This window comes from Leptodactylus fuscus, chromosome 8 (genome assembly GCF_031893055.1).
Source record: "Leptodactylus fuscus isolate aLepFus1 chromosome 8, aLepFus1.hap2, whole genome shotgun sequence".
NCBI classification, from domain to species: domain Eukaryota; kingdom Metazoa; phylum Chordata; class Amphibia; order Anura; family Leptodactylidae; genus Leptodactylus; species Leptodactylus fuscus.
The window spans coordinates 18,417,284-18,561,462 of record NC_134272.1 but is presented as its reverse complement, the minus strand read 5'-3'; the positions used below and the strand labels follow the sequence as shown (position 1 = coordinate 18,561,462).

At 42.3% G+C, this 144,179-nt stretch overlaps 3 protein-coding genes across 3 annotated transcripts; 2 read left to right on the top strand and 1 right to left on the bottom strand.

Moving 5' to 3' along the window:
* The first annotated feature begins 80,484 nt into the window (after positions 1-80,484).
* ATP2A1 (ATPase sarcoplasmic/endoplasmic reticulum Ca2+ transporting 1) lies at positions 80,485-96,579 on the top strand. The gene is made up of 22 exons (XM_075285514.1): positions 80,485-80,846; positions 83,609-83,626; positions 83,781-83,863; positions 86,343-86,447; positions 87,271-87,409; positions 88,692-88,772; positions 88,852-88,937; positions 89,035-89,332; positions 89,420-89,586; positions 90,019-90,107; positions 90,448-90,550; positions 91,924-92,055; positions 92,742-92,867; positions 93,207-93,425; positions 93,946-94,281; positions 94,369-94,589; positions 94,714-94,916; positions 95,027-95,112; positions 95,325-95,458; positions 95,564-95,681; positions 95,914-96,031; positions 96,539-96,579. The coding sequence occupies exons 1-22, from the start codon at positions 80,729-80,731 to the stop codon at positions 96,541-96,543; spliced, it is 2,985 nt and encodes a 994-aa protein (XP_075141615.1). The 5' UTR covers positions 80,485-80,728; the 3' UTR covers positions 96,544-96,579.
* A 7,067-nt stretch (positions 96,580-103,646) lies between these two features.
* Positions 103,647-126,924, top strand: LOC142217147 (uncharacterized). The gene is made up of 12 exons (XM_075285338.1): positions 103,647-103,920; positions 108,576-108,760; positions 109,751-109,807; positions 113,691-113,892; positions 116,024-116,133; positions 116,393-116,603; positions 117,426-117,535; positions 121,169-121,391; positions 122,354-122,458; positions 123,092-123,176; positions 123,264-123,368; positions 126,562-126,924. The coding sequence occupies exons 1-12, from the start codon at positions 103,647-103,649 to the stop codon at positions 126,710-126,712; spliced, it is 1,818 nt and encodes a 605-aa protein (XP_075141439.1). The 3' UTR covers positions 126,713-126,924.
* A 3,317-nt stretch (positions 126,925-130,241) lies between these two features.
* LOC142217146 (uncharacterized) lies at positions 130,242-139,066 on the bottom strand. The gene is made up of 5 exons (XM_075285336.1): positions 138,723-139,066; positions 137,309-137,429; positions 135,312-135,385; positions 132,317-132,340; positions 130,242-130,621 (listed from the first exon to the last, which is right to left on the bottom strand). Exons 1-5 carry the CDS (start codon positions 139,063-139,065, stop codon positions 130,242-130,244), a joined length of 942 nt encoding a protein of 313 aa, XP_075141437.1. The 5' UTR covers position 139,066.
* Positions 139,067-144,179: the final 5,113 nt, after the last annotated feature.

Genomic DNA, 144,179 nt, shown 5'->3' with positions numbered 1-144,179 from the left:
TTTGATGGCTTAAAAAAACAGACAAACAAACATCCTTGAGCTCACCCAAGTAACAGAAAAGTCTAGCCTCTAGCAAGTTGTGTCGAATCTATCACACAGACTACGATATGACACATTTCTAAAACATACCAAACATCTTTAGACTTCTTTCTTGGAGTTTACACTGTCTAAATACTAGAAATAATTAAAAACAAACAAACCTGATAATTCCCAGAGAGCAGATCATCAGATACTGAGCCAAAAAAAGTACACGGGTTTTATATAATAAAAGTAGCACATTTCTCACACACAGCTTTTATGACCAGAACAACATGCCACCTTGTCAGTTATCAATTGCAATGGCCCAGGGACCGCATCCCCAAAGGGGCCCCCAGGATCTGAAAAATTAGGCTTTTATGCGGAGAAAAATCTACAAATCACCTACTTAGTTTTAGATATAAAATATACATTTAAGGCGTTATCCAGCTTTTTAAAACTTATGACCTATCCATAACATAAAAAAATGGATTTCAGATTGTCCAGAACCCCCACCGATCAGCTGTTTCCACATACTGACCTGAGCTGCAATGTTTACTTGCCATACTTAATAACACTTTAAGTATGGAGTCTGTGGAGGTTGCACTTGTGAATCTATAGAACAACCACTGCTATTAAAAATCCACCAGATGATCACTGCAGCTGATTCTGGAATAAAGAAACAACTGATCAGTGGGGGTCTTGGCAGTCATACCCCTGCCACTGTAAAACTAATATCAGATCCTATGGATAGAACATGAATTTTGAAAATCTAGACCACCCCTTTAACATATAGGCACTGCTTGCCTTCAGTTGCCACTAGAGGGGGCTTCCTGCATGCTGTTCTACATTAATAAACATGAATTTATTAAGAAACTTGCCGCCAACGATTTTGGACCGAACACCCCATGATGTAAAAGGGAGGCAATCATAAATAACCCATCCACACATGTTAGATCTGACATAGAGTCACAGCCAATCTGATTATGATCCGATCCCATGTATGTGGATTGGGTGTCGGAATTTCCCTTCTGAGGAAGCAGAATTTTGTGTAAAACATGGGAGGGGGAAATCAGTCACAAAATAAATATTAAGCTCCTTATTTACACAGATTCTGCACAGAAACTCAGAGGATAAGCCCACCAATGTACTGACTGAGGGACAATGGTGTTCAGATGAGCACTGCTATCCATTCACTGTTTACGCACCATAAATTTTATGTATAAACTCAGTGTCATTCATTTAATAGGTGTGAATAGCAGAGAGATGCAGTACCAGGCACAGTCACTACACAATATACAGCAGTGTGTCATATAAATACTTGTTTACACAGTGCGGTATTTCATGTTCTTTTTTTTAATTTTATTCCTTCACTAATAGAAAGACAATAATATTTGGCAAACTGTCCTGGCTTGTACCAGATTCAGAATCTAAAGGAGTGGCAGATTGTGCAAGTACTAAATAAATGTAAGGGTAAGTTTACACCGGGTTTTTTGGTCCCAAACCTGAGGCGGAGGCCACCTCAGTTTCCGGACCAAAATACGCAGTGCAGTGCACCAGCATCCAGTCGTGCACTCTGCTTCAGATTAGGCCCAAATGAATGGGCCTAGTCGGGGGGGAATGTCGCAAGGCAAATCCACTTGAAGAATGATCATCTGGCTTCTTTTTTTTTTTCTGGGAGCCGGAACAAGCCGGCTCCTGAAAAAAAGACCTGAGCGACTCCCATTGATTTCAATGGGAGCCGTCTTTTTGGTCTGGGTTTTGAGGCGGATACGGATACTTAGGGAGCGTTCACACTACCGTCTGTGTCCGACAGGTAGTGTCTGCTCCTAGTGTCCGCTCAAAATCTGGCACGGACATTAGGAGCGGACACTAGCTGTGTCCGTGACACTTGTCATTCATTTAAATGCCGATCGGGTGCGTTCTTTTGCACTCCGTGCCCTTCCTTCACTGTCCACTTGTAAAGATGTCCGACTTTTCAAGCGGACAGAAAAACCCGACATGTAGTGCAAATGAACACACCCGATCGCCATTTAAATAAATGACAGGTGTCACAGACACAGCTAGTGTCCGCTCCTAATGTCCGTGACAGATTTTGAGCGGACACTACCTGACGGACACAGACTGTAGTGTGAACGATCCTTACCCTAAGGCTTCCAGTCAGGTGAAGTGACTAAATATCTGCCTACAGCTGCTCATACACATAAGATAAAAGACAGATATTGGCCATTTTGTTGAACAATCATTTAATAAATAACAGTGAATTTATTCATGATGGCCTATGCAAGACTTCTGACTATAAAAGGTTTGTGATATATCGGCTAACTTTTAGCTACCATGTATTTACCAGTTTTATTACCCTAAGTACAGACAAAGTGGGACAAATTATAAGATGACACTCAAGGAACAGGTACAGGAGCCGGGTGCCTGGGACGGGCAATTATTTAGAGCAGAGAATAAGAATAAAACACAGATTTTCATGCAGCTGCAATGCATGATAAGAAAGGCTTATTTGGAAAGTATAAAAACTACTTTAAAAGGTACTGTCATTAGTCTGATATTTTTCTTGCCGACATACTCCCTTTAACCCTTTCCTGACATCTGCCATATTATTACGAAGGGTGTGAAACACATACACATGAGGCATCTCTGTGTATTTTCTCCATACAATGAATGCCATAGTGGGAAACAAAAATCAAAAGTGCCGAACAGCCGTTGTTTCGCTCTGATAAAAATTAGAATAAAAAGAGATCAAAGCAATAGACATTCTCCAAAATGGTATAACTAAAAAGTACAGCTAGCCCCAGAAAAAAAAGATGCGCTATACATTCCCATACACAGAAATATTAAAAAGTTACAGGTATGAGGATATGGCAACTTTAAGAAAAATACATCTTTTCAGTTTTAGATTTTTGTTAAGGGGTTAAAATGTAAATAAAAATATATGAAATTTGGTATCTTGAGAATTGTACTAAAACATAGAATACAGGTAACATGTAATTTTAGTTGCATAGTGAACGCTGCCGAAACGAAGCCCGAAAAAAATTCACACAAATTCACTTTCTTTCCAATTCTACCCCATTCTGAAGTTTTTGCAGTTTCCCTGTATATGGTACATAATAATGCAGCTTCTTTTGTTAGGGTGCATTCACACTACGGATACGGTGACTGATTCTGAACGTTAAAACACGTTCAGAATCAGCGCGTATAAAGCACATCCCATTCATTTCAATGGGAGCCGGCATACGAGCACTCCCCATTGAAATGAATGGGCTGCTTTTTACTCTTCCATTGAAGTGAATGGGAAGCGCTCGCGTGTACGGCTTGGACTGAGCCGAGCGCCGGGCCCCTTCACACGGCGAGCCGTACACGCGAGAGCTTCCCATTCACTTCAATGGAAGAGTAAAAAGCAGCCCATTCATTTCAATGGGGAGTGCTCGTATGCCGGCTCCCATTGAAATGAATGGGATGTGCTTTATACGTGCTGATTCTGAACGTGTTTTAACGTTCAGAATCAGTCACCGTATCTGTAGTGTGAATGCACCCTTTCACAAATTTAATTGCAGTTTTTTGAGCAAAAGCCAGGATTGGATTGAGCTGAACGTAGAAGTGTAAGAACTTCCTATATATTTCCAATTCTTTTGGCAGCCACTCTTAGCTTTGGCTCAATAAAACACAACGGAATCTGCCAGAGAAAAAGCTGCATTACTGCAACGTGGGGCCTCAGCCTAAAAATGTTTTTCATTGGGCATAACAGCAGCAGAGCGTATCAATCCGTAACGATTTTCTCATGAACATAACCATATTTAAATTTGTAGACAATTAACCCCTTCCCGACATTCGCCGTATTAGTACGGCGCTGCAGGGAAGGGCTTCCCGCAAACCGCCGTACTATTACTGCGGATGCATGGTGCGCACACAGAACCTGTGTGCGCACCATGCACAGCGGGTGTCAGCCTTAATATACGGCTGACAATGCCCCGTAACACCCGCGGTCGGAACCGGGTCCGATTGCGGGTGTTAACCCCTGAGATGCCGGTGACCAACATGACCACCGGCACCTCCGGGGTTTCACTTTGTTATGGTGCCGATCGGCACCCCCCGCGCCGGTTTCGGGGGGTGCCGGTGTTCGTAGGGGGCAGCCCGGGGTCTGATCAGTGACCCCGGGTCTGCCCCTTCACTTACCCCGTTCTCGCACCTGGCCGATCCTGCCGTAAATGAAGCTGTCAGCCTGTGCGTCTACACAGGCTGACAGCTTCCTATACACTGCAATACACGTGTTACACGTGTATTGCAGCGTATCTCTATTGAAGCAGTGATCAGCCGATCACTGCTTCAATCCCCCATGGGGACAGAAAAAAAAAGTGAAAAAAAAGTCAAAATAAAAAAGTTTAAATAAGTTTAAAATAAATTATAAATAAATAAAGCCCCAAAAATCCCTTTTTCCCCATATAAAATGTTTTATTATGTAAAATAAAGAAAAATAGAAAAAAACATTACATATTTGGTATTGCCGCGTCCGTAATAACCTGAACAATAAAATTAAAACATTATTTAACCCGAACGGCGAATGTCGTAAAAAAAAAAACGTAGAAAACCGCACAAAATAATGATTATTCACCACCTTTCCCTTACAAAATGTTCAATAAAAAGTAATCAAATGGTCAGATGAAAACCGAAATGGTACCAATAAAAAGAAGAGGTGTTCCCGCAAAAAATAAGCCCTCAACCAGCTCTGTCTAGCGAAAAATAAAAACGTTATGCCTTTCAGAAGATGGCGATGCAAAAACAATAGATTTTTTTCCCTGAATTGAATTCTATTCTGCACAAATAGCAACGCATTAAAAAATCATATAAATGAGGTATCGCCGTAACCGTACCGACCCGCAGAATAAAGGTAACATGTTACTTATGCTGTACGCTGCACGGGAAAAAAAAAAATGCTAAAAAGCAATGCTAGAATTGATGTTTCCTTTTACATCCCACCCAGAAAGAGTTAATAAAATGTAGTCAATAAGTTACAGGCCCCAAAATGGTGGCATTGAAAAGTACATCTAATACCGCAAACACCAAGCCCTCATATGGCCACATTGCCAGAAGATAAAAATAAAAATCTAGCTTGTACAATGTGAAGACAAAAACCCCAAAAGTCGCCAAATCATTAGGACATAAGTGGCTGCGACTAGAAGGAAATGTGTAAGCGGTGCGAGCGTTTTCAGGGGGCACCCCATATTTAGAGCTTATGAGAGATAATACAGCAGCGCTGATCCCCCAGAATGCCCCTCTTCCCCTTCCGTGTCATAGGAGCTAGTGGGAAAATAGAATGGGATTTGGTGTACCCAATTTACTCCGCACAGCTTACACATTCACTTCGGGGTTACTAATGCTCACTACATCACTTGATAAATTCTTTGAGGGGTGCGGTTTTCAAAATGGGGTCACTTTCTAGAGGTTTCCACTGTTTTGACTCCTCAAGGGCTTTGTAAATGCGACATGGTTCCTGAAACTGATCACAGCCAGATCTGCCCTCTAAAAGCTCTTTGGCGCGCCTTCCCTTCTGCGTCTCGCTGTGCGTCCATATATTAGTTTACACCCACAAGTGGGGTACTATGGTAGTCGGGAGAACTTGCCTAACAAATTGTGGGGCGCGTTTTCTCCTTTAACCCCTTGTGAATGTGCAAATTCTAGGGCTAAACGAAAATATTAGTAAAATAAATTCAAATTTGAAAATTTCACCTTTTGTATTAATTCCTGTTAAGCACTTATAGGGTTAAATTACTAGGTATATGTTGTTTTGGCTAATTTAAGGGGTGCAGTTTTGAAAATGGGGTGATTTATGGGGGGCTTTAATACAAGGGTCTTTCAAAACCCCTTCATAACTGGATTAGTCCCTTTAAAAAATGGGTTTTGGAAATTTCTTGAAAATTTTGAATATTGTTGTTTCACTTGTAAATCTTATAATGTCCGTAAAAATTAAAAGGGTGACTAAAGTTTGATGCCGACATAAAGCAGAGATCTGGGACATGAGATTTATGATATAATTTTGGCGGTCTGACTATCTGTATGTAATGCACATCATTTCAAACTTTATAAAATGCATATTTTTCAAAATTTCCACCAAATTTCCAATTTTTTCATAATTAAACACAAAACATATCAACCAAAATTTACCACTAACATGAAGTACAATGTGTTACGAAAAAACAATCTTAAAATCACTTTGGTAAGTTAAAGCGTTCCAAAGTTATTGCCACATAAAGTGACACATGTCAGTTTTGAAAAATCGAGCTTGGTCAGGAAGTCAAAAAGTGCCATCGGCGGGAAGGGGTTAAAAGTTAAACAATTTTTCTAAATGGAAGTAATTAAAAGTTTTCACATCATGGCGGGTTATGAGGAGGACACTACACATCTATGAGAAGATAACCTGACCACAAAAATGACATCATGGCTAGTTATTAGGAGGACACTACATGTATGAGAAGATAACCTGACCACAATAAGGACATCATGGCTAGTTATTAGGAGGATACTACATGTATGAGAAGATAACCTGACCACAATAAGGACTTTATGGCTGGGTTTCTGATAAAAATTCCCTGCATTCATGGTCGCATCCAGTGACAACTGAATATAAATTATACAAAAACTTTTTCTATTTTGCAAAATTAATAGTTATTATTGGTTATTTATAGTCACAAAAATGTTTTGCAAAAATTGCCTACAATGTGCACATTATTGTCAGTAGAGAAGACTACTTTCTTCTGCTTGCCTCCCAGAGCCAAAAAAGCTGTCAGCTCTTTATCCACCAGAAAGGCTAGGCTGGGTTCAGACTGGCATCGAATCCCCATAATCTATAATTTAAGTCATTGTGTGTTTGAAAATCGCAGCATGTGAATTATACCTATGGAAATTCTGGTGTTTTCCCTATAGGAATAATTGAAGCAGAAAGGCAGCAGAGGAAACTCCGGAAGACTTTCTGTAAAAGGCTTTGCGGGAAAACTGTCACGTTTTTTCCCGCAGTGCTTTATTGCTGTGTGCTGCTATGTGGGGCCTTAGCCTTAAAGAGAACCGTTCATAGCCTCATGAATATGCATTGTTGGCTTTCTCAGTATGTGCTGGATGTGGTCGGGGGCACCGATATCTCCCCACTGTCAGAAGTAAGTTCCTCATAGCTCAGTGTCATCGATGGGCTGTGAGGAACTACTCCCTCCCTGACAGTACTCGTCCATAGACATATACTGGGAGGGTCGGGGCGTTCCTCACAGCTCAGCACCATCACTGGGCGGTAAGGAATGCCCTATCTGAAAGTATAAATTGTTATTGTTTTATTTTTCAAGACTGCTTAGCGTTCTGAAATAATAAGTCATAAATACAGGATCTCGGATGAAAATATTTTGTAACTTTGATGAATGATATTACTTTTTTCTTTATTTCTGTTTTGATTAAGTACAAAGGAGTATGTGAGGTATCTCTGCTGTGAGGAGACTTTACATAAGATATTATAGACTTGCATAAACAATTATGTAACATACTGTTAATAATGAAATAGCTGCCACTGGCTGTACAGACGATCCATAAATAGAGCAGGGAAGTCGTAAGATGTAAAAATCCCAGATGTTACCCAGAGTTCACGTCAGCAAACTACAGATCACAGTTCAAGGCAATCTAAGCTCTCTAAACACATTCATAATACAAGGTATAGCCTGCTGACGGGCTGGAAGGGAAACCATGGAAAATAAGAAAACCCTCAGCTGTCTTCTTCTATCACCACAGGGTATGGTAAACCACTGTTCACACTTGGATTTGTTTGACTATTAGACTGCAGAGCAGCTCTATTACTTTTAAAAAATAAACGGACGGACATTACACATCATCAAGAAAAATAATATTGATCATAATCGATATTAACCGATGCGCCTTGTCCATCATAGATCATGTACAGATGCGGGATCATCAGTGTGAACTGAGCGTATTTCTGATGCTGAATAGTAACTTACATAGGAGAGCGTATAAACTACAGGTATGTTATGTGCTGGGTGTTGCGTTACTGTAGCAGTAATCCCCGGTATAGCTAGAAGGGCAATGCCCTCTAAGTATACATACAATAAATACCTCGATTTTACAGTGCAAATTGATTCCAAGTACATGACATAGATCCTATATTCAGGGCGCGGAAAGAAATAGGGGTATAGGCACTTACATTATTATAGACTAAATAGGAGAATAAGAACAGCGCATGCTCAAACCACACTCTGCTCAGTCTAATATCTTATTTTTTCAGTTCATCAACAAAAAATAAAATTCTATATAGAAATGCCCTTATGGCAGATTGTACACATTAAAGAGGACCTTTCATGGTTTGGGGCACAGGTAGTTCTATATACTGCTGGAAAGCCGAAAGTGCGCTGAATTCAGTGCACTGTCGGCTTTCCCAATCTGTGCCCCGGGTAAAGAGCTAGCGGTCTCGGTACCATAGCTCTTTACAGTCAGAAGGGTGTTCCTGACAGTCAGTCAGGTACGTCGTTCTTCACAGCAGCACCAATAGCGCTGTATAGTGTGAGCGGGGAGGAACGCCCCTCCCCTCCTGATAATACTCGTCTATGGACGAGCACTGTGAGCAGATAGAGGGGGCGTTCCTCCCCGCTCACACTGTACAGCGCGATAGACGCTGCTGTGGATAAGGACATATCTGACAGACTGTCAGGAACGCTCTTCTAACTGTAAAGAGCTACGGTACCGGGACCGCTAGCGCTTTACCCGGGGCACAGATCGGGAAAGCTGAATTCAGTCGCAGACTTCCCCAATCACTTTTTGCTTCATCTATATGCACACAAGTTTTTAACCACCATTTTCCATCAGAGTGTCCCACATTGGTCAGTTTTCTATTGTAAGAACTGTTTAGGGGCAGTCTGTCCTCTATTTTTAACTGGACATAAAAAAAAAAAAAAAAAAAAAAAAAAAAAAAAAAAAGAGAATACATTTAATTTGTCCATTTTTAAATAAATCCATTTTAACAGGCGCTAAAAAGTCACCAAAGTCACCAAAAGTAAACAAAAATAGTATTTTTTAAGTCAATTAAAATGGCCTGTTTAAAACCAGACATGTACATGTCCCTATTGACTCCCATTCTTCTAAAAACAGAAATATAACAGATATTAAAGGGAATCTGTCACGAACATTTACCCCACCAAACCTGCACTGTCACATAATACTATGTTGCCCCATGGCTCCTTTCCTCCTCCTTTCCCTATTCACTTTAAGAGACAGCACAATATATATTACAAAAAAGTTTCCATTCCTCATGAAGTAGGATCTATAGATTCTATTACTTAGTCTGTCATTTATGGGGTGGATTTTATCCATATTGCCATGTAGTGTTTGAGACTAAAAATTTGATGTATTTTAATAGAGTTCTGTTGGGAGGCGTTTTTGGAGGCTGATTTTGAGGCGGATTCAGCGTCAAAATCAGCACCAAAAAACTCAGTGTGCACAGACCCAAACAATGGAGAGCTAGGACTAGTGTGTACTTATTGTCAGCTGGTTTTACAATAGCAGAGAATGTCTGCAGAATGTCGGCTACTGACATCCCAGGTGGGCCTGGTCCATGTGCCCCTGACCTTGTACAGACTTTACTCCCAATGAAAATGCATTAAAATACATCAAATTTTTAGTCTCAAACACTACATTGCAATATGGATAAAATCCACCCCACAAATGACAGACTAGGTGGTACTATTCCGTTATCGGGCCAGCAGCAGCGCATTTCAGCACCAGCTTTCGGGACAGCAGTTCAGTTCAGCAGCGGGAATTACAATGACATCCGAGGACTGCTGGCCCGATGCTTGTGCCCAGTAGCCAGTACATCAATGACCCCCCCTCCATCTCCTCCTCCTTCCAGTGCTGCCCCCCAGCTCTCCTTACATCTACCCCGTACCCTCTCCCCGCCACATGACTAAGCCGATGCTGGCCCGATGATAGAGGCCGTGCTTGTGTGTAGTAGGCAGTACATCGATCGATGCCCTCATCCTCCTCTTCCTTCCAGTGCTGCCCCCCAGCTCTTCTTACATCTGCCCCGTACCCTCTCCCTGTAATAGGCCTCACCGTAAATCTTGAGCAATGAATGCTACTAGATAGCCGCCGGACGCTGCAGAAAGTTTGTCCCTCCGGCTCGCTGTAGCTCACCGTTCCTATAGTCGGCGTGTTTCTTGTCAGGGCCTGGATTGAGCCCCGGTGTCTTTCCTTTCGGTCTCGGTACTAGCGCTGAGGTGAGGCCTAGTCGTGTGGCGGGGAGAGGGTACGGGGAAGATGTAAGGAGAGCTGGGGGGCAGCACTGGCAGGAGGAGAAGGATGGGGGAGGGGGGTCATCGATGTACTGGTTACTGGGCACAAGCATCGGGCCAGCAGTCCTCGGATGTCATTGTAATTCCCGCTGCTGAACTGCTGTCCCGAAAGCTGCTGCTGAACTGCGCTGCTGCTGGCCCGATAACGGAATAGTACCGACTAGGTAATAGAATCTATAGATCCTACTTCATGAGGAATGGAAACTTTTTTTGTAACATATATTGTGCTGTCTCCTAAAGTGACTGGAGGGATTCCTTGCATTCAAGTCATGGGCACATGCTTTGCTCCCTAAATTTAGCCTATTAAGAACAGGTGGAATTTTACACATTAGGCAGATTATTCCTCACACTCTGGGAGTTTCTTGGGGCTCAGGAACACAATCAAAGACACAAGGTTACAAATATATTGTGGATATAAAGCCGCACATTGCAATATATTTTCACTTTCAATAAAACAAAAACAAAAAAATCCTTTATTATTGGCCACAGCAACACTTCACCAGTTTTTCCCACAGTGCTTTTCAAAGAAATTCTGCATAGGTTTCCTCTGCAGACTTTCTGCTTCCATTACACCTATAGGGAACCCTCCAGTGTTTCGGTAGGTATAGCTGACATCTTGAAATTTCCAAAACTGCAAGGGTTTTGATCATCACTGCATGTCCGCTGTACATATCTTTCTGCAATGTGTGAATGGGATTCACTTTGCAGGGACTGTAAAACGCTGCCGTTTCCGCTGTGGCCAAATCGCAGCATCTAAATGACATGGGACCCTGACCTAAATGACAGAGGCAGAGGGAGCCCCTTCTATTGGGTGTCCGTCTGCTTTTACCTCAATGTAAAAAACATGATGGAAACTTTTTTCTTCTGCAAGCAGGACTTTTTCTTCTGATACAAAAGTAAACTAACCTGATGGAAGACATCAAAAGACTGTGATAATAATAGTAGTGTGAACATAGCCTAAGGGTACAGTCAGATCACATTTTTGGCAACTGTTTAGCAGGTCCATTCAATGGATCTGTTTGCATAGAGTACATATTAAAAAAAGGATCTGAGGTCAATCACAGTCTTGAATCCAGTTAATATAACAGATAAACAAATGTTTTTACTTTTTTTTTTTATATTGAACCCTAGGCAAATGGCTATCCTTCTATCGACATTCATTTTTAATGGATCCATTACCTAGAACCCAAAAAGCTGGCTTCAGCGGCCCCCATCTGAAGTCAGCTTCCTTTGCGTCCTTCATCAGACACGTACAGTACAGTTAGGCAGCATTCACATGGAGTAAAGTGGTGCTGATTCTGCCACGATAAGAATCAGCGCTGAAGAAAAAGTCCTGCTTGCAGAAGAAAAAAGTTTCCATCATGTTTTTTACATTGAGGTAAAAGCAGACGGACACCCAATAGAAGGGGCTCCCTCTGCCTCTGTCATTTAGATGCTGCGATTTGGCCACAGCGGAAACGGCAGCGTTTTACAGTCCCTGCAAAGTGAATCCCATTCACACATTGCAGAAAGATATGTACAGCGGACATGCAGTGATGATCAAAACCCTTGCAGTTTTGGAAATTTCAATGTGTTCTGCGTGGAAGACGAAACACATTGAACTCAATGGGAGTCTTTTTATCAGTGCTGATTCTGCTGCGAGTTATCATGGCAGAATCAGCGCCACTTTACTCCATGTGAATGCCCCCTTAGTGGGCAGAGCTGAGCAGCAGTTTGCAGCAGATGGTAAAGTCCATTGATGGAAAGCAACGCCCCTGAAGTCCCTTTTCTGCTCTTTTGCATGGGGATTAAAGGGCAATTTTTAAAAGAAAAGTATGGATCAGTGGTCCTGAATGAGAAGTACATCATCATAACCTGTGTTGACAGCTTTACAAGGTACTATGATTAGTTTATATTTCGCTTTTGTGCTGACAGACTCTCTTTAAAGTTGTCTGTTGCAGATATACAGTGTGTAAATATATTCCTTTTGTAATTGCTGAATAAAGTTAGCCTAACACTATGTTCACATTAGTGCTGAGTGTTCAAGTGTTGGACAAACGGACTGCTAAAATAGTGGACACCAACAGACTCTAAGGAACCCCTTTTATAATGAGATCCATGGGGTGTCTGTTCTCTTAAACTTAAATTGCTGGATGAAAAGGTTAGGCTTGTCCAACTATTTTAGATTGGCTGCGATGGAGTCTACAAAGCAGATGTGAACCCGGCCTTATCTTGTATACATTGGTATGTATTGTATGTATTGGTGGCTGTGAGCAGTCAGAACATTGCTTTATCAAAACTGCTTTGTTTGGCCGCTATCTTAATTTATCCACTTCATTATTTACGCTCCGTTTCTATGGCCCTTGGGATTATCTGCTCATTTGTCAAGTGATGTAGCTGCCTGCTCTCAGGAGGGGGGGGGGGCTGGGAGCAGCTCTGAGCTGCTTGTGTCTGATAAGTAGTGGAGCTTCTTAGATAGGGGAGGTGAGAGCTCCAGGATTTCTGAGCTCTTATCAGTCGGTTTAATTGAATTTGGCTGATAAGGGCTGAGATAGGGAGTCCATTACCTCTGTATGTAATGCAATCTGACTCAAATCCAGCTCTGCTACATCAGCTTCACACTGTGGTAATTCATTTACAACCAATCCCGTGCAAGTGAAAGTCCGCCCACCTATGTGCCGAGAAAAGCAGGAAGTGAAGAGAGCACAACAGCCTGCAGGTTAGTGAACAAGCGTCATGGGAATACCCCTTTAATGTGGATTGAGGTAATTGAATTAACAGCATTTAATTATCCAGCTGAGAAATGGGGTCCCAAACCTGTGAAATTTACAATTGCTTGTCTCCAAATTAACACCCAACTTCCACAGCTTCAAGCATGTCCCAAAAACACATCTCTTTAGACAGGACTATCATATTTCTTAACCTAACACTTCTACACCTACTCACTACTAACCGTCCTCTGTTCACCCCCCTCTACCTTATCCCACAAGACAGGATCCCTTCATCTTAGTGTAACTTTGCTTGTCCAAGCACTTTGGCTTTGTACATACAAGAACACCAGCTGAAGATGGCTTAGTCTTATTTGTGTTACCGAGCCTCATAAAAATGCCTAGACGACTGCATATGTTCTTCTACCTCTTGTGTCATTTCATAGATTGCAAGCTCTTGTGAGTAGGCCCTTCACTTCTATTGTGTGAATTAATGGTTATGTTGCATTTTGTTTGTATATGGGCTCCATGATTTGTAAAGGAATATGTTGGCGCTACAAGAATAAAAATGTATTATTATGATGATGATAACTATGTGTATAAATTATGTTTAGGCGTTTGCTTTAGCCCCCCTGGCATATGTGCATCGCTTCTTTTTTTAACTTAATTTTCTGTTATTTTTGCCTGTGGTCACCCAGGAAGAGTCTAGATCCCTTGCAGGTAAGCTGAAGAACTACTTACATACACTCACCGGCCACTTTATTAAGTACACCATGCTAGTAACGGGTTGGACCCCCTTTTGCCTTCAGAACTGCCTCAATTCTTCGTGGCATAGATTCAACAAGGTGCTGGAAGCATTCCTCAGAGATTTTGGTCCATATTGACATGATGGCATCACACAGTTGCCGCAGATTTGTCGGCTGCACATCCATGATGCGAATCTCCCGTTCCACCACATCCCAAACATGCTCTATTGGATTGAGATCTGGTGACTGTGGAGGCCATTGGAGTACAGTGAACTCATTGTCATGTTCAAGAAACCAGTCTGAGATGATTCCAGCTTTATGACATGGCGCATTATCCTGCTGAAAGTAGCCATCAGATGTTGGGTACATTGTGGTCATAAAGGGATGGACATGGTCAGCAACAATACTCAGGTAGGCTTTGGCGTTGCAACGATGCTCAATTGGTACCAAGGGGCCCAAAGAGTGCCAAGAAAATATTCCCCACACCATGACACCACCACCACCAGCCTGAACCGTTGATACAAGGCAGGATGGATCCATGCTTTCATGTTGTTGACGCCAAATTCTGACCCTACCATACGAATGTCGCAGCAGAAATCGAGACTCATCAGACCAGGCAACGTTTTTCCAATCTTCAATTGTCCAATTTCGATGAGCTTGTGCAAATTGTAGCCTCAGTTTCCTGTTCTTAGCTGAAAGGAGTGGCACCCGGTGTGGTCTTCTGCTGCTGTAGCCCATCTGCCTCAAAGTTCGACGTACTGTGCGTTCAGAGATGCTCTTCTGGCTACCTTGGTTGTAACGGGTGGCTATTTGAGTCACTGTTGCCTTTCTATCAGCTCGAACCAGTCTGGCCATTCTCCTCTGACCTTTGGCATCAACAACGCATTTCCGCCCACAGAACTGCCGCTCACTGGATGTTTTTTCTTTTTCGGACCATTCTCTGTAAACCCTAGAGATGGTTGTGCGTGAAAATCCCAGTAGATCAGCAGTTTCTGAAATACTCAGACCAGCCCTTCTGGCACCAACAACCATGCCACGTTCAAAGGCACTCAAATCACCTTTCTTCCCCATACTGATGCTCGGTTTCAACTGCAGGAGATTGTCTTGACCATGTCTACATGCCTAAATGCACTGAGTTGCCGCCATGTGATTGGCTGATTAGAAATTAAATGTTAACGAGCAGTTGGACAGGTGTACCTAATAAAGTGGCCGGTGAGTGTATAAGAAATTTCAGTTGGTTGAAATAACTTGAATCCAACTTACCAAAAAATGTACCAAGAAATAAGGCACTTTTCTAGAAAATTTGACAGAAAACTGAGTTACTGTATCATATAAATGAGCCATGTCAGTTATAGTGTAACTGTATATAGGGATCCTGATGGGGTAGTGGGGCCAAATCATGTATGGCTGTCCAAGTGGACATCCCCTGTAATTGTTGAAGCTTGATCTGACTTATCTGCTCGGCCAGTAACCCCCGACTATTTTTAGGGTATCTAGTTGTCTAACACGGTTGGATATTGCCATGCAACTACGACCATTTCAACAGTAAGCACAGAATAATCTGAGCTGTCTCAGGTTACCCTGCTCACACATTCATGACATAACTTTTCAAGCAAATGATTTCATGTAGTATGATCCTGCAGTATCCCGCTCCCTGAATGCATGGCAGGGAATCCCAGCATGCAGCCCTGACCTCGCTTTAACCTTGAAAACATCGCCCAATCTCTGGATTTCATGATCAATTATCAGATATATCTTCAATTCTATGTGTGAGGGTCAAGGCAAATACATTTATCAACTGAACCAATGAAGGTTTGGAGTGGAACGGGGACTTTAACTAAGCAACTAGACCCGAACTTATGTCAGTTCACACACCAGCTGGCACCGACAATAGCAAACTCTTACTTTCTTCTATTCTGCAATGCACAGTAATGAAAATAATGGTGATAATGTAAGTTTATAAAAAAAAGTGACATTACCGATGCAAACCTAAGATGAGGAGGATTCGAATAGGATAAAAGCAAGTAAAAGTTTACATCTCTTTTGAGAACTAACTTTATTTTACAGTATTGTATTTGAGTAATTGTTGTGTGGGATTTACCTGGCCTATGACATATTAAATGACATAATTTGTGTGTATTGGGTTTTACCAAGGTTAACTCCATCAGTGGATGGATGACAAGTGACTGATAGATGAGGGCTCTGACTCCATTCATGAAAAAGGGGTCCCATGTTCCCAGTCAGGCATACGTATGGCTGCTGCATTCACCTTTATGGCACTGCTGAGGAGAAGCCAAGTACAGAACTCCACTATCTCCACTGCGTTGTACCAGACTGACTTGGTTTGGGTACTGTGTTTTCCATCTCAGCTTCATGCAGCTTGTTAATATATAGTGATGGACCAGTTGAGTAGGTTTTGGAGAGGTGACTTTCTAGAACCACATTGGCTTGCTTGGTACCTAGTTTTATTATAAAGTACCCGGTACTAGACACTTAGCAGAACTTTTAAACATTGAAAAAAATTACAAAAGTTGTTCATGGTGAGCTGAGGTGATCCAGTACCATGTAGTGCAAAAGTGCAGTGCAAATGCCAAACCATCACTGCATTCAAACTGAGGGTATAAGACCCTCTAAGACCCTCGCTCTCACAAGTGTTGGGGTCCTAGCAGTCTGACATTCACTAATAAGATAATTATCATCTCTCCTGTGGAAAGTTGAATCTTGGCAAAGCATCTATAAGACTGACCTTTTGCATATGGCCTACTAGGATCTCCATTTCGAAGATGCACTGATTTACTCACGTGATATATTTTACTTCCCTTCCAATGTTGTTGGTAAGGAGAGGTCTCAGCCCTGCAATCTGCTTATTGTCAGGTAATATGGCTTCTGGACAGTGACCACTTTTAACCACATCCACACAAAATGTAAATGCAGCAGGTTATCCAAATTTCACCCACATACTGGGACTAAACCTTGTAGCACCAACCCGCAGCTTATCAATTTATACTCTGGTTTTACTCCGTGGATTTGGCTGCAAAGGTTGAAAAGAAGCCAAAAATTCTGCAGCAGTTCCTACAAAAATACCATTGGAAAAACCACACCATTACAGCAGGGCTTACTGAAAATTCGCTGCTGAATTAGCACAATGGAGGCTCAGCAACACAGAAGTCCTGTGTGTACATACCCTAAATGTGAAAACATAAAAGGTAAGGAGTGTGCAGAAGTTTTCACACTAAAATGTACTTCAGCAGCTGCAAAATAAATGTTTGTAGCAAGAGCTTGGGGTGACAGCTGCTGTCTAAATGCAATCTATTATTATTAAGAGAGTGCTGACATTTTTATATGGTGAATGTTTACACGATACTGTGTTTTGATACAATGTGCCGTTATGTGTCTGTGGATTTTCCCTTTCCTATACACATGCAGACACCGTGGCTCCCAAGTGTAAGGCAGATGTATATGTATTATATTAAGCATGTGGTAGTACTGAGCAAGCAGAAATAGATTTAATAACATGACGCAAAATCGGCGCTTCTACCATGGGGCAAACAGAAAATATGTAAACTTGTCAACCAGCGTAAGAGAGTTGTGACAGGAGTTTTACTACAGTAGCCATGCGTAATAACTACTACTACACCGTAACTGGCAAGGTTGGCCTGTTATAGCTGTATATACAGATCGCACTGTGAACGGTGCTCTGTATTAGATCAATTGTTTGCTAGGTATAATGCAGAAGGCAACCTATAGATGAAGATTATTGATAGATATCAATTCGTTATGACATAATCACAATTTGGACTCCAGTAACCAATGAGGAATCTCTGATAGGTCCCAATGTAGAATCTGGTAACTTGTTGACAGCCCATGCATTAGGATTAGAAGGTAACGTAATGTCATTCTATTCTCAGAGACAATACGGATATGTATGCATTCTTCAGCTTTTGCACAGAAACAGTTAATGGATGGGACACGCTCAGAGAGTCTCAATCAAAGAGTTATAATCCTTCATCAGGATCTGAAGCAACTGCTCCCCCTCAGCACTCTCCTCCCTCACATCCCTCTCTCCACCTCCCTTCTCTCCTCCACTCCTCTCTGCTGAACATTTATTTTGAGCCCAAGGAGCAGGGGACACCTCGCCAAATTTGGTAAAAGACAGAGGCCCGTGATTGACAGCGGCTCCTTGAGACAGGAGGCTGGTGCTGAGACAGCTCCATCTGTCTCAGAATCATTCACAGGGAAGGGGTCAGGGGCAACACAGAGGGGGAGGACAGGCTTGGTGTCACTACAACATGCTCCTTTCACACTCCTCTGATAGAACAGGGGGCTCTGTACAACAAGACTCTGATCATCAAGATAAATCTCACCTTGTTATCTCATCACTTTCACATTACAAGAGCGGTAGTGAGAGAGAGAACAAGCTGAGCCATAGGAAGAGGTAACAAGGAATTAGTCGGAGAGACAGATGCTCTATTGAGAATTGACAGGATTGTGTTGAAGCTAAATACAGGAATAATACAGCGATATACTGTATATAGCATAAAGACAAGATGCAGAAGGTATAAGTAAAGAGCAGAAAGTATAAGGAATATTAAACATATATATTGAAACCGATAGCAACCTACTGAACTAGAACAAATGAGAGAGGGGGATGGGTGGAAGGCTTGGTGGGGATGAGCATTAGTTGTATCTGAATACAAGGCTATGACAGAGAATTGACACTTTACAATGCAGCATGTTCTTTACAGCTGAGCCTCAGACTCTACTACCTGCTGCTCATAAAGGAGATGCTGAGTCCATCACATGATTCTCTTCGGCCAATCAAATGAAAGGGCTGAACTACTTTGCAAACAAGGGTTTATGGCTATAGGAACTAATGTCTATGGCCGGCTTTAGTGTTAGAAGCTCTTGAACTTCTCAAGGAGGTGGCCTAGTCTAGCCTTCAGCTACGCTGCTATTTCTGTCACCCCCGACTTACAACAGACATAACATTGTCAACTTTTGCTGCTGACAAAGCCATGTAAGAGTTTGTATTTGCAGAACAAGTTTTATTTTTCAATGGCATCTTTTGGGGGGATATATAATGTATAGATTAACTTTTAATAATTTTTGAAGGAAAATGGAAAAAGTAAGTCTGCCATTTTTAGAGAAGATTTGATTTTTAACATCATTCACCATGTGGTATAAATAAAACGCTAAGGCCCCATATTGCAGAAACGCAGCTTCTTTTGTTGCAGATTTTGCTGCGTTTTTTTGAATAGCTACTAAAGGAATGGGAAATATCTAGGAACTTCTTATACTTCTCCCTTCTGCTCAATCCACTCCTGAGTTTGGATTTTAAAAAAAACGCAACAAAATCTGCATCAAATGTAGCTGCGTTTCCGCAACGTGGGGCCTTACCCTAAGGCTGAGGCCCCACATTTTGGAAACGCAGCTTCTTTTGTTGCAGATTTTGTTGCGGTTTTTTGAGCCAAAGCTAAAAATGGTTACAGAGGGAACAGAGAATATATAGGAAGTTCTTACACTTCTCCCTTCTGCTCAATCCACTCCTGAGTTTGGATAAAAAAAACGCAACAAAATCTGCAACAAAAGAAGCTGCGATTCTGTACCGTGGGGTTTCAGCCTAAAGGGGTTTTCTAGGTTGGTTTTTTAGGCCTATCCTCAGGAGACGTTCTAAATATGATAGATGGGAGACCAACACCTGGCACCTGCACTGGTCAGTTGTGCAGGACTGATGCCAGGCCCAGTACTATACAGTATACAGAGCAAGAAAGAAAGGGCTCCACTGATTATATAGTGGCCGTGTGACATTATTGCAGCTCAGTACAGTACAACAGATCAGTGCAAGGGCTGGGCGTCGGACCATACCAATCAGATATTGATACTCTATCCAGAACATTAGGGAAAAGCTTGGCAAACACATTTAGGCTGGGGCACCACACAGCGCAAAAAAACCAAAGAATTTTACAGTACCTGCAAAGTGTATGGGATTCTGTCTAATCCCATCCACACATTACAGAAAAATATCTGCAGCGGAAATGCATCATGTCAATTATACCTAAGTAAATACGGATATTTTTGCATAGGTAAAATTAAAGCAGAAATTCCACAGACGCTACAGACTCACTGTGAAAAGCTCTGCAGGAAAGACCTTTATGCGTTTCCGACGCAGTTTTTCCCACAGCTCTTTTTGGCTGTGTTTTTGCAACATGGGGCCTTAAAGAGAGTCTATTATTGGTATTTTACATTTGTAAATAATCACATAATTCTATAGCCTTTAGATAGGCCATTCTAGGTGAAGGGGAGAAGGCAGTTCCAGACAGAAAGAAGGGGGCGGTGAACAACGCTCCTAGGTGATGACGTGGGGGTGCAGGGGCAATACCCCTGTGCTACAAGAAGATTAATTAGCATATGAGAGAAAGCGATTTTTGGACAAAACGAACAAATTCATTTTATCAGCAAAGGTCTGCCTAGAATGTATAGAACAAATGTAAAATACCAATGATAGACTCCCTTTAAATGTATTTCCTGTGTCTATGTGTTTATAGTAACAACAAATGTATATTATTTATATCGCTTTTACTACTTCTCAGCAAAGCTTAACTTTTTATTTTTCCAAGAACAGACTTGATATCTTCCTGGTATCATTGTGATATACAATACAAAACACTTTTTGATCATTTTTGAACAAAAAAACAGCTACTGTATATACTCGAGTACAAGCCGACCCGAATATAAGCTGAGATCCCTAATTTTACTACAGAAAAATGAGAAAACTTATTGACTCGAGTATAAGCCGAGGGGGGGGGGATGCAGCAGCTACTGGAAAATTTCAAAAAGTAACATGATCTGAGTTTTTGGGTGCAGTACTTGCTGGGGAAGGGGAGGGGGTGTTTTGGTTGTCTGTCTGCCCCTTCCCTGAGCTTGAGGACTGTCCCCCCCCCCCACACACTTGGAATTCAGCCTGGCTGAATATAGGGGATCTGCAGTGCTCCTATTAACCCCTGCAGATACTCTATATTCAGTAGACCGGGCACTATCAGACACAGGGATAACTAATGTGTTTGTGTTTCACAGTCATTTTCTAATTTTATATGTATTCTAGGGAAAGGAGGGATTTAGAACTTGTATTTATATTATTTTTTTATTATATCTGTTTAAAGCTTTTTTTTTTTTTTTTCACTATTTTATGGGAGATTCTATACATTACTATTGCGGCTGGTCATAGACACAAAAAATTTTTTTTTCTTTTTTGCTTGACTTGAGTATAAGCCGAGGGGGGCTTTTTCAGCACAAAAACTGTCCTGAAAAACTCGGCTTATACTCGAGTATATACGGTATTTAAAATTAATGGCATTCACCATATGGGTGAGAAACAAAGTTCACATCATTACAGAAGTGGCAAAACAGATTATGTGTAATGTGTACATTTATTTTATAGAATTTATAAACATGATTAAAGTAATAAGTATTTTTAGACTGAGAAACAGTGCTTTGCGATTTCTTTTACTTTTTTTTTCAGCCATATTAGTCTACAACTGCCTTTATAATGTTACAATATTCTTTGTACGAAACTATTTATGTAACGACATGCTTGTTCTCTCAGAAAATTTCCCTTTTTTCACACTACAGCAACACTCTTCAACATAATGACCCATAAAATGAAAGTGGGTAGTAAATTTTCATGTTTACATCTCCCAGATTGTGTTTGCTTTTACAGCTGCTTCATGGTATTGAGTCGTGCTGCTTAGGTTGAATTTACATTTTCAGTGTCCATTTGCCACAAATGCCAGAAAAGCTACCAGCGCAAAGGGTTAAGTGTACTTGGATGAGCAAAACACCTTAATGCTCAGAGTGACGGCGCCTATCAGATGAGGTATATAACTAGGCCTAGTGAGGGGTCCTCCTTGAATTCTTACTATTCTTTCAAACAACTTTGGATTTTTTGATTAGCATTTTTGACATTAATACATTTTGAATATACTTCATTGATAAAATTTTGGCTTCTTTCTGTGAAATTCTCTGGTTTTTACCTTGTTTCTCTATTGCTACAGGGTCTTGTATAATGCAGGGAAGCTGGGGCTGAAGGGGAGTCAATTCAAATAGATATCTCAGGCATTTTACAACCAACAGCAATGATTATCTTGTGAAATATGAGATTGCCTGTAAAATTTCCATAGATATCATGAGCTGAAAACACATTCAGATTTAACATATTTATTGTTATGAAATTGTCACTAAGGCAATTGCCAAAAATGGAGAAACTGGCAGATAACAGAGAGTAGTAAAATAAGCTACCGAAATATCACACTGTTCTGGGAGATAAGAATCTAAACCTACCCAGATATCTTCACCCGAGCTGGATTTGGACCCAGGTTATCGCCCCAGAAGCTGGTTTAAAAAAAACTGTTAAAAAGACTTCCTTTGATTTCAATGTGTTCTGCGCGGAAGACGGAACCGATTGAACTCAATGGGAGCCTTTCTATCAGCACTGATTCTGCCACGAGTTATTGTGCCAGAATCAGCGCCACTTTACTCCGTGTGAATGCCCCTTACACTACAAACTGAAAACAGAACAGGAACCACAGCAAAAACAATCAAGGTAGACCAGGAGAGTCCAGAATATCCAAATCACAAAATGTGTATAAGTCAAGGTCAATCCAAGAGTTCATAGTCAAAGCCAAACCAGTAAAATATCCAGTGAATGAGCCAAAGTCAGTCACCAAAAATACAGCAAACAAACAGGTGTGTACTGAGAAAAGGAACCTGGATAGTATTTGTAGCAGACACATGTGGAGATCTGAAAAGACTTTAAATACTTCTCATCAGCTGCTGATTGGTTCAGTGTCAGTGAGAAAGCTTCACATGTTGACATTGAACCGTTAAAGGGATTGGCCACTTTCAGTCCAATATTGAGAAACAAATGTTATTGTTTGTACAATGAAAGGATATAACATTTTGCAATATACTTTCTGTATCAATTCCTCACGGTTTTCTAGATCTCGGCTTGCTGTCATCCATTCTGTCACTTCTAGTGGATAAAAGTCTGACCACGGTCATGTGATTTACGGTCCATGGTCATGTGATTTACGGTCCATGATCATGTGATGAGCACACAGGTGCACAGCTGATTACCAGGCAGATGTCTGATTACTGTGCTGTGATTATAACGAGCTGTGCACCTGTGTACTCATCACATGACTATGGACCGTAAATCACATGACCATGGTCAGAGTTTTATCCACTAAAGGTGGAAGCAGAATGAATGACAGCAAGAAGAATCTAGAAAACTGTGAGGAACTGATACAGAAAGTACCATAAATACTCGAGTATAAACCGAGTTTTTCAGCACAGTTTTTGTGCTGAAAAAGTCCGCCTCGGCTTATACTCGGGTCATTACGGCAATATCATAGTTACAGACCCGGCATCCGGACACCAGGGCGGGTGCTTGGCCGCAGCATCGCCACGATGCTGTTCATTTCAAACTGCAGAAGTACTTACGGTACTTCTGCTAGCAGGGCCGGAACACAGACCCCGCCCCCCACCACTGCTCTATCACACGTGTTCCAGCCCTGCTAGCAGAAGTACTGTAAGTACTTCTGCAGTTTGAAATGAACAGCAGTGTGGCGATGATGCGGCCCAGCACTCGCCCCGGTGTCATGATGCCGGATATGTAGCTATAATGGCGCCGCTCTACTCCAGAGCGGTCACCATGGCAACCGGCATCTCTAGTGTTACAGCGGAGCTCATGATCTCCGACATCTCCGCTGTAAAAGTTACAGCGGAGATGTCCTCCGCGGGTAGTGCTGGAAACCTCCGAGGGGAACCACTGGAGGGAAGCGGCAGGCGTCGCCATGCCCCTGGAGAGCGGTTCTGCCGACGGCCGGCTGCAGTTCCCCTTCAGGTCCGGCTGGCCAAGGTTCTCATTCAGGTCCGCCCCTCAGCACTCCTCCCGAGGATTCCCCTCAGCGCTTCTGTAAAGTCTCCCCGGCCTGCAGTGCATTTCTTTTGCAGGCTGCTCTATGCAGGCTGCAAAAGAAATGACGATTTAGTGATAAAACCCCCAGGGGTTCAAGATCCCTAAGGGGCCTAATAAATGCAAAAAATAAAATAAAAAAAAATTTAAAGTAAAAAATAAAAAAAAGAATTAAAAATTCAAATCCTTCCCCTTTCCCTAGCACACATATAATTAATAACTAATACTGTTAATACTGTGAAACACATACATGATAGATATCCCTGTATCCGAAAACGCCCCCTCTACAAATCTATAAAAATATTTTTCCTGTATGGTAAGCGCCGTAGCGGGGAAAAAAAACCAGTTGTCTAACTGCCCCTTCCCTGAGACTGGGTTTTTTTCCCCCCACTTGGAATTCAGCCTGACTACAGACAGACAACAGCAGACAACCAAAACACCCCCTCCCCAGCACCCAGCAACTAGTGCACCCAAAAACTCCGACCATTTTAATTTTTGAAATTTTCCAGTAGCTGCTGCATTTCCCCCCCCTCGGCTTATACTCAAGTCAATAAGTTTTCCCAGTTTTTTGAGGTAAAATTAGGGGCCTCGGCTTATATTCAGGTCGTCTTATACTCGAGTATATACGGTATTTTGGAAAATTGTACAACTTTTATTATACAAACCATAACATTTGTCTCTCAATATTGGTTTGAAAGTGGACAACCCCTTTAAATTTTTCTGGACACCAAAGTCAGATATTATTATGGCAGCCAACCAAGAGCTGAGTGATCGGTATTAGCTAATACAGCTTTATTTATATGTAATGAAAGGAACCTCTATCACAAAAACAGCCGGACCACTGTATAAGCAATGCTATCTCAATAGGCATATAGCGATTTACTACAGATCGCAGGTACAAATCTCCTAGGGGTCTAAGAAAATAAAGAAAGAACAATTTTTTTTTAGAGATAATCGAAAATAAACATAGACAAATTATGTATTCCTATGTCTGAAAACATATCATTTATTTTATTTCATCTTAAACATGGCAAATGCCATAGCAAAAAAATAAAAAAAAGGCTATATTGCTTCCCATAAAAAAATTAAATAAAAAGTGATCAAAACAACTGACATTCCCTAAAATGGTATAGTTAAAAAGTATATCTGACCCCACAAAAAAGGCATCTTACATATCCCCATACTTAGAAACAAAAATTAAAAAAAAAGTTGCAGAAGTTAGAATTATGGTTACTTTATTGCAAAGTTTTGGATTTTTCTTTAAGGGCTTAAAAGGTAGAAAAGATAAAAAAGTAAATTTGGTATTCCTGTAATCATACCAATAGTAAATAGTGCTACTACAAAGTACAATTGGTCCTGCGTAACTCAACCACCTATTTGGCTCTGTAGATAGAAAAATGAAAAAGTTGAGGCTCTTGGAGAGCGGGTAGTCCAAAATTAAAATCCAATAATGCCTGTGGTGGGAAGGGGTTAAACGAAACATATCACCAGGTTTGGCACACTAAAAAAAGAAGCATGTCCCTATACTGATAGGATTTAGGGCCTCACACTTGGTGACATCAATCCCTTCGGTAACAGCATTCATTAGATATTTAAGTCTTAATCTACCATCGTCTTGGACTTATCTCCAGTAGCTCCCAATGCATGAGAAGTGTGCAGTAAAGGTTGGGGAGTGAACAACTCAATTTATTGGGAAATTAATTGAGCAGTACTCTCCTCAGTTTCAACTGTGAACTGCATTTGTATAAGTTCAGACGGGGTTTTTTGGACCGGAACCCTGAGGTGGAGGCCGCCTAAAGTTCCAGTCCAAAAGACGGGTAGCCGCGACTGAATGCTGATGCCTTCACTGAATGGGCCTAGTCTGGAGGAGGGAGTGTCTTCAGGCCGAATCGCGAGGTGAAATGGCCTGAAAAATGAGCATCTCGCTTCTTTTCAATCAATGGGAGCCATTAAGATGTCTTTTTTCAGGGAGCCAGCTTCTTCCGGCTCCTGGAAAAAACATCTGAATGGCTCCCATTGATTTCAATGGGAGACGTCTTTTTGGTCAGGATTTTGAGGCGAATACGGCCTCAAAATCCTGACCAAAATACCCCGTGTGAACTCACTCTTTGGCCAGGACCTTACAGAGATAAGTCTGCCTAATCCATGATCAACAAGACTTTGGTTAACCATGTTTGAGGCTCTATACTAAAACAGCATGGGAGATGCTACAGGTTTAGGGTGACCAATCCCTTTATCACTGGAGACTATGGGCAATGATTTTTATACCTCCAATGTACTATGACATGCATGTCATAAGGTAAGCCCGGCTCAACCTTCTCCACTAGCCACAGCAGGGAGGCGCTCACAAAGATTGAAGAGCGGCCCTGATTACATGGTTGCTTATTCAGCTGAATGGGCAATATTTCCCCTATAGTGAATGTCTGGGGTGCTCTGACTTTCTCATCAGCAGAAGGTGTCTCTGTGTAAGTTGTTTTTCTCCACACTTGTTTTTTTCTACAGAAAACTTGACTGCGATTTGTAAATAGAAGACTAAGTCTGAATATGTTCAAAAATATAAGCCAAAAAAATGATTGACTTTGAGCCCTGATTCAGAATGCAGAAGTGGTAAAGAAAATATTTCAATGTTCTCATCTCTAAATGGATTGTGGCTGTAGGAAGTGTAAGTGTGTAAAGAGAGTTCTCTAATAAGCCTGATCCATGTGGTTATATTTGGGACATGCATGGCATCATATTACGTTAATCGCTCCCATGGCCCAGGGTTTAAAAGCATTACAGAGAATCAGGTCAAGAGCCCAAAGCGCCTACAAAAGTCTGAAAAAAACTTTGTGCCCTCTGTCCGGTGTCCACAATCCCAAAATAACTATGTTTGTAATGAAGGTTAATTCATCCTGCAGATGGGTTGGCAAATGCATCTTTGGAAGGAAAAAAAAACACTATTTGTTACAGAACTTTTTTTTATTAGACGTGATACAAGCAGGTCAGATGCTCTAAACCAGTGGTGCCCAATACGTCAATCGCAATCTACCGGTCAATCACAAAGAAAGTATGGGTCGATCGTGTGACTTTTTTTTTTTTTTTTTAATTTTTTTTGTTTGAACCAGTGCAGGAGAACTGCCGCTCTCCTTGCGCTGGTTCAGACGTCTACATTTCAGCATAGGCGGTATCATAACGCCGCCTACGCTGATACGCAGACGTCTGCCAGGAGAAAAGGATGCGGCGGCAGCAGGAGCAGCAGCAGCATCGAGGTCAGTAAGTATCAGAACTTTATGTTTGTTTGTGAGCATCACGCCCCATGTTACCACTGAGGCCCAATTACAGGACCCAGTAGTGACATCTGGGGCACATGACCTCAATCACCAGGCAGAAGAGGACCAAGGAAGATGTTAAAGACAGAAGGAGCAAGGATGCCCAAAAGAGGTTAGACAAGGTGCGTATACGTGTTTGTTATTTTTAATCACTTCCCCTGGGCCTCTGATTATTATACTCTGGGGTCTGAGGTACCCCAGAATATAAAGGTATAATAATAGCACCGGCTCTAGGAGAGGAGAGGGACCGCGTGGGAGAATATAATACTGGTGGGCCTCTATGGAGCATATAATACTGTGTGGGGGCAACTGTGGGCATATAATACTGTGTGGGAACCACTGTAGAGCATATGATACTGTGTGGGGGCCACTATAGAGCTTATGACACTCTGTGGGGGTCACTATGGAATATATCATACTGTGTGGGGGGCCACTGTGGAATCACACTATTAACAGTATCAGGACCTGTTCACATGGTGGAATCTGGTGCCGATTTTGCACCAGATTTTGCCCTTAAATCAGCAGCAGCTTCTTCCCTCATTCTGCCTGGGAAGAAGAAGCTGGGAAAAAAAACATCCTGTGAGCAAGTCAATTACACCTATAGAAATGCTGGTGTTTTCCTTGTAAGAATAATTGAAAGTTCTCCTTTTTTGCCTCCTCTGCTCAATGATTGTAAAATAATAGATATACATTAAATGTTTCTTAAGGTGGTGCCATTTAAAAATACAACTCCTTCCACACAAAAAACAAACCCTCATATGTCTTTCACAAATTAAATAAAAATAGAAAATATATATAATAGAAATGGTTAATATAATAATATATATATATATATATTATAGAAATAGTTATGTCTTTGGGGGGAAAATAAAAAAGTTTGTCATTAAGGCCAAAAACAGAATGACCGAGACCTTAGTGAAGCACATGTCACTCAAAAAAATTATTTTTAAAAAAATTAAGTACTGCACACTTTACAACATCCTTTTTAAAGTGGCATGCTAAATGATAGCAATCAAAAGAATTAAAAAGTCTCAGATCTATGGCTCTGTAGAGAAGCAAGGTCAGCAACCCTCCAAAAATTTACATCTGAGAATATTTTCAGAAGGGCATACAACACACTTTAAATTTGGATTTTGGTGTGATACCGGCTGGTTGCACCTGTATAATTCAGTTATAGACATCTCATAGGTGTCCTGGTTAACGCACAACATACAACCAAGCTGCAGCATCTAAAGTGATTTTTTTGAAGAATGAACACCTCGCTTCTTTTTTCTGGGAGCCGAAAGACACGGCTACCGGAAAAAAGACCTGAGTGGCGGCTTCCATTGATTTCAATGGGAGCCGTCTTTTTGGTCAAAGTTTGAAGGCGAATACGGCCTCAAAACCCTGACCAAAAAACCCAGTGTGAACTTACCCTAACTCTACAGGACCAAAACAAGTGTAAGAGCTTCTTAAGTCCTCAGAACACTCAAGACCCCCATGTCCTGCACCCCATAAGGGAATGTTCACATGGAGGAATTTGGAGTTGATTTTGGTTTAAATGGGAAGTAGTTTTGGCACTTCGTTTTTTCGGTATGCTCAAAAACAGGAGTGTTCTACTCAATCTTGCCAAAGAATCAATGGCATGAAGCAACTTTACTGGATCTGAGGCTAATCAGCATCAAGACCTATGGTGGAAATCCAAAGCTCTCCTTCAGCTTTCCACTGCGGTTTCCATGATGGTATTTGGAGAGTCTCGGTCTTCCATTGCAAATTCCTCCATGTGAATGGCCCCTAGTCTTCCCAAAGAGGTAGTCTTTGGGTTTTAGCTGTTTCTTTAACTTCAGTACAGTTTCACTGGAGTGGAAGGATGCAAGCTATGGTCATGTGGCTGAGACGGAATGGGGACTCAGACATTTGTTCCACTGATTATGGAGATCCCAGTAGTAGAGTCTCCAGAGATTAAACATGTATCACCTATCTGTTGGAATTTCCAGTGGCTGGTGTTTCTCTAATTTATTGTGAGATTGTTCCAGAAATAATGTATGTGCAGTTTTTTTTTTATAAAATATAAATAAAACTAATATTTCGTACTGATGGCTATTACATTCCTCCAAGTGCAGTTATGTATCATGCACTTAGAATTGTGAATGGATCTCTCTTTGTAGTTGATGGAATTTTCTCTTCTTTGAGTTAGAGTAAGACTTATTTTTGGCCTCATGCTTCCAAGTCTATAAGTGGCCTTTGTGGGCAAGTGGTATCCTCAGAATGTTGCCACCTGTCGGAGCAGAATATATTTGAGTCTATGTAAGAGCTGTCGCCTGCCTTATTGAATAAAAAGTCTTCTTTAGTGCAGGGGGATTGTTTGTTTGTTTTTTGTTTTTGTTTTTTTTTTGGGGGGGGGTGTCAATCATAATTATGTACAATACCATATAGAAAAAAGATATAGTTATTAATAATACAAATAATTTTGCAAACAACATGTAAGCATACGATTTGTCTTCACCCTCCCTCTAACATGGAACAAAAGTTTGTCTTGAGTTTAAAAAAAAAAACAAAAAAAAACAACCAGTATATACTCGAGTAGAAGCCGAGTTTATCAGCAAAGTTTTTGTGCTGAAAAAGACCCCCCATCCCCCCCCCCCCCCCCCCCCGGCTTATACTCGAGTCACGCATAAAAAAAAATATATATATATTATTATTATTTTTTGGGTGGGGTCTATGACCAACCGCAATAGTAATGTCTCCCAGTAAAATAGTGAAAAAGCTTTAAAAAAAATATAATAAAGAAAATAAATAAATAAAAGTTCTAAATCACTCCTTTCCCTAGAATACAATAGAATAGAAGACGTCAAACTGGCTACTTGGATTCTTGTGGTCCTTATAAAATGAATTTCACATTAACAAGGAGAACATGAAATAATGTTTGGCACTACTGCCATTTTATTATTAACCCCTTAAGGGTGTACTCTAGCTTCAGCCTTAATGAGTTTCGCTTTTTTTTTCGAAGCTGATATGTTTCACTTTATATGAGAATAACTTTTATAATGCATTTACTTAGTCAGGTGATTTGACACATCAAGACAATATAGAGAAGATTTATTATGTCTTGTACGCCAGTGTCACTGGCATAAAACGTTGCACTTCATACTAGTTTTGCACAAAATAGTACAACTTTTTAAAACTCTAAGCAACCTTTGCCATTTTCCTGAAAAGAAATCTGGTGTAAGTGATGGGCGAAATGTACAACATCTACAAATATGAGGTGCACTACTTGTAAGCTCTGAAGACTGGCGTTATTCACTCCCCCTCCCCCCCAAAAAAAAAAAAAACCCAAAAAGTTAGAAAATCATATGTATCAAGAAATCAGTGTCATCCAAATTAGTTAATAATTCACCATATATCTACTTTATGTTGAAATTATTTTTGAAACCCTTTCAGGACATGTATTTTTGTGTAGGACAAGTTGCTTTTTTTTATTGTACCCTTTTGAAGTATCTGTGATTTTATAAGTTTTATAAGAGAAATTGAGGAAAAGAAATGATTGTTTTATCATTGTTCTTTATGGGTTTCATTTTAGGATGTTCGCTCAACACTAAAAATTATATTGCAATTTCTTTCTGCAATTCATCATGATTACAGTAATATCAAATAGTTTAACAGTATTTATCAAATTATCAGTATTTATCAAAAACTGACTTATTCAAAAACTACTGAGGCAATTTACATACAAAAGGTAGGTGTGGAATAGCCTTTCTAAAGGCAATGCAAGGATGTGCTTAACTAAAAATGACTTTTCCCAATGATAGAGCCCCTTTAAAAGAATAGTCTGACTAAGGTTACATTCACATGGGAATGCCGAGCACTTGGCTTTGAAACCATACTTTTTTTACAGCCCAGTGTACACCTGAGGGTAAACTGTTTTGAAGGATCCCTCATAGGCATGAGTCAGTGAGGCTGTGAGGAACGCGCTGCCTGCCAGTACAAGGCTATGGAAGAGTACTGTCAGGGGGTCCCAGGTATCAGACACTCTGTTATCATGACCTAGGGACATCCTTTTAAGTAAAGCCAAGTCTGTACTAAAAATATATGGAGCCATGGCTTGTAGGATAATTGTGATAGACTACAAATTGTGAATAGGAACCAATAGGTGACAAAATGGAAATACTGAAGAAATACAATTGGCCATTCAGAGTCGATTAGTGTCTACTGAACCTACCATCTTCAGAAAAACTAACCATACATTGTGCATGGTGGCCCCAAACTCATCAAACATCAAATCTATGTATGTATGTATGTGTGTATGTGCGCGTGTGTGTGTGTGTCTTCAGAACACACACACTTGGTTGTATGGAGGTGTTGTGATAGATAGCTGTTGGCTGAACAAGTGTTCGATTGACAGCTACTCAAAATATATAGCCAGCCTAACCCACAGAGAAGCCCCCGTTGTCTGTTACATTTAAGAGCTTTCTGCACAAGCCCACAGATATGAATGAAATTGCAGGCCAGAAAAGGGTTATCAGTCACCTGTCACTTATTTCTTCTCATTTCATAATGTTATTTGTTCACTACGAGAATAAGATGCAATATGCTGTGTAATACAATCAGCAGAGAAAAATGATCAATTAACATTGCTAGAGTGGTATAATATTCCTTGTGACTGAATGCTTTCACCACTATAGAAAAGGAAGGTCAGCATTCCTGACAGCACGATCTGAATATTTTCCAGCCACTTGCTAGACTATATTCAAATTGCTTATGTATCGACATGATGTAACTTATTAAATATGCTGTGATTTTGCACAATACACAGACTGTATACTGCAAAGTATCATGACATGATAAAGGCTATAGAAATGTTACTGCCATTATAGTAAATTATTTGGACAGCGATAAAAGCTAAAACTCCACAATATTGGAAAGACACTCTATTGCATTCAGTTACACGGCCAAGATTGTTATAATTGTAAAGCTTGACATGGAATACACACATAAATCTGTATCTTCAATGTTATGGAGCCTGCACACGGAGTTTACGCTCCGCTCATTCTGAACGTAAACTCGTTCAGAGTGAGGGGCGTAAAAAAAACAGTTCCCATTGACTTAAATGGGTGCCAGCATATGGATGTATCACATAGAAAGCAATAGGTAAAAAAGCCTCCCATTGATTACAATGGGGAGCACGCATATGCCAGAACCCATTCAAGTCAATGGGATCTGTTTTTTACGCCGCTCACTCTGAACGAGAATGAGTGGAGCGTAAACTCCGTGTGCAGGCTCCCTTATGGTGTGTAGTTACAAAGTAGCTGGAGTTGGTAGTAGTGTCCACATAACATTAATCTATAGTATGGTAATTAGAAGCGACTTATTGAGATACATGAAAGCATTCCCTTGTGTCAGATACACGGACAGGACTCAGCACAGTGCCTCGGCAAGTATTTTCATATTCTTCACATGCACAAATATCAAATGTTTCACTAAATTTCTATACGTGAGATACAACAAAGGTGATCATGGTGCTGATTTTAATAAGGCAATGAAATACCAAGTTGTAAAAAAAAAGAAACCCACATCCCACTGGGTCAAATAGGTTTTCTTATCTCGGGGTTTCACATGCACAACCAGTCTCCTCTCCCCTCTATTTCCTGGTTTTTGACCAGATTTCTCCTGAAACTAAATTGCACACACTGTTATCTCTGGATTTACGTACAGAGATAACAGAGGCACTGATCAAGCACTGTTCTAACATTTAACATGGCTCAGCAACTGAGATCACTCTTCAGAGCTGACAATTGCTGTTCCATTACCCATCAATCACAGTGAAGAGAAGAGAGGGGGCTGGAAAAAGGAAATGAAGACAACTAGCCTGACTACTGCGGCTACCCTGTTCCTCTAAAAATAAGCCCTACCCCGAAAATAAGCCCTAGCTTGATATTGCACGGTTTACGGAATATGCTTGAAATATAAGCCCTACTCCAAAAATAAGTCCTAGTTACAGTCAGCGCCTCCAGCGCTAGGTCATGTTATGTGACATCACTGACATCATGCAGAATAGCATACCGTAGCTCTCAGCCTCCTCCAGAGTCCCGCCTCCTGTGTCTGTATACCAAGTGCCGCCTCCTGAGTCCCACCTCTATGCTACCTACGTGATCCAAAGTCAGGTGCCATCCCTGCTCGCTCCCACAGAAACAGCCACTCCATTACAGCCCCTCTGAATTAGTGTAAACGAGAGCGTAAAGGAGATAGAGGGTGCCATTTTGTTTAAGACCCACTGACCCTGCGCCATCAATTTTGAATATAAATTATGGTTACTAACCTTAACCATTTTACAAGATTCATCTGGAGCGAATCAGAAAAGTTTTAAAATAACCATATTCCTCTTTTTGAAGAAAAAAATAATATAAGACCCTGTCTTATTTTCAGAAAAACAGAGCAGATAGCAGAGGTGGTCTGAAACCTGAGGCATAATGATCAGGATCTGACATACACACAAGATATTGGGTAAAACACTTCCGTTAGGTTAATGAGGATGTCCAGAAAATTCAGTTTTCCACAAGGAGGCGGGGGAAGGTGAAAAATGAAGAAAAAAAACCTCCAAAATATAAACATATTCACCTGTCTTTTTGTTCTGATCCAGCCAAACCTTGGGGCTTGTTCATGGTGGAAGTAATCGCTGCACGTGACCACTGAGTGTCCTCAGAAAAGGAATTAGGACTTCAATCACATACATCATTGGTGACGTCCCATCAGCGCCGCACCTCCCATGAGGCGTTCTGAAGCGAGCGCTTCAGGTGGCGCTATGTCAGGGCCCCAGGGAGGGCGGCATTTTTGCTTCCCTAAGCCAGTCCAGGACAAGCTGTCCTGGACTGGCTTAGCATCAAGCAGTGGTTTGAGGAGGCCACTGGAGCAGTGCTGCTTCAGCAGCCTCTCCTCACGTTCAGGCAAAGAGCAGGTCATCTCCATGTCTGCTCTCTGCCTGCGAACGGTGCTAAGCCACGCTACCATCCGTTCGGCCACGCCCCCTCCTCCAGAGGGGGGGGGGGGCGGCTTTCTGTAGTTCGCCTCGGGCGGCAAAAGGGGAAGGTTCACCCCTGCGTCCCATGTCCTTTCCTTAGGCTGCTGAGGCCACTGATTGGTATCAGTGGTCATGTGAGTCAGGTTTTTGGTTTGTTTGTTTTTTTTTACCTTCCCCAACCTCCTTGTGGGAAAACAGTTTTTCCTGGACAGCCCCTTTAAGCTATAGTGTTAAATATGATCCTGGATATGGGAATAGTCCTTTAATGCCAATACTTTAACTGCAGTCTTCAACGTGCGGACAATTTCTTAATGGGACTTATGACTGCTATTTGATTATGCCATTTAATTACCTTTGCGTCTGCCATCTGATATGTGACCCAGATGAGTGTTGGCTTTCGTTTCAGTTTCATAACTGAATAAGTCCCTATAGAGAGCACGTTAATGGTGACCACGGCCTTGTGTCTCCTTATTCTTACATCAGTTTGCAAGTGATTCTTATTATGATGGAATACACAAGGCATAGGTTCAAAGTTTCAGATAGATTTCAAAAGTAGTAGTAAAAAGCTCCATTTTTCTTATGTCTGATATTTTCACACTTAAAAAGTCCCTGCAATGTTACCCTAAAACGTAGAAATATTACAATCTTCGTCTATCTATACAGTAGCCAAGATGTGGGAAAGTTGTTAACTTCACAGCGTCCTCTGACAGGATTGCTATCCTGCTAGGATTATGTACAGATGCTAGGCAGGTTGGCTATCACTTTTAGCATGTCCTTGTATACATTCACTGCGTCTCTTACTTTCTATGCCCTTATCTACCCTAGTTTTTCAAATCCTAGCTTTGTAATTCCTCCTTTTACTGTCCTTCGTATTTCTCAATCCTTTCTACCTTGCCCCATTCTCTCCTCATTCAGCACCTCCGCCTCCTTCTCTCTCTAACTCTCTCTCCGCTGACTCTGCCAAATTAGAAAGGGCGAGGAGGTAACTGGAGTCCCCTGTGCCCGCAGCTGTTACTCACATTACTGTGATCAGTAAAACTGGCCCCCAGGACCACTGACATATAAAATTCACAGGTCCCCCCAGTATATCCAAACTTTCTATAAAAAAAAAAAAAAAAAAAAAAAAAAAAGGTCCCACTTGTGACATCACTGAAAATCAAATCACAAACTGATCTGAGAGACAAGGAGTCTGCATGTAGTAATGTTGAAATGGTTCGTGAAAATATAGCTTATGTCTATAACCATATCATCCATTCTCCCTTGTCTTTTACATCATACATCACAATACAACAAGGTGTTTATGCCCTCACTTCAGAAGTTGATGAGAAATATTAAGAGTAAGGGGTTCTCCTTAACTTAAAAAATGTCAGGTACATACCTGCACTCCCTTAGTAAGATGTGGGAGCTTGCTTAGCATTGCTATTCTGTATGTTACACCTGTCCTCGGCAGGTTCCTAGCCAGTGGATGGGGCGTACTTGGAGAGGAGTCAGAGACAGGACTACATCACCAGGACATGGTGGACTACCACAGCCTCTCTTCTCGGCTGCTCCACCATCTTCTGGTAATCGAGCAGCAACAGTCAGTACCTGAAAAATCCTGCCAGACGGATACCCAACCTACACAGAAGGCAACAGGCATCAAGTTCCTCCCCTCTACAAGAGTAGGGAACCCATCTTGGACTGGTTTAACATAGAGAATAGCAGTGGTGGCCATTTTTTCCCACCATATCCCTAAAGGCAAAACAAGCTCCTGCATCTTACTGAGGAGGCAGGAATGTATCAGGGCAGGTACTATGGCATGTTTTTAGTTTTTCTTTTTTTTGACAAGCACCAGTCAACCCCTTTAAGTAAAAATTCCAGCTTTATATCAGATTATTTCTGGGCATTCATCCAGCACAAATCATCCTAGCCCCCTATTATGTACTTCAGTAGTATTTTAGACCAGATGTTCATAATTGGACATTTCCCTGGTCCCGTTCCTATGAGTGGGTGACACAATGTTACTGTAACATTGCTTTTGTTGGGCAATGTATATTGCATGGCCTTTTGCACTTTGCAGAACACTTGAGGAGGTCACTTGATCCTGCATCCTACCAACTGCTGCCATCGGATACAGTTGTAATTACTGGGGCTATATAAATAAATATATACATATATACATACAAACCGATGGAGAGGTTACAGCACAGTCTATAACATTGAAATATTTTGGCTTTCTCTTAACCTACAGTCTACAGTCCAGAGGGGTCCGTGAAGTTTTTTTCCTCAATAATCTCCAGAAGGACTTAACCTGTTTCTATAGTGGCCACAGTGTAGGAGTCGCACTCTCTCATGTATGACGTGTACTTTTTGTTCTTACATTTGCTGTTAGATATATGTGATCTGAGAGGCTAAATCTAAATAATTTTAAGGCCCGATGCAGTAAATCGTTGCAAAAAAACCCACTAAGGAAATGCATTGTGTTTGGGGGTTTTTTGCAGCGTTTTCACAGAAAGTCTGCAGAATTTTACTCTGCGAACATTCTGCTTGTATTATACCTATACGGTAAACACCAGCAATTCTGTAGGTAAAGTTGACATGCTGTGATTTACAAATAGAAGTCCCAGCATTTCTGAAGATATTTTTTCTGCAACGTGTGAATGGGATTAGCCAGAATCCCATCCACTTTGCAGGTAATGTAACGCACAGCATGGCCTATCCTGTAGAGAAGACATTAGGATATAAAAACTCTTAAGATTTTGCAAATATCTTATGCAGCAAAAAATCATTACCTGTTGTTATGTTTTGCTTTTTCTTTGCATCTTCATGGTACATGAATAATAAGGAGAGTTTCCTGGTTGTGCACTTCTTATAGGTAACACACATTCAAATCAGGTATTTCAACTTGTGGACAAAAGCTGAATACCAAAACTTCAGCAATTTCTGATAAAACACGAGGACGTCTTGCCTTGTGCTGCACACTACCAACCTGTGTAAATGTAACCTAAAAGTTAGTGTAAAGATATACCAGATGTTTTACTTGTGTGGTTCTCAGCTTATGAAGTGTCATGTGCTGCAGCTTTTGGCTCAGGGTTGTCAGTATCTGCTATTGGTGGTGGTCCCATTCCATAAACCTCACAGATGAAAGCATTTGACGTATCACTATGAGAAAATAAACAACTGAGGTTTAGAAAATGATGAAAATTCAAGCACTGAGTATATTACTAAGATGCAGAACTATTATTCACAAAAGTATGATGGTGAATTTATACGATTAGCTTATTGCATGCAGTTTTTTAAACCAAAACCAGGTATGGATCATGGATCACATGTTGCCAGTTTAAACAAAAGATGTGATATCTTTGCTCAGAGATAAAGCTAGGTTCCGGTCCAAAAAAAAACATCTGAACTTACCCAGGGCGCCTTCACACGGAGTTACACTCCGTGCATTTTGTCCATTTTACACGTGTAAAAATACATGTGTAAAATGTAGTAAGCCATTGAGTTCAATGGCTTATGCGCATATTTTTGCGTGCGTATTTTTGCGTCCGCAAAATTACGCGCGCAAAAATATGTGCGTAAGCCATTGAACTCAATGGCTTACTACATTTTACACATGTATTTTTACACGTGTAAAATGGACAAAATGAGCGGAGCGTTACATTGTGTGAAGGCGCCCTAATGGACAAACTGCACGGAGGGTAACTCCGTGTGAAGGCACCCTTATGGTCCAGAAAAAGGAACCAATTGAAGTAAATGGGAGGCTTTTTTTTTTTTTCAGCGCTGAAATTCCACTCCACATTTCTCACCATTTTCTTACGTGTGAATGGACTCTTAGATGTCTTCTCCACGCCGCCATTTGGTAGAAATTTGGGTTTTCTTCTATATGCAAATGAGTTCTCTCGCAGCACTGGGGGCGGTCCTCAGTGCTGAAACAGAACTCTCCAGCAACGCCTCTATCTTCGTCTGGAACACCTCTCTCTGCTTCTTCTTGGTGCTAGGCTTCGACCTTCTAGGCATCTGCAGTCGGCTCTGCCATGGGGCCTCGGGCAGAGCCGACTGGGCATGCTCACGGCCATTTTTTTGTGGCTGCTTATGCAAGCGTTCTGCGCATGTGCAGTATGCTCGTGTAGTTCTACAGAGTACAGAGCATACTGAGCATGCTCAGTAGCTCTGTACTGGCATCCAACACGTAAGTCACTTCACTTTTTTATAAATGAGAAGAGCTTTACTGAGTTGGGCTGTAGAAAAATAGACGACTGGGAGTCAATTATCTGGCCTCAGGACTCCACAGCCCTACCTATAAATTTTTGCACCATAAATGCACTTAAAAATGCTGCAAAAGTAACCCCCAAAAACTGTAGTATAAAACCACCCTTAGAATTCTGCTAAGTAATTTGAGAAAAAATAACGTGTGACATTTTCTAACGTTCAGCAGTGCAACCTGTGTATAAAGGTGAGTTTAGGATACAGGTTGGCACTCATGAGACTTGCTTGCGGTGTCTTTGCCAGTAAAGTCTAAGCTGATGTCATTGCTGCCAGATATAAAAGATCCTTCGTCCTCAGAGTCGCTGTAAGATCAGTTTCCTGCCAACACTTAATAAATCAGCATGACTCCTCAGAGAGAACTTGCACACTGAGGAATCACCCAAAACATCAGGGTATACAGATTCAGGGTCAAATGGACATTCTGTGAATCTACTTATTACTTTTATTCTACGCTGAGCAATCTCCTTCAGGCACTTTTCTACAATATGGGTTGTAGTTTGTATTGTAAGCAGGCAGAATACAGAAGAGTGGCTTCATGACGGGATAAGTTCAATTCTATTTGCAAAGCTGTAGTGAAGACCTAATCCCTGCTGTCTTAAAATCATGTATATGTTTTATTTGTATGTATTCAATAGACAGGTCGATGTTTTGCCTTTAACTACTTTGTATTATTTGTATTAAGTTATTACTACACATTTACAAGCCATTTTTATGTCTATCAGTAATCTATTACCGTATTTTTCGGACTATAAGACGCACTGGACTATAAGGTTTTAGAGGAGGAAAATAGGGAAAAAAAAATTTGAAGCAAAAAATGGTAAAATATTTAATATAATGGGAGTTGTAGTTTTGCAACAGCTGCAAGGCCACATTTACAGGTGACCCTGCAGCTGTACGGGGATGCATAGAGTGGTTTTTTTTGCGGGGCCAGAAGTACTTTTTAGTTATACCATTTTGGGGAATATCTATTGCTTAGATCACCTTGTATTGAAAAAAAAACCCGGTGGTTTATGACATATGATTTTCTACTTTTATATATATATTCTAGGGACAGGAGGTGATTTAGAACTTTTATTTTTCATATTTTTAAAGTTTTTTTTTTTTTTTTTTTTTTTACTATTTTATTCCCCCCCGGGGCTTGAACCTGCGGTCACTTGATTGCAAGTCCCATAGACGGCAATACAAGTGTATTGCCGTCTATGGGACATTCTGTCTATTAGTATTACGGCTGGTCATAGAGACCAGCCGCAATACTAATATAGCAGTGACAGGCCTGGGAGCCTCATTAGGCTCCCGGCTGTCACCCGGACAGGTCGGCTCCTGCGATATCGCCGCGCAGGAGCCGGCCTGCAACTTTACAGGTACGGGGCCGGTGGGGACCGGCCCCGGGGGAGAAGAGGCCGCTGACAGACTGCAGACCCGGCATCCGCTGTACTAGAGAGGTGGATGCCGGGGAGGGATAGACGCCGGGGCCTGAGACATCGCTACGATCCTCTGCCCTGCCTGAAGCCAGCGGCGGGGGCACGGAGGAGCGGAATAGCATCACTCCTCCCGCTGCTGGCTTCAGGCAGGGCAGAGGATCGTAGCGATGTCTCAGGCCCCGGCGTCTATCCCTCCCCGGCATCCGCCTCTCTATTACGGTGGGTGCCAGGCCAGGCACATTCAGACTATAAGACGCACCCTTCTTTTCCCCAAAAATTTTGGGGAAAAAAAGTGCGTCTTATAGTCCGAAAAATACGGTATATTATCATACACCAATCCATCCCCCCCAGCTGTTGTAATACTATAACTCCCATCCTGTTGTCATTATACACATCTGAAGGATCTTTACGCTTGTTCTGCCATGGGGATAGGGTCACTTCTCTAACAGTTATATAGGCTATATATTTCTTTTAGGCTAAGGTCCTGCATAGGGAAAACAGCTTTAAACTAAATAAATTTTGCAGCAGAAACACATTGCGTTTTTTCCGCAGCCTTTATCATTGTGTTTTAGTCTGAGTTTTTCCCTGTGGATCTTCTTCCCTTTTTAAACTTATATGGAACTCATGAGTGTTTCCACAGGAATAATTGACATGTTATGATTTTTCACAACGCAATCGATTTTGAAAATGCACGTTTTCCACAGCCTTAGTGTTTCCCAAAATTAATAGAGATATGTCTCACTATTTACATGTGACTGTAATCAAGCTGTCAGGGCCATGAGCTACCACTGTCTCCCAGCAGGGTAATAAAGGCACACGGGTTGTATGACTGGCAGGTAGTAACTTGGGTGTTGTGTATCAATAGTTACTGGTCATAAATTAGTAGTAATGATCCAGAAGAATATGGTGCCAAAATTATTATGAAAATAAATTCATTCCCCCAGTCCTTCTGGATTGTATTAACCAGCAAGGGACTGACCTCTGTTATCTATGATGTAGAGACACTGACCACCGTAAAGTCCACACATAGAAACAGGAGGACATACTAGTAGCTTGTGAGATGGTAGGGGTTTTTTTTTTTTTCCATGAAAATGTGTTAATACTAGGAACATGTAGCAGAACTGCATAAGGCTACATGCACATTTGCAATGAAGATCCATCAAAAATTGCAGGACAAAAAGTCATGCAAGCCCAACTTTTTTGTCCAGCAATTTCAGTTAAAAAGGAAAGACATGCAATGGACCAATTTATAGACAATGGGGTCCCTCGGACTCAATTTTTGTCATTCTGGTCCTCAACGGATCTGAAGAACAGAAACACCGACAGAGGTGTGAATTTAGTGTAAGTAACAATTGTATCTGGCATACAAGTAAATAAAGCAGTCAATAAGATATAAAAAAAAATCCCTACAAACTTTTAAAATCAGTTTTAATTGCTTTATTTTTACATAAAAAATTTTCCCTAAGTATTTCCTAAAACCTATGGAGTATTTGTCCATTTTTCAGTGCTTTTATGCCAAAACCAAGAGTTGATGCAGCAGGAAGGAGAAGTTATAAGCCTTTCATTTATATGGCCCATTCTTTCTGAATACATTACTTTGGCTCAAAAAATGCAGCAAAAAACCCCCAAACAAACAAAAACCTCCATTTGTCTCCAGCCATAAAAACTCTGATGGAAATTTGCTTTTCTCTGTATGCCAGAAAATTGGCAAAGATGGGAATAGTTGTGGTACATCTTGGCCAAACAAACCATTTTGTCACCAAAGATGCAACATACATACAGCTCATCCATTTAGATAAAACTGGATACAGCAACACATAGGCTACTATGACATGCTGGGTACCCCCTCCCCAACACAGTATAAGGCTAAGTTCACACGGAGATTTTTGGTCAGGAATTTGATGTCGTATCCGCCTCAAAATCCTGACCAAAAAGACGGCTCCCAATGAAATCAGTAGGAGCCGCTCAGGAGTTTTTTCTGGGAGCTGTTTCTTCCAGTTCTTGGAAAAAAAGAAGCGAGGTGCTCATTCTTCAGGCCCTTTCGCCTCGTGATTCGGCCTGAAGACACACCCTCCTCTGGACTAGGCCCATTCATTGGGCCTAATCCGGAGCGGAGTGCGCGGCTGGATGCTGGTTTGGAGCACCAGCTTTTGGACCAGAACCACATACCGGTCCAAAAAACCCCACCTGAACCTACCCTACCACCCACTTTACTGATCCCCCTCCCCACATGATACATAGCCCCTTTTTTGTCCTCCATACGATATACTGCCTCCTTTACAGTATATTGCGCCCATTAAAGGCCCCCATACAGTAAGTGTCCCCATTATATAGTACTCCTCTTATTCAGGTCCCCACAGAGGTACTTTAGTCCACTAGCTACTGGATTACTCGAGCAGGTAAACTGATTTTCACTTACTTATCTCCCCCTGTCCTGTCCACAGCCGCCTCCACCTAGGCCTCTAGGGGGCACTGCATATTATTCCTGATACTCTAAGGATGTGACATCCATGACTTAATATGCGCTGCCCTTAGAGGCCTAAGAAAAAATATCCATGTACAGGAGTATAGGTAAGTGAAAATCATCTGTTACCTGCCATTAAAAAAAAATGCAGCCAGGTTCCATAAGGTCACGGGCTCCATAGCAGCTGCTACAACTTCTACAGTGGTAGTTACTCCCCTGGGTGCACAGATAATATCTTGGGCGCCAGGGCTAACAAATACAGAACATATTATCCAGCACTGCAACAAATAAAATAAATTTAATGTATTTGTCACAGTGTTAGCTCTATCCCCCTCCCCCATTCATTGACTGACAGCTCTCCTTCCAGTGCTCATCCTCTGCAATGCTCCTGACAGACAAGATGCTGTCTTTATAGCTCATGCACGATAACATCAGGCTACACCTACAAGAGAATGCAGACAGACAAAGGGTATTTATCCCTCACATTTAATCAATAATATCAGGTGTTTCATTTAGTCCACTTGCCCCCAGGGCTGTGGAGTCAGTAGGCCTAACTACTCTATTTTACTGCAGTCAACTCCTTTATAAATGGCTAAGTTATGGTGAGACAGGAGTAGCTGACTGCTAGAAAATCCAATTACTGTGGTTATGGGAGAAAGGAACAGATCGCAACAAAAAAAAAAAATCTAAATTTTCAATGTAACTGTTGCAACAAGTCAGCTTGTGAAATTGCTTCCCTCTAAGATGCTTTACCATCCAATGTGAGTGGTACTAGAAATGTTTAAGGTCCACAGAAACTCAACCACAGAGTGGCAAATCCCATAAAGTTACAGAGTGGGGTCACTGAGCTGCAAGGTGCATAGTACAGTCCTATGAAAAAGTTTGGGCACCCCTATTAATCTTAATCATTTTTAGTTCTAAATATTTTGGTGTTTGCAACAGCCATTTCAGTTTGATATATCTAATAACTGATGGACACAGTAATATTTCAGGATTGAAATGAGGTTTATTGTACTAACAGAAAATGCGCAATATGCATTAAACCAAAATTTGACCGGTGCAAAAATATGGGCACCTCAACAGAAAAGTGACATTAATATTTAGTACATCCTCCTTTTGCAAAGATAACAGCCTCTAGTCGCTTCCTGTAGCTTTTAATCAGTTCCTAGATCCTGGATGAAGGTATTTTGGACCATTTCTTTCTACAAAACAATTCAAGTTCAGTTCAGTTTGATGGTCGCCGAACATGGACAGCCCGCTCTCAAATGATCTGAAAACAAAGATTGTTCAACATAGTTGTTCAGGGGAAGGATACAAAACGTTGTCTCAGAGATTTAACCTGTCAGTTTCCACTGTGAGGAACATAGTAAGGAAATGGAAGACCACAGGGACAGTTCTTGTTAAGCCCAGAAGTGGCAGGCCAAGAAAAATATCAGAAAGGCAGAGAAGAAGAATGGTGAGAACAGTCAAGGACAATCCACAGACCACCTCCAAAGAGCTGCAGCATCATCTTGCTGCAGATGGTGTCACTGTGCATCGGTCAACTATACAGCGCACTTTGCACAAATAGAAGCTGTATGGGAGAGTGATGAGAAAGAAGCCGTTTCTGCACGTACGCCACAAATAGAGTTGCCTGAGGTATGAAAAAGCACATTTGGACAAGGCAGCTTCATTTTGGAAACAAAAATTGAGTTGTTTGGTTGTAAAAAAAAGGCGTTATGCATGGCGTCCAAAAAGAAACAGCATTCCAAGAAAAACACATGCTACCCACTGTAAAATTTGGTGGAGGTTCCATCATGCTTTGGGGCTGTGTGGCCAATGCCGGCATCGGGAATCTTGTTAAAGTTGAAAGTCGCATGGATTCCACTCAGTATCAGCAGATTCTTGAGAATAATGTTCAAGAATCAGTGACGAAGTTGAAGTTACGCCGGGGATGGATATTTCAGCAAGACAATGATCCAAAACACCGCTCCAAATCCTCAGGCATTCATGCAGAGGAACAATTACAATGTTCTGGAATGGCCATCCCAGTCCCCAGACCTGAATATCATTGAACATCTGTGGGATGATTTGAAGCGGGCTGTCCATGCTCGGCGACCATCTAACTTAACTGAACTTGAATTGTTTGTCCAAAATACCTTTATCCAGGATCCAGGAACTGATTAAAAGCTACAGGAAGCGACTAGAGGCTGTTATCTTTGCAAAAGGAGGATCTACTAAATATTAATGTCACTTTTCTGTTGAGGTGCCCATACTTTTGCACCGGTCAAATTTTGGTTTAATGCATATTGCACATTTTCTGTTAGTACAATAAACCTCATTTCAATCCTGAAATATTACTGTGTCCATCAGTTATTAGATATATCAAACTGAAATGGCTGTTGCAAATACCAAAATATTTAGAACTAAAAATGATTAAGATTAATAGGGGTGCCCAAACTTTTTCATAGGACTGTATATAACAGAGTACCAAAGCTTTACCTCCTCTGGAATTAACATCAGCACAAAAACTGTGCCAAGCCAGGAGCTTCAAGACATTGGTGTTGCTGGCTGGGCATCTGCATGCCAATCTTCCACCATTAAGCACAATACCAAGTGGTGAAAGGCTACCACTCAATTCTGGGGCAGAAGAAACATGTTCTGTGGAGTGAAAGCCTTCCCAAAAGATTGGAGGAATAGGGAAGAGGGTGCAACTCCGTATCAGTGCTTATGGTTCAGAATGGGATGTCATAAAGCCTCCTGTTGGTATAATGCAGGCCATGTCCTAACACATTTCACCAAATGTTATATACAGTATGTAAGAAAAAAAATCACTGTGGTAGAAAATAATTTTTTTTTTGTGTCGACATCACACGGAATTAAATTTAACTCTGAATCAACAATATGTTAGTCATCCGAAAAGTAACTATTATAACTCAGTGCCAGTTCTCCCACACTCGGCGCCCCTTTTCCTACATTTCTATATGACTAAGATCCCCTCACAATGGCATCTGTCTGCTCCATCTCCCGCTGATAAAATTAACCAGCAGAGATGTCACTACTGGGGTCAGTAATGTTCATACCAAGATCTTGAGTTACCCCAACTTCTGGCCAGCAAAATTCCTACAACACAAGGAGTAACCTTGGCCAATCTATGAATATAGAAAGGAACTCTCCAATTACTGGCTACTTTTTTTCTGAAAATCTAGATAACTAAATCGACCCTGAATATTGAAAAGGTGTACTGTAAGGTTTAACACTAATAAGTATTCTGGATGATTAGGAGTATGAATACTATTACTCATGTTCTAAAAAAAATCCTAAAGAATTGGATAGACCACACAGAAAGTCTTATAATATGATATGTACCATAAATCCTACATGTTACACGTTCACTACTTCATTGATGAGAATACCTGACACGTTCATCGTTGTAGATGAATCAGATATCAGAATCCATCTCCATTGTAGAGAATGATAAGATATATAATAAGTTACATATCCACTTTGTTAACGCGCTGAATGTAAAAGAGAAATGTTAACAATAAAAGCCAAGTATTCAACGCACATGGATGTAAAAATAGAGAAAACAGTTCATTAAAATTGAGTCTAAACATGCAAAACCTACTTTAAAAAAAACTTTATATAGAAATACCGAAAAGTCTGAATTTAATGGATGTTAGAAATACAACCAGAAGCCCTTTTGCAAGGAAGGCAAAGTAAACTCACAGTAGATCCTATCATATACACTTAACCTGAATGCTCACATCTTGGAATATGTCGATCTTTATATGTATACCACATAGTCAGGTAATCTAACTATGGTCTAAATGTATCTATAGCTATAAAATAATCTATTTCTCGGTCTGTCTATCATCTATCCTAGCCTATATATCCATCGTTATCTGTTCATCTTCAAGTGCTTCTATATATATCTGCATTTCTGTCATCAGCTTTCAATCTCCCTTAGATCTTGCTTCTTCACTGCCCTCTATCCTGCGCCTCTATCTATTCCTGCAGGCTGAACGTCTGAGCTGAACATTCAATCCCATCCTTGGTTCCTGATCAGTACACTAAATCCCTAGTCACATCTTCCGGCTGCCCCTGCCTAAGATAGAGGGTGTAATAGTAATGAAGTGTGGGGGAGAATAAAGGGCTACCATGGGGCTATGCTTAATAATGGACCAAGATGGAAAACCTGACATGTCAAGAAAAAGGCCAACTGATAATTAGTATAATAATAAACCAGAAGATTCTCTTTACAATATAAAGATTTCACTTTGCAGTGAGACTGAAACCATATTTGATTTTCTGCAACAAATATAACAAATATGAAAAAAGTTAAAAGAGGAAAACCAAGAATAAAAAATATCTGGAATCTTTGTTGCATGTGATATTACATATGTAGTGTTTACATTGCTTTGGCACAACAGTCTTACGTTCATCTAACTATGAAGTGATCTAAGAAAGATAAGTACGCTGTGAGTTGTGCCAAATGTTTTATTCAGTACTTGCCTTACAGATAAATCTGGTGCAGTTAGTTAGTTAGTTAATTACACGACTTGGTACAGTGTTGTCCTTATGGTCATTGATAAATATGCCCCTTGTAATTGTGCTTGCTGTCAGCGAATGGAAACATTCACAGACTGAGAACCTGTACAGAATTAAAGGGAAACCACATGTATGCTACCCTGTTAGATGGCAGTAGAAGGCCTGGTTCACATCTGTGTTTAGCGAATCCGTTTCAAATCAGTATTTAACATCCTCAAAAACTGATTTCAAACTGTCCAGATGAAAACTAGGTCAGTATGTAAGGGCGGATTCACACCTGCGCCCATACCCACTTTAGGCAATCCTGCCGGTTTCCATTTTCTGCCCCGAGAAACTGGACAGGAGTCGATAACCCGACAGTCAGTGTTCAAACCCATTCACTTGAAGAAGTGAATGGGCGGTTTTATGCCTCCCCGCGGTTTTTTTTTAAAGTCCTTTGTCTCCGGTTGAAAAAACTGTTTCACCGCGGAGAGGCAGAAGACACTCACGGGCGGTCACTTTGCAAACCCTTTCAAGTGAATGGGTTTGAAAACTGACCGCCGGATTATCGTCTCCTGTCCAGTTTCTCGGGCAGAAGACGGAAACCCGCAAAGCGGAGACCGGGCGCAGGTGTGAACCCACCCTCAGTATGTAATCAGTTTGTAATCACTTTTCCATAGATCTCAATGCTTGCTGTCCGTCTGGAATCCTTATTTTCAGTATGGAGACATAATTCTGCAAGTTCTAATTTTTTCTCCGCACAAAAAAACTGAAAGCAGACGGAACAGCACAAACTGATTACATACTGATTACTTTTAAAAACCATTGAAATGAATGGGTTGTCATCAGGACCATTTGAAATCAGTTTTTGAAGATGTCAAATATGGATTATGAATAGAGATGAGCGAACAGTGTTCTATCGAACTCATGTTCGATCGGATATTAGGCTGTTCGGCATGTTCGAATCGAATCGAACACCGCGTGGTAAAGTGCGCCATTACTCGATTCCCCTCCCACCTTCCCTGGCGCCTTTTTTGCTCCAATAACAGCGCAGGGTAGGTGGGACAGGAACTACGACACCGGTGACGTTGAAAAAAGTAGGCAAAACCCATTGGCTGCCGAAAACATGTGACCTCTAATTTAAAAGAACAGCGACGCCCAGCTTCGCGTCATTCTGAGCTTGCAATTCACCGAGGACGGAGGTTTCCGTCCAGCTAGCTAGGGCTTAGATTCTGGGTAGGCAGGGACAGGCTAGGATAGGAAGGAGAAGACAACCAACAGCTCTTGTAAGAGCTAAATTCCAGGGAGAAGCTTGTCAGTGTAACGTGGCACTGACGGGCTCAATCGCCGCAACCCAGCTTTCCCAGGATCCTGAATGGAATACACTGTCAGTGTATTCCCGTATACCCGATATATACCCCGATACCCGTTCCAACGGTGTGCCCCCCCACCTTCACCCCAGAAATACCCTGCAAGTCCCCTAGCAATAGAATTGGGGCTATATACACCCACAATTTTTACTACTGGTATACAGTGCCATTGTCTGACTGGGAATTCAAAGAATATATTGGGAATACAAATACCCTCATTTCTTGCTACTGCCATATAGTGCCAGTTTCTGACTGGTAATTCAAAGAATATATTGGGGTTACGTGCACCCACAATTTTTACTACTGGTATACAGTGCCATTGTCTGACTGGGAATTCAAAGAATATATTGGGAATACAAATACCCTCATTTCTTGCTACTGCCATATAGTGCCAGTGTCTGACTGGGAATTCAAAGAATATATTGGGGTTACGTGCACCCACAATTTTTACTACTGGTATACAGTGCCATTGTCTGACTGGGAATTCAAAGAGTATATTGGGAATACAAATACCCTCATTTCTTGCTACTGCCATATAGTGCCAGTTTCTGACTGGGAATTCAAAGAATATATTGGGGTTACGTGCACCCACAATTTTTACTACTGGTATACAGTGCCATTGTCTGACTGGGAATTCAAAGAGTATATTGGGAATACAAATACCCTCATTTCTTGCTACTGCCATATAGTGCCAGTGTCTGACTGGGAATTCAAAGAATATATTGGGGTTACGTGCACCCACAATTTTTACTACTGGTATACAGTGCCATTGTCTGACTGGGAATTCAAAGAGTATATTGGGAATACAAATACCCTCATTTCTTGCTACTGCCATATAGTGCCAGTTTCTGACTGGGAATTCAAAGAATATATTGGGGTTACGTGCACCCACAATTTTTACTACTGGTATACAGTGCCATTGTCTGACTGGGAATTCAAAGAATATATTGGGGTTATAAATACCCTCATTTCTTGCTACTGCCATATAGTGCCAGTTTCTGACTGGGAATTCAAAGAATATATTGGGGTTACGTGCACCCACAATTTTTACTACTGGTATACAGTGCCATTGTCTGACTGGGAATTCAAAGAATATATTGGGGTTATAAATACCCTCATTTCTTGCTACTGCCATATAGTGCCAGTTTCTGACTGGTAATTCAAAGAATATATTGGGGTTACGTGCACCCACAATTTTTACTACTGGTATACAGTGCCATTGTCTGACTGGGAATTCAAAGAGTATATTGGGAATACAAATACCCTCATTTCTTGCTACTGCCATATAGTGCCAGTGTCTGACTGGGAATTCAAAGAATATATTGGGGTTACGTGCACCCACAATTTTTACTACTGGTATACAGTGCCATTGTCTGACTGGGAATTCAAAGAGTATATTGGGAATACAAATACCCTCATTTCTTGCTACTGCCATATAGTGCCAGTTTCTGACTGGGAATTCAAAGAATATATTGGGGTTACGTGCACCCACAATTTTTACTACTGGTATACAGTGCCATTGTCTGACTGGGAATTCAAAGAGTATATTGGGAATACAAATACCCTCATTTCTTGCTACTGCCATATAGTGCCAGTGTCTGACTGGGAATTCAAAGAATATATTGGGGTTACGTGCACCCACAATTTTTACTACTGGTATACAGTGCCATTGTCTGACTGGGAATTCAAAGAGTATATTGGGAATACAAATACCCTCATTTCTTGCTACTGCCATATAGTGCCAGTTTCTGACTGGGAATTCAAAGAATATATTGGGGTTACGTGCACCCACAATTTTTACTACTGGTATACAGTGCCATTGTCTGACTGGGAATTCAAAGAATATATTGGGGTTATAAATACCCTCATTTCTTGCTACTGCCATATAGTGCCAGTTTCTGACTGGTAATTCAAAGAATATATTGGGGTTACGTGCACCCACAATTTTTACTACTGGTATACAGTGCCATTGTCTGACTGGGAATTCAAAGAGTATATTGGGAATACAAATACCCTCATTTCTTGCTACTGCCATATAGTGCCAGTGTCTGACTGGGAATTCAAAGAATATATTGGGGTTACGTGCACCCACAATTTTTACTACTGGTATACAGTGCCATTGTCTGACTGGGAATTCAAAGAGTATATTGGGAATACAAATACCCTCATTTCTTGCTACTGCCATATAGTGCCAGTTTCTGACTGGGAATTCAAAGAATATATTGGGGTTACGTGCACCCACAATTTTTACTACTGGTATACAGTGCCATTGTCTGACTGGGAATTCAAAGAGTATATTGGGAATACAAATACCCTCATTTCTTGCTACTGCCATATAGTGCCAGTGTCTGACTGGGAATTCAAAGAATATATTGGGGTTACGTGCACCCACAATTTTTACTACTGGTATACAGTGCCATTGTCTGACTGGGAATTCAAAGAGTATATTGGGAATACAAATACCCTCATTTCTTGCTACTGCCATATAGTGCCAGTTTCTGACTGGGAATTCAAAGAATATATTGGGGTTACGTGCACCCACAATTTTTACTACTGGTATACAGTGCCATTGTCTGACTGGGAATTCAAAGAGTATATTGGGAATACAAATACCCTCATTTCTTGCTACTGCCATATAGTGCCAGTGTCTGACTGGGAATTCAAAGAATATATTGGGGTTACGTGCACCCACAATTTTTACTACTGGTATACAGTGCCATTGTCTGACTGGGAATTCAAAGAGTATATTGGGAATACAAATACCCTCATTTCTTGCTACTGCCATATAGTGCCAGTTTCTGACTGGGAATTCAAAGAATATATTGGGGTTACGTGCACCCACAATTTTTACTACTGGTATACAGTGCCATTGTCTGACTGGGAATTCAAAGAGTATATTGGGAATACAAATACCCTCATTTCTTGCTACTGCCATATAGTGCCAGTGTCTGACTGGGAATTCAAAGAATATATTGGGGTTACGTGCACCCACAATTTTTACTACTGGTATACAGTGCCATTGTCTGACTGGGAATTCAAAGAGTATATTGGGAATACAAATACCCTCATTTCTTGCTACTGCCATATAGTGCCAGTTTCTGACTGGGAATTCAAAGAATATATTGGGGTTACGTGCACCCACAATTTTTACTACTGGTATACAGTGCCATTGTCTGACTGGGAATTCAAAGAATATATTGGGGTTATAAATACCCTCATTTCTTGCTACTGCCATATAGTGCCAGTTTCTGACTGGGAATTCAAAGAATATATTGGGGTTACGTGCACCCACAATTTTTACTACTGGTATACAGTGCCATTGTCTGACTGGGAATTCAAAGAATATATTGGGGTTATAAATACCCTCATTTCTTGCTACTGCCATATAGTGCCAGTTTCTGACTGGTAATTCAAAGAATATATTGGGGTTACGTGCACCCACAATTTTTACTACTGGTATACAGTGCCATTGTCTGACTGGGAATTCAAAGAATATATTGGGGTTATAAATACCCTCATTTCTTGCTACTGCCATATAGTGCCAGTTTCTGACTGGTAATTCAAAGAATATATTGGGGTTACGTGCACCCACAATTTTTACTACTGGTATACAGTGCCATTGTCTGACTGGGAATTCAAAGAGTATATTGGGAATACAAATACCCTCATTTCTTGCTACTGCCATATAGTGCCAGTTTCTGACTGGGAATTCAAAGAATATATTGGGGTTACGTGCACCCACAATTTTTACTACTGGTATACAGTGCCATTGTCTGACTGGGAATTCAAAGAGTATATTGGGAATACAAATACCCTCATTTCTTGCTACTGCCATATAGTGCCAGTGTCTGACTGGGAATTCAAAGAATATATTGGGGTTACGTGCACCCACAATTTTTACTACTGGTATACAGTGCCATTGTCTGACTGGGAATTCAAAGAGTATATTGGGAATACAAATACCCTCATTTCTTGCTACTGCCATATAGTGCCAGTTTCTGACTGGGAATTCAAAGAATATATTGGGGTTACGTGCACCCACAATTTTTACTACTGGTATACAGTGCCATTGTCTGACTGGGAATTCAAAGAGTATATTGGGAATACAAATACCCTCATTTCTTGCTACTGCCATATAGTGCCAGTGTCTGACTGGGAATTCAAAGAATATATTGGGGTTACGTGCACCCACAATTTTTACTACTGGTATACAGTGCCATTGTCTGACTGGGAATTCAAAGAGTATATTGGGAATACAAATACCCTCATTTCTTGCTACTGCCATATAGTGCCAGTTTCTGACTGGGAATTCAAAGAATATATTGGGGTTACGTGCACCCACAATTTTTACTACTGGTATACAGTGCCATTGTCTGACTGGGAATTCAAAGAGTATATTGGGAATACAAATACCCTCATTTCTTGCTACTGCCATATAGTGCCAGTGTCTGACTGGGAATTCAAAGAATATATTGGGGTTACGTGCACCCACAATTTTTACTACTGGTATACAGTGCCATTGTCTGACTGGGAATTCAAAGAGTATATTGGGAATACAAATACCCTCATTTCTTGCTACTGCCATATAGTGCCAGTTTCTGACTGGGAATTCAAAGAATATATTGGGGTTACGTGCACCCACAATTTTTACTACTGGTATACAGTGCCATTGTCTGACTGGGAATTCAAAGAGTATATTGGGAATACAAATACCCTCATTTCTTGCTACTGCCATATAGTGCCAGTGTCTGACTGGGAATTCAAAGAATATATTGGGGTTACGTGCACCCACAATTTTTACTACTGGTATACAGTGCCATTGTCTGACTGGGAATTCAAAGAGTATATTGGGAATACAAATACCCTCATTTCTTGCTACTGCCATATAGTGCCAGTTTCTGACTGGGAATTCAAAGAATATATTGGGGTTACGTGCACCCACAATTTTTACTACTGGTATACAGTGCCATTGTCTGACTGGGAATTCAAAGAGTATATTGGGAATACAAATACCCTCATTTCTTGCTACTGCCATATAGTGCCAGTGTCTGACTGGGAATTCAAAGAATATATTGGGGTTACGTGCACCCACAATTTTTACTACTGGTATACAGTGCCAATTTCTAACTAGGAATTCAAAATGCGCAAGGCTCCCGGAAAGGGACGTGGACGAGGCCGTGGGCGAGGTCGGGGGAATGGTTCTGGGGAGCAAGGTAGCAGTGAAGCCACAGGGCGTCCCGTGCCTACTCCTGTGGGGCAGCAAGCATTGCGCCACTCCACAGTGCCAGGGTTGCTTGCCACATTAACTAAACTGCAGGGTACAAACCTTAGTAGGCCCGAGAACCAGGAACAGGTCTTGCAATGGCTGTCAGAGAACGCTTACAGCACATTGTCCAGCAGCCAGTCAGACTCTGCCTCCTCTCCTCCTATTACCCAACAGTCTTGTCTTCCTTCCTCCCAAAATTCCGAAGCTTTACAGAACAATAACCCAAACTGTCCCTGCTCCCCAGAGCTGTTCTCCGCTCCTTTCATTGTCCCTCAACCTGCCTCTCCACGTCACGATTCCACGAACCTAACAGAGGAGCATCTGTATCCAGATGCTCAAACACTAGAGTCTCCTCCATCTCCGTTCGATTTGGTGGTGGATGACCAGCAACCCACCCTCATCGACGATGATGTGACGCAGTTGCCGTCAGGGCATCCAGTTGACCGGCGCATTGTGCGGGAGGAGGAGATGAGACAGGAGTTGGAAGAGGAAGTGGTGGATGATGAGGACACTGACCCGACCTGGACAGGGGGGATGTCAAGCGGGGAAAGTAGTGTGGATGTTGAGGCAGGTGCAGCACCAAAAAGGGTAGCTAGAGGCAGAGGCAGAGGTCAGCAGCTTAGGCGAAGCCAGGCCACACCCGGAATCTCCCAAGATGTTCCAGTTCGTACCCAGCCCCGAAAAACTCCCACCTCGAGGGCACGTTTCTCGAAGGTGTGGAGTTTTTTCAAGGAATGCGCCGAGGACAGATATAGTGTTGTCTGCACAATTTGCCTCTCGAAATTGATTAGGGGCTCTGAGAAGAGCAACCTGTCCACCACTTCAATGCGCCGTCATTTGGAATCCAAGCACTGGAATCAGTGGCAGGCAGCAACGGCAGGACAAAGGCCGACTGCCGTTCACGCCACTGCCACTGCCTCTGCCTCTGCCTCTGCCACTGCTGACTGTGCTGGCGATGCACTCCAGAGGACGAGCCAGGACACCACTTCATCTGCCTCCGCCACTTTGTTGACTTCTACCTCATCCTCCCCTGGTCCTGTCTTATCTCCTTCTCCTGCACCATCAAAGGCACCATCAGGCGTTTCTTTACAACAACCCACCATCTCTCAGACATTGGAGCGGCGGCAGAAATACACTGCTAACCACCCACACGCGCAAGCCTTGAACGCCAACATCGCTAAACTGCTGGCCCAGGAGATGTTGGCGTTCCGGCTTGTTGAAACTCCCGCCTTCCTGGACCTGATGGCAACTGCGGCACCTCGCTATGCCGTCCCTAGCCGTCACTACTTCTCCCGGTGTGCCGTCCCCGCCTTGCACCAGCACGTGTCACTCAACATCAGGCGGGCCCTTAGTTCCGCGCTTTGCACAAAGGTCCACTTGACCACCGACGCGTGGACAAGTGCATGCGGACAGGGACGCTACATTTCACTGACGGCACACTGGGTGAATGTAGTTGAGGCTGGGACTGCTTCCCAAACTGGCCCGGTGTACCTCGTCTCCCCGCCTAACATTCCTGGCAGGGACACGAGAAGAACACCCCCCTCCTCCTCCTCCTCCTCTACCGCCTCCTCCTCCGCCACCGCCTCCTCCTCCGCCACCGCCTCCTCCTCCGCTGTTAGATTGACCCCAGCTACGAGTTGGAAACGTTGCAGCACTGGCGTTGGTAGACGTCAGCAGGCTGTGCTGAAGCTGATCAGCTTGGGGGACAGACAGCACACTGCCTCCGAGGTGAGGGATGCCCTCCTCGATGAGACGGCAATATGGTTTGAGCCGCTGCACCTGGGCCCAGGCATGGTCGTTTGTGATAACGGCCGGAACCTGGTAGCAGCTCTGGAGCTTGCCGGACTCCAACATGTTCCATGCCTGGCCCACGTCTTCAACCTAGTGGTGCAACGTTTCCTAAAGAGCTACCCCAATGTTCCAGAGCTACTGGTGAAAGTGCGGCGCATGTGCGCCCACTTTCGCAAGTCGACAGTAGCCGCTGCTAGCTTAAAATCTCTCCAGCAACGCCTGCATGTGCCACAACACCGGCTTTTGTGCGACGTCCCCACACGCTGGAACTCAACGTTTCAGATGTTGAATAGAGTGGTTGAGCAGCAGAGACCTTTGATGGAATACCAGCTACAAAACCCTAGGGTGCCACAAAGTCAGCTGCCTCAGTTTCACATCCATGAGTGGCCATGGATGAGAGACCTTTGTGACATCCTACGGGTCTTTGAGGAGTCCACAAGGAGGGTGAGCTCTGAGGATGCGATGGTGAGCCTTACAATCCCGCTCTTGTGTGTTCTGAGAGAATCCCTGATTGACATCAGGGATAACTCAGATCACACAGAGGAGTTAGGGATAGCATCCGATCCGTCACAGCTGGAGAGTAGGTCCACACATCTGTCCGCTTCACTGCGTTTAATGGAGGAGGAGGAGGAGGAGGAGGAGGAGGAAGAAGAGTTGTCCGATGATGTGATGGTGATACAGGAGGCTTCCGGGCAACTTCGAATCGTCCCATTGTTGCAGCGCGGATGGGTAGACATGGAGGATGAGGAGGAAATGGAGATTGAACTTTCCGGTGGGGCCAGAGGAGTCATGCCAACTAACACTGTGGCAGACATGGCTGAGTTCATGTTGGGGTGCTTTACAACCGACAAGCGTATTGTCAAAATCATGGAGGACAACCAGTACTGGATCTTTGCTATCCTTGACCCCCGGTATAAAAACAACATCTCGTCTTTTATTCCGGTAGAGGGGAGGGCCAATCGCATCAATGCTTGCCACAGGCAATTGGTGCAGAATATGATGGAGATGTTTCCAGCATGTGACGTTGGCGGCAGGGAGGGCAGTTCCTCCAGTAGGCAACCAAGTTCTCACCGGTCCACACAAACGAGGGGCACACTGTCTAAGGTCTGGGACACCTTGATGGCACCCCCTCGCCAAAGTGCCGCCACGGAGGGTCCTAGTGTCACCAGGCGTGAGAAGTATAGGCGCATGTTGCGGGAATACCTTTCCGACCACAGCCCTGTCCTCTCCGACCCCTCTGCGCCCTACACGTATTGGGTGTCGAAGTTGGACCTGTGGCTTGAACTTGCCCTATATGCCTTGGAGGTGCTGTCCTGTCCTGCCGCCAGCGTCCTATCTGAGAGGGTGTTCAGTGCAGCCGGTGGCATCATCACTGACAAGCGCACCCGTCTGTCAGCTGAGAGTGCCGACCGGCTCACTTTGATAAAAATGAACCACCACTGGGTAGAGCCGTCATTTTTGTGCCCACCTGTGTAAAGCACCCCAACATGAAACTCCATGTCTGTACTCAACCTCTCCAATTCCTCCGCATCCTCATACTCATCCACCATAAGCGTTGCACAATTCTGCTAATACTAGGCTCCCTCCACCCTGATTTCCCCCAACTCTGCTGGTTAGAGGCTCCCTCCACCATGAATTTGCCCAAACTGGGCTGTTTAGAGGCTCCCTCCACCATGAATTGGTCCAAACTGGGTTTTTTAGAGGCTCCCTCCACCATGAATTTGCCCAAACTGGGCTGTTTAGAGGCTCCCTCCACCATGAATTGGTCCAAACTGGGCTGGTTAGAGGCTCCCTCCACCATGAATTTCCCAAAACTTGGCTGTTTAGAGGCTCCCTCCACCATGAATTTGCCCAAACTGGGCTGTTTAGAGGCTCCCTCCACCATTAATTGGTCCAAACTGGGCTGGTTAGAGGCTCCCTCCACCATGAATTTGCCCAAACTGGGGTGGTTAGAGGCTCCCTCCACCATTAATTGGTCCAAACTGGGCTGGTTAGAGGCTCCCTCCACCATGAATTGGTCCAAACTGGGGTGGTTAGAGGCTCCCTCCACCATTAATTGGTCCAAACTGGGCTGGTTAGAGGCTCCCTCCACCATGAATTTGCCCAAACTGGGCTGTTTAGAGGCTCCCTCCACCATTAATTGGTCCAAACTGGGCTGGTTAGAGGCTCCCTCCACCATGAATTTGCCCAAACTGGGCTGTTTAGAGGCTCCCTCCACCATGAATTGGTCCAAACTGGGGTGGTTAGAGGCTCCCTCCACCATGAATTGGTCCAAACTGGGGTGGTTAGAGGCTCCCTCCACCATTAATTGGTCCAAACTGGGCTGGTTAGAGGCTCCCTCCACCATTAATTGGTCCAAACTGGGCTGGTTAGAGGCTCCCTCCACCATGAATTTGCCCAAACTGGGGTGGTTAGAGGCTCCCTCCACCATTAATTGGTCCAAACTGGGCTGGTTAGAGGCTCCCTCCACAATTAATTGGTCCAAACTGGGCTAATTAGAGGCTCCCTCCACCATGAATTGGTCCAAACTGGGTTTTTTAGAGGCTCCCTCCACCATGAATTTGCCCAAACTGGGCTGTTTAGAGGCTCCCTCCACCATGAATTGGTCCAAACTGGGCTGGTTAGAGGCTCCCTCCACCATGAATTGGTCCAAACTGGGCTGGTTAGAGGCTCCCTCCACCATGAATTTGCCCAAACTGGGGTGGTTAGAGGCTCCCTCCACCATTAATTGGTCCAAACTGGGCTGGTTAGAGGCTCCCTCCACAATTAATTGGTCCAAACTGGGCTAATTAGAGGCTCCCTCCACCATGAATTGGTCCAAACTGGGTTTTTTAGAGGCTCCCTCCACCATGAATTTGCCCAAACTGGGCTGTTTAGAGGCTCCCTCCACCATGAATTGGTCCAAACTGGGCTGGTTAGAGGCTCCCTCCACCATGAATTTCCCAAAACTTGGCTGTTTAGAGGCTCCCTCCACCATTAATTGGTCCAAACTGGGCTGGTTAGAGGCTCCCTCCACCATTAATTGGTCCAAACTGGGCTGGTTAGAGGCTCCCTCCACCATTAATTGGTCCAAACTGGGCTGGTTAGAGGCTCCCTCCACCATGAATTTCCCAAAACTTGGCTGTTTAGAGGCTCCCTCCACCATTAATTGGTCCAAACTGGGCTGGTTAGAGGCTCCCTCCACCATGAATTTGCCCAAACTGGGCTGTTTAGAGGCTCCCTCCACCATGAATTGGTCCAAACTGGGTTTTTTAGAGGCTCCCTCCACCATTAATTGGTCCAAACTGGGCTGGTTAGAGGCTCCCTCCACAATTAATTGGTCCAAACTGGGCTAATTAGAGGCTCCCTCCACCATGAATTGGTCCAAACTGGGTTTTTTAGAGGCTCCCTCCACCATGAATTTGCCCAAACTGGGCTGTTTAGAGGCTCCCTCCACCATGAATTGGTCCAAACTGGGCTGGTTAGAGGCTCCCTCCACCATGAATTGGTCCAAACTGGGGTGGTTAGAGGCTCCCTCCACCATTAATTGGTCCAAACTGGGCTGGTTAGAGGCTCCCTCCACCATTAATTGGTCCAAACTGGGCTGGTTAGAGGCTCCCTCCACCATGAATTTGCCCAAACTGGGGTGGTTAGAGGCTCCCTCCACCATTAATTGGTCCAAACTGGGCTGGTTAGAGGCTCCCTCCACAATTAATTGGTCCAAACTGGGCTAATTAGAGGCTCCCTCCACCATGAATTGGTCCAAACTGGGTTTTTTAGAGGCTCCCTCCACCATGAATTTGCCCAAACTGGGCTGTTTAGAGGCTCCCTCCACCATGAATTGGTCCAAACTGGGCTGGTTAGAGGCTCCCTCCACCATGAATTTCCCAAAACTTGGCTGTTTAGAGGCTCCCTCCACCATGAATTTGCCCAAACTGGGCTGTTTAGAGGCTCCCTCCACCATTAATTGGTCCAAACTGGGCTGGTTAGAGGCTCCCTCCACCATGAATTTGCCCAAACTGGGGTGGTTAGAGGCTCCCTCCACCATTAATTGGTCCAAACTGGGCTGGTTAGAGGCTCCCTCCACCATGAATTTCCCAAAACTTGGCTGTTTAGAGGCTCCCTCCACCATTAATTGGTCCAAACTGGGCTGGTTAGAGGCTCCCTCCACCATGAATTTGCCCAAACTGGGCTGTTTAGAGGCTCCCTCCACCATTAATTGGTCCAAACTGGGCTGGTTAGAGGCTCCCTCCACCATGAATTTGCCCAAACTGGGCTGTTTAGAGGCTCCCTCCACCATGAATTGGTCCAAACTGGGGTGGTTAGAGGCTCCCTCCACCATGAATTGGTCCAAACTGGGGTGGTTAGAGGCTCCCTCCACCATTAATTGGTCCAAACTGGGCTGGTTAGAGGCTCCCTCCACCTTGAATTTCCCAAAACTTGGCTGTTTAGAGGCTCCCTCCACCATTAATTGGTCCAAACTGGGCTGGTTAGAGGCTCCCTCCACCATGAATTTGCCCAAACTGGGCTGTTTAGAGGCTCCCTCCACCATGAATTTGCCCAAACTGGGCTGTTTAGAGGCTCCCTCCACCATGAATTGGTCCAAACTGGGCTGGTTAGAGGCTCCCTCCACCATGAATTTCCCAAAACTTGGCTGTTTAGAGGCTCCCTCCACCATTAATTGGTCCAAACTGGGCTGGTTAGAGGCTCCCTCCACCATGAATTTGCCCAAACTGGGGTGGTTAGAGGCTCCCTCCACCATTAATTGGTCCAAACTGGGCTGGTTAGAGGCTCCCTCCACCATTAATTGGTCCAAACTGGGCTAATTAGAGGCTCCCTCCACCATGAATTGGTCCAAACTGGGTTTTTTAGAGGCTCCCTCCACCATGAATTTGCCCAAACTGGGCTGTTTAGAGGCTCCCTCCACCATGAATTGGTCCAAACTGGGCTGGTTAGAGGCTCCCTCCACCATGAATTGGTCCAAACTGGGCTGGTTAGAGGCTCCCTCCACCATGAATTTCCCAAAACTTGGCTGTTTAGAGGCTCCCTCCACCATTAATTGGTCCAAACTGGGCTGGTTAGAGGCTCCCTCCACCATGAATTGGTCCAAACTGGGGTTTTTAGAGGCTCCCTCCACCATGAATTGGTCCAAACTGGGGTTTTTAGAGTCTCCCTCCACCATGAATTGGTCCAAACTGGGGTTTTTAGAGTCTCCCTCCACCATGAATTGGTCCAAACTGGGGTTTTTAGAGGCTCCCTCCACCATGAATTTGCCCAAACTCTGCTGGTTAGAGGCTCAATCCACCCTGATTTTCAAAACAAATGTTGGTGCCAACCTCAACTTACTACAAGGGCCAAATTCACTGCTGGTGACAAGCTCTCCTCACTGCAAGTGCCAAATACACATGTTTCAAGGTGTTTTCCTACTGTCAGAGAGGTGGTATTGAGTGTGTAAAGTGTGTAGTTGTTAGGCTGTGATGTTGGGGTAATAGAGGGTCTTTGGTGTGTTAGATGCCCCCAGACATGCTTCCCCTGCTGTCCCAGTGTCATTCCAGAGGTGTTGGCATCATTTCCTGGGGTGTCATAGTGGACTTGGTGACCCTCCAGACACGGATTTGGGTTTCCCCCTTAACGAGTATCTGTTCCCCATAGACTATAATGGGGTTCGAAACCCGTTCGAACACACGAACATTGAGCGGCTGTTCGAATCGAATTTCGAACCTCGAACATTTTAGTGTTCGCTCATCTCTAATTATGAACAGAATGGCCAAACGCAGATGTGAACCAGGGTTAAGATAGAGACAAACATGTTGATTAGTTGTCTATTCAATGAAGCAGTCACATTTACATTCATGAACTCTGAGGCTAAACCTGCTCACTTCCATGTCCCAGGCTGATTGACAGCCTTCTCCCTATTACTGTGTATAATGGGTCAGGTTAGAATGCAGCTAATGAATAGTGAAGATTTGGGAGCTCATGCACACGACTGAGAACTTCAAGTATTTCAGTGTGATCAAAGTGCTGAAAGTAATTCACAAAAACTAGACAACAGAACTAAAAGTCACAGTTTTGAAATCAGCCTGTGCCTCAGATATGGTGGCATAATGGTGGTAACAAATTTGCCAAGTTCGGGATGGATATACTAAGTCTGTGTATTGGCCAGATTTACTGACTTAGAATATGTTCACATGGCGGAATCTGTGGCAAGAAGTGTCACCTCACTTCTTTTTTCCGCTACTAGGTAACAAAAGGAAACAAGAAATGAGTGGCTCCCATTAAGCCGGTTTTGGCAGTGGATTTGGAGGTGGATTCCGCGTCAAAATACGCTGCCAAAAAACTCTGTGTGAATGAGCCCTGAGCTATTCTGAACTAGCATACTGAGTTCAGCTGAAACACAGAACATTCATGTGAAACCGGCCTGAAATGTTGAGCTGTGAAAAAGGAAAATTTAAGTGTTATTGATAAGGGGATCACTTCTACCTTTTTATACTAGAGATTAATGGAGGTCTCAGGGATCAGACCCTCACCAATACAAATGTCTGACATATTTTTTTGGCATGTCCAAAGTCTTCAGTTACAAACAATGTAGCAGCAAACTAACACTTTATGAGAGCAGGACCAGTTAAAGGGATCCTACCATTAAAATCGAATTTTTTGTGGATCACACGTAGGAATAGCCATAAGAAAGGCTATTCTTCTCCATGCTGCCGTTCGGTAAAAATCCCGGTTTTTGTCGGTATGCAAATGAGTTCTCTCGCAGCATTAGGGGCGGTCCCTGACGCTCAAACAGCACTGGAGGCGTCCCCAATGCTGGGAGAGAACTCTCCAGCGCCGCCTCCATCTTCTTCAGGAAAGTCCTCTTCACGCGTCTTCTTCCGGTGCAGGCTTTGAAACTTGTAAGCCTCGGGCAGAGCAGACTGTGCATGCCCACAGGCCACAAGAAAATGGCCGCTTACTTACTAGTAAGTGGCCATTTTTCTTGTGGCCGCAGGTATGGGCAGTCGGCTCTGCCCTAGGCCTAGAAGTTTGACCCCCAGCACCGGAAGAAGACATGTGAAGAGGACATTTTTGAAGAAGATGGAGGCGGCGCTGGAGAGAGTTCTCTCTCAGCATTGGGGACGACTCCAGTGCTGTTTAAGCGTCAGGGACCGCCCCCAATGCTGCTAGAGAACTCATTTGCATACTGACGAAAACCTGGATTTCTACGGAATGGCAGCGTGGAGAAGACATCTAAAAGTAGGAGAAGAATAGCCTTTCTTAAGGCCATTCCTACGTGTGATCATCAAAAAATGTGATTTTTAATGGTAGGATCCCTTTAAGGATGAGTTGTAAACCTCTGGATGCCAAGAAGAATGGGACTGACTGATTACACTGTGGTTAAGACTAGCCTTTGGCATAATATGCGACAAAATCTGACACATCTCGGTACATCTAGGGTGAGATAAAAACATTTCTGGCAAGCTAGAGAAGTAGGTGAGGCATTGCAGGAAAGGGGAATTACAAAATGTGACACATTGGGACATATAAATCTAGCTCAAAGTAAGTCAACTAAGATGTGGTATAAATATAGACTATACAGTCTAAAGCTGCACCAGATTTATCACCAAGCATCAGTCACTGTGGCACATATTTAGACTGCCTGTCTATATTTACAGTCTCACTATTAGTATATGTGGGCCAATATTCCCATTCTTTAAACTGATTCATTTGAACAAAAATGATTTATAACAATATTTTCTTACAAAAAAAATCTTTTAAATAAGAAACTAAACAAGGAAATATTTGTTCCCAGACCACATTGTTTTGCGATTCATGGCTGCCACATTTCATCCATTCTGATACGCTCACTAAGAATAGCGCAACAATAAAACAGGCGATGTGTAAAACAATCCCCGAACTCAGACGGAACTGACTTGTAAAGCGACAGTCCTGAAGTCCTGATAAAAGTCTGTCTGAGATACTGGAGCAAGTTATGGAGTCAACAAAATCAAGAAAGTCACCATTACTCCAGGATACAAATCTATGGTCTATAGAAGTATAAAAAAAAGGTATAAACACAATATATTACCGTTATATGCCAAAATAAAAGGGTAGGAAGAAAATTTAGGATAAGAGGCTAAATGATTTAGAATTTTTTGGATTTTTAATATTGGCTGATATTAGATGTTAACAAATTGGTATAACTCATGTTTTACAAGTTGGGGCCTCAGGGTGTGAACACTCATACTGTATCGGCCCTGCTCAGCAGTCCAGGCAGCTGAGGATTATCTTCCAGGGAATGGAAAAAAAAAAGAAGACCTACAGAGAGGACACAGGAAGGAGAAGGGGCCTTGAGAAGGCGGCTTTGACCCTGCTTAAATGGTGAAAATGGACTTAGACATGACCCTCCTCCTATGCAAAGGGTAACATGAAAATCAATAGACATGACTTCAGATGTGTGACAGCTTAGCACTTGTGTATAAACCTAAACCTGCTGTGCCTTTCTAAATAATGTGACCCTCTGACCTGCTCCAGAAATCCTCCTTTCTTTAGAACCTTGACCAAGGGCTGCCCTCTTCCAGCTTCCTCCCATTTCACTCATTTATCTTGTCTTGGCAGAAAGCAGAACGAACTACAGTTACAGTTTAGAAAACATTATATGTGACAGTGATAAACACAAAAGTGCATTTAAAAACCCAAGAACTGGCTGACGCGTTTCTGGGTATGCTGTACCCCTTAGTCATAGACTGGCTATGACTAAGGGGTACAGCATACCCAGAAACGCGTCAGCCAGTTCTTGGGTTTTTAAATGCACTTTTGTGTTTATCACTGTCACATATAATTTTTACATTGGATTTACCCATTTTTATATGGACAATTAAAGATTAATTTTTAAGTGAATCTCAGGAGTGCGGACTGGAATATTTTTCTACTACTCGACCTTTCGTCTTTCCTTGGAGTCCGGGATCATTCAGCCGTGCACCCTGAAGATTGGTGAGCCTATGTTTTAAACTTTTTCTCTTTGCTTCACAAGTTTAGAAAACAGAAGACATGTCATGAAGCAGGTGGCTGCGCTGAAGTATCTTTCAACAACAAACATAGAATGGCTTGAACCATTTTTTGTACTGACCCTCAGTATCATGGTTTGCTGTGAAATGTTCCACAATCAAAACATTTCTATACACTTCAACTATTTCACATACCACATGACATGACATGACAACATCTGCTGTCCTGTAAAGTACTAGAAGAGCAGACATCTCAGGCGTAATCTGCATCCCCCTCACAATTATCGTAACAGTAAGGCTCCATTCTCACGGAGTAACGCGCCACTCATTTAGACACGTATACACGTGTCAGAGCGCAGCGCTTCAAAACAGAGCCCATTGAGTTCAATGTGTTATGCGCGTAAGCCGGCACCTATTTTTAAATAGACACCTTCATAACGGAATCCAACGGTAGTGTGAATCCTGCCTTCATCAGTGTCCAAACAATGATGGTGATTTACAAGGAAGAAAGTGCCAGATTCATGGATCAAACTTCATACATAGCATGTGCCAAAATCATTAAGTGTTTTACGTACTTCTTTAAAAATAACATTATGAAAGATCTCTAAAAGTGTGGCTAAATTCTGATATGTTTTATATCACCCAGACAATAATTAATAGGACGAGTGTTAGTCTATTAAGTGTCCCAGTCCTTCTTCTTGAATGAAGATTTATAGTTCTGAAATAACAAAAAAAAAAAGAATCACAATATTGTGCAACAGTTTAAGCAGGAGTGGAAAAAATCTGCAAAGTGAGAATGCTTTCAAAAATAGAAGTGTCAATTCATTATTTTTGTCATTTTACAAAAAGCAAAGTGAATGTGAAGAGAAATCTTAATTCCATCAAGGCCTGGCCACCCTTTCCCTTCATTAATTCTTCTTGCAGACAATGTTCTGACATGAGTTATCGTATGTTGGACCGAGATGTCCCTACCAAGCCTGCTCTCTACATGGTGAAGTATCTGGTATATTTCTTAGCGTTGAGGACACCATTAATCCTGACCAATCATTTGCTGAAATTCAGTCTCAAACTCACAGCAAACCTCCGCCATCCTTCACCGTTTGCCTGCAGACACTCATTATTGTACTACTCTCCAGGCTTTCAGAGAACAAACTGCCTTCTAATATTGTACATTCCTATTTCTAAGGCCTAGTTAACAACTGCAGTCGGTATTCCATTCAGGGGAGTCCGCTTGGGGGCCCCCTGAACGTAATACCGAACACATTGACAAGCGGTGAGCTTATGAAAGCACACGGACTCTATAGACTGTAATGCAGTCCGTGTGTCGACGCTGTGTCCACATGGAACATGCGGAGAGAAAAGTACCGTATTTTTCGGACTATAAGACGCACCTAGGTTTTAGAGGAGGAAAATAGGGAAAAAAAAATTTTGAAGCAAAAACTGGTAAAATATTTAATACCGTATTTTACGGACTATAAGGCGCACTGGACTATAAGCCGCATTGCCCATGAACGCCATATAGTCTGTCTCGGTTCATATATAAGGCGCACCGGACTATAAGCCGCAGTCCGGTGCGCATTATATCTTATTGAAAGCGGCGGCAGGCAGACTTTGCCAGCGGCCGCTTAACCCCCCGCGTGCCAGCCGCTTCTATTGGAAGCGCTCGGCAGGCGAGGAGGGGCTCTATCAGCAAAATCATGCTGATAGAGCCCAACCGTAAACGTTAGGTTAAACGTTAAACGGCTGTGATACACGCCGGCGTTCGGTAGTGTGAATGCACCCTTACGGTGCCTTTTATGTATGTATGGAAGCGGCACGCAGTCTTTGCCGCCGCTTCCATCCATATATAAGCTGCACCGGACTATAAGCCGCACTTACGATTTCTGAGGAAATCGTAGGTTTTTATGTGCGGCTTATAGTCCGGAAAATACGGTATATGGGAGTTGTAGTTTTGCAACTGCTGCAAGGCCACATTGACAGGTGACCCTGCAGCTGTACGGGGATGCATAGAGTGTTTTTTTTGCGGGGCCAGCTGTACTTTTTAGTTATACCATTTTGGGGGATAGCTATTGCTTAGATCAGCTTGTATTGAAAAAAAAACAGGAGGTGATTTAGAACTTTTATTTATTTCATATTTTTAAAGCTTTTTTTTTTTTTTTACTATTTTATTTCTGTATTGCCGTCTATGGGACATTCTGTCTATTAGTATTACGGCTGGTCATAGAGACCAGCCGCAATACTAATATAGCCGTGACAGGCCGGGGAGCCTCATTAGGCTCCCGGCTGTCACCCGAACAGGTCGGCTCCTGCGATATCGCCGCGCAGGAGCCGGCCTGCATCTTTACAGGTATGGGGCCGGTGGGGACCAGCCCCGGGGGAGAAGGGGCCACGGATACTGACCCGGCATCCGCTGTACTAGAGAGGCGGATGCCGGGGAGGGATAGACGCCGGGGCCTGAGACATCGCTACGATCCTCTGCCCTTCCTGAAGCCAGCGGCGGGGGAATAGCATCACTCCTCCCGCTGCTGGCTTCATGCAGGGCAGAGGAGCGCAGCGATGTCTCAGGCCCCGGCACCTGTAATGGCGTCTATCACTTGCCGGCTTCCGCCTCTCTATTACAGCGGGTGCCGGGCGCCACCTTCAGACTATAAGACGCACCCTTCTTTTCCCCAAAAAATTTTTGGGGAAAAAAGTGCGTCTTATAGTCCGAAAAATACGGTACTTTATAAACTACATTCCTCTTTGCATGACTTGTGCGGACACTGTGCAGAAAACACACAGATCCCATTATAGTCTACGGGGTCTGTGTGCTTTCATAAGCTCACCGCATGTCAATGCGTGCGTTATTCCGTTCAGGGGGGGTCCCTAAGCCGACTTCCCGAACGGAATACCAATGCAGATGTGAACCAGGCCCTAGTCCACAGTATGGCTGGGCACTTAATCTCAAAATATCCAAAATACAATTCATGGATGTGAACGTGCTCAAATTACTTCAATTATTTTGCACCCATGCCATCCTGTCTCACACTGCCCTTTAGATATGTCACTTACTGTACAGGATTAATTGAAAGCAAAACTCGGCAGCATATAAAATAAGGGTGCGCCCTAAAATAATTGTCCATTCACCACAGTCGCGGTAAAATGGTCAATTAATCGTGATTTTGGTTTTGGTCATAATTGTTATTTTTTCTGCACCCAAGTTCGTATGTTTTGATGCATAGCTGTGTCGCTTAACCTCAATACCACGTCAGGGGCATGGCTTTATTGGCGGATCTATTGAAATGTTAGAGAGACGATGGATAATAGATGACAATGACAATTCTATTATGTACATTTGTATATCTGCCTTTGCAACAACATTAGATGTACTGTTACATTGGAATATAATAAAGGTTAATAGGGAGCCCTAGAAGTAATGATATGGCCCTTCATAGTCCAGATCTCATCATCCAGTCTGGCTGGGATTACATGTAGAAACACAAGGATTGGGGTAAACCTACATTTACAGAAGATCTGTGCTTAGTTTTCTAAGCTAGACTGCAAGTGCAACTGATGAGAGGCAAAAGTCACAAAAATAGTGATAGGATTGACCAGACTCATTTGTTTATTCACTTTATTTCACTAAAAATAATATATTAGCATTTCTACTTTGCAGAATTTTTTCCACACCTGCCTAAAACCTTTGCAAAACTCTGTATAAAAACAATGGGACTCATGACCAACGACACAACAGGTAAATGTTGGAATCACATTGAAGACTGAGAATCTATTGTCAGTTCATTTAGACCAGGGGTAGGCAACATTCATCACTCCAGCTGTTGTAAAACTACAACTCCCAGCATGCAAAATTTCTCTGCTGTTCTTGGAACTCCCATGGAAGTGAATGGAGCATATAGTTGGGAGTTGTAGTTTCATAGCAGCTGGAGAGATGAAGGTTGCTGACCCATGATTTAGACAGATGCTAAAAAAAAACCTAGGACAGTGATGGCGAACCTTTTAGAGGCCGAGTGCCAAGACTGCAACCCAAAACCCACTAATTTATCACAAAGTGCCAAGATGGCAATTTAACTTTAATATTGTTGTGGGAATGAGGTTTTGCAGAACTTTCAATGATACAAAAAAACTTTGTACTAAGAGGTAATCGTTTGCATTTCTTATACTTTTCAACAATTAATATTCACTATTTACATTGCACAGGATCTGTTTTATATTGAAAGTGCAATGGTATTACAGCCTGTAGTACTATCACGTCTGCTATAAAACAGATACTGTGTGATATAAATAGTGAAAGGCCCCCACACAGTCCTATGTGCTCCACAATGGCCCACACACAGTGCTACGTGCTCCACAATGGCCCACATGCAGTGCTATGTGCTCCACTGTTGCCCCCACACAGTATATTATGCTCCACAGTGGCCTCCACATATAATACTGTGTGGGTGCCACTGTGGAACATAATATACTCTGCAGTGGCCCCTACACAGTATTATAAGCTCTCGTACTTACCTGCACTCCCACGAAAAGAAGCCAGGCGGCCTCCTGCGACCTAAACCGACAAGCGCTCACCAGAGGATCTGTGACAGTTGTCTCGGATTCCCCATTAGCGAGTGATTCAGGAGCCTGGCTGGGGTGACAGTGCGTGTACCCACAGAGAGGGCTCCGAGCGCCTCCTTTGGCATGCGAGCCATAGGTTCACAATCACTGACCTAGTTCACACTGGGCTCTCACCAGTTTTCAGTGTCTTAGGACAGAACCCAGCTGCTCCTCTCTCCCCCAAGAACTGCTCAGGACTGAGGACTTCACACCCTCTTTGTAGGCCTTTAATGAGGCCAAGTTCCCACCTATGCTAGAAGGCTCCAGCCTAGTAGGAAAAAAAGAGGTTAACAGAAAAAGCCTTTTGACAATTAAGGATTAGCTACCTGTGTTACCACACATAAGTGAGGAATCTGGGGGAGATACAGCGACATTCGAGAACTTTACGTGTCACATTCTCACAATATATATGTGTGTGTGTATATACACTCACTGACCACTTTATTAGGTACACCTGTCCAACTGCTCGTTAACACTTAATTTCTAATCAGCCAATCACATGGCGGCAACTCAGTGCATTTAGGCATGTAGACATGGTCAAGACAATCTCCTGCAGTTCAAACCGAGCATCAGTATGGGGAAGAAAGGTGATTTGAGTGCCTTTGAACGTGGCATGGTTGTTGGTGCCAGAAGGGCTGGTCTGAGTATTTCAGAAACTGCTGATCTACTGGGATTTTCACTCACAACCATCTCTAGGGTTTACAGAGAATGGTCCGAAAAAGAAAAAACATCCAGTGAGCGGCAGTTCTGTGGGCGGAAATGCGTTGTTGATGCCAGAGGTCAGAGGAGAATGGCCAGACTGGTTCGAGCTGATAGAAAGGCAACAGTGACTCAAATAGCCACCCGTTACAACCAAGGTAGCCAGAAGAGCATCTCTGAACGCCGCACAGTACGTCGAACTTTCAGGCAGATGGGCTACAACAGCAGAAGACCACACCGGGTGCCACTCCTTTCAGCTAAGAACAGGAAACTGAGGCTACAATTTGCACAAGCTCATCGAAATTGGACAATTGAAGATTGGAAAAACGTTGCCTGGTCTGATGAGTCTCGATTTCTGCTGCGACATTCGGATGGTAGGGTCAGAATTTGGCGTCAACAACATGAAAGCATGGATCCATCCTGCCTTGTATCAACGGTTCAGGCTGCTGGTGGTGGTGTCATGGTGTGGGGAATATTTTCTTGGCACTCTTTGGGCCCCTTGGTACCAATTGAGCATCGTTGCAACGCCAAAGCCTACCTGAGTATTGTTGCTGACCATGTCCATCCCTTTATGACCACAATGTACCCAACATCTGATGGCTACTTTCAGCAGGATAATGCTCCATGTCATAAAGCTGGAATCATCTCAGACTGGTTTCTTGAACATGACAATGAGTTCACTGTACTCCAATGGCCTCCACAGTCACCAGATCTCAATCCAATAGAGCATCTTTGGGATGTGGTGGAACGGGAGATTCGCATCATGGATGTGCAGCCGACAAATCTGTGACTGCAACTGTGTGATGCCATCATGTCAATATGGACCAAAATCTCTGAGGAATGCTTCCAGCACCTTGTTGTATCTATGCCACGAAGAATTGAGGCAGTTCTGAAGGCAAAAGGGGGTCCAACCCGTTACTAGCATGGTGTACCTAATAAAGTGGCCGGTGAGTGTATATATATATATATATATATATATATATATATATATATATATATATATATATATATATCCCAACCATCCTGCGCGGGAAAGTCCCGCAGTCCCGTGCGGCTCCATGCATGTCCTGCTATGTCCCTGAAGTGTTTTACTTAACAATTCACTACTGTACAAGGACCTGTGTGACATCATATGGTCACGTGACTAGGTGGGCATTTCAGTATCCTGTGCAGTCAAGAGATGGAGAGATGTGTGCTCTAAGGTACTGAGAGGGGAGGGGGGAATGTGAGATGCAGGATGGAGAGAAAGAGAGTGAGTGTGTGATTGTGAGTATCATTATACTGGGGGCAGAGATGGAGGGGAGGACATGAAGCTGGGGGAAGAGATGAGGGGAAGAATGAAACTGGGGGCAGAGATGAGGCGAAGAATGAAACTGGGGGCAGAGATGAGGGGGAGAATGAAACTGGGGGCAGAGATGAGGGGGAGAATGAAACGGGGGGCAAAGATGAGGGGGAGAATGAAACTGGGGGCAGAGATGAGGGGGAGAATGAAATTGGGCGCAAAGGTGAGGGGGAGAATGAAACTGGGGGCATTGATGGAGGAGGGACAGTAAACTGGGGTTAGATGAAGAGGGGGACTTTAACTCCGGGGGGCACTAAACCGTGGAAGTAGCTGGAGGGGAACCTGTCTGCCTCTGTTTGCCCCCAGTTTAATGTCTCGCTCCAGCTACCCCTCCGGTTTAATGTCTGCTTCTAGCTGCCCGAGTTTAATGTCCCCCTCTAGTTGTCCCCAGTTTCATGTCCTGCTCCAACTGCCATTAATTTACTGCCCTCCTCCAACTACCCCCACTGTTAATGTCTCCCTCCAGCTGCTCCTTTTTCATGTCCCCTCTAGTTTCCCCTGGTTTAAACTGGGGCACCAGAAGAGGGACTTAATACTGTGGGGCAGTTGGAAAGGAACATTATAAAGTGGGGGCATATAATGTACAGGTGACTGTAGGAGGATTATACTGTGTGGGGGCACATGAAAAATGAATGAGTGGGTGGAGTCAACAAAAGTGGGCGGAGCTAAATTTGCCACTGCGTGCTATGCGTACCACACGTTTTGTCCCTCTTTCTGTTCTACAAATTTTTATATATATATATATATATATATATATATATATATATATATATATATATAAAATGGGGGAGTAGGCTCAGCTGTAGCAGCAGCAGCGTCCCAGACAGTCAGAGACAGGCACATAAATCGGGTGTAAACAGGTTTTTCCCTGTATGTTTATTTTGAAAAACGGCAAAAAAACAAACAGGCCATAACTTCAGGCAAAAATAGGAACACAAACACCTGCTCAACTGAGCGGCTAACTAAACACAAATACACTAGCTATACGTGTGGCTGGAGAAAAACAAAAACAGAAGCTGTGGTTCACACGCAGGTCTCTCAGCAGTGGACAGGACCCAGTACCTCCTCTCTCCCCAGGAACTGCCCAGGCCTAAGGTCAAGCTTTATAGGCCTATAATAAGGCCCAGCTCCCACCTGTACATGAAAGCTCCTTCCTACAGGTGAGGTTTTACTACAGCCTGTACTGACCTCACTCACCACACACAGGTGAGGAATCTAGGGAAGATATAGTGTCCTTCCAGGACACTTTATGTGGGAGTTGTAGTTTTGCAACAGCTGCAGGGCTGTTATTTCGGGGAATGTCTACTGCTTTTCGGCACTTATGATTATTTTTTTTTATGCCACAACGTTCACCCTACAGGAAAAATATTTTTCTAAGTTTGTAGACCAGGCATTTTCAGACACTGGAATACCTAATGTGTATGTGTTTCACATTATTTTTTATACATTTTTATGTATTCTATGGAAGGGGGATGATTAAGAACTTTTATTTTTTATTTTTATAATTTTTAAATTTATGTAAAAACAGTTGTATTGCAGTCTATGCGACTGTCGGCACCCATTCAAGTCAATGGGATCTATTTTTTACACCGCTCACTCTGAATGAGTTTTTCGTTGTGGAATGAGGAGCATAAACTCCGTGTGCAGGCTCCCAAAAGCAGAAAATTACTGTGAAACCCATATACATTAGGTATCCCTGTGTCCAAAAACACTCAGTCTACAAACTTAGAAAAATAATTTTCCTGTAGGGTGAATGTTGTAGCAGGGGAAAAAAAAATCAAAAGTTGCTAAAACGCCGGTTTTCACTGTTTCGCTTCTGCTACAAATTTGAAATAAAAAGTAACCAAGGCAAAAGCATTCTCCAAAATGGTATAACAAAAAATAGTACACCTGACCCCCCAAAAAAAGAGGAACTATGCACCCATGTACACAGAAATACAAAAAGTTATGGTTGTCAGAATATAGCAAATTTTAGAAGAAAAAAAAAGGTTTTTTGTTTTTTTTTGCAAAGTTTTGGCTTTTTCTTAAGGGGTTAAAATGTTAATAAAACCGCATAAAATTTGGTATCCCCTGAATCATATTGAAACATAGAATACAAGTGACATGTAATTTTGGCTGAAGAGTGAATGCCATAAAAGAAAAGTCCATAAGAAAGTCAAGCAAATGCAGTTTTTCTTCATATCCACCCCATTCTAAAAAAAAAAATAAAAAAAAAATAAATTTCAGCTTCACATTCCATTTTAAAAAATAATAAATGGTAGTATCATGAAGAACTATTTGTCCCACAAACATTAAGCCCTCATATGGCTCTGAGAATGGACAAATAAAGTTATGGGGTTTGGAAGGTGGGGAGTCAAAAACAAAAATTGAAAAATGTCACGGGCGGGAAGGGGTTACCTGACCATTCATCTGTGGAGGTTTTTCAGATATCTACTGCTGATATATTCACTATGCTCTCCTGAGGGCTAGAAAGTGATGAGACCTAGTGTTTAAGCTGGTAAACATAAAGTAGTTCTAGGAAATGACTAGAGCTGACTGAGCCAAAATATGCAAACACTCTAAAACTCAGTTTGTCAACAAGGTCAACGGCCTTTGTAAGTTCCCTGATTATACACCATTGGAAGTCCCAAGGGTCCAGGCCCAAGGGAAGGCTGTCATACAATCAGGGCAATAGAGACTCATTTAATGGAAAGATGTGTCTCCTTGTCAACTTGTTACATAACATTAGGGAGCTTGACAAGGCTGAGGAGAAGATCAGTGGCCTATCCACTGTTTTATACCAGAAGACATAAGATAACTGAGAAAGGCTAGCAGAGGGGCAGGGGGAGATGCGGCCCTGGGCCAATTAATTGTGGGTCCCACTACGGAGCCAACACAAACACAGATATTTCATCTGTATTCTCCAGAAGAATGATACAATTGAAATATGTAGTAGAGCAGGAATAAAAACTTCAGGGCTGTAGGAGCTTGCAGCAAAGGCTAAAGATGCAAGCGTCCTGACCCAGGGTACGATAACATCACTACATTACGCCTCCTAAGCCGGGACGCTGATGGTGCTTGGAGCGGGTAGCAAATAAGTGACAGAGGCAAGACAGGTGCATTAGGAGATTGAAGGAAGGCAAGTATTTTTTTTTTTATGGTTAGAGGGGGAAAGGGTTATCATAATATTAGGGGGTAATAACCATATAAGGGGGTATTATTAATATAAGGCAACATTGGAAAGCAGCATTTATATAAGGAGTTATTAACCTATGGTGTATTGGGCTATATTAATATAAGGTGAGTGTTCGTGATTTAAAGGGGTTGTCCAGGAATTTTAGAAGTGAGGGAGGAGGCTTTGGAAGATGAAACACAAAAAGAAAAAAAATAATACCTGTCCCTGGCGCTTCAGTGTCTGCCACCTTTTTCCAGTGAAGCATGCATTTTGCCTTTGCCGGCAGAAGTCCTGCACAGCATGTGACTACTGAGGCCAATCAGAAGCCACAGGAAAGCAATCAGTGATGTCACTCACATAGATCACCAGTTCCCTTCCTATGGCCACTGATTGGCCTCGGCAGCACGTACGGCACAAGACTTCTGCTGGCAAAGGCATGGCGTGAGCTGGACGAGAGAACTTGGGGCAGGTGAGTATGAATTCTTTTTGTTCAATGTTTCACCCTCCCTGGCCTCCTCCCTGACTGAAATTAACCGATAAACTGTTTTTGGCAAGAAAGTGGAAGGTGAGGGAAAAGCTATATGGCTTCCGAAAGTGCTTGGGTATAGCGTGAAGCGGCTGCTGCCTTCTGATGCTATTTGTTACTGTCTCTCCCAATGTGTTTTTACCTTCACAAAATAAACACTGATTTTACTTATTTATCCTGGTTGGGTGAGTGCCCCCATTTTCCTCTTTTTTGCCCTTTTGACATTCATACCTATATTTGGGGTGAAGAGCACCACCGATACAGGAGGATATGGTTTATCCTTGGAAGCAGCTGCCCTGTAAAACTTTTAAGCACATAAATTGAGATTGTGGAGGCGCCGCCCATTATTTGTTTCTTCCATGAACCTTAAAATACAAAAATATTTACCCCATATGGTGACCGTAGTGGGAAAAAACCTAAATGGCAATTTTTTGAACACTTTGCCTTCTATAAAAAATGGAAAGGACGTCATACCACCAGACTTTTCTTAAATGGTATTAATAAAAACGCCATCTTGTCTTGCATAAAAAGAAGCAGCTCCATACACATAAATATAAAAAAGGTACGGGTGTCACAATATGGAGACACCAATTTTTTATTTCTATTTTACAAAGTTTTAAAAAATTTTAAAAGGTAACAAAACATTAGAAATACTATATAAATTTGATATTGCTATGATCGTACAGGTAACATTCCATTTTTACCTCATAGTGAATGCTGTAAAAATTAAACCCACAAAAAATTGTCGCAAATGCATTTTTCTTCCAATTCCACCTTATTCAGATTTTTTTTTTCTAGCTTCCCAGTACTTTTAACAGGATATTGAATGGTGCCACTACAAAGTACAATTTGTTTCGCAAACAATAAGCCTGCATGACCATCAGAGACTGTGAACTCAAAAATGAATGGCTCTTGGAATGGGGAGAGGGAAAAACAGAAGTGCAAAAACGAAAATTAGCGAAGGCATAAAAGGGTTAAAGGGGTCTTCCCCAGATCATAACTTTTAATGCAGACAGCAGGGGAGGGTTATAATGTATCTTTCCCTCCTTACCTGCACAGGATTGACTGTTACTGTGTATATATACAGAACAGTTGCAGCAGCGATGCTGACAAGGTGGAAAGAGACCAGAAATGTGAACAAGTACCTCTGGGTGTGTAGGCTGCTCTTTCTTAAGGCCCAGCTCTCCCCCTTTCCCTCCTCCTTCTTCCCGATCTTAGGTAACCCGACCTTCCCTAAGTGTCTCTCACCTGGTCCTTTCAAGTTGTGGAGGGATTCGGGTCAGTTGAGGGCTACCCACTTCCCGGATAACGGAGCTTGGTGGTCATACCGAGGCCTCCTTTCGGACCCGACACTCCCCTCTCTGGGCCAGTGGCGTGCCCTTCAACTGTCTCATTTCCTCTCCTCTCTGCCCAACTCGCCGGGATTTGATAGATCGCTCACGAAGTTTGAGGAGGCTTGCTCTGGGTCTGCTCCATCAGACACTCTCTCTCGGATTTCTATTTGCTATTGGTCTCCCCTCCTCCAGATCATCGCCCCTCCTTCTTGGCCAAGTGTCTTTCTCTGACTCGCAATGTACCAGAATCCTCGAGTTCACCTATAAAAGTTTGATAGCCAGTAAGCACCAGGAGGTGGGCTATAAAATCTTGACACGGTGGTATCACGTATAGGCAAAATTGCATAATATTTTCCCGTCCTCCTCTTTGTTGGCGCTGTGGTTCGGAGGAGGGGACCCTCTTGCATATCTTCTGGGAATGTGCTAGGCTTCATGACTTTTGGGAGGGTGTTCATAGCGTGTTTAGTCAGGTTTTTCAAACTTCTCTTCCATATTCACCTTCTCTTTTCCTGCTTCACCTTTTAGACCTCCTTCGCCGTACCTACAGTAAGTCATCTCTTCATCACGTGATCAATGCTGCCAGGGCATGCTTCCCAGCACTCTGGAAATCCTCCAATCCCCCTTCCCTCCGACATTGGCTTCATAAAGTAGAAGAAATCAGGGTCATGGAGGACCTCATAGTGTCACATCGGGACACGCAAGAGGCCTACATGGAGGTGTGGCCTCCGTGGATTCTCTTTCAGGGCACCCAAGTGTACAGGGATCAGGCTTGGTTGATGTGGCTTTACAGTTGGTGGGTTGGTGGATGGAGTTAGGGGTTGTCCCCCTCCCCCCTAACCAATATCCCCCTTTTTTTTTTTTTCCTCTCTCTCCTTTTTCTCTTTTACTTCCCCTGTTGTCTCACCCCCCCTGTCGTTGGCTTCTGTTCCCCATCGTCCTGTTCTGTCCGCTCAGACACGTTTATTTGTGTGATCTGGTTCTGCGGATCTGGTTGCTCCGTCCCCGCCTAGTTATTGTTTTGTATATTGTTTATTTGTAAACTGTTTATAAATAAAGAATTTATTTAAAAAAAAAAAAGAAAGAAAGAAATGTGAACAAGTAAAGTCAGAGACATCACCTGTAAGTTAATAAATGAAACTGCACTGTATTCACATAATGGTCTGAAGCCCTGTGTAGAGGTGGTATAAATCACTGTATGGTCACCATATAATGATAATATCTGTATAACTGCATTGGGGGCCCATTTGGCTATGTTTGCGTCCCCTCCTTTCTGTGCTGATCCTCTAGCTAAGCCTGTGAAAAGGAGTCAATTCCAGCACTGCTTTAGTCAAGTGTGCTAAATAGCAGCAAGTAGAAATTAGGCCAAGTGGGCCATGTGGTAACATTTAAAGAGGACCTTTAGGGGGCATTCACACGGAGTAAATTGGCGCTGATTCTGCCATGATAACTCGTGGCAGAATCAGTACTGATAAAAAGACTCCCATTGACTTCAATGGGTTCTGTTTTCTGCGCAGAACACATTGAAATCAATAAGAGGCTTTTTAACCCATTGATTTCAATGTGTTCCGCTCGGAAAACGGAACCCATTGAAGTCAATGGGAGTCTTTTTTTATCAACACTGATTCTGCCTTGAGTTATCGTGGCAGAATCAGCACCACTCTATATCCCCTTAATGTCCTCATGAAAGTGTGGTTTTTATATACCGCTAGAAAGCGGACAATATGGTGAATTCAGAACACTATTGGCTTATCTGTTATGTGCCCCGGTGGAAGAGTTATCGGTGCCATTAGTTTCGGCACCGATCTCTCCCCTCCGTCAGAAGGGCGTTCCTCCTAGCTCAGCATCATCGCTAAGCTGTAAGGAACGTCCCCCCTGAAAGTACTGTAGCATAGTCTTGTACTGTCAGAGAGGGCGCTCCTTACCACCGTGCCATGATGCTGAACTGTGAGGAATGCACCTTCAGTACAAGTCTATGGACAATTATTGTCAGGTGGGGGTAGGCCTTCCTCACAGCCTATCAATGACGTTGACCTATGAGGAACACCCTTCTGAGAGTGGGGAGAGATCGGTGCCAAAACTAACTAATTCAGCACACTGTCAGCTTTCTAGCGGTATGTAAAACTGCACTATTATGAGGACTCTTTAAGTATATAGGCCAAGCATCTACACCACCAAGGCACAGTGTGCATATGACCATAAGTTTTATACTACTAAACAAGAATGGTTTCCAGTTATTAATGCAAGGTCAGTAAAAGCATAACTAATCCTTCAGACAATTTTTGATTTTCTGGCAGCAATTGTGTCATTAATACATTTTGTAATCTACTTTATTAACAAACGTTGGCTTCTTTCTGTGAGTTACTGCATTTTTCACCCTTCCCTTCGAATCTCTATTGAGAGCGGTCCCTACTTAAAGAAATGTAAAGAAAATGTGGGTCAGGAAGGGGGTTACTTCACAAAGCTATACATCAGGCATTTAAAAAAAATAAATAAATATGAAGGAGGAGATTCTCATCTTTCACAGGACACTAATGCAGGAATGAAGTTTTATCTGTATAATTTCCAGAGATATCACAGAATGGGGATATTTAAGGGGTGAGGATATTTAAGGGGCAACACGGTGGCTCAGTGGTTAGCACTGCAGCCTTGCAGCGTTGGAGTTCTGGGTTTGAATCCCGCCAGGAACAACATCTGTAAGGAGTTTTTATGTTCTCCCCGTGATTGCACGGATTTCCTCCCATTCTACAAAGACATACTGATAGGAAAGAGAAAAAAAAATCACAATCTAAAAAAAAAGGATGGGGATATTTATTCACCTGCAAAAAACTTCGGAATAGGGGATTTAGAAAAAAATGCATTTGCACCATTTTCTTATGGGTTTTGTTTTTTTTTTTTGTTTTTACAGTGATTGCTGTGCAGCCAAGATGTCACGTTACCTATATTCTAAGGCTCTTAACGATTAATGTTTTAACATCTTCAAAAGAAATCCAAATCTTGGGTAAAATCTAGAGATGAGCGAGTACTGTTCGGATCAGCCGATCCGAACAGCACGTTCGCATAGAAATGAATGGACGTAGCCGGCACGCGGGGGGTTAAGCGGCCGGCCGCCGTCAAAGCGGAAGTACCAGGTGCATCCATTCATTTCTATGGAGCGTGCTGTTCGGATCGGCTGATACGAACAGTACTCGCTCATCTCTAGTAAAATCCAATATATATTGGTAGGGTGAATCAGGTGGACAGTAGATCATGGCTATGTGCAAGGAGATTGGGTGGAAAAGTCTGATGGCATGGACTTCAAAAGAGGGGAACGTGAGTGAAGGTAGTGGGAGAATGACCTGTAAAGTGTACTGTAAAGTGTACTGCGGTGATAGAAGTATGCCTACCCATCCACCCTGCCTGTTTTCATTGTCATGTTCACTCTATGGATACTCCCCCACGCATCATCCAGCAAATATTGTCAGCTCTGCAGTCATCACGGATCCAGATATCTGAAACAACCTTACCAGTTACCTCAAGTCTGTCTAGCCTGGATGACTTCACTCGCACGTCGGAGAGCTGTACAGACCTTACTGAGCATGCGCAATATGCTCTGTTCGGCGAAGACTTCAAGGAGCGTACTGCGCATGCGCGCAATTGCGGCCTCGAAAATATGGCCGCGGGCCGGCATGCGCAGTCGGCTCTACTAATGTCTCGCTAGCAGAGCCGACTGTGCAGGCGTCGGAGATGACACAGAAGGAAGACGATGAGAGAAGGGGAGGATGCAGCTGAAGAAGGAGGCGTCACTGGAGAGAGTTCTCAGGCAGCAGTGGGGACGCCCCCATCGCTGTTTGAGCGCTGGGGCCCACCCCCATTGCTGTGAGAGAACTCACTAGCATACCGGTAAAAACCGGGATTTCTAAGGAACGGCGCCGCGGAGACCACGACTAAAGGTAAGAGACGAATAGCCTTTCTAAAGGCTATTCCAACGTCTAAAGCAGAAAAAATAGCTATTTAGTGGTAGAATCCCTTTAAGTAAAAAACCCAAAAACACAGTATAATGAAACTGACGAAGAAAGTAAATCAGAAAATAATTTGCATCTGAAAAAGAAAACTTAATATACGAGAATTGGTCGATGAATCAGTATAAATTGTATGGTAGGACTGAGTTTAAAAGGCAGAAGAATAAGAATGAAAGATCAAATAATTATAATAATTGTGAATAAATAGGGGTAATAGATGAAGAGTGACTGAGAAGAACATGTAAATCCTTTTTCAAGGAGAGGAAACCAGCTGAAACAATTAGAGGTATTTACAAGAGTGATAAAAGAAAGATAAAAGCAAGGACAGTTATGTAAGTGACAAGCAGTGTGTGTAGTCGTTGTCCGAATATATATATAACAATTATGGACAGGTGACAAAAATAACTTGAATGGGTTTAGTGGAAGGGGATAGGCAAGTGCTTGCCAGGATATGATCAGAGGGAGGGACACCCACAGGGTTCTCTTACAAGCTTGTCCTGAATTTTGAGTGACAGGTTAGCGTGTGTATGTGTGTGTGTGTGTGTGTGTCTGTGTAACACGCCTACAAAGCTCATATCAAGTCAGCAAAAACAAAAAAACCAAAGAGGGTCTCCTTTCTGTAAAGGGCTGGACAGGGTGATAATGCATAAACTGACATCAGTCCTTCCCTTGACCAATCAAAATGCAAGGTAGGGGTGTGGGCTTCCTAACCCTCTTATAAGCACCTCTCCAGCAAAGGTTCTCTCTGACAGCTTCTGTGTGGGGTCCAGGGTTAAGGGTGATCCAGTCTCCTGCTAAGGACAGAGCAGGAGATGAGCTGTTGAGCCACGGGCCGGCTCTTAAGGGAGAATCCGCTGAAATACTCAGCTGCAGAAAAGGGGAGACCTGCCCATCAAAGACTGTCAACCACAAGAGGTGGGGGGAAATAGAACACTTTCTCTTACGGACAAGGTGAGCCCTTTGCGGCAGGGCTGAAAGGGAAGGATGGAGAACGCACACACCAAAACCACAGAGGAATGCCTCGCCTATTTTGGGGTCAATGAAAATTCAGGTCTGTCACCTGATCAAGTCAAGAAGAACTTTGACAAGTTTGGACCCAATGGTATGTTGTATCCACATTTTTGCATGTATATGAGATCAATGGAAATCAGTTGTATTCACAATATACAATCTTGCTGATACAATTGCCAACATTACAACAATATATTTCCCACTTCTCATACAGAGCTGCAAACGCACTCAGCCCAACTTTGTAATATATGCCACAAACTTCTAGAACAGATGTAATTATGATATCATCAAGAGCCGAAACTAATGCAAACACAAAAAAAAGCATGTAAAGCAACCATGAAAACTGAGGATGTCTCAGGTTACTGTTGCTTAAAGTGCATATATTACACTATTAAGTCTACAGCTTCTACAACTTATATAACCACATTACCCAAACGAGTAAATGAATGCAAAATACAAGACTAAAGTATTACATGATGTTTTATTGAAAACCTCAATAGCTTAGAAAGCAATCTGTTTTAATGAAAAAGTTGTTTTACCTGTGGTGAATTACATGTTGTTGAATGTCTTGTACGTTATTTTATGGACAACCCGAGACAATATAAAAGATAAATAGAATATATACTTAAGATAGAAGTGGGCAGTGGACTAGTTGACATGTTTAGTAGTTTGTAGACTTTAGTGAGGACTCCCTGTCCCTGAAAAGTTGACTCTTATCTGCAGATCTTACTTTTAGAAGTGTAAGTGATGTACTTTGTATAGAAATGCCTGTGAAGTTGAGGACATCTGTTCTGTACCTCTTGTCACCCTGCTGTCAATGATAGACTGTTGTCTGCACTAGATGACCTATACATAGCAGTACTAGGAAGACGAGTCCCATAGTGCAGTATCCCATCTTGTGCATCGCATTATTAGTCAGTTTTATATTATCAAGGTTTATAAAAGATCTATAGGATAGTGGTTTTATCTGTACACAACAGTACGCTCCATCCTTGCACAGACATAGCAGGGTTTCCTGACAGAGTTGTTACAGAGTTGCTATGATTATCTTTTACTAGTCCAGAGGGACGATGAGGGGATCTCTGTAAATGTCACATTCTTGCAATCAAAGCTACATAAGCTGGCAGAGCAGAATAGCCAACAGTAAGGTCTGTGTTGACTTCTCTGGTGAATATACAGGGACTCCTATTTACACTTATTAGCGTGTAATATATTTGATGTGAATATTCTCTTTACAGCTCGATGGCTCATAGTTATTAGCGTTGGAATACAAATTGCTGACAGCGCATATGACTAACAAATTCTGTGAAATGTGTCATTGGCATATAGGTATACATGGAAGAACATATGCTCTCCCTGCCCAGTGTTATGTATAGATCTGCATACTGCACATTCTGTACGTATTAGGTGACAAGTATAGGACAGTATGACATTAAACATATACTGGTGTCTCTATAATGAACGGCACAGGGACGTGTTGGTAATGAACTATACCTAATGCTATACATTGCAGCCTAGAGGGCTCCTCACATGGTAGAGGGAAGTATTTTTGTAGAGGGGTATTAGATCCAGCCCATGATGTCACTCTCCTTATACAGCCATCTCACTTGTGTCCTTCAAGAGAGTCCCAGGCTGCAAAGTGCTGAGAGACAAGATCCTTCCTATGGTCTTCCCAATCTCAATGTCAGACAGTGTGCCCCAAAATACTTACATAATAAGTCATGCATCTCTATATATAGACATATTGGTACCCTGCAAGAAATACTATAGCCGGAGTGCTAAATATAGAGACAGGCTTACATTTTGTACTAAAAAAGACAGAATTATATATAAAGTTTCATCAGTAATTTTTTTTTTTTTTTTTTTTTTTTTTTTTACTGAAAAGAGGCTTAAAAATGTGTTTGCAGCCGCTAACTCATGATGCTTCTATAGTAGTGCAAAGGACAATATTCCAAGGTTTCCCCATATTAAATTCAACACTATTTCTATTCTTTCACAAACCTTAAACCACATAATTCAATCTCTAACATATTCATCTTAAAACTAACATCCAATGATTTATTAATTATCATAAGGCTTACAGCATAGTGTCAAAACGATGTTGTTGTTTTTTTGTTTTTTCAGACGTGAGTAGGTTAAAGAGTACTTGAGGACTTGTGCACCAATATGTTGGCCCACATGACACAGTATGGTGCAAGATCCAGAGATCCAAGTCCGAGAGCATTCTGTTCCCTTAGCGTGTAGGATCATACATAGTATCAGCATGACACAACCTGACAGCAGGATTTATAAAGCTGTCATATAACCCTCAGGATACCCTCATACATACACATCATCAGCTTGGTCATCTGACTACACATTCACTCCATCTTTTGCTTCAAGGCTCTTAGGTTCATGTTGCCCCTTGAATACATTTTCTCACAGCTCTTATTACTATCTGGTTCCTGCCTGAATAAATAAGCATCAAAATAAATCACCTCAATTAAATATAAAACGTCTAATACTATGTATAAAACTATGATTTGACGCAATTTCACTTCTACTGATGGGGGTCGTGTCAACCATTTGTCAGCACCCAGACAGAATGGGGGGGAAGGGAAGAGGATTACTAGCTTATAAAAGAATACATAAAGCAATCGTAACTTGGCTGACTTCTAGCACATAGAAATAATGCAAAGGCCTAGTGCTGGAAGTATGGATGAAATATTTAACGCTACACACAATGCCCATTAGTCTACAGACAATGGCAGGTTGTAGTAAGCTGTCATGTACTTTGATCATATTAAGGATAAGCGCTGATTTTTTCTTATTTTCTCTCTCTCTCTCTCCACTGCTGCTGTTAATGTGGACCAGAGCTCCCAGCTGAGGAGGGTAAGCCATGTTTTACTGCATATATATTACATTTTAAGACTTATTGGTGGAGTGTGACGTGTGCTTGGTTGAACAACTGCAGCTATGACAATGAATGGTAGAGCCTGAGTTCTAGAATTTGTAGGATTGACACAAACTTGTCTTCTCACTACAGGAAAGTCACTTTGGGAACTCGTTGCAGAACAGTTCGAAGATCTGCTTGTCCGAATTTTGCTGCTGGCTGCTGTTATATCTTTTGTAAGTACTCAAATTAGCATGCAAAAAGGTGCATAGATGAGGAAGACTATGCTTCCATTTCATTCCTATAAATTCTATTAATATTAATGATTATAAGCTATAATATAATTGCATCATACCATCCAAACAGATTGTTAAATATAAAATAATACATCAATATTATATTCATAAGATAAGTGTTTTAGGTTTTGTCCAAATTCCACATGAAGGTTGGAGCTCTAAACAACTACTGTACAGTGATACATACTGTATTCTATATGATCCCACCTATACGGCTATTTCACGCCATGATAGTAACAGGATGAGATGAGACCACAAGAAAATTTTATGGTTTTTGGGCGAGAGGTATAGTAACATACAAGTACTGTAGAATATTTCAGACATATTCTGGTTTTCTATTTCATTTTAAGCACAAATGTACATCATAGCGGCCGAACTGTCCTGCTTTACAATTGTTATGACATCAAATGACATGTCACTCTGGGCTACCTGACTGTATCTGCCTCAGTCCAATTACCCTGAAAAATTCAGATAACCTATGGGGATATTACTTGTTCAATGAAGCATACGGATTAAGTGTCCCCAGACATTAAGCAGGCGGTTCTTAGATCATGACCCTCTTCCGCGTATTTAAGGGACATTAATCTCTGTAGAGATGCTCCATGACTAAGGGCATCACTCGGAGTATGGAACATTTCAGCCGACACTGTCTAGCAGAAACACTTCCTTTATCACACAGGGACGAGCCCCTACATATAGCTCTTGTACGTAGCCGTACAAGTGAAAAGCTGAGGCCAGAGCACAGAGTATTATCACAGAATTCCACCAGAACAGAGCTACATCCCAATGTGCAGAATTTCTATACATTGGAGTCTAATTTCCTTACAACAAAGAGCAGCAACCTATAAGCTTGTGGGCCTGACTGCTAAATCTGTAACAGATTCCTCCACCTGCCATGTGCCATTTATAGTACAGGTGGCTTCTTATATTACAAAGGGGCCTTTGGGTCCCCTTATGTACCAGGGTCTGGGTGTGACTGCTAGCATTCACCTATTGCTTTGTCTCAGTCACTAAAAGCACCAGACAAAAATTTTGTTCACAATACACTTTTTTTCAACAAACACCTAAAATATTTGTATTACATGTCTTTATCGTGGGCTTGGCCAATTTTACTATTTCACTTTCTATAGTGTGTCTGCCCATCTTTCACAGACACATTAGTACTACATTTACAACCGGTTGCCACAGGCTAGGAACTAGCTAGCTTTAGGACACACATGACATGGGCCTTGTGAAAGGGTTAAACAGGCTCTAACCCTGACCTTTTCTTTTCCCAATGAGCGGCACATTCTGCAGGTTAAATTTGTCTTGAAGATAACTCGATCCAGCCAGTGGCCAGCTCAAGTGTCAGACAGCTGCTGTGAGACTGCAGGAGGAGGCCCAGCAAGAGAGGGGAGGTCAGGGGAGACAGAGGGTGTTCCTTGCAGCTATGAGTGACAGGCCCGGGTGGTTATGTGTTTTGCAAGCACAACAGCTGCATGAAGTATGGGAGGGCCCCATAAAATAGCTGTAAATCTACTCGAAGGTAATTTAAGATGCTGTTTATAATGACAAGGGTTCTGCTGTGACACAGCTCTACTCGGAACCCCTGAAAACTCAACTCTAAAGACTAAATATTCAGAGAAATCAAAGGTAAATTTCTAACCTTACAGTCAAGTTACACTGATCATTATAGTTCACTGACCAGATGTCGGAGTAACACACTCTGCTTCTAAACCAATAGCATATCACAGCTGAGAAAAGTATTCGTTTCTTAAAGAATAAAAATCCATGTAAACTATTGGTAGCAAAGTTTCTAAAGAGGCTGCGGAGTGTAATGTTCACATAAGAGATGGCGTTTTTGGTTTCAAGTTTACCCACATGACCTACAGTATAGATATAGATCCAGACATGTACAGATACAGTATACAGACAGAAATAGCAGGAACACATCATTTTTACGCGTAAAATGATAAACCTAAAAACACTGGCAAATATGGAGGCAAAGAGTCTATGGAAGTAGTTTAAGAGGTTTCCAATACTAAAATATTAATGGACTATCCTCCAAGCTGCTGATCTGTGGCGGACCCTTGTGTTGACCCCTGGCTGATTTGTTATTAATGACCTATGCCAAGGATAGGCCATCAATATTTTAATCCTACAAACCATGTTCTTTTGTTGCAGAGTTTACTCCATTTTCTTGAGCCAAAGTCAAGAGTGGCCTTAAAACGGAAGGAAACTATAAATCACGCTCTTATACATCTCTTTTCTGCTAAATCATCTCCTGACTTTGGCTCAAAAAAAAAAATCAAAATCTTCAACAGAAAAATACAGCTTTTTCCATGAGCCTTAAGGTTTAACAAAGTAAATTCCATGGTCTCCTCCGTGAGGCAGCCCTTACTTGTAATCTGTTGTGAGATGTAACGTGTGTGCTTTGCAGGTGCTGGCCTGGTTTGAAGAAGGTGAAGAGACAATCACAGCTTTCGTGGAACCCTTTGTCATTCTGCTGATCCTCATCGCTAATGCCGTTGTAGGAGTCTGGCAGGTAAAAACGCTTCTATTGTTACAATGGAAACGTTACATTTAGGAAAGTATCACTTATAATGGAAATCTTGGTTAAAAGTTGATTTTAAGAGTCTCTTTGGTCTCTTAAAGGGGTATTCCCATGTACATGATCATATCTATATTTGTAGATAATTAAAAGTTAAACATTTTTGCAAATATAAGTAATTAAAAATTCTGCAGCGTTTTAAAGATTTTCTCTCACTTTCTTAGTGGTGACAGTCTTTTATCTTGATCGGTTGTCATGAATACGATCACTAATGCAGAAACTTTCTATGATCTGGGACTTGTCAGGAACCCAGCTATGATTTTCTTATTGTAGCTGGGTTATCAGGCAGGGACACTACATGTATGAGAAGATATCCCGGCCACAATAAAGAAATCATGGCTGATTTTCTGACCTTAGAAAGTTTCTGCATTGGTGGTCGTATCCATGGCAACCAATCAAGATAACAGACTGTCACCACTAAGAAAGTGAGAGAAAATCTTTAAAACGCTGCAGAATTTTTAATTACTTACATTTGCAAAAATGTTTAACTTTTAATTATCTACAAATTTAAAAATAATTATGTAGATGGGAATACTCCTTTAAGACCAGAGGATCCAGCAGTATTCTCAACCACATCGAGTGCATGTCGTTGGATAGAACTATCATCTGATAAGCTAATAAGGAAGGCTGCCAATAAAACAGACATCTATCTATGAATCTGAGCCAGAAGACAGTCTGATACTATATCACTGCTGAAACTAACACTGTGAGTGTGCGTCCAGGTAATATAGCCCTAAAAGCTCTATATGTCACCTAGGAAAGAAATGCTGAAGATGCCATTGAAGCTCTTAAGGAATATGAGCCCGAGATGGGAAAAGTTTACCGCAGTGACAGAAAATCTGTACAAAGAATCAAGGCAAGAGAGATCGTGCCTGGTGATATTGTGGAGGTAGCAGGTAAGTTAAGGCAGATTTATGTATGGCTGACATAACATTTAAGCTGGTATCTTCAGACTCAAATCCCTATTTTCTTTGCTGACCACTTTTATCATTAACGGTTATTCCCATTTTTTATATTAATTGCGTATTCACAACATATGCCATAAATCTTTCATGGATGGCTAATGTCTGATAGATACAGGTCTGAACTCTCGGACCTGTACCTATCTCCAGAATGGGAGTCCTTCAACAGTAATGCTGTAGGATGTGCTCATGAATGTCAATCCATACACGTCCATGGGAGTTCGTCAACCAAGCATGTTAAGCCATTTGTCCTTCATAGAAATGAATGGAGAGAGATATATACCAAAAGCAGTCATGTCCCTATTCATCCTCTGTTTGGTTGTTCTGGAGATAGGGGCAGGTCCCAACGGTTGGACTTAGATCTATCAGTTATTTAATGCATATCCTGTGGAGGATGAGATTTAATAATAATTGAATAATATTTTAATAATCCACTGTAATCCATAGCAGTCGAAATAGTGGGAGTGAGAAACAATTTCAGAGTATTCCAAATTATTTCCATTTCTATTTTATTCTTTAAAAAAATCTATATAATAATAATAATAATAATAATAATAATCTGATTTCATAAACTTCTTGTGACCGGAGAAATCAGCATGGAAATATAGATAGATTGCATAGATAAATGTGAAAAAAAAGTTTGTTTTTCACATTTTTCTGTTAATTTTTCAATAGCACAAAGTGCTACGAAAAAGATTTTGAAAATCATTTTAGTACAGTCGGTTATTTTAGAGTTAATTTCTGACAGCCCACATATATATAGTCAATGTACAGTACGTGTTTTCTTTAGTATCCATTACTATGGCCGTGTAAGACCAGCCTTACACGGCCGTAATGTAAGTCCACAAATGGTCCGCAATTGAGGGTTTTCAATTGCGGACCATTTGAGGACACATTATATTCAATGCGGATATTTGTGGTGTGGCGGGGCCGCAACCGTGGTCCGCAATTTATAGCACATGTCCGTAATGGCCGTGAATTATGGCACTGCACGGACTCGCCCATAGAACTCTATGGGCGAGTGCGGCAGGACACGGACATCTGCAGAGTGTATGTTGCCGATTAGCAACTTGCGGACTGTACATTCAATATGGTCTTGTAAGACCAGTTCTGCTCCTTTTTTAGTCAATGTTTGAACACTTTGCTTTCATTTCGTTAAAAAATTGAGACACCGCCATACTGTTGCTGCTTACTAACAACTTCCTATTATTCCTAGTTGGTGACAAAGTCCCAGCTGACATCAGACTAATTGACATTAAATCCACCACCCTGCGTATCGACCAGTCCATCCTGACAGGTACGTTAAGAAAGTAAATCACTGTCAACATAAAAATGAATGTTACAGGTTTCTCACCTACAACTTGTGTTTCCTACAGGAGAGTCTGTCTCTGTCATCAAACACACAGAGGTTGTTCCCGACCCCAGAGCTGTCAACCAAGACAAGAAAAACATGCTGTTCTCCGTAAGTATTTCCATTGCAAGTTTTCTGCTCTATTTCATTTTTGAATCTAACTTTTCTCTCTTTAGACATATGTTAATTTCCTTTTCATCCTGCTTAGGGTACCAATGTAGGAGCTGGTAAGGCTATTGGCGTTGTTATTGCCACCGGCGCTAACACTGAAATTGGTAAGATTCGTGATGAGATGGCAGCCACAGAACAAGAAAAGACCCCACTTCAGCAGAAACTTGATGAGTTTGGAGAGCAGCTGTCCAAAGTCATTTCCCTCATCTGCGTTGCTGTATGGCTGATCAACATTGGACACTTCAATGACCCCATCCATGGTGGCTCTTGGATCAAAGGAGCTATTTATTACTTCAAGATTGCTGTGGCTCTGGCTGTAGCTGCTATTCCTGAAGGTTGGTTAGATATACTATTGCTGGTATATAGTAATGCTGGCCTAGTGTATTCTCCATACATTATCTAACAGCTCTTACTCCATACAGGTCTCCCTGCTGTAATCACCACTTGTCTGGCTTTGGGTACAAGACGTATGGCTAAGAAGAATGCTATTGTCAGAAGCTTGCCCTCTGTGGAAACCCTTGGTTGCACATCTGTCATTTGCTCTGACAAGACTGGTACTCTGACCACCAACCAGATGTCTGTCTGCAGGGTAGGCTTATACAACGGGCTTTTAACTAAGAAGAGAGGGGTTATGTGGACATCACTAATATTATATATATATATATATATATATATATATATATATATATATATATATAGACAATATATACTTTTGTAAATATCGATAATTAAACATTTTCCAGAGTTTTAAAGATTTTCTCTAATAATGTTAGTGGTGACAATCTTTCTACTTGATCTGTTGCTAATGGGCACGACCAAGAAAGCTGGAACTTTCTATGATCTGGATGTGATCTCCTTATTGTGCACAGGTTATCAAGCAGAGACACTACGTGCATAAGGAAATTGTGGTTGGCTTTCTGACAAGTCCCACATCATAGGAAGTTCCTATAGTTCCTATCGTTATGTTGGTGAGAAAAACCCTTTTAAAATAAAATAAATAAAGTAATATTTTTCATTACAGATGTTTGTCATTGATAAAGTTGAGGGTGATGTCTGCTCCCTTAATGAATTCACCATCACTGGATCCACCTATGCCCCTGAAGGAGAAGTGTAAGTTTATAAAGTCAAATTCTTAGTCAATAACTAACCGAAGATGGACTACACATCTCCAAAAATTATACTGTTGCACATTAAGAAATGTTACTGAATCAGCTCTATTATTTCGATATATAAATCCTACCAATTCACAAGCAGCATTTTCCATGTCAGATTCCACTCCCATTCATTCACTCTTGTATATCTACTTTATCTTATCTTGCCTTTATAATTCCCCCCTCATCTTTGCATGTCATCTTACTTTTCTTTCTCTTTTTCCATAAACTATTCTTCCTTCTGTCTCATCTCCACCTACACCTGGCTGGCCTTGTCTCTTTCTGTGTTGTCATCTCAGTCAGAAGAACGATAAGACTGTGAAGGCTGGCCAGTATGATGGGCTAGTGGAATTGGCCACAATCTGTGCACTTTGCAATGACTCTTCTCTTGACTTCAATGAGGTAAAATCAGAGATAATTGAAAGTTACAGCAAATGTGGTTTAGATTGTTTATCTAACATGAACTAAGAGTGAGTGCACACGATGCAGCCACACCCAAAGCCCCTCGCGTGGTGACCAATGGCTGCACGCTCTTGCCAAATAGGATGGCGGGGCTTCGGACGTGACTCTATTCACATCATGTGTGCTCATTCCAATGACTTTAAATATTAGATTTTGTAATAAATATATGATATGTTTCTATGTTCATGTTTTTGAAGCTGATGCTAGGTGCGGATCATAAAGCATAAAAAAACAGTAGCTACTCCTCTTTTTTCAATCCACTCCTAGCAATAGCTTTAGGGCCCCTTCACACTACGGATACGCTGCCTGATTCTGAACGTTAAAACACGGTCAGAATCAGCGCGTATAAAGCAGATCCCATTCATTTCAATGGGGAGCCGGCACACGAGCGCTCCCCATTGAAATGAATGGGCTGCTTTTTACTCTACGAGCGCTCCCATTGAAGTGAATGGGAAGCGCTCACGTGTAGCGCTCATATGCCGGCTCCCCATTGGAATGAATGGGATCTGCTTTATACGCGCTGATTCTGACCGTGTTTTAACGTTCAGAATCAGGCAGCGTATCTGTAGTGTGAAGGGGCCCTTAAGAGCTACATGCAAAACCTGAATGTGTTAACCCAGTTTTAAGCTAAGGCCGGAAACACCGGGAAGAACCGTGGCGTGAACACATCGCGGTTCTTCCCACAGCGCTTTGAACAGAGAGTTCATGGAATTTCCTCCGCGGACTTTCTGTTACAATTATATCTACGGGAAACCCGCTGGCGTTTCCTTAGATATAATTGACATGCTGCGATTTTCAAAACCGCAACGGTTTTGGAAATAGCAGCGTGTCTGTGCTGCGATTTTTTCCGCATGTGGGCATGGGAATCGCATGAATCCCATCCACTTTGCAAGTACTGTAAAATACTGCGATTTTTACTGCGGTGTTTCTGGCCCTGGGGCCCTGGCCTTAATGTATTTTCTACTCCATTAAATACATTATGTACTCTTTATTACTACTTATTTTACCACTACTACTTTTGCACCATTCTTCTACTCTGGATAGAAAATGCACTTGCGTTGATCTTGTCTCCAGTGGGGATCACTATCTTGCAAGTGCCAATAAAACCATTTTTGGCTTGGTATAAACTGGAGTAGCCAAAGAAACTATGAGCTTTGTGCACTTGTTGCCATTACTAAATCAAGAATTAAAATGGACTTTTACTTAAGATTGAATGAGATGCAAAGGAGAATGCAAACTACCATAAATGCTTTTTGTAACAAGATATGAAAAATGATTATTTCAGAGCCATATAACTTTTTTTTGCCCTTCAGTCCAAGGGAGTATATGAGAAGGTCGGAGAAGCCACTGAGACAGCCTTGACAACCCTTGTTGAGAAGATGAATGTATTTAACACAGATGTGAAAAGCCTGTCTAAAGTTGAGCGTGCCAATGCCTGCAACTCTGTAAGTTCTAGAATCCCAATTATATAACAATTTTTAAACCTAGAGAACTTGAATCTATGAGAATATGTAAAAAAAAAAATCTCCAGCGCGCCAATGCAATTAGGTTAAAAAATAACTTTTACTAAATCCATGTTAAAAAAAACATTTTACATCCACTCCATGTCAAAAGGTTGGGTTTGAGCGATTTTTTTTGCATTTTTTCAACCTGAATCTATGCTTTATCCGCTCTCTCCAGCCCAAGAAATAATCTTCTACTTTCCCAGGACCTCCATCCATCTTGTGACATACAACCCCAGCTGCCTGCCTTTTACCATTATAGAAATATAATTATATAGCACTCAGCAAGCTGGCAGCCGTGTATCAAGACTTCTGCTATACCGCACACCTGCCTTGTACTTGTCATGTACAAGAAACCTAACTCCCTTCTAGCAATGTGCGCCTTATGATCCCAAACACATGCCTGTTGTGGTTTTATGTCCAACTGCTCTGAGTCTTCGCATTTGCTCTAAGTTTAGGTTTTCAGTGTTCTATGCGTGTCAAAAGATTCTAGGGTTTTGGGTTTTTTTTCTTTCAACGTGAACTACAACCCCCCCCCCCCCAAATCTATATATTGTCAAAAATATATCTCAAACGGATTATTTGTTAGAAAATTGTGACAAGATTCTAAAACACAATGATTCTCACAGGTCATCAAACAGCTGATGAAGAAAGAATTCACCATGGAGTTCTCTCGTGACAGGAAGTCTATGTCCGTCTACTGCACACCTGCCAAGGCTTCCCGTGCCGCAGTTGGTAACAAGATGTTCGTGAAGGTAAGATCAGAGATACATTGTGTCTTCCACCATATGAATGATAAAGGGATTGTATCTAGGCTATACCAGTACTGTCACAGCCATTTTCAAGTAATCGAGTAATAGCGGGTGGGGAATATCAAACCATAAAATCAAATACGCCAGTAGTATATTGTTATAAGGCATTCATAGATACTGGAATGCTATCCAAAAATTGAGGGATGACAACTTCTGTTTCTATCCAACACAAACGTCTTACATTACTATTGGTACCCCATTGACACACTGCACAGAGTGTTTGCTAAAAACATATATATGCATAGTGGATTTCACATTCTACTTTTTATTCCAAAATAACAGGGCGCCCCAGAGGGTGTCATTGACCGTTGCAACTATGTACGCGTGGGAACAACACGTGTACCTCTCACCGGAGCCATCAAGGATAAAATCTTGACTGTAATCAAGGAGTGGGGCACAGGCAGAGACACACTGCGTTGCTTGGCTCTTGCTACAAGAGACACCCCACCAAAAAGAGAAGACATGATTCTTGAAGACACCACCAAGTTTGCTGAATATGAGGTAATCTGGAAATCTGAGTTAAAACGGTCTTTGGACAGTAGGTACATTGTTGATAAACATATATTTGCTCTTTTTCCTTGAATAGTTAGCAATAATCCAAGCTTAACTGCTACATCACACAATGATCTGTTCAATGCACTTTTATAGCCATCATTAAAAACCTAAGCCAGGATGTACATATATATTAAAGAGGTGCCACTAACGAATGCCATAGTGTCTTACGTCACCTGTAGGGTCTCATTGTAGGAACTACTTTACTTAAATGCTTTAACTGAATACTGTTGTCCAAAACACTGTAGTCTACTACGATCTTCCATAACAGTTTTGGGCGGTATACTGGCATCCACTGATAAGACAGAGGTCAAAAAGACATCCTTTTGGCTCCAATCTGGTTGATATAACCGTATAGGTACAATTAGAGTATATATTGGCAAAGTAATTTAAGCATACTTACAAAGCAAAATCATTTTTCCTCAATCTTATTTGTTAATGTTTCAGTTATTTGTTCATTCTTCCACAGACTGACTTGACATTTGTTGGCTGTGTGGGTATGCTGGACCCCCCTCGTAAAGAAGTTGTGGGCTCAATCAAGCTTTGTCGTGAAGCTGGTATTCGTGTCATTATGATCACTGGTGATAACAAGGGTACAGCTATTGCCATCTGTCGTCGTATTGGCATCTTTGGTGAGGATCAAGATGTATCAGGATGTGCCTTCACTGGTCGTGAGTTTGACGATCTGCCCCCAGCAGAACAAAGAGATGCCTGCAAACGTGCCTCCTGCTTTGCCAGAGTCGAGCCAACACACAAATCCAAAATTGTTGAGTTTCTGCAGTCTTTTGATGAGATCACAGCTATGGTGGGTTACATGAATCACGTTACTATTTACTTTACGTTCTTCCTTTATTCCATTGTGACTTACATATATTTTTGTCACTTCCAACAGACTGGTGATGGTGTAAATGATGCCCCTGCTCTTAAGAAAGCTGAGATTGGTATTGCTATGGGTTCTGGCACTGCTGTAGCTAAGACAGCCTCTGAAATGGTGTTGGCTGATGACAACTTCTCCACAATTGTGGCTGCAGTAGAAGAGGGTCGTGCCATTTACAACAACATGAAGCAATTTATCCGCTACCTCATTTCCTCCAACGTAGGAGAGGTCGTCTGGTGAGTTTATTAGCTATCTTTATTGTAAGTAGGATCATTACATTCTAGCAGTCTTTATCGAAATACCTTTCTACAATTTAGGATTGCATGATCTGAATACAATACTCCCTCTTTTTTCTCGCAGTATCTTCCTAACTGCTGCTTTGGGTCTGCCTGAGGCTTTGATTCCTGTACAACTGCTGTGGGTGAACCTGGTAACTGATGGTCTGCCCGCTACAGCCTTGGGCTTCAATCCCCCTGACCTGGACATCATGGACAGACCACCCCGTAGCCCTAAGGAACCCCTCATCAGTGGCTGGCTCTTCTTCCGTTACATGGCCATTGGAGGTGATTTTAAAAATATGTTCTATGGATTTCCAATTAAAAAGACAATTTTTATTGTAAATACTTTTACCACCATCCAATTATTAACTGTAAGATGCGTTCCTTCCTTGCAGGTTATGTGGGTGCTGCCACTGTAGGCGCTGCTGCTTGGTGGTTCATGTGTGCCGACGATGGACCTCAAGTGTCTTTCCACCAGCTGGTAAGAAGTGATCTTCCTGATTTTTTTTTTTTTTTTTTACTTACTGCTAGCTTATTGAATACAGAAATGAAAATCCCTTTATATAAATAATAGTTACCCACTGCCATATTGGTACTTGCCTACATAGAGACCTGTCTGTGTCTATCCCAGTTATTCATTGTTATCATGTTGATTATTTTATCTTGTGTTTCTTTTTTTTAAAAATTTCCCAGAGCCATTTCATGCAATGTACAGAGGAAAACCCTGACTTTGAGGGCCTTGAGTGTGAAATCTTTGAATCTCCAGTTCCCATGACCATGGCTCTGTCCGTGCTGGTCACCATTGAGATGTGCAATGCTCTGAACAGGTAAATGCACGTGGCACCTTTCTTGGTATGACTTCTATTTAAAAAAATCTACTTGCCTTATAGGTTGTAATATCACTTGTATACTGATTTTATTTTTTCCATCAGTCTTTCAGAGAACCAGTCTCTGGTCAGGATGCCCCCATGGGTCAACATTTGGCTGCTGGGCTCCATCTGCCTCTCCATGTCCCTCCACTTCCTGATCCTTTACGTTGACCCTCTTCCAGTGAGTAAAACATACCACAATACAGCTATTGCAAAAGTTACTTTGATATGAGGTTTCCTTCAAGGCACATTCATGCCTATAATCTACATTCAGCAACAAAACACATGATTTTATTCCTTTCATTTAGTAATGGAGTCTAAAACAGAAGGGAGCAAGCCTGACATAGAAAGACAAAGTTTTGTATGTTAAAATGCGTTCCTATCTTGACATGCTCCTGCTTTTTATCCATCAGATGATCTTCAAGTTGACACCTCTGAACTTTACTCAGTGGTTTGTTGTCCTGAAGATTTCTTTCCCTGTCATCCTACTGGACGAAGTTTTGAAATTCGTTGCCCGTAACTACCTTGAAGGTAAGAGCTAGCTTATGTTCTAACTTGTGAGATCGCTTACAAGGATCTATCTACGCTATAGGCTTTGTGAGAATTGTGACACGATTTGCTCACTATGTGTAATGCAAATGTAACTCCCACAAAAAACAGTAAAATATGGACTAAATCTAATAATTATGGTAGCCATTATAGCAAGACAACTTATCCGGATTTGTCCAAAACTCAAGTGACCAGAAAATATTTTGGGTCACAGCCACTCGGTGATGATGGAAAACAGGATATCTGTACAATGTATGTACTAGTATCTACAATTTCTTAAGATGATTTCGGAAGTGTTGTGGAACTTCATATGTTTCAATAACATGTAAGAATGTGGGGGTAATCCTAATTAAAAAAAAAAAAAAAAACAACAATGTGAAGGCAACGCATCACTGTGTGATGCACAAATATGGCATTGTTATACGACTTACCTTCTGTTGAATTCATTATTCACATTAAACTGGTATTTTTTTCTATCCTTTCCCATAGCATAATCCTTTCCTCACATCCTCCCTGTTCCTGTTTAACAGGTATCCCCCTGTTGCATGTGTCGATTCATGTCATTCTCTACCATGTGCATATTTGTCCTCTCCATTTAGTGTCATTGTAGTTGTTTTTACTTTTATTAACCTTTCCTAGCACCGTGTACAGAACTGACCAATCACTGTACTGCATGCCTCATTTATAACCAATCATTATTATCCTGCTCTATATCACCATCATGTACTGAAGCATTGTATATGTGTCTTCTCAAAAACTTACCGTACCCCGATAACACAACTCTTCACTTCAAAAACTCATAAACTTGACTATGGGACACATAACTTCTCACTAGTTTTGTACATTTATATACCTTTCCTTTAATAAAAAAAAAAAATGGTAACAATAATAAAGATGTTAACTAATTTTACCATAAATGAAGCCTTTAATACATTAACAGTTTTCATGAATATTTCTTCCCATCATCCATATACACAGTATTTAGAGCTCATATATATTGTGTAACATTACTTACTATTTATATTTCTTTGTTCCATTTCATCCACTCTAACTATCATTGCCTGCATAATTCATCCCTACCATGACACCTCTCCTTTATCCCTTTACCATCTAAGTAGCAAAATATAAGGGCACCATACCACGGACTTCTACAATGATTCAGAGTCGGTGCTGCATATATGTTACAAATGGAGACGCTACAGCTACCAATACTTGACAGCTATGCGTGTTGTCTCAGTGCTCATATGATGCAAGAAATACATCATATGTGTTTGTGGCTGGCTTGGTATTGTGAAACAACTCATTGCTGCAAATAAAAGTATCCAAATTAGTAAAAGTGCTGAGTGAAATGAAAATCGCAATAGATGGATATAAGTTGTTTCCTGTTATTGAAATTTAAAATCTGTATTTTGCTGGCAAGATTACAGTAGTGCATGAAAGAAGCTGACTATACGCAGAGTTAAGCTATCATAGAAATGCTGCGGCTTTACATTTTGCATCCTGAAAAGCACTGCATGGTGGAAAATGCAAAACCTAATGTAAGTTACGGTATTAAGTTAAGGTAAGTATGTGTGTGAGGTTAAACGAAACCAATATTACTGCAATAAAAAAAAGGACTGATCATTATAATGTCTAAGTTGTTCATGAAGATCCCCTGAACAGTGGAGGATACCACAACGGCAAGCAGCCTCACTGTGCTGGACAGTGTAAGGCCAGAACCCCACAGGACGTAAACGCAGCAATTTGCCCGCAGCGGAGACGCCGTTTTACAGTGCAAACAAAGGGGATGGGATTCATGCGAATCCCATGCCCACTTTGCGGGAAAAAACGCAGCGCGGACACGCAGCGATTTGCAAAGCCATTGCTGCTTTGCAAATCGCAGCATGTCAATTATATCTACGGAAACGCCGTCAGCTTTCCCGTAGATATAATGGGAAGAGAAAGTCCGTGGAGGAAAACTCTGTGAACTTTCTCTTCAAAGCGTTGCGGAAAGAACCGTAATGCGATCACACAGCAGTTCTTTCCGCAGCGTTTTAGCGCTGCGATTACGGCCTGTGGGGCCTTAGCCTAAAGGTGTTTCTAGAAGTCTAGTATTATTAAAGATGGCATTATTTATTGTATACGGATTGTGTGTGTGCTCAAGTGTTAAAAGAGATCATATATATTTTGTACAGTTTGTGTGTATGTGTTCAAGTGTTAGATGAAAGATCTTTATTTTTCTCTACTGAAAATATTACAAGAAATTAAAGGGGTTGTGCTGTTAAGGACACAGGATAGCAGGATAAGTGACAGATCACTGGAGATCCAACCACCAAGTCCCCCAGCGATCATGAGGAGAGGGCACTGAAAGTCCCCCATGCCTTCTCCTTGTAAATGGAGCGCCAATTCACCTGCAAGACCGGCGCTCTATTCACTGCTATAGAGCGGTAGCTGTTGCTGGAGACTGAAGTAGTCCCATAGCCGTGAATGGAGCATTTGTCGCGCAAGCGCACTGGCATTGCATTCACAAGGAGGCATTTCAGCCCTTCGTTCTCCAGATCACAGGTTGATCCTGTGGATAGGCGGTAAGAGTACTTAATAGCACAGCCCCTTTAAAGAGGCACATCAGATAAAATAACAGAACACATTCAAAGGCAAATAAATACTATAGCTGTTTAAAAATGAAAACTAATATATATTTTTTTGTTGACAGACAAAGAAAAACTGCAGTAAAAGGAATCCAGCTTTTTACTGAACCACGTCAGATTTCAGCCCACATATCCATTGAGACTTTCTATGTATCTGTCCCCCCTTACATTTCATCTCGTCTCCCTACAACACATCACTGCCAAATTTCCACCTGCCTTTTTAAAGTCTGTACATCCTGGCCTATGCCAGATGTGATTGCAAGGGCTCTGTTATTGATGGGCTGTTATTCTGTTTCCAAGTACCTTTTAAGTTTTGCTTCCAACCTTGCCCCTTTTTTATAGCGCTCCCCTCCCGTTTCTCCTGTTTAACCAGCATTCAAGTGAAGGAAAACGTCATACAGCTGGAGAATACCCGGACTAAGAATGTATTTCCCCTAAAGTCTATTCCATCAGTGAAAGTCACAGTCGGTGTTTTGTAAATTGCAGCGTCATGTTATCCTGATCCCAGCCCTCCGAGGGAGTTGCAGCTTGTAGCAAAGAAAAAAAAAAAGGAAGCGTTGAAAAACCAAAATGAAAACTGTTCTAGCTATTTATTAAAATTAAATAAGTTAAACTAAAGGTTTGAGTAATCCTTTGTCTGTGTGTGTGTGGGGGGGTACCGTTATACCTGAAGGATTTTAAGGCCGGGGCCCACGTACCGGAAACGTACACTGCAGGCAAAGTGGATGGGATTCATCCTATATGAGGGACATGATGGGGTTAACTGTTATTAAGGTGAGGCACATGGAGTTACTGAAACTAAATTAATAACCCCAAATGCCTGATATTAATAGGCAGAGTAACTAAAGGAAGGTCCCTGTGTGTCACGTTACTGAAGCTTCCTCTCCTCCATACAACAGACATCTTCCATAAGACACAATGAATCCTGGCCACTCATCTGCAGGGTAGATGCTAAATCCTAGTGGGCTAAAGGACTTCTGATGACATCATGACCATGTGATCGGACTCTGGTGTGGGCGGAGCTACTAGGATTTAGACTCAACCTTATCTGCAGATGTTACATACCAGTGTTTACAGGACCTTTGATGACATCACAGTCATGTGACCTCATGACAAGCCAATCACAGAGCAGTAGCACTAAAGGACCTCCCCCTTCCAGGTCCTTCCAGTTTTCTGTGCTCCGTGGACCCTGACTCATGTATAAACCGAGGAGAGCTTCTTCAGCATGAAAAATGTGCTGAAAAAGTCGGCTTATACTCGATTATATACGGTATGCTAAATATAAGTAACTGCATCATGAAATAAGTCAAAATCATAGCGATCATGTTATAACCCCCCTCTCCAGAAATAAATATCTATGTACCATAACCAATACTTGACAAAATTACTGTCAGCATAAACAAGTCAAAACAAAGTGAAAATGTCTGATCCTGTGTTGGATTCTTTAACATTTTATAGAAAACGGCTTTTTCATAAAGGATAACGAAGAAAAAATTAATTTGTAACAATGTTCAACTAAAAAGTGTAAAACCACTAAAGAGGGGCCACACGGTGGCTCAGTGGTTAGCACTGTAGCCTTGCAGAGCTGGAGTCCTGGTGTTCAAATCCCACCAAGGGCATAAAACCATCTGCAAGGAGTTTGTATGTTCTCCCCGTGTTCGCGTGGATTTCCATCCCATATTCCAAAACACATACTGATAGGGAAAAATGTACATTGTGAGCTCTATATGGGGCTCAAAATCTACATATAAAAAATAAAATAAAAACACTAAAGAGAAGGCAAAAAGGGAAATAAATTGTTGATATTTCTTTTCATTTAGCCTGGACTGTATAATAAACCACATGCTATTTGTATGTGTGCCTTAATCAATCTGAAGAAAGTGCTTGATCCAAAAATACATATATTTTTTTTCTTTCATTGTCCTTGGTGTAGTGCTTTTTGTCTAGTTCCTAGTCTACACAGTAAAATGGCTACTCCAGCTTCTTCTCACATTGCACACAGTCCTCGCACAAGTGAGACACTGATGGAGAAGCATCACCGGCAGCGCACAGAGCAGGAGAACTGCAATTGCCATTATGCCTGGTCCTGACTGACAATCTGAGTCACATGGTCAGAACAATGGCGACACTAACAGTGTCCTGACCATTGTCTTGCTGAGGCTGAGTACTAAGCAGTTGGTGTAACATGCAGCTACAATTGTTTAGTTAAAAAAAAAAAAATCATGGTGCAAAGTGTTTCTCTTTAGATCACCCTGGCTGCCTCTGACTCCATAAAACCTCTGTCAAAGAAGTTATTTCTACAGTCAACACATTACTTTACACTGATGATCTCCGTGTAACATTGCAAGACAATGATTTTTCATTTCGTAGATAACTTAATAGATCCTACCTTACAAGGCCAACACTCAAAATCTGCACAGAAAAAGAAAAATAAGATTGTAAGATACTAAATATCTACATTATCATAAAACTACTAGAAAAAATAATAGAACGTTTAAGCTTTGATTACCTCAAGAAAGTAAACATGACTGACAGTCAGGAACTGGGGTTATTTCAGAATATTTCTTCACAAACTGCTATGGAAAGAGAAAGATTGCTGTAACTAGGAATTCAATTGACAAGAAATGACTTCAGAGAAAAGGGTTTTTTTAGGGTAAAGCTACACAAACTGGGTTCAGTATGATAAAAAACTGTGCCATGAGTCCACAACATGGTTGAAAGAAAACACACACAATGCTGTTTTACCACAAATCACTACTATTGTTAAACTGACTTTTAGGGCTAATTCACACGTAAATTATGGGTGGCTTATTTTGGTCTGGAAAAAAAACGCTTCCTAATTAGGAAGCGGTTTTTTGGACCTTTAGGAAGCGGTTTTTGGACCTTTCCGTGTTTTTTGGTAAAAACCGCTTCAAAAAACGACAGGAGGTTTTCCCCTTCCCTAAAGTGAATGGAGGCGGATTTTGAGGAAATCCGCTGTCAAAATCCGCCTCCTTGTCCCCGTGTGAACTAGCCCTAACGGATGTAAAATTCTGCTTACCTACAAAGCTACAAAGTCATTAACCCCTTCCCGCCACAGGTATTTTTTCAATTTTTATTTTTGGCCACCCCATTCCAAGGAATTGCGTGTAAACTAAGCCTAAAGCTACGTTACACAGTGACTTTAGTACAAGGAAAATGTTTGCTTTTGTACCGTGTTAGCCAGTGGGTAGGAAATATAAAAACAAAAAACTTGAGAGTATTCAGTAGTTGATACCTAACTAATAATGATGGTAGATTACAACGTTTCGAAGCTCTCGGCTTCTTCTTATATACCTCAAGTTTTTTGTTTTTACAGTGACTTTAGGCAGGCAAGTCATTGGGCAACACTGAGCTGCAAAAATTAGAGCAAATTGGCAGAAAAGCAACTTGTGTATTTTAGTGCAGGATAATCCAGTGGTCTCAGAAATGACCATACATTTACTTCAACTTCTATTCCGCCAATGATTTTTTGATCATCAAATATCTCCAATGAACACCCCACATGTATGTTAGGCCTTATTCACATGACCGTGTGAGCAATTAAAGTCTCATGATTGTGAAGTGGAAGCAGTAATCATAGTAGCACTGTTTCTGATTCAGTCAGCTAATCTGTGAGGGTTCCTGGGCGTTATCTCTGCCAATCTAAGGGTATGGTCACAAGGACGAATGTGAACATTTTGTGCAGCTAGCCGCAACGGGATGCTGATGCAGCATCGGCATTCTATCGCAGCATCCCGCTCCTGATTAGGCCCAAATGAATGTGCCTAAACAAGAGTGTGTCTCCAGCCATGGACGCCGCAAACTACACCAAAATGGTGTTCGGACATGCCCAGTACCGCTCAAAACGGAACGGTACTTCACATGCCTGAGATTTCAACAGCCGGAGCAAGAATGGAGAAGACAGGGCAGTACAGGATGTCTGGAGGAGGAGGACATACGGAGCACAAGCAGTGGAGGGGCGTTTTCAGAGTTATGGCGCGGGGGGGTGCTCGGAGGCCCTGGGGAACACCCAGGGTGCTCCGTGGGCCTGATTTACATATACAGCTTTTTGTTTTTAAAAGAAACTGTGGGGTCACTTGCAGTAGTAGAGACAGTACTTGAATAGCCTTTTTAAAGAGGACCTTTCACCACTTTTGGGCACATGCAGTTTTATATACTGCCAGAATTCAGCGCACTGTCGGCTTTCTGGCAGTATATAAAACTGCATGTGCCCAAAAGTGGTGAAAGGTCCTCTTTAAAGGCCAGGCATACGTTTAGCTAAAAATGCATTTTACAAAAAGCAGTTACCTGGAAAGCGCGTGGACCCTATAGACTATAATGGGGTCTGCGTGGTGTCCGCACAAATCATTTGGAGAGAAAAAGGCTGCTTGCAGTACTTTTCGCTTCGTATATTTCTTGCGGAAACCATGAACCCCATTATAGTCTATGGGTCCGCCGATGTCGCAGGGACGTCGGAGCCGGCGAGGACTTCTGGCAAAAGAAGAGATCAGAACAGCTGGACCGCACCGTGCCTGGAGACACCGGAGCACCAGGGACTTATTATTGTTCAATTTTTTTTATGTAGATTGTGAGACCCATCAGTGTGTCTTTGGCGCGTGGGAGGAAATCCACACAAACGTGGGGAGATGATATTATGGTTTAATATTTTTTTTTCAAATTCCCCGGCCTACTTTAAAAAATAATTTTTATCCTGGAGAACCTGTTTACTTCAGAATATTCTCCTCATGTATACCTGTGGCTGAGGGGTCAAACACAGTGTGAACAGAGCCTATATAAAATAAAAAATTATATATATATATATATATATATATATATATATCACAATTAAAAAAAATCCAGCCATAATTTACCTCAGCTGTAGTGTATATTATCACCTGCCTCATAAGCGCTTTATTTAATGGTAAGTAGTGGCCAGCACTATCCTGAGACCTTGTCAGAAGATTATCACTATGTCCTCCATTACATTTGACCAGGCAGCGCCGCCATTTTGTGACGTTCACATTCCGGGCTCTGTCCCAGGATGCCTGACTAGTTGTGACAGAGCCCCCGCTACTGAAGAGGACTTGTCTCAGGACTATCTGAAAGGTAGCAGCAAAAACGTCCAGGAGCCCGACGGAAACTACCTCAGAATCCCGACCTCACTAGCCGGAAGAAGACTTTCCCGCCTGACGGAGTCCTCCTCAGAGGAGCGGGACATTGCCTCAGTGCGGGTGTCGGCGGAGAGTCAGGACTGAGGTGACTACTTTCTTCTTCTCCGGTGACTTATGGCCACTAATCTCGTATCTTAGACTCCTCAGGTGACATTATGGCCACTTCGGTGCCTTTTTACGCGTAGACACACTGGTTGTGAGGTGACAGGACGTTCCCGCCCAGCGCTGGGTCTTTGTGAGTGGGCGGGGCCTGGCGTCCATTACAGGAGCCGTAATCTGATCACCTAAAATGGCGGCTGTCCATTCTTCTGTATTGTTGTGTGGTATTATGTGCCCTTTGTTTTGTCACAGTCCCTACCCCCGGTTAGCTTCATCATATACATTGACCTGAGGGTCTGTGGCAGTGTGTGGGGTCTTCTGGGCTCATGTGAATGATTTATAATCTGTGGTGGAGATTTATTAACCACTTCAGTACCGGGCCAACTTGTGGTCCAGGACCAGACACATTTTCAGGGTTTTTGGTATGTGCGGTTTTAAGGGCTGTAAAATTTTTCTCGTATGTCTCAGTCAACTAATTTTTGCGTCTTTTTTCGGGGACACATAGGGCTTTATTTTTATGTTGTTTTTATTATCAAATGTGTTTTAATTTTTTTTTATATCCGGGAAAATATAAACATAATAGGAGGGAAATTGTGTCTGGTTTTCAATTTATTTTTTATTTATTTTATTTGCTGCAAAACACAGCACTAAATAGTAATAAACTAAGCGCTCGTTCACACAGGCACAGAGGGGGGCGGATTATGGTGCGGAATCCACGTCATAATCCGCCCCCTCACAATGGTGGTCTATGGAGACCATTGGCGATCTTTTTTCTGCGAACAGGAACAAAAAAAGAAGTGAGCTACCCTTTCTTGAGGTGGACGCTGTGGCGAAAATCGTCACGTCCGCCTCAAGACAATCCCTCTGGACTAGGCAACATGCCGCTCACAGAAAAAAAAAGCGAGCTGCCCTTTCTTCAGGCGGATGCAGCCTCCGGATTAGGCCCATTCATTTTGGGGCCTTCCCGCGTAAAAAATCAGGACCAAGATACGCTATTCCGCCCCCGTGTGAACTAGGCCTAAGGCTCCACAATGTGAAAATGCTACATTTTTGGCTGCTGTGGAAACAAACCGTTGCGCTTTACAGTACCGCTAAGGCAAGATTCACATCTGTGTTCTGTGAACGTTTGGGGATGCCATCAATGTAAGCAAGTCTTTCCTCTGCATTTTCTGGGTGAAAACCAGGCGGTCCCCTTTATAATCTATGGAATCTACGGGTTTAACTGCGTTTTAATCCGATAGGGTTTTTCGTTTATCGAGTCCACAAGTGGACCTGAAGAACGGAAACCCGAATGCTAGTGTGAATCTAGCATCAAGTGGATTCAATTTTATTACTTTGTTCAGCACCTTGCAGTAAAAAAAAACAGTTGCATGAGCTGCTTTTTCAGGAACGTAGCTTGTTAATTTTAGCTGCAGAATCTCAAGCATTTTACCTTAGGGGAAGGACATAGGCAGAAAAACAATGCCAACAAGGAAAAACATTCTTGGAAAAAAAAAAAGTTGCTCATATTCACTGTGTTTCACTACGTGGGACCATAGGATGGGTTCACAGTGCTTCTTTTGGAGCTGTTTTTTTTATATATAAGTACTCTGTTCACATCTGCAATATTTTTTTTCGTTCTGCTCGGTTTTAGTGGCAAAGCAAATGAGCCATATGAAGGGCTTAAATTCCTTTGGACAGACCCTGTTGACCATAATGTGGTCACTCGGTTTTCCAATTTTTTATGGCGTCTTCGTCGCAGATGTAACAGCTTTGGTTTCTATATACGGTCAGGCTGAGTCAAATAGGTTGTCCAGGCTACAATATTATTTTTAATTAGACAGACCAAGGTGAAATTAAAAAAAAAAAAAAAGACATAAGTTGCTGTCCTTGGTGCTCTGGTGCCTCCGTTTGCTGTCTGGTCCTGCAGCTCTGTTGTTTACCAGTAGAAGTCCCCGTCACACGTGACCGCTGAGGCCAATCAGCAGCCTAAAGAAGGACCCAGGACATCACAGCCCGTGAAGAATCCCACTTCAAGAAGACAGCTGAGCAGCAGGACTAGACTGCACTGGGAGGACAGCGGGGACAGATGAGTGTTTGTTTTTTTTTCACCTCCTCTAATTAAAAAGTACCGTATTTTTCGCACTATAAGACGCACTTTTTTCCCCAAAAATTTTTGGGGAAAAGAAGGGTGCGTCTTATAGTCTGAAGGTGGCGCCTGGCATCCGCTGTAATAGAGAGGCGGAAGCCAGCAAGTGATAAACACCATTACAGGTGCCGGGGCCTGAGACATCGCTGCGCTCCTCTGCCCTGCATGAAGCCAGCAGGGGCTCCTCCGTCCCCCCGCCGCTGGCTTCATGAAGGGCAGAGGATCGTAGCGATGTCTCAGGCCCCGGCGTCTATCCCTCCCCGGCATCCGCCTCTCTAGTACAGCGGATGCCGGGTCAGTATCCGTGGCCCCTTCTCCCCCGGGGCCGGTCCCCACCGGCCCCGTACCTGTAAAGTTGCAGGCCAGCTCCTGCGCGGCGATATCGCAGGAGCCGACCTGTCTGGTTGACAGCCGGGAGCCTAATGAGGCTCCCCAGCCTGTCACGGCTATATTAGTATTGCGGCTGGTCTCTATGACCAGCCGCCGTAATACTAATATACAGAATGTCCCATAGACGGCAATACAGTTGTATTGCCGTCTATGGGACTTGCGATCAAGTGACCGCAGGTTCAAGCCCCCGGGGGGGAATAAAATAGTAAAAAAAAAAAAAAATCTTTAAAAATATGAAATGTATAAAAGTTCTAAATCACCTCCTGTTTTTTTTTTTCAATACAAGGTGATCTAAGCAATAGATATCCCCCAAAATGGTATAACTAAAAAGTACAGCTGGCCCCGCAAAAAAAAAACGCTCTATGCGTCCCCGTACAGCTGCAGGGTCACCTATCAATGTGGCCTTGCAGCTGTTGCAAAACTACAACTCCCATATATTAAATATTTTACCAGTTTTTGCTTCAAAATTTTTTTTCCCTATTTTCCTCCTCTAAATCCAGTGCGTCTTATAGTCCGAAAAATACGGTATTTTAACCTGGACAATCCTTTTAAAGCTGGTGTTAGTATTCCAGTCTGAAAGGGGCTCTATCAGCAAATTATGCTGATAGAGCCCCACATATGCGTGAATAGCCTTTTAAAAGGCCATTCAGGCATTGCTAATGTTATATTAAACTACCCCCCCCCCCCCCCCAGTTTAAAATAATACCCCCCCAAAAAAATGATAATATGATATGAATATAAGAATATGATAATCATGCACGCTGGGCGGGCATGCACAGTCCGACGTCATCTTTAGCAACGCCTACATCTTCTTGCAGTGATGTCCTCGGGTCCCGTCTTCCTCGTCTTCTTCTTCCGGCATCATTGCTTATAATCCCGCGCCGGCGCAGTAGCAGGGGAACTGAGCATGCTACTCCTTGCTACTCCTGCTACTCCTTGGGTCCCGTCTTTCTCGTCTTCAATCCGGCGCAGTAGCAGGGGAACTGAGCATACTCAGTTCTCCTGCTACTGTGCCGGCGAGGGATTACAAGCAATGACGCCGGAAGAAGAAGACAGGACCCGAGAACATCGCTGCAAGAAGAAAGAAGATGTAGGCGTGAATAAAGATGACGTCGGACCGTGCATGCCCACCCAGGGTGCATGATACGGTATGATTATCATTGTTTTTTTTAGGGTATTATTTTAAAACTGGGGGGTAGTTTAATATAACATTAGTGTTGGGGACATTAAAGAGTCCTCATAGTATGTTGCAGAGCTCCAAATTAAATAATTAGTTAACAGGCCTAGATGGACTGCAGCCATCTTGACCTGGAGAACCACACACACACACACACACGCAGCTGATAGTGTATCAAGTGAGTTCTGATTTATTGTTACAGAAGAGGCAATATTTATACAGACAAAGCAGGTTGGACTTATGACATTTCAGGATTGGGTGTGGGGTGCTGACTAATTACACTTCAACAGGAAACTACCCCCCTACAGTCACTGTATACAGTATGTGTATTTCAAGGCTCAGAAGATAATTACACATCAAAGACTTTTGTGTCACTTCTTGGATCTAACTTCCAGTGTTTCTATAGGCATCCTGTGTTACACACTCTATATTGACAAGACAGAGGTGCAGCCCTAAAGCTGATCAGATTCATGAGGATTCATTAGCATTCCATTTCCTTATTACCTAGAGAAGAAAAGGGTTTTCCTTCTTTGATCCCCATAGCATCTCCATGTTAATTAGTCTAATCACTTCCTTTTGAGACAAGACTTATCTTTGCTAGAGAAAGAGTTATGACAAAATACAAGATAGAAGATATGATTCTAACAATTAGCAATGCCTGAATGGCCTTTTTAAAGGCTATTCACGCATATGTGGGGCTCTTGACGTCATATTAAGAGAGATACCCACCTTTTTGGCTAATATTAAATGAGTCGGGCAGTCATACCCAGGTCTTTCCCCCCTCCTTTCATAGGCCTCGCTCAGTTTTTGAATTGGTTGCAGAAAATTTGTAAGGGTGTGTTCACACGGTGGAATTTGGCTCTTATTTTGAAGTGGATTCCACCTCAAATCTGTGCTAAATTCTAACCTGAATCTGCCTCTTGTTGTTACACAGCAAAGCAGGACGCTGAAAAAAGCATTCTGCGCAATGTTTCAGATTCTACAGCTGATCAGCTTATCCTGCTTATTCATATGATCAGCCATGGAAAGCCAGAGGACAGAAAAATAAAGTGGAATCTTTATTGGAAGTTTGACTTCAGCTGCAAGTTCTTTCTGCCCTCCATTGCTGCCCCAAAATCGGTGTGAACTGACCCTTATAGTCTGAAAAATACAGTAGATATACTGTGTTATAAGTACCTGGGTGTGCTCCTCAATAATAAACTAGACTGGGCTGATCACCTGGAGGCGCTGCACAGAAAGGGCCACAGCAGACTACCTGCTCAGGAGGCTGAGGACCTTCGGAGTCCAGGGGACACTTCTTAGGGCCTTTTTCAACTCTGTGTTTGCTTCTGCCATCGTTTTCAGTGTGGCCTGCTGGGGTAGCAGTATATGAACCAGGGACATAAATAGACTTGACAGGCTGATCAGAAGGGTCAGCTCTGTCCTGGGGAGCCCCCTGGACCCAGTACAGTTGGTGGGTGACAGAAGGATACTGTCCGTGGTGACCTCCATGCGGGAAAATAAATCCCACCCCATGTATGGGACCTTGATGGCACTGGGCAGCACTGTAAGTGACCGTCTGCTTCACCCCAAGTTTGAGAAGGAGCTATCGCAGGTCCTTCCTTCCAACCGCGACCAGGCTGTATAATCTACATCAGACCAAGCGAATATCACTCCGCACAGAGAACTAATGATTATGACTATGAAGTCTTCCTTCTTTCTCTTCTGTTCCTTAGCTGCTATGGACTCCTAGTATATATTCTCTTCTCAGCATATGTGTGTCTGCTTCTATAATATATTACTATGTATTATCCTGTATCTGTATTACTTTGCTGCTGTAACATACTGAAATTTCCCCACTGTGGGACTATTAAAGGATTATCTTGTCTTATCGTTGTGTGTGTGTGTGTGTGTGTGTATACATATATATATATATATATATATATATTATCAACACTTACAAAGTACAAATTTGTCTCTATTAATATGCTTTATGTATGTGGTTGACTGAATAAGTGCTATGCAGGATGTGTGAAGCTCCTGCTGGTGCAGTGTATAGGGATGTGTCTACACTTGTGACGTCGGGTGTTTGGTGACTCATTAAGGAAATACATTTGTTTTCATTTTCAGGAACATGGTCTGTGGCTGAAGCAACAGAAGCCGGATCTGCTTATACTCAGAGAACTTGTGAGTTTTTATATTACTGTCTGGCATATATTAGCTGTATTTTTACAGATGTCCACCTGTCTATATCTTAAAAGGGGTTATAGGTACACAAAGAGGGATCTCTCAGGACAGAGGCACTATTTGTGCAGGGTGATCTATCTTGAGAGCAAGGGTGTAGATGCAACAGGACTGGGCTACTTCTGCCCTCTCCCCTTCACATCTGCACCTACAGAAGTTTAACATAAGTATAACTTCATATCTCCACCCCTGTTCAGCTCTTATTTTGCAGTACTGTTCTGACCCCATAGGATCTATGGTATTTACTATAGTAATCATACATATTTGTCTGCCTCATTGAAACTGCCCAGTCATAACAGTGAGAAATGAGGTGCCAGAAACCTGGAAAACCCATAGGTTTGGCTTCACAGCTTATAAATATATATGTAGAGAGAGAGAGAGAGATAAACTAGAAAATATGGATGTTTAAATTGAAGATATATAAAATTACCACAAAAAGTATTAAAAAAATAAAAAATAACATTGGCCCAAATTTACTATTACGTTTACAGCTAGACTCTGACGAAAATTTGGTGCATCTTGTTTGAGCTGAAATGTTTTGATTTGCTAGTTGTGGATGTGGATTCTGAAAAATAGGGGTCAGAAACGTATAATACAATTCTGATTCAAGTAAAAGGTAGAAATAAACGTAGACTAGACCATGGAAAGATACGCTAGATATATCCAGCACCATTCACACTGTCTTACTTATTAGTGAATATGGGCCAGTGTGTTAAGGATCCCAAAATGTCTTTTTTGGCAGAATCCCTATAAGGCTGGGGCCCCACATTGCGGAAACGCAGCTTTTTTTGTTGCAGATTTTGTTTTTTGCGTTTTTTGGAGCCAAAGCCAGGAGTGGATTGAGCAGAAGGGAGACGTATAAGAGCTTCCTATAAATATTCCATTCCTTATGCAGCCATTCTTGGCTTTGGCTCAAAAAAACCAACAAAATCTGCAACAAAAAAAAGCTGCGTTTCCGCAACATGGGGCCTCAGCCTAAATATAACCCATGAACTATTATGTTGTCAGAGTGAAAGTAAAAGCAAGTGAGGAGTCAGAATGAAGACGTGTAGAAAACTAAGGGAGTTTCTTCTGATGTCAGCAGTGTTTGTCAGGAATATTGTGAAAAGAATATACCTGGTCTTGGGCAGATTTCCTAATCTCCAGTGTATTGGCACCACGGAAAACCAGAATTAGTTCTCACCCAGTCCATCAGAAGCTGTTTTTATTCAATTGTGAGAAGTGTTTTGGTTTTTTTGTTTTGGTTTTTTTAAACACACTTCAAACTAAATGGGGAAATTTATTAAAGGGGATGTCGAGGCTGAACTTTTAAAGTTTAAATGTGTGGGGGGCAGTGGGAAAAAAAAAACACAAAACATACTCACTAGAGATGAGCGAACACTGTTCGGATCAGCCGATCCGAACAGCACGCTCCCATAGAAATGAATGGAAGCACCTGGCACGCAGACTTTGCCGGCCGCTTAACGCCCGCGTGACGGCCGCTTCCATTCATTTCTATGTGAGCGTGCTGTGCGGAACGGCTGTTCTGAACAGTGTTCGCTCATCTCTAATACTCACATGTTCCAGTTGCTCCTTTTGTCGCCCCGCGGGTCCCTGGTTTGTTTACTCTCCATGGTCTCCTCAGGCATTGTGCTGAAGTCACTGAAAGGCCTCGCCACCATATCGTGTGTCTTCACCCTAAAAATCTGCTGCACAGCTGAATTGCATTGTAAATATGAGCTTAGGAAAAAAAAGCACAATATAAACAGTCTGAGATTGCCCGTATGTGATCATGTTCACTATCCCTAGGTTTTTGCTGCCATTACCAGGTGTGGATCGTAAAACAAGAAAAATGTTTAAGATCAGGTGTTGTTCTATATATTTTTTTCTTCTTCAGTGGACTCCTGATTTTAAGGTAGTGACACACCTTGAGGTGGCAATAGCCACAGCCACATTCAGGCCCTGGGTTGCTCCATCAGTGAAATACTGGTGAATTTCCCCTGTACATCATTGTTGGGCATGTGGTCACAGCACACAACCTGGTACGTGGTGTGTTAGCATCCTAATCTCAATAAATCTGACAAACTCTGAAGTGGAATCTGATCATGTTCGGGCATCTTAAGGATTGGTTTACAGTGGGGGTTTTTTCCACAAAAAGGCGTATAAAGATTTTGTGGAGAAAAGTACTGCATAAACCCATCCTAAGGGTCCATTACTACATAGCAGCAACCACATGTGAACATACAGGTATGTGTAATTGTACAATCACTGGTGGTAATCAATTATTACGGTACATTTACAGGTTTTTACACAAAATTTTTGAAGGCGGAATTAAAGTGGATGGAAAAAAAAAGTTGGAGAAATGGCAATGCAATTTTGCTCAAAACAAACATATCCTTAACGTTTTGCAGTTCTCCAGCACAAAAAGCGCTATTTGAACCCAGCCGAAAGTCTGAGGCCTTATTTCCACTTCTACATTTTGCTGTTTTCGGGTCGTGTGCGCTATGTGGTTTATAACATTAGTCATGCTTGTGAATAACGGATCAACTTTAAAAGAAATAATAATAATAATAATTCTTACACTTTGCCATGCCTATGGGTCAGTGAAAAACTAACTGCGGTGTTGCCATTTTTTATGGACCCATAGCCTTTAATGCAACTCATTGTTCTGCAAAATGGACCAACTTAGAGCAGGTGTCTCTGTGTGTGGTGACACACTATGTACCTGGGACACATCTATAGCTAGAGTCAGTCTCTGGCTGCCATTTTCACTTCTGCAAAAGGTTGTGTTGCAAATGATGCATTTTTGCTCAAAAGCGCACTGTGTAAACACAGCCTAAGTGCATATTATTATGGGCTGAGGGTTTCCCCACATTGCGGAAACGCAGCTTTTTTTGTTGCAGATTTTGTTGCGTTTTTTGGAGCCAAAGCCAGGAGTGAATTGAGCAGAAAGGAGACGCATAAGAGCTTCGGCTTTGGCTCAAAAAAAACAACAAAATCTGCAACAAAAAAATGCTGTGTTTCCACAACATGGGGCCTCAGCCTAAATATAACCCATGAACGTTGTCAGAGTGAAAGTAAAAGCAAGTGAGGAGTCAGAATGGAGACGTGTAGGAAACTAAGGGAGTTTCTTCTGATGTCAGCAGTGTTTGTCAGGAATATTGTGAAAAGAATATACCTGGTCTTGGGCAAATTTCCTAATCCATAATCCAAGTGAAATTCATCCGTGTCATAAGCAATCACAGACAGGATGTGGCTATAGCCGCATAGGTACACAGCATATCACCACCCTAAATGTATCCTTAGGGGAGGTTCTCACCTTTCAGACTCCCCAGACTTCGTGTTGTGAATGGACAGGTTCCTGCACGGTTCTTTCCATTCATTTTTATGGGAGTAAAGAAAAAACACTCAATCATTTTCAGAACTCCAATAGTTGCCAATGAGCAGCCACCTCTCCTTTCACCCTGGTCGCAGAACCTGTTGTAACAGGGGGCCAAGGACTCCTGTTCCTGGTGGACATTTTGAAGTATTTCTTGTGAATTTTCCTAAATGTCTGTCATGAGACTGAGAAGTTGAATTGTAACAAACACTCAGCTGTGCACGTAGCACTTGACTTGAATTGTTTTTTAGCCATTGAATATATGGAAGAAGGCTATGCCTCTGCTATGAGATAGTGGTGAGGACTAGTGTTACAGAGGTGCTGAACTGGTATAATTATATAATGCTTTATTAATGTAAGACCGTATAGTTTAGTAAAAGTTTCACCAGTTTCAGGTGTATTGCCATTTATGACTAATTTTATCTTTACTATCTTTACTTTGGCATCACATATGCTTCATATTTGCAGAATACCATGGAGCTTTCACAATTCGTGGACAGTGTGTGCAGACCCCTCTATGAGCAGTTGGTCATCTTGTTCCATGACCATGAGTGTGCCCAATGTGAGGGAACAGACGGCGTCATTCAGTACAGCACTTTACCCTTGTGTCACATTGTAGACGCCATACTCAGCCACATGAAGTATTGCCGTTCCGGGATGACCTGCCAAGGTAATATCATGTCAACCACAGTCATACTAACTACATTGTTAATATATACTGTATATAAAAATATATATATATGTACATGTAGTGCAAATAAGGGGAAGGCCATGTCCATAATCTCAAGTTAGAAGCTGGCGAGTTGTCAAATACTGGGACAGTTGGGTGGTCCTTATTGTCTCCACTATTACCGTATATACTCGCGTATAAGCCAAATTCTTCAGCACAGTTTTTGTGCTGAAAAAGCCCCCCTCGGCATATACTCGAGTCAAGCAAAAAAAAAAATTATTTTTTTTTTTGGGAGGGGGTCTATGACAAGCCGCAATAGTAATATATAGTAACTTCCATAAAATAGTGGGGAAAAAAAAGAAGCTTTAAAAAAAATTATAAAAAAATAAAGTAAATAAAAGTGGTAAATCCCTCCTTTCCCTAGAATACATATAAAAGTAGAAAATGACTGTGAAACACAAACACATTAGGTATCCCTGTGTCTGAGAGTGCCCGGTCTACTGAATATAGGGGATCTGCCGTGCTCCTGTTCTGTCAGGAAGGGGTTAATAGGAGCACTGCAGATACCCTATACACAGCCAGGCTGAATTTCAAGTGGGGGGAAAAAAAACAGTCCTCAAGCTCAGGGAAGGGGCAGACAGACAACCAAAACACCCCCTCCCCATCACCCAGCAACTACTGCACCCAAAAACTCCGACCATTTTAATTTTTGAAATTTTCCAATAGCTGCTGCATTTCCCCCTCTCGGCTTATACTCGAGTCAATAAATTTTCCCAGTTTTTTTGTGGTAAAATTAGGGGCCTCAGCTTATATTCGGGTCGGCTTATACTCGGGTATATACGGTATTATATTATCCACTATAAATAGGTCAAAAGGAATGTAAGCTGCTGCAAGACAACTCCAACAGTAAATTATCTCTTGTGGAAATATCTTCATGACTGGTCCTTCTTTTAATACCTTCCAGATTTTTCATCCAATATGTATGCCCATCTTTGTAAACATATCTATACAGCAAGCACGGCACTGCCTGTAAGCATTGTCCACCAATCCCTTTACCCACTGACGCTCAAGAGTCATTGATATTAGAAAGATTTAGAAAAGCTATTTTTACAATAAATACCTGAAAAGTGGAAAAACATCTGTTAGGCATTATACACACAGCTGTGCCATTTTTTCATGGTCCATGAAAATCAGCAGTGTCTGTCAGTGCGAGTCTTGCACAAACGGGGATTATTCACATGGAAGCGAATAGCATACATGGCCATCACACGGCCATTATATAACCCACTTATATCAATGTGTCTATTTTCATGGCTTTGTCTATAGAGCAGGTCTATTTTTTTTTTTTTTTTTTTTTTTTTTTTTTTTGATGCACATGTAAACAGCCATGTGAGTAAACTCACTGAAATTACTCTCTTCTTGGCCGTGTGACATGTGAGTAAGCCCTTAAGCTACAGTTGCACAAAAGAGGTGCAAAATGGACGCAAAAAATTGCTGTCTTGTACCCAAGGGGCACCCGTTTTCACGGATCCCACATATATTTCACTGGATGGAGGGATCTGTGGAAACAGACAAAAATAGAACCTGACCTATATTTTTACAGATTGTGACAACGAACAGGCAAAAAAATGGTCATGTCCATAGCCCCTGTTCACTGACAGTGAAATTAATGTGCCATGTGACGTCAGTTTATAGAACAGACGTCACATGGCCGTTATTCACTGGCATGTGAATGTAGCTTTAGACATAAATTTATAACAATGCCCTGGATATATATTAGACATATTAGAGATAAAATCTGTAAATAGGAATTTGAAATACATAGAAAACCAGCTGTAGGGTAAAAGCGATGGGCATATTGCTATGTCAAGGAAAGTGTGTGACTGTAATACAGAGGGGACCTGCTGCCCAGCATGGACACTGTACCCGCTGACACCCATCATTGTCAGGTTATTAGTTACCTATATCTCAGGAATAAAGTTTCCCCTCATTCCGGGAGTTTCCAAGGGTGAGTTACTGTATGTTGGAGGACGATCGCATGTTTATGTGTTTACTTCAGTCAGATATTTGTGGGCTTTTTTTTTTTTTTTTTTTTTTGTATGAAACTTCCTAACATACATTATATTGTTAGTTCCCGGTTGTTCTTCTGCAAGAATAATTGTGTCACATTGGAAGAGCTGCAGAAAGAAAGAGTGCCCTTTCACTTTCAACCTAAGTAAAGACCGCAAGCGAAAGACACAGGTAACATAAATAATTGGTTAAAAATCAGATTCTTTCTGTCACAGCCCATGCTACCTTACCACAACCAAAGTACAAAATACCTACAATTTTTGCGGGGGTCTTAGTGGGTGTACAGTAATCTTAAATAGATGGTTTAAAATTGTGGACGTACCGGGGGGTAGATCATCAAACTTTGAAGATGCCATTCAGAATCATTGTTAGAGATGACGTTTTACCTTTTTTACTAGTAAATGTAATTGTGTTTTCTGGCACTATTTAGTTGCACTTACAAGAAGAAATTAAATCCTTCTCATCTGTGGAAAGCACCTGCCATCACCTCTATAACCAGCTCATCCTCCAGTTCTGCAAACACAAATGTGACATGTGTGCAAAAATACCCTATCAACATTACAGTGATCTGCCCCTGTGCCACAGCGTGGACACCATACTCAGCCACATGAAGTACTGCAGAGCGGGCATGTCCTGTGAAAGTAAGTCTACACTCAAAAATATATCATGCTTTTCAGGCTCAGGATTAAATAAAAGTATCTGTTCATTGTGACTGGAGTCCTAGTGCACATGCCTGACGGAACGGATGGAGATTGCAGAGTATAGTCATTTCCTTAGAAGTGAATGGAACAGTAGTCACATATACTGTATTAAGGGCTTGTGCACACAGGCACTAAGGGGGGCGGATTATGGCGCGTAATCCACGTCATAATCCGCCCCCTCACAATGGTGGTCTATGTAGCATGCTGCACGGAAAAAAGAAGCGGGCTGCCCTTTCTTCGGGCGGCTTCCACTGCTTGACAAGCCGGAGCGTCCACCTGGCGGCAGCAACCTCCGGAGGTAGCCCATTCATTTGAGCCTGCTTTGGAGGGGGAAGCCATGGCAGACGGGTTTTGACCCAAGAGTGACACGGCTCGCCGCGTCACTCTCAGTGCCAAATTCCGCCATACTGCCCGCCGTGTGAACTTAGCCTTAATTTCCACTCTGTGTCGAAAAGGAATTCAGAGACCCCTATTTTCAAGATTACATGAGTGTGACCACACATGGTCAAGCACCTATTCCCCATACCATGCGTATGCAGGGTGGATACTGAAGAACTTACCCTTTAGTGTGCACACTTATGGACCAGGATCACTACTGACTCACTTCTCCAAAATACAATTTCCCCTAACCATGGGAATTTCCAAGGGTAAATTCTCATTAAAGAAATTCCTAAAGTTTGTGTGCAGACACAGCTTGAATGTTTTCACTTTGTTTTCCAACTAGATGTTATGAGCTGTTGTGTCATTTCTTGTCATCCATAGTTCCCGGATGCCCTGATTCACGTGCAATCTTTTCACATTGGAAAGCTTGCAAGCAGAAGGATTGCCCTGTAGTCTGGAACCTGAGGAAAGATTGCAAGCAAAATACTCTGGTAATTCACAATTGTTATTCTATGTGAAGCGTCAGTACAGAAAATTTGATTTTTTTTTTTTTTTTTTCTTTAACCCACATTTTTATTAACTGTGTTGGGGGTTTTTTCTGACATCAAACCCAGAATACCATTAAACCTTCTTTCATTGAAAGGCTTTTATTTTTTTTAAAGGAATCTTCAACCAACAAAATCGCGTCCACATCGCTTGCAGTATTTAAAGGATCAGTTAAAAAAACGGACACATTAGCATCAGTTGGTGTCAGTTTATACGGTACTATTCCGTTATCGGGCCAGCAGCAGCGCAGTTCAGCAGCAGCTTTCGGGACAGCAGTTCAGCAGCGGGAATTACAATGACATCCGAGGACTGCTGGCCCGATGCTTGTGCCCAGTAACCAGTACATCGATGACCCCCCTCCCCCATCCTTCTCCTCCTGCCAGTGCTGCCCCCCAGCTCTCCTTACATCTTCCCCGTACCCTCTCCCCGCCACACGACTAGGCCTCACCTCAGCGCTAGTACCGAGACCGAAAGGAAAGACACCGGGGCTCAATCCAGGCCCTGACAAGAAACACGCCGACTATAGGAACGGTGAGCTACAGCGAGCCGGAGGGACAAACTTTCTGCAGCGTCCGGCGGCTATCTAGTAGCATTCATTGCTCAAGATTTACGGTGAGGCCTATTACAGGGAGAGGGTACGGGGCAGATGTAAGAAGAGCTGGGGGGCAGCACTGGAAGGAAGAGGAGGATGAGGGCATCGATCGATGTACTGCCTACTACACACAAGCACGGCCTCTATCATCGGGCCAGCATCGGCTTAGTCATGTGGCGGGGAGAGGGTACGGGGTAGATGTAAGGAGAGCTGGGGGGCAGCACTGGAAGGAGGAGGAGATGGAGGGGGGGTCATTGATGTACTGGCTACTGGGCACAAGCATCGGGCCAGCAGTCCTCGGATGTCATTGTAATTCCCGCTGCTGAACTGAACTGCTGTCCCGAAAGCTGGTGCTGAAATGCGCTGCTGCTGGCCCGATAACGGAATAGTACCGTTTATACTTTATGCTGTTTCTGCTCCCTGAGCGTGCGCAGAAAAAAACAGACACAAAGTAACGGACAGTAACTGATGGCTATCAGTTACTGTCCTTTATATGTCTGTTGCCCATAGACCTCAATGTTAAAAACCTAATGGACACTTGCTGTCCGTTTTTTCAAACGGACAGAAACGTCGTGCATGTAGGATTTTTTTTGTCCGCTTGAAAAAACGGACATGGGTGTAAACGGACACTAAGGGGACGTTCACACTACGTTGGTGTCCGCTCAGCAGTGTCCATGGCTATTGTCCGTACCAGATTTTAGCAACGGTCACTAGCTGGTCCATTTGCAATTTCCATTCATTCCAATGGGATTTTATCTTGTGTCCTTTAGGGCTCATTCACATCTGCGCCCGTACTCCGTTCTGCAGGTTTCTGTTTCCTGCACAAAACGGGCAGGAGATGGAAACCTGCCGGAATGTTTCAAGCCCATTCATTCAAATGGGCTTGAAAAATCTCCAGCCGTGTGCGCCGGTGAGCGTTTTATGCGCTCCGCAGTGAAACCGTTTTTTTAAAACCGGACACCGAGTCGGACATGCAGTATTCTGTGTCCGGTTTAAAAAAAAAAAAAAAATGGTTTCGCCGTGGAGCGCATAAAACTCTCACCGGTGCTCACGGCCAGACTCGGCATGACAGGTTTCCGTCTTTTGCATGCAGAAGACGGAAACCTGAGAACGGAGATCAAACGCTGGTGTGAACCCAGCGTTATTGGCATATGGGGAAAAAAGTTGATTGAAAGTTTCTTGACAGGAGTGTTGCAACAGCAAAACATTAGTTGCTAGTAAAGACACGCCTGTAGGCACATAGAAATACAGTACACACGGGTGTATTGAGGTTGGGTTGTGGATAGTATAGTTATTGCTAGGGATATTAGTCCAGGTAGGGGAACTGCCTTAGTGTTGACAGATGATGGAGCTAAAGCCTAGTAAGTCAGAGTCCTATAGAGATAAAAGAGGAGCTTGATGGCTCTTTCATCAGCAGCATTATAATATTATACCAGGGGTAGAGCTAGAGCAACCATGAGATCTTAACGAGGCTCAGTTGTTTATGGTACTGCATCAAGTGGCATCAATGAAGGACCCTCCGAAAGAAAAGGTGCATAGTTAATAAGTCTGAAAAAGTCCAGTTTATAATCCGACAGTGGTAATCCAGAGGAAGACAAAAACCCCTGTGAGGCAAACGTCTTTTATCCCACATTAAAGTAAAATTTATCCAAATTGGGCAATCAGTATAAATTCAAGCATCGTCATCCCATATGCAAGGTAGGAGAATGTGTATACCTCTGGAGCTGGATAGTGATATGATGTTTTACATGTGTGTTGCCAATCTTGGCCCAACATGGGAGGTACAGAACTGGCGTAAAACAGGTGGGTTCAGCTGTCTCCATAATTTCCAACCACAATAGCTGAAATGGGAAATAACCCTTTTACATACAATAATTGACCTACCACACCCATACTATAATTTATCCATCCTTTACATATGTGAACTATATTTACAGTATATACTCGAGTATAAACCAACCCGAATATAAGCCGAGGCCCCTAATTTTACCACAAAATATTTGGAAAACTTATTGACTCAAGTATAAGCTGAGGGGGGGAAATGTAGCAGTTGCTGGAAAATTTCAAAAATTAAAATGTTTGGAGTTTTTGGGTGCAGTAGTTGCTGGGGAAGGGGAGGAGGTGTTTTGGTTGTCTGTCTGCCCCTTCTCTGAGCTTGAGGACTGGGGTTTTTTTTTCTTTCACTCAGCCTGGCTGAATATAGGGTATCTGCAGTGCTCCTTCCTGACAGAAGAGGAGCACTGCAGATACCCTATATTCAGTAGACCCTATATTCAGACACAGGGATACCTAATGTGTATGTGTTTCACAGTAATTTTCTACTTTTATATGTATTCTAGGGAAAGGAGGGATTTAGAACTTTTATTTACTTTATTATTTTATTATATTTTTTTTAAAGCTTCTTTTTTTTCACTATCTTATGGGAGATTCTATACATTACTATTGCGGCTGGTCATGGACCCCCCCCCCAAAATAAAAAAAATATATAAATATACACATATAATTTTTTTTTTTTTTTTTTTTTTTTTTTGCTTGACTCAAGTATAAGCTGAAAAATTCAGCTTATACTTGAGTATATACATATATACTATATATATATAGCTGGTAATCTCTGTTCTATCTGCCAGGCCTTAGATACAGAGATTGGCTTCTCTGTCACAAAATGATCACTGGCATCTTTAAGGACACTTTCTGTAAGTCAGACACCTCCTAGGTCCCCTCCACTGGCACAGGATGGATCGGCACCAGTATCCTGTGTGCATCCTGGTCTTCTCACTCAGGCATTGTTAGAAGATTGTTGCACACAGGATCAGTTCCACATTGGCTGTGTCTGGGTTGATCCTTCTTGCAGCCATCTCTAGAAAAGGGACATGGCTGGAACCAGATAAGTTTGCTTCACGTAGGTAATGGTTAGTTAAACTTTAGTTTCAGCTTTAATATTTGCAATTTATTTATCATGTTTGTTTTTTTTTGTCCTTCCTCACAGAAGCGATTGCACCAGAAAGCCATATTGCCATCCGTCATGCGTGTTAATCGGCAGACGGCTAAGAAATATCGCCAGATGCTGTTTTTGATGTATCACTCCTGGACCTGCATGTGTCGTCAAGAGTTTGGTGGGATATTTTGTGCCTCTGACCTTCCTCAGTGCCAGTCAATGCAGACCTTGCTCAAACACACCATGTCATGTGAGGAAGAACATCGCTGCAAGTGTAAGATGGTGACAAACAAAGCATATTAAAGATTATTTTTCATTTATCATTATTTTAAGACTTTTAAGTCGTTTTAGAAAGAGCTGTTTTACGTCGTAAAAAAGTGGCACTAAAAAATATAATCTTGTGGATGTCACTGCACTGCCTCAGTGCTTTTCTGTGGAGATTGTTCTTAATTTGATCTGATTAAGAATTCTGACTTTTCTCCTGCTAGGAAAACATTGAAATCACACACTGGTGTGGTATTGTCACAAACTTTCCTCAATTCCCAGGGCTTAACACTAAGCTTATTTGTTACAGAGATTTTTAGAGCTTATTAATTGATGACGTACCCTGTGGATAGTGATAAATTGTGATCTTGGAACAATCCCTTTAAGGTGTAGTTTTGAAGCTATGTTTTTATGCTTAAAGGGATCCTATCGCTCACACAATTTTTTTCTAGGTACCACGATGGAATAGCCTTAAGAAAGGCTATTCTTCTCCTATCTTTCGTTGTCTTCTCCGCGCCGCCTGTTCTCCTCAGTATGCAAATTAACTGAGGAGAACAGCACTGGGGGCGGCCCCAATGCTGCGAGAGAACTCTCTCCAGCGCCACCTCCATCTTCATCAGCAATGTCCTCTTCAGCCTCTTCTTCCGACAGTGGCTTGTAACTTCTAGGCCTTGGGCAGAGCAGACTGTGCATGCCCACAGGCCACAAGAAAATGGCTGCTTGCACAGTATTGTAAGTGGCCATTTTCTCGTGGCCTGTGGGCATGCACAGTCTGCTCTGCCCCAGGCCTAGAAGTTACAAGAGGCTGAAGAGGACGCTGCTGATGAAGATGGAGGCGGTGCTGGAGAGAGTTCTCTCGCATTATTGGGGACGCACCCAGTGCTGTTTGTGTGCAAGTGATAAGATCCCTTTAAATCTGTGAACTTTGATGTGAAGTCTATTAAAAAGTCCATATATACTTGTATATTTCAGATCCTGACTGTACCATTGCCAGATTCCTCTTCATGCACTACATGACCTGTATACGCCATGAGTGTCCAATATGTTGGCCTGTGAGGAGTGTGATAAAACAGCTTTGTAAGTATTATCAGTCTTGCAAGTGGAAAACTCTGCCATTGAGCTTTGGAATAGTTGCAGAAATGTTCTGTTTGCATTTCCCCTCCACTTATAAGTATCTGCAATTTTAGGAGTCGCACTGTGGAAATATAGAGGAGTCAGAGTGGGTGGTTTACCCTGTTAGACTGTGTATGTGACCCCTTCATACAACTGATCAGTGATGGTGTCAGACCACACTAATCTGATAAAACACATCACCTGTTCTCCAAAACAGCAGAATCCACTCACAGTGTACTCTCTAAAGAGCACCCTATGTAACCTTATCTCCTCCCCTCCAAAAATTGTTATAACCTCTAAGTATGGAAAAACCAGCCACTCATAGACTTAAATGTGGAAAATCAAGAAATCTCGAAATTACATTTTCAGATAATGTTTTAGTATTGCATTTCACACACTGGTTTTATACCGTACTATCGAGATTGGCAATGTTTGGGGATAGGAGAAGCGTGTAGTACTATGTTATTTTGCTGGCATTGCACATAATCACTCGGGGTTATTCACAGACAATATCTGATATGTCCTATATGTGGCTTTTTCTTTATATGACCTAACAGTGGATGGGTGCAATGCATATAAACATGTCTTATGTTGCAGGTGGCACTAAGGACTGCTCCACCAGCCGTCCATTTAACAAATGCTGGGAGGGAATACCGATCGCCGCCACTTCTTCCTCTGAAGAGTAAGTGACTGACATTATATCGGAGCTATATCTGATACACAGAATCTCTAACCAGGCTATTTATTTTCATTTTTATTAATCCAACAGTGTAACAGAACCGAGGTTTACCGTACAGACCTACAGGTGGCTTCTCGCAAAGGACAAGCCACTGATCGGTCCACCTTTGTTCCAAAAACAAAATCCACAAAAGAGGTATTGTATATGATGAAAACAAGGAAACGCCAAGAACGGAGAGTTTACATTTACTCTTTGTCCACCATTGCCCATTGTTATGACTCCAACTTCAACAGGTCCATTCACATACTTGAATTTTTTTTGTCACCCTTCAATCAACAATCTTAATTCTAGCTAGAAGACTCTGGCCCAGATTTACTGATGGTTAGACAATGTAATCTAAGACTAGGCAATTTTAAAATGAGATAGATTTATCACAGGTGTCTGATGCTTGATGATAGATCTGATGTATCTCTACACTATCTGTTTATACTATCTTTTATTGGGTTTACCCTGAGCACAGTGCCATAAAAGAGGGCAAGCTCCTATTTATTACTGAGATAAGAGAGAGTCAGATGGATTGATTTGAGGTTAGGTAAGTGTATATGAAATAGACATATAGCTATGAGATAGATAGATAGATAGATAGATAGATAGATAGATAGATAGATAGATAGATAGATACAGTCCTATGAAAAAGTTTGGGCACCCCTATTAATCTTAATCATTTTTAGTTCTAAATATTTTGGTGTTTGCAACAGCCATTTCAGTTTGATATATCTAATAACTGATGGACACAGTAATTTCAGGATTGAAATGAGGTTTATTGTACTAACAGAAAATGCGCAATATGCATTAAACCAAAATTTGACCGGTGCAAAAATATGGGCACCTCAACAGAAAAGTGACATTAATATTTAGTACATCCTCCTTTTGCAAAGATAACAGCCTCTAGTCGCTTCCTGTAGCTTTTAATCAGTTCCTGGATCCTGGATGAAGGTATTTTGGACCATTTCTTTCTACAAAACAATTCAAGTTCAGTTAAGTTTGATGGTCGCCGAACATGGACAGCCCGCTCTCAAATGATCTGAAAACAAAGATTGTTCAACATAGTTGTTCAGGGGAAGGATACAAAACGTTGTCTCAGAGATTTAACCTGTCAGTTTCCACTGTGAGGAACATAGTAAGGAAATGGAAGACCACAGGGACAGTTCTTGTTAAGCCCAGAAGTGGCAGGCCAAGAAAAATATCAGAAAGGCAGAGAAGAAGAATGGTGAGAACAGTCAAGGACAATCCACAGACCACCTCCAAAGAGCTGCAGCATCATCTTGCTGCAGATGGTGTCACTGTGCATCGGTCAACTATACAGCGCACTTTGCACAAATAGAAGCTGTATGGGAGAGTGATGAAAAAGAAGCCGTTTCTGCACGTACGCCACAAATAGAGTTGCCTGAGGTATGAAAAAGCACATTTGGACAAGGCAGCTTCATTTTGGAAACAAAAATTGAGTTGTTTGGTTATAAAAAAAGGCGTTATGCATGGCGTCCAAAAAGAAACAGCATTCCAAGAAAAACACATGCTACCCACTGTAAAATTTGGTGGAGGTTCCATCATGCTTTGGAGCTGTGTGGCCAATGCCGGCATCGGGAATCTTGTTAAAGTTGAGGGTCGCATGGATTCCACTCAGTATCAGCAGATTCTTGAGAATAATGTTCAAGAATCAGTGACGAAGTTGAAGTTACGCCGGGGATGGATATTTCAGCAAGACAGTGATCCAAAACACCGCTCCAAATCCTCAGGCATTCATGCAGAGGAACAATTACAATGTTCTGGAATGGCCATCCCAGTCCCCAGACCTGAATATCATTGAACATCTGTGGGATGATTTGAAGCGGGCTGTCCATGCTCGGCGACCATCTAACTTAACTGAACTTGAATTGTTTGTCCAAAATACCTTTATCCAGGAACTGATTAAAAGCTACAGGAAGCGACTGTTATCTTTGCAAAAGGAGGATCTACTAAATATTAATGTCACTTTTCTGTTGAGGTGCCCATACTTTTGCACCAGTCAAATTTTGGTTTAATGCATATTGCACATTTTCTGTTAGTACAATAAACCTCATTTCAATCCTGAAATATTACTGTGTCCATCAGTTATTAGATATATCAAACTGAAATGGCTGTTGCAAATACCAAAATATTTAGAACTAAAAATGATTAAGATTAATAGGGGTGCCCAAACTTTTTCATAGGACTGTATACATGGCCTTAAAAACTTTGGTCACGCGATGTGCTATGTTTCAGCTAGTTGGACTTTGGCATCCTGCCTGCTTTTTGAAGTTGTCTGCAGACAGACTTTGTCCTGAATCCTTAGTATAGCACCCACCTTATTCTACACTGCTGCTAATGTAACTTCTTTGTATACATAGGACTTAATAGATACAGAAAATATGGTGTACTGCAGGTTGTTCACCACAGACATCCCATAGCAGACCTACCTGTAGCAAAAACAGACCATGGCAGCTAGTTTATGCTACATCTAAGGACTGTGATTCCCAGATGGCTGACCCTGGCTTTCAGCCTTTGCATTGAAGAGGTCGAAAACTGTAGGCAATCATGCAACAGACTGACATGCTTCTTGCTTACAACCCACAGCACGAGACACTTCGCATCCCATCCACTACGCTTGTGCTGTACGTCATAGCAGGTTATCCACCAGTGATTTCAATGAAGATGTTGTCTGGGCTTAATTTTTTTATGGCCTACCCTAAGGATAGGCCATAAATACCTGATCAATAAGAGGCTAGCACGCAGCCTCCGCAGACCAATCAGCTTACAGGGCCGGAAACAGAAAGCTCCATCCACTGTATCACAGTCGAGTACCATCACTGCAGCTCTGCCCCCATTGAAGTCAGTGTGAGCTGAGCTGGAGTGAAGTCACCCAAGCACTATACAGTGGACTGAGCTTTCTTCTTCCGGCCCTGTATAATACACAGGATGGGCCCTAGAAGCAACTCCTTACAGTTAATTGGTCCTGGTGTAAGCCCTCTACCTATGAGGTATATATGGCCTGAGGATAGGCCATTAAAAAATTAAGCCCTTGGGGCAACATGGTGCTTGCAACTCTGGAGTCCTCGGCTCTGATCCTGCCAGGAACAACATCTGCAAGGAGTTTGTATGCTCTCCCTGTGTTTGTGTGGATTTCCTCCCATACTCCAAGGACATACTGATAGGGAAAAATGTACATTAAAAAAATAAATGTAAATAAGCCCTTAAATGGGACAACCCCTTTGAAACGTTTGCACCAATTGCATTTGTTATTCTTAAGGTCATAAATGGTTTAGAGGTTGTACTCCATTGACTCCATCATGACTTTGTTTCCTCCTACCAGGGGATGCACTTCTAGAAGATGGAAGAAGAAATCCAGAATCATGTGCAGCTGGGTGAGAAGGCATCCTTATAGATGGAGACACTATATATCCCCACGTGTCCAACTGCAGTCCAGAGGAATAGACCCTTCTGCTGTCCCTTACCCTCTGTAAGAAATCAGCAGCCAGAATGTTATCACTAGGTTATGTTATTGATCGTATTCTTTTCCTTTGATACTGAAGGATGATGTTTTCCAGATCCTCCAGAAGAAGTAAAGGAATGATGTTATTTCATTGCAAGTCAATCAGCAGCTTCTGGCCTTGCAACCTGTTTGTCATGTTTAATGGGATTCTATCATCCAAGAAATACATTTTTCACTAACACTATGTTGGAATAGACTTTATTAAGGTTATTTTAGTCCTATTGTTTCTGTTTTGCAGGCAGTGTTTTTTTTGTGTAAATTCGTTTTTTAGCAGATATACAAATGAAGATCACGGAGCACAGTCCCGAGCACAGCAGTGTCATAGCCTTCAGTGTGTTCACTCCCTTCTCCTTTCCGTTGTATTCATGCCCCCTCCGATGATGAGCTACCTTGTTCCGGTGGCCATCTTGGTTTTCATCCTACACGAACGTACTGTGGCTCAGTATCCTCTTGTAGTTCAAATGAAAACCAAGGTGGCCACCAGAGCGTGCACTGTCGGCTCTGCCTGAACCCAAAGTGGTAGAGCTGACAGCATATGCGCGAGATTGCGATTTTGCTGAAGTCTGACAGTGCTGATGACCCAGCAAAACAAGAGAGCTGATCATTAGAGGGGCGTAAATACAACGGACTGGAGAAGGGTGCGAACACACTGCAGGCTATGATGCTGCTGTGCTCAGAGCACAGGGAGAATACCCTCTGTGCTCCGTGATCTTCATTTGCATATCTGCTAAAAAAAAAAACTAATTTACACCAAAATTGCTTCCTGGAAAACAGAAACAAAGGTAGGACTTTATAAAGGCTGTTTCAATGTAGAGTTAGTGAAATATGTGTTTTCTGAATGATAAAATCCCTTTAACAAGCACCATATTCAGTTAAAAAAAAAAAACTGGCCCACAAGTGATTCTAGCTCTCGTTTTCCAGGAAATGTCATGTTATTGTAATGCATGGCCTGAGGATGGACCTCTGTTTAGTCTTTTAGTGATCAACCATACTGTTTCGGAGGTGCCAGGATTATGCTTTACATCCTTTGCTTAAAGGGATTACCCATCTCACACATTTATGGGATACCCAGCTCTGTAGCCCCCATCCTAAGACCAATGGGACTGGAGAAGTTATATTGCATTTATGGCTTTCTCCATTTACTTCTATGGAAGTCCTAAAAACAGACGACGCAAGCTCACTAGATGGTTTTTGGAGCTCTCTTGACAGGACAGGGATTCTTGACTCCATTCTTGAGACATAAGAATCTATAACACACTTACGGTACATCGAATGGATTTGCCATGATTGTATTGGATGGAAAGGCCCCTTTAGGTCAGGGCCATACTAGCAATCTCTGCAGGTCTCCCACAGTTTTCAGCCTGCTGAGATTACCCCACCCCCTTCAGTACCTTTGCTAAGTGCGTTTCCTTGCTGTATTTCACTGATGATCTGTTTCAAGCTGCTCCATGCTGAGCTCTCCGATTTCTACTTTGTCATTGGATATAACAGATTGTGATTGTTTTCTTGATGTTTCTTTGGATTTGCATTGTGAATTAAACCTGTTCTTTCATGTTGTTCTGCCTGACTGATAACATATCTGCAGAAAGCGTTCATGTCCTATAGTAATAACGTAATAAACTGGTACTATTTTATGTGTATATAACCAATATACGATCCCCCATTATGTCTTCATGTCCTTGCACACTATTTGTAGGTCATGAATCCCATCCCTTTTTCCTCTGGGGTATAAGATTCTGCAAACTCTGTACCTATTGTCACCCTCTCCCTTGTTAAATAAGCAGGCCAAGCTAAGCGATTTATGTGTATGAGGAGGGTTGTTGGCTGAGCAAGGCCTCATGCACATCATCACAGTTTTCCATATATAGTTGCCATTTAGGATCTATAATTGTGGGCACTATATACAGATCCATTCATTTTAGTGGCCTCATACACGTCGGGAGTTTTTACAGATCAGTGTCCAGTCTGTAGAAACCTGCAAGATATGAAGCAGGTCCTATTACGGTCTGTATTTGCGGCACAGGCTCGCACATGCAAATGTAGAGAATCCTACAAGTATTTTTGTGGGTACGTGATTAGGGGTGCCACGCTTATGGCTTATGCAGTGGGAATGCCAAGGGAAAAATCCCTGCGTTTTACAGTACCTGCTAAGCTGTTTTTGAAATCGCAGCATGTCAATTATATCTGGAAACGTCGTCAGCTTCCCCGTAGATATAATTGTAACAGAAAGTCTGCAGAGGACAACTCTGTGAACTTTCTGTTTAAAGCCCCCACAGATATATCCCTGATCTCAATCTAATCTTTCTGGCATGACAAGAAGGGACAGAAGGATTGGAGCAAGCCTACATGCACAGAAGATCTGTGCCTCCAAGATGGCGGCAGGAACAACCTCCCTGCCATGTTTTGCCAAAAGTCTGGAAGTACCGAAAAGAATTGAGGGAAGGCAAAGGACACACCAGATATCGATGGGATATACTTTTCTTCATTTACTTAATTTTGATAATTGACAAAAATAAACTATTAACCCTTCTTTTTGAGGAAGCATTCTTAGGCTCCATTCATAACATATGTAAATACAGGGCCTTTAGAGTAGAATGGTTGCTAGGTCAATAGACGGAGGCAAGGATGTCAGCTCAGAGTAGTAGGCTCCGGATTAAGCCCAATGAATGGGCCTAGTTCGGAGGAGGGAGTTTCTTCACGCCTAATCACGAGGAGACTCGACCTGAAGAATGAGCACCTCGCTTCTGAGCGTCTCCCAATGATTTCAATGGCAGCCGTCTTTTTGGTTAGGGTTTTGAGGCGAATACAGCCTCAAAACCCTGATCAAAAAACTGTGTGTGAACTTACCCTTAGGATACGTTCACACTGGGTTTTTTGGATTGGAACCTGAGGTTCCGATCCAAAAACCAGGTAGCCGCGACTGAAAGCCGGTGCACTGCACAGGCATCCAGCTGCGCACTTTGCTCCGAAATTAGGCCTAATGAATGGGCCTAGTCCGGAGGAGGGAGTGTCTTCAGGCCTGAAGAATGAGCACCTCGCTTCTTTTTCCAGGACCCGGCACCCTGAACAAAGCTCCTGAGCGGCTCCCATTGATTTAATCTTTTTGGTCAGGATTTTGAGGCAAATACGACCTCAAAATCCTGACCAAAAAACTCTGTGTGAACTTACCCTTATACTGACGTCAAGGTGTAATGACACAGTGTCACAACATCATGTGACCGCTGAGGTCTGAACGAGGCTAAGGCCTCATGTTACGGAAACAGATTTTATGTTTGTTTTGGGGTTTGTATTTTTTTGCTAAAGCCATTAATATCTACAAAATGAAAGAGAAATATTTAGGAAATTCTTCTGCTCAATCCATTCCTGGCTTTGGCTAATAAAAAGGCAACAGAATTCGCATCATCTGCATTTCTGCAATATGGGGCCTTAGCCTGAAGCTGCAGGTAGAACCACGTGAATATTGTAACGACGGTTAACCAGGTTGATGTTAAGTTTTTCGATTAAATGCCCAGCCTTGCTCCAAAAGCACCTCCACGTGGCTGTCCAAACAGAGGTTGTGGCTGCTTAATTTCAGTTACGATCACAGGAGGCGGCTCTTTTTGCCTCTTAATCTCCGCTTTAATCTGATCTGCTGCCTGTTTTACAAACTCGCCCTGAATATTTAAGTTCTGCTTCTTCTGTATTCCTCGATCGGCCTCTTGCAGACAGGTGTGCAGGAACTTCAGAATTATAGAGTCAGTGTCCACATTTCGAGCAGAATTGGTGGTGGTGTAGTTATTAAGAACGAAGATATGATCACAGCCCAGGTTTCCTATTGTGTTCAGGGGTTCAGCAGTATTTTGAGTTTTAGGTTTTGTGAGGACAACAATAGGGAAAAATCCTTTCAAAAGAAATAATGGAATATAAGTGAATATAAATATGTTCTGCACATGTGAATTCATTAACACATCTCCTATTAGCTTTATAAAAGGTAATCTGTAGTGATCTGATACTATACCATGTGTCCTATACAATAATCAAATGTGAGACTAATTAACTGCCCTTTTCTACGTTATAGGGGCTCAGCTGTAATGTTATTTTTGTATGTGAGTCAGCTTGCTCTTTCCCATCCCAAACTCAATAGTGAGTGCAGCTCTGGAGTATAATATAGGATGTAACTCAGGGTCAGTACAGGATAAGTAATGTATGTACACAGTGACTGTACCAGCAGAATAGTGAGCGCAGCTCTGGAGTATAATACAGGATAAGTAATGTAATGTATGTACACAGTGACTGTACCAGCAGAATAGTGAGCGCAGCTCTGGAATATAGTACAGGATGTAACTTAGGATCAGTACAGGATAAGTAATGTATGTACACAGTCACTGTATCATCAGAATAGTGAGTGCAGCTCTGGAGTATAATACAGGATGTAACTCAGGATTGGTACAGGATAAGTAATGTAATGTATGTACACAGTGACTGTACCAGCAGAATAGTGAGCGCAGCTCTGGAGTATAATACAGGATGTAACTCAGGATCAGTACAGGATAAGTAATGTAATGTATGTACACAGTGACTGTACCAGCAGAATAGTGAGTGCAGCTCTGGAGTATAATACAGGATAAGTAATGTATGTACACAGTGACTGCACCAGCAGAATAGTGAGCGCAGCTCTGGAGTATAATACAGGATGTAACTCAGGATCAGTACAGGATAAGTAATGTAATGTATGTACACAGTGACTGCACCAGCAGAATAGTGAGCGCAGCTCTGGAGTATAATACAGAATATAACTTGATTGTTGTGTTATTTGTCATATGGTATCCTTCTGTCATCCTTGTTTGTTTATTTATATTATTGTCATATATTATATTTTTATTAAACACTTCCACAGTCAGCTGTTTGCAGGGCATGTTGCATACCAGAATCTAGCACAGTATCCTTGCTATGTACACTATATAGTGTCTGTATCTGGATACTGCAGCTAAGTCCTATTCAGATGAATAGAGGAGAGCTGCAGTGACCAGGCCCAGCCCCTACACGGTAAGTACACGGTGTAGCTAGTTCTGATTTACAGCAGGCTTGTAGTCAACCGATCAGTGCAGATATCTGATCTGAAATAAACTGTCTGCCAGACAACCCCTTTAAAGAGTCGCTGTCATCTATCCTGAGATGTCTGTTTTAGTATATAATAGTATTTCTCGTAATATATAGATTATGGGGCACCTGTTCTTAGAAGTCTGTCTGTTATCTTTCCTAGAAACATATAAGTACAGTAGTTAGCTAGCTGGGTGTTGCTAGCTTGGAGGAGTGTACCTGCACAGTCTGGTACGGTCTAGACCACTTTGACAGTGCTAAATTTATAGGAGGAATAACAGAGTGAGGGTCCATTCACACGGAGGAAAATGGTGAGGAATTTGGTGTGGAATTTTCCATACTGAAAAAAAAGCCATTGATTTCAATGGGTGCTGATAGCTTTTTTTTTTTCCACTAGCGGAATTTTCCTCTACTGGAAAAAAAAGCTAGAGGAACCCAATGAAATCAATGGGAGTCTTTATTTTCAGCGTGGAAAATTCCACACCAAATTCCTCACCATTTTCCTCCGTGTGGATGGACCCTGATAGCATAAGACAGAATTATAAAGTGTTTTGTAATTGTTATATTATGAGGCATACTATACTACTAGCTGTTACCCGCGACTTCGTCTGCGGTGATTGTAGCAGTGGGTATATACAGGCGTGGGTAAGGTTTTCGTAGTATGTATAAGGTATGGGATATGAAATGTAAGTTTGTATCTTGTCTTTGCTGTAATTCAGAGAATCCGTGAGACTTTTGTGTTGAAGTTAATTTGTATTAGAGCTGCTATATATACGGTGATGTGAGAAACTGTACATAGTGACCTTGGGACAGAAGTATTTGAAGTTAACCCTTTCCCGCCGAGGGCATTTTTTGATTTTCGTTTTTGACTCCCCTCCTTCTAAACCCCATAACGTTTTTATTTCTCCGCTCCCAGAGCCATATGAGGTCTTAATTTTTCCTGGGACAAATTTTTCTTCATGATGCCACCATTAATTATTCTATATAATGTACTGGGAAGCAGGGAAAAAATTCAGAATGGGGTGGATTTCAAGAAAAAATGCATTTCTGCGACTTTCTTACGGGCTTTGGTTTTACGGCGTTCACTGTGCAACCAAAATGACATGTCCTCTGTATTCTGTGTTTCGTTACGATGCTGGGGATACCAAATTTATATGGTTTTATTTACATTGTGACCCCTTCAAAAAAATCCAAAACTGTGTTAAAAAAATTTTTTGGGGAAAAGTCGTCATATTCCGACAGCCGTAACTTTTTTATACGTGCGTGTACGGGGATGTATAGGGCGTCTTTTTTTGCGGGGTCGGGTGTACTTTTTAGTTCTACCATTTTCAGGAAATGTTATTGCTTTGATCACTTTTTATTCAAATTTTTATCAGAATCAAAACAGTGAAAAAATGGCGGTTTGGCACTTTTGACCACTTTTCCCGCTACAGCGTTTACCGAACAGGAAAAATATTTGTATAGCTTTGTAGAGCGGGCGATTTCGGACGTGGGGATACCTAACATGTATGTGTTTCACAGTTTTTAACTACTTTTATATGTGTTCTAGGGAAAGGGGGGTGATTTGAATTTTTAATCCTTTTTATTTTTTTTTTATATTTTTTTTTAACTTTTTTTAAACTTTTTTTTTGCATTTATTAGACCGCCTAGGGGTATTTACATGGGTGGGCGGTGTCACAGATTGTCAGAGCGGTGGGGGTCGGCAAACATGGCTGCTCCGGAGCGTTAAAGAGAGCCTCCTGGAGTATCGTTAAGGTGAGGGGCAAAGTGGTAAAGTATATGTGAATGTGATTGTGTGGGGTTAGGGGCGAGGCTGCAGAGGGCAATATGAATTTTGTGGCTTGCTATGGTCCAAAGTGTGTGAGATTGCAGAGATGGTGGTGTGAGTTTGGGTTTTGTGGGGGTCCTGGCACAAACGTATGTGCGCTATTGTGACGAAAAGTAGCCTATTATTTAATCGGGTGTATTAACTATGTTTGTGGAAAATTTCAGCCAAATCGGTGGAGCGGTTTTTCCGTGATTGAGGAACAAACATCCGAACATGCAAACATCCAAACACACAAACTCACAAACTTTCACATTTATAATATTAATAGGATTATGGAATAAAACAGACATCTCTGTATAAGTGAAACCTCTATAAGGCTAAGGCCCCGCGCATTGTGGTTTTTCTCCGCTGACTTTCTCTTACGCTAGGTTCACACCTGCGTTCAGCCTTCCGTTCTGTGCTTTCCGTCTTCTGCATGCCAGAAGACGCAAAGCACAGACCGGGTCCGGCCGTGAGCGGCAGTGAGCGTTTTGCGCTCTCCGCCGCGAAACCGGATTTTTTAATCCGGACACAGAGTACTGCATGTCCGACTCTGTGTCCGGATTAAAAAACCCGGTTTCGCGGCGGAGAGCGCAAAACGCTCACCGCCGCTCACGGCCGGACAGCTTTCTCACCCATTGAAATGAATGTGTGAGAAAGACTCCTGCAGGTTTCCGTCTCCTGCTCTGTTTTATGCAGGAAACGGAAACCTGCAGAACGGAGTGGACAACGCTGATGTGAACGAGCCCTTACTATTATATCTACGGGAAAGCCTCTGGCGTTTCCGTAGATGTAATTGACATACTGCGTCTCCGCCGCGGGAAAATCGCAGCGTTTCCGGCCTAAGGCTGACTCTCCACATTGCGGAAATGCAGCTTTTTTTGTTGCGATTTTTTTTTTTTTTTAGCCAAAGCCAAGAATGGCTACAAAAAGAATGGGAACTCTATATAAAGTTCTTATACTTCTCCATTCTGCTCAATCCACTCCTGACTTTGGCTCAAAAAACCGCAACAAATTCTGCAACAAAAATAGCTGTGTTTCCGCAATGTGGGGCCTCAGCCTTACCTTAGATTTTTTTTTATTTTTTTTTTAAAGATGTTTGCTCACAATGTATCACTGTTAAAGAGGACCTTCCATCGGTTTGGCCACAGGCAGTTCTATATACTGCTGGAAAGCCGACAGTGCGCTGAATTCAGCGCACTGTCGACTTTCCTGATCTGTGCCCCAGGTAAAGCGCTATCGGTCCCGGTACCGTAGCTCTTCACAGTCAGAAGGGCGTACCTGAGAGTCTGTCAGGAACGTCCTTCTATACTGCAGCGCCTATCGCGCTGTACAGTGTGAGCGGAGAGGAACGCCCCCTCCCTCTGCTCACAGTGCTCTTCCATAGACAAGTATTATCAGGAAGGGAGGGGACGTTCCTCCCCGCTCACACCCTACAGCGCGATAGGCACTGCTGTATAGAAGGACGTTCCTGACAGACTCTCAGGTACGCCCTTCTGACTGTGAAGAGCTACGGTACCTGGACCGATAGCGCTTTACCTGGGGCACAGATCAGGAAAGCCGACAGTGCGCTGAATTCAGCGCACTGTCGGCTTTCCAGCAGTATATGGAACTGCCTGTGCCCCAAACTATGAAAGGTCCTCTTTAAATGTAAATGGTGTCATTCTCAGCTTTTCATACTTACCACTTATTTCAAAGGCGTCTCTTAATATAGGGCTACATTTATTCATTTCTGCCTTATTACTTGTACGGTCCATACTGAAACCAGAAAAAAAAATTATATTTTACTTAACGACTCATTTGGTCCAATTAACTTATTATTAATTTTTATTGATATTTTATGTACTGGAGCGAGGTGGCCAAAATATGTTAATTTGTGCATTGTGGTGGTTGTTTGTGTTATATTTTTTTTTCTTTACAGCATTCACCATACAGATTAAATAACAGTATTTTCGGATAGTGAGGATTTATGTGCACAAAGGGATACCTAAAGTGTTTACTTTATTTTGTTTATATAAATGTGGGTTATTTTCAAATTAAAAGGTGAGTTCTTTGAATTTTATGTTTTTTGAGGGTTGTTTTTACTCTTTACTCTTGGTCTCATAAGTGGACTCAACCTTAGGATCTTTGATCCCAAGTGCACTGTACTGCACTACATCGTACTGCATCGAATCACACATAGGATCCCTATATGTAATAGCGAGTGGCAGCCAAGAGTGCGTTGCTCAGTCTTCAGGCGGTTATGGCAACCCCTTGGACCCTGCTGTCCAAAGGGAGATAGGAGTGGGTGTGATTTGTTTTTTTTTCTTCCCTGGACCACCCAGATGCCATGATCGCTATTAGGGCCTGTGCACACAATGTAACACGCCGCTCATTCTGATACGTAAACTCGTGCCAGAGTCAGCACTTCAAAACAGAATCCCATTGACTTCAATGGGTTCCGTTTAACGCGCGTAACACATTGAAATCAATGGGTTAAAACGCCTCCCATTGATTTCAATGTGTAGCGTGCATAAGACGGAACCCATTGAAGTCAATGGGATTCTGTTTTGAAGCGCTGGCTCTGGCACGAGTTTATGTGTCAGAATGAGCAGCGCGTTACATTGTGTGCACGGGCCCTTAATCACAGCATGTGAGGGGTTAAGCTGGCGGAGTCAGAGTATTTATTGACTTTTATTTTACATTTTATGTGCAATTTTTATTTTTTATATTCAAAGTATATATACAGGAAAAAAAACTGTGAAGTTTATAGTAACAGTTAAAAAAACCCATAAAACTCAGATTCAGATGCACTGCCCCAATAATGAAACTTATACTCTATTCACAGGTGACTGATCGCTAAGGGTCTGACCACTGGGACCCAAAGGCTGAGTTCAGACGGAGTATTTTGTTTCGGAAATTGACGCGGAGGCCGCCTCAGGTTCCGGTCCAAAATATGGGGCAGTGCAGTGCACCGGCATCCAGTTGCGGCACTGCGATCCGGATTAGGCCCAAATGAATGGGCCTAGTCAAGAGGGAGTGTCTTCAGGCGAATTCGCGAGGCACAATCCGCCTGAAGAATGAGCATGTCCATTCTTTTTCCCAGGAGCCAGAACAAACGGCTCCCAGAAAAGAAAACTGACTGGCTCCCATTGATTTCAATAGGAGCCTAGAGATGAGCGAGTAGTATTCGATCGAATACCATTATAGTCTATGGGAATAAACGAGAATGTTGTTCCGGTTTCAATGGAAACCAAAGTTCCACACATTGGATCCTCCAAGTTCAGGAAGTAGCAGGACGAGGAGCACGGGGAGGTTTTTGAATTGAATTCAATGGAATTTTCCAGCGTGGTATTCGACCGATATGAGTATTCGATCGAATACTATTCGCTCATCTCTATAGGAGCCATCTTTTTGGTCAGGATTTTGAGGTGGATACAACCTCAAAATCCTGACCAAAATACCCCGTGTGAACTCACCAAAAGCGATCACACTAGTGGGGACAGGTTACCCTCCATTGATCCCATAAAAGTGAATGTAGCAGTGGCCACACATGCATAGAGCTGCTCCGTTCACATAGAAAGTTGCAGTTCTGATTGTTGGGGATTCCTGCAGTTGGACCCTCAGTGATCAGACACTTATTCTGGGGATATAAGTTTATACAGTGGAAATATCCTGATAATGGCTGTGGTGATGATGTACCTGCATACAAACACTGGCACTATGAAATCCATGCAATGATTGTTGAATCTGTCCTTAAGTTGATCTACAGTTCTCTCCAGCTCAAAGTTCCAATCCACCTTGGCTGTAGACCGCAGGTTACCTGTGTGGGAGGAATAAAAACAGAGAGTAGTATATGCAGCCCTAAGGAAGCAGAAAGCTGCAATGTATAGATGGGATTAGCCAGAATCTCATTCACTTTCCTGATACTGTAAATCGCAGTGCAGTTTCCACAATGTGGGGTCTTAGCCTTACCATAACAGGACACAGCGAAAAAGCTCTGCAGCAGAAATGTATTGCAGTTTTTCCTTCAGCGCTTTTCACAGTCTGCAGAGGAAAACTCTGCGCACTTTTTGCTTCAATTATACCTACAAGGAAATCCACAGCACTCCTGTAGGTATAATTGAGATGGTGCGATTTCCAAAAACGCAACAGTTTTGGATATCGCAGCATTTCTGCTGCAGGTACTTTTCTGCAATGTGTGGATGGGATTCACTTTGCAGTGACTGAAATGCGGTGGTTTTTGCTGCGGCATTTACACTATGTTAGGCCACAGCCTAAAGTCATTTTCCAGGATTAGATTGGTGGGGGTCTGATTCCTGGGCCGTCCACAGATTAGCCTCAGTAATCACCGCTTCCACTTCATAAGCCAGAGACATCACATCCATTCCTCATATGGCCTTTTGCAACAGTCTCATTCAAGTAAACAGAGCTGCTGCTGCAATACAAGCACAGCCACTCTACAATATACAGCACTGTACTTAATATCCAGTGGCGAGGCTGCTGCTCTTCAAACTGCTGATGGGTGGGAGTGCCAAGCGTGAGATCCCCCACTGATCTGATAATGATGACTTAGGTCATGGATATTGAAATTTTAGTGCACCTAAAAAAAAAAAGTATAACTTCCTCTCCACCAGTGTTTCGGTATATTGTGGCATGCATTTGACACGAGTCCCTTTCTTGCGCCAAAAGTGCACCACAGCCCCGTTTGTACCTTACCACATTGTGTGAATTTGTCCGGGTTGGGGGAGGGACACCTTGACCTTGGCCTGACACATTCATTATAACTCACCAGTTTTCTGTTGTGAGTTATAATAGAAATATATATGCTGGAGCCTCTTCTATAAATCAGCCGTATAATGCTTTAAGCGTACCTAACTTTTTTAGTTTTAGTTTTAAAGGTCTTTATTAAATGTAACAAACCCAGAAGAAAACTTCCACAAGCACATCTGATCTAACGTTGGCAAATGACTAGCATAAGCGAAGTGCAAATATTGCAGAGGTTAAAGTCGGTGTACATAACAGCATAGGTGATTATTGCAACAAAACTAAACAATGTACTGGGTCAGAATCATTCTTTCCCACAACGTCTTTACTGCCCGTGTCTTACACTTACGAAATTGCGCAGAAAGCTCCAGCCTCTCGTCTTTTGTCACTGCAAGTAGCCCTCGGTTGTCAGTAATGTACACGGTGTCTGTCAGCTTGTATTCCTTTCTTTCTGTGGTAAAAGGTTCTGAGGATGTTCCTGCACCAGCTTCATTGCTGAATGGCAAGTGATGGACCACACACAGGCATGAGTTAATCAACGAGGATTTTCCGTCACCCTGCAGGCCAAAAACTTGCAGACAAACTCTTCTAAAGCCGTGTTCCTCAAAGTTTCTTGTTGATCCGGGCTTGTATGTGAACAGAGTGTTCCGTATTACATCACTGTCTTCAGATGAAGCTACAGGTGACTGCATGGCTCACTAAATAGGACTGCTACAAAATAAATTATAAAATTCAGGTAGTTATTAGTTAAAAAGATACGCCAGAGTAATCCCGAATGATATTCAATAGTATATCTTGGAGCTATATTCATTATACTGATGGTTTAGTTGCTATGTTCTAATTACTGATCCTGTACTGATCCTGAGTTACATCCTGTATTATACTCCAGAGCTGTGCTCACTATTCTGCTGGTGCAGACACTGTGTACATACATTACATTACTTATCCTGTACTGATCCTGAGTTACATCCTGTATTATACTCCAGAGCTGCGCTCACTATTCTGCTGGTACAGTCACTGTGTACATACATTACATTACTTATCCTGTACTGATCCTGAGTTACATCCTGTATTATACTCCAGAGCTGCGCTCACTATTCTGCTGGTACAGTCACTGTGTACATACATTACATTACTTATCCTGTATTATACTCCAGAGCTGCACTCACTATTCTGCTGGTACTGTCACTGTGTACATACATTACATTATCCTGTACTGATCCTGAGTTACATCCTGTATTATACTCCAGAGCTGCGCTCACTATTCTTCTGGTGCAGTCACTGTGTACATACATTACATTACTTATCCTGTACTGATCCTGAGTTACATCCTGTATTATACTCCACAGCTGCGCTCATTATTCTGCTGGTACAGTCACTGGGTTGAGGATATTAAGACTGGTGTTTACTATCCTAGTCATAATAGTCCCCATCAGTCTCATAATAAATCATACGCACTCCTGTGCACAAGAATTAAAATCCCTTGAAGATCAAGCAGGACACACTTTTTTTTTCAGCTAGTAAAATAAAGGCATATTCACACGTCTAGGTTTTAATCAGGCTTTGTTCAGTTTTTATGACTCACCTTTTGCCAAAAACATGCCTTTTTCTGAAAAGGAGAGAGAGAGTATAAAGACAGATGCAGTTTCTAATCTTTGTAATTCACTCCTGGTTTTGGCTTCAAAAATTGCATTAAAAAAACCTGCACATGTAAACATTGTATCTATCCTGGGGGATGCAGAGCTTGCAATGTGTCTGTGCATACATGTTTTATGTAAGAGAGCAGAAACTGCTTACCAGCAAAAGAATCTCACTGTTGGAAGTCCAAAATGTCGTCCTCACCAAAAGTGAAAATCACTTCCTAGTCATAATTGAGATGCAGCAAGTGGGTGGGGCGGTCCAGGTCAAAATATTAACTGTTTATGGGCCTTTTGGTAACTAGACCAATATATTTGCAGAAGGAGAAGAGACATGTTGCACCCATCTAACAATCTAAAGGGATCTATTGATTAAAAATGAACTAGATGTTCTTAGTACATTTTGAACAAACAGTATAAGGGAAGTTCACACTACTATACATTACATACTGTATGTCACTGGATCCTTTATGTGGCTGCTGAGGCCACTGATTCTCCTCAGCAATCAAGTCCAGTGAGAACTTCCCCGGCACAGCACATGCTGTGGGTCCGCATCCTTCTCTCCCTACGTCTGGGGCACTTCTGCATTCACTTTCATAAAAAAAAATATATATGTGTGTATATATATATATATATATATATATATATAATAGATAAATGCTTTCCTCTGTCATACCTTTTTTTACTTTTATGACGGCAAAAAAAGTTCCACCGCAATGTCCAAGTTCCACTTCCGCCTCTCCTGACTTGGCCAGAGAATAAATGATTGGATGTTCATAATAAAGTACTTTATTACCCCCCACCCCCTGCCACAGCCATTTTTCCCCTCCTTCCAATAAACCATAATATTTTATTTTTTCCGTTCACAGAACTTTATGAGTGCTTGTTTGTTTTTTTTTAGGATAATCTGTACTTTGTAATGGCACCATTTAATATTCCATGCAATGTACTGGTAAGCTAGAAAATAATTCTAAATAGGTTGGAATTACAGAAAAACTGTATTTGCGCCATTGTTTTTACTTTCATGGTGGTCACAGTGCTGCCAAAATTGACGTTACCTATATTCTAGATTACAGCGACACCAAATAGGTTATGCTATTAACCCTTCCTGCTCTGCTATTAGGGTAAATTCACATGGGGGGGTTTTCACACGACAATTACAGCCTCAAAACCCTGACCAAAAAACTTTGTGTGAACTTAGCCTAAGGGTAAACGGAGTAAACACGCACTCATTTTGGCACAATACACGTGTAAAGGTAAGTAATGGAGCTCCACACACACAATTCGTGTTTTAACTGGTCACCATTTATTGAAGGGTATGAGTGAGTATTTTCGGTTCTTTGACCTTCCTCAGGCTCTGATGTTGGTACAGCGATGGTCAGGGAAAATGCCTATTGGAAGGATCCGGTGTGCCTCCCGCCCGTCCGGGACCGCAAAAATTAAAACTGTACTTTGCATAACCACTGGCTCTTCCCTGTTGCGCATATCTCTTCATTTGGCGTACAACCAGTAGTTATGCGGGCCTTTGAGTAACGTCAAAGGACCGAAAGTACTCACTCATACCCTACAATAAATGATGACCAGTTAAAACACGAATTGTGTGTGTGGAGCTCCATTACTTACCTGTAAGACGGGGTTGGACCCTATCTCCACCAACGGAACAACAACTGTATCTCTATATCCAATACACGTGTAAAGAAGTGTCATTGAAGTCAATGGGAGTCTTATTTTAACATGTGTATTCTTTACACGTGTATTGTGCCAAAATGAGCGAGCGTTTACTCCGTGTGAATGGACCCTTACATTGCACTGAGCATTTAGTATATAGACCAAGCAACAGCCTCCTGAATGCCACTCCCTATAAGGGCCCGTTCCCACGATGTAACAATTTAACGCGCGTAACACATTGAAATCAATGGGTTAAAAAGCCTCATATTGATTTCAATGTGTAGTGCACATAAGACAGAATCCATTGAGGTCAATGGGACCTATTTTGAAGCTCCTTACTCTGACACATGTTTACGTGTAAGGGCCAGTTCACACGGAGTTTATGGCTGCGCGTTCTGGTTCGTATACACGTGTCAGAGTGTGAGCGCTCAAAACAGATGCCATTCATTTCAATGTGTGTCGGCACACGCGCGCTACCCATTGAAATTAATGGGTTAAAAAGCCTTCCATTGATTTCAATGTGTAGTGTGCTTTACCCACTCTTAACCCTAGAACACATACCTGGGGCCTTTTAGGCCTGCATGCTTAACTTATTGCTCCGTTATAATAAAAATTTTGCCCACTATTCAGATTTTAATTTACAATTTTGAAATAAACTTGTTAACGTAATTTAAGTGTGTTTTTCTATATTATTTGCATGGGGGCTAAAAGGCCCCCAATACGTTAAAATTTATGTATTTTTAACGTCATGCGTTCTCATTCAAAAACAATTCATAGCACAACTCATCAAACCTCTACCTTTCAACCCACGTTACACATACAGAGTACACCACTAACCCCCTAAAGAAGACACCCTATACATCCCCCGACACAAACGTATAACACACTTACGCCTGTCACCATATACCACCTTTCAAAGCAACACAGTTTCTACACACTTTACTCTTTTATTCCCGCCCTTACAATAAAAATAAAACCATATACATTTCCGATCCACGCAATCCAACACAAACATACAATACATATCACATGTCATTTTCCATACCACTCGACAACGATAAAAACAACCCCCTAAAAACATCTTGCACATTCCCTTTCTTCAAAACATCCACACCATTGCCCATTTTTCCCTCCTTCCCAGTACATCATACACAATCCTACTAATATTATAAATGTGAAAGTATGTGTGTTTGGATGTTTGTTGGTTTGGATGTTTGTTCCCTAATGACGCTTAAACTAGCGAACGGATATGCGCCAAATTTTGCAGGGGTCCGGGAGAGGAAGCAGGGGGAACTGCCAGAGGGAATGCCGTGGTAGGAGGCGGAGTGGGGGGGAAAGGGCAAAATGGGGGACACGAAATGGAGAGCCGGGGAGTGCCAGGGAGGCAGGAGGCCGGGGTAGTGGAGTAGCAAAGAGAACCCACATAAGGAGGAGGGTTGCGAACGGGGGCTGCCACAGAGTTTGGGGGGGTTCCGCGGGAGGGGGGCTCAGAGGTATGTATGTGTGCCGCTGCGGGTACGTGAAGGGGGTGCTACAACACACGGGGGAAGTCGCGGGGAAGGTGGGTGTTCAGGCCAAGGGGGGAAGGGGGTTGCTGCCGGAGCGAAGGCCAGTGGCTGGTGCGGGGGCTGCCGCGGGAGGGGAGGCGGTGGGGAAGAAGGGGGTGCAGCGGGAGGGAGGGTAGCCTAGGGCCAGCGTACCATAACCAGCACCTATTGCCCACATGTACACTGCTCCACGTCAACGTTGACGCGCGGACGAAGTCGCGGGTAGATGCTAGTGCCATTATATTTCGGATACCTGTTCGCATTTTGACAGGGTATGGTCTCCCTAGCTTAATAGGTTCAATATCCCAGGCCTGCTGTACTGTCTCCAGCTTTAATTTATTGATTTGGTTGAGTGTTACCCTCTTTGCAGGGATCACCTCGCGCTCATGCCCCGACTCGTACAATATAGCGCTGTCCATCCCTTTTTTTCTTTCTTTGGTTTGTTACTATTTACCTTTTTATCCATTTTCCTCTTCAGATTCCTTATTTCTGATAACTTATCATGTTTATGTATTATACTATGTATGTTTCATTCTCTTTTAGGAATCTTTAACTTGATATTGTTCTGCTTTATTGTTTTATTGTTGCTGTAATGTAATAAATACCTTTGACGCTAAGCTCAATGTATCTGAAGGCCAGTGGCTTATCTAGCAATGGCGGAGCCCCGTGGCAAACTTTTGACATGCCCCCCCCCTGTATTCCTGTGCACTCTATTATGCCCCATAATAGCCCCTGCACACAGTATTATGCCCCATAGTGGCCCCTGCACACAGTATTATGCCCCATAGTGGCCCCTGCACACAGTATTATGTCCCATAGTGGCCCCTGCACACAGTATTATACCCCATAGTGGCCCCTGCACACAGTATTATGCCCCATAGTGTCCTCTGCACATACTATTATGCCCAATAGTGGCCCCTGCGCAGAGTATTATGCCCCATAGTGGCCCCTGCA

Excerpts from the sequence above, each read along its gene's own strand:
- ATP2A1 (XM_075285514.1), top strand. The coding sequence starts at position 80,729 with ATGGAGAACGCACACACCAAAACCACAGAGGAATGCCTCGCCTATTTT. Across the intron at positions 94,282-94,368 it reads TTGATGAGATCACAGCTATG|ACTGGTGATGGTGTAAATGA; the intron begins GTGGGTTACATG and ends CACTTCCAACAG. Across the intron at positions 94,917-95,026 it reads CCGTTACATGGCCATTGGAG|GTTATGTGGGTGCTGCCACT; the intron begins GTGATTTTAAAA and ends CCTTCCTTGCAG.
- LOC142217147 (XM_075285338.1), top strand. The coding sequence starts at position 103,647 with ATGTCCTCCATTACATTTGACCAGGCAGCGCCGCCATTTTGTGACGTT. Across the intron at positions 103,921-108,575 it reads AGTGCGGGTGTCGGCGGAGA|CAAAGCAGGACGCTGAAAAA; the intron begins GTCAGGACTGAG and ends GTTGTTACACAG. Across the intron at positions 121,392-122,353 it reads GGAAGAACATCGCTGCAAGT|ATCCTGACTGTACCATTGCC; the intron begins GTAAGATGGTGA and ends TGTATATTTCAG.
- LOC142217146 (XM_075285336.1), bottom strand. The coding sequence starts at position 139,065 with ATGCAGTCACCTGTAGCTTCATCTGAAGACAGTGATGTAATACGGAAC. Across the intron at positions 135,386-137,308 it reads GTGCCAGTGTTTGTATGCAG|TATGGACCGTACAAGTAATA; the intron begins GTACATCATCAC and ends TTCTGGTTTCAG. Across the intron at positions 130,622-132,316 it reads CATCCACACGGAGGAAAATG|GATTTTTCCCTATTGTTGTC; the intron begins GTGAGGAATTTG and ends TTCTTTTGAAAG.